Source organism: Lampetra planeri, chromosome 61 (assembly GCF_965212315.1).
Source record: "Lampetra planeri chromosome 61, kcLamPlan1.2.h2, whole genome shotgun sequence".
Classification (NCBI taxonomy): Eukaryota; Metazoa; Chordata; class Hyperoartia; order Petromyzontiformes; family Petromyzontidae; genus Lampetra; species Lampetra planeri.
Window position 1 is genome coordinate 1611382 of NC_136167.1, and position 144179 is coordinate 1755560.

Consider the following 144179-nt stretch of genomic DNA (forward strand, 5'->3'; position numbering starts at 1 on the left):
TCCTCACGACACAAAGGGAGGCCATATGGAGGCGAGAACGGTTTCAGCCGGGAGGGGTGAACGTACCAACGGCGCTTTCCCGATTTTATCTGAACACACTGGGGGCGTGCAACCCGCACGACCTCCACGGGTCCCCGCCATGGCCTCAACAATTTAGGCGACGTAGCCAAAGGTGCCCGAGGGCAGTGCAGCCAGGCCCTATCGCCCGGTTTCCAATCGTGCACGGACACCTTTCGTGCACGCAAGCGCTCGTTGGCGATTTGCCGAGACCTCGAATTAAGCCGTGCGGCCTCCCGTGCCTCGGTCAGTTTAGCAATATTAAATTTAATATGTTCGGACAATTTTGAATTCGTTCGTGGCGCGGAAAGTCCCAGCTGAGTTTCCATGGGCGGGTCGGCCTCCCGACCATACATCAAATAAAATGGGAAAATCCCGTTGCTGCATGGGGGGCCATTCTATACGCGGCGAGGACCCCCGGGACCTGCAGGTCCCAGTCAACATGTGCCTCGCACACCCGCTGGCACAGCATAGAAGTCAAAGTCCTGTGGAGTCGCTCCACCATCCCGTCCGTCTGTGGGTGGTACGGGGAGGTACGCACCTTCTTAGTACCCAAAAGGTCGCACACCTCCTGCAGCAATTTACTCAAAAAATTATTTCCCTGGTCGGTCAGCAAGCGTTCGGGAGCCCCCTTGTCCAGGACGTAGCCCTGGACAAAGGCGTCCGTCACAGCCGCCGCCGACTGGTTGGCGAGTGGCCACGCCATAGGCCACCGGGTAAAGTACTCCACACCAACCAACAGGTACTTGTTACCCCTAGGCGTGACTGGAAAAGGCCCCAAAATATCGAGCGCAACGAGCTCGTTAGTGCGCGAGACCTGAATAGACTGCAGCGGTGGATTTGACGCCACGGGCGGTGGTTTCCGTCTGGCGCAGTCTACACACCCCTTTAGTATATTTACCACATCGCTCCCCATCCCCGGCCAATAATAGTCACGCTGAAGCAGAGCAAGCGTTTTGTTTATCCCCAAATGCAAGAGGCGTTCGTGTGCGGCCAGGACAACTTTTCCCCGCATAGCGGAAGGCACCACGAGTGCGTGCCGCGGGACAAATTGTCCCATCTCATTAGCAGGCCCTGCTTGAGCAGCCAGGAGCCAGTTCGCTTCCGGCCCTCCTCGGGACCCCCCGCCCTGCGACGCAACGCTAGCAGGGAGCTGTCAGCCATTTGGAGACGGCCCCACTCAATCAGAGACAGTGAGAGCAGCGAGTCCCCTCCCTCAGGGGTAGCGGGAGCGTCACCCATCGGCGCATTCGCGGTCGCGGCCAACGCACCCATGCTTACAGCACCTGGCGGTTTACAGCGCGCCGACCCCATTAAGCACGCACATTTGGGACAAGGCGACAATCGCGACAGGGCATCCGCGTTAGTGTGGCGCAACCCCTTACGGTAAGTGGTCGTAAATTGATAGTCCTGGAGGACTTCCAACCACCGTGACAATTGGCCCGAGGGTTGGGCGACCCTCAATGAATACTGAAGCGCCGCGTGGTCCGTCCGGACCGTAAAATGACGGCCATAAAGATACGGTCTAAATTGCTGTACAAAAAAAACAATAGCCAGCAACTCGCGACGGGTGACGCAGTAGCGCTGTTCCGCCGGCGACAAAACCCTGCTACCATAGGCGACCACCCGTTCGACTCCCCCAACGACCTGTGAGAGCACACCCCCAATGCCCATGTTGCTAGCATCCATATCTAGCAAGAAGGGACTTGTAAAGTCAGGGTAACGTAAGGGCGGGGCACCCACCAAGGCGTCCCGGAGGGAGCAGAACGCGGCCTCCTCCTCCGGCCCCCATCGGAACTTGACTCCTTTTGCCGTTAGAGCGTGCAAGGGTTTTGCAATGGTGGCGAAATGCTCAACGAATCGGCGGTAGTAGGAAGCAAAACCAATGAAACTGCGTACGTCAGAAACCGACGTGGGCGTTGGCCATGAACTGACACAGTTCGTCTTCGCGGGATCGGTAGAGATCCCCGAAGAATCGACAATGTGGCCCAAGTATCTCACGGACTTTCGAAGAAGGTGGCATTTGGCCGGTTTAAACTTCAATTTAGCCGATCGCATCTGCAAGAACACCCCTCTCAACCGCTGGAGGTGTTCCTCAAACGTTTTACTGAAAACAATGACATCGTCTAGGTAAATCAAGCAAGTATCCCATTGCAGACCCGACAAAACCAACTCCATAAGGCACTTGCTCTATTACTATAGTACTATACCACCTTCAACTTTTTAAGAACGACTGGGTGTTTAAGGTTAGCTATTTGGCGTATGATCTGGCTGTATAGCAAATGAAAAAATGCAATTACTTTGGTTTAACACGGAGGCTTTCGCGACCAATATTATTTATAATAAATGTTTTTGGGTTAGATCGCGTTATTTATAAATGTGTCTTAAACCTCCACCACCCGACACGGCCAAACAGTAAAAAAATGTGTCACGTTTACAAAGGACAAATAGTTCACTACTTTAGCCCACCGGTGTGTTGAAGAGTGAATCAACAACATTTAAAATTTGAGTACGACGTTTCGTGGTAATTACATCCAGCATCATCGGGCGATTTGCCAGAATGGTGGGGCTTTCCTCTTGCTCCCGGTCTTAAATAGAGCAGCAGCAGGGTGACGTCATAATTTAATTCAATAAGGTGCAGTGATTTGAGGCAGAGAGGGGGAGGGTATTGTAATTGTCTCGGCCTCGCTGTGTGCTGCGTTGCACTGCTAGCTGAGTAGTTAACCTCGCGTCCAATAAACCCTCGGAGCCAGGATGAACGTCCGACTCCAAACGTCATTTATTGAATTTAACGAGGTAAAACTGGTAAGAAAACAGCACAGATACAGCATCTGTTAATACCCGGAAACACCAACACAATGAATGAACACCACAGCATCATAACATTGTCTTAGATAACATGTCTCTAAACAATAGATCCTGGATGGACCAGGCCCCTACATTACCACTGAATAACTATACAAGAGCATAAGCTGCTGTTACATAAAGGCACATCGTGTATTCATCACACTGCACCCCAAATGTACAGTAATACACATAACACTAAATTGTGGATGAGATATTTCGTCATCCTTGCTCTCAGGATCGCAATATAGTTACTTGGGTACAAGTTTGACTCGACTTATTAAATTACAAGTAACATTCACAATAAGGAAAGTTGCAGGCTTCGTTGTTAACTAGGTCTCGTATTTATTATAACAATTTAACAGCATTATAAAGGCATTCACATCATTATAACGGCCATTCTAACATTATAACAGCATTGCCAATATTATAAGAACATAAACGAACTTACAGACAATGCTTCTTAAAGTCCCACAATGGACAATTGCGGCTGGCTTCACTGGGAAGCGATGTGTGCCGCCATCTTGAATTATGTGTGTAATGGTCGACGCCCACGTGGTTGAGCGGGAATCTTAAATCGCAACTTCCTGGTCACGTGACCAAACTTAGCATCAAAAACAGGAAATTCCTGTGTACATATGCCCCCCCCCCCATCTGCCCTGAGGCAAAACCCCTGCCGTGAGGCAGAACAGTAATTATATAACAGATTGGTAATCATTGTATTGTTATTCATTGGTATTTGTTTCCCTTATAAGGAATTGTAATTGTATTCAATATTTTATTTAATAATATGCTTCCAGGCCGCACTAAGCCTATAGCTTCAGAGCGATTAAAGTTATTCGTATTTCTCATCAGCGTAAGACTAAAAGAACACCAGATACATATTAAATTGTCTCAAACACAACTGTCGGCAGTGGCAGAGCATGCTTGTCAACAAGGACACTCAATTGATTTTGATAACGTTGAAGTGTTGTAGAAAACTAATTATTACTGGCAAAGACTTATGAGATAATCCATTGAAATTGAGATGAATAGAAATAACTTTAATCGCTCTGACAGCTACAGGCTTAGTGCGGTCTGGAAGCGTATGATTAAATAATATATATTACAATTCCTTATAGGGGAAACAAATACTAATTAATTAATTACTAACGTGGCATGTAATTACAATAACACATTACAACTAATTAGTAATCTACAACTCATTACTAATCGTAACAATTGACTGATTACCAATCTATTATATAATTACAATATCCCCCCCCTCTGCCTCAAATCGTTGCACCTGATGAGTTAAATGATGACGTCACCCTGCTGCTCTATTTAAGACCGGGAGCAAGAGCAGAGCCTCACCACACTGTATTGCCCGATGATGCTGGATGCAATTACCAGCGAAACGTCGTACTCAAAAATTTAAAATGTGAACTATTTGTCTTTTGTCAACGTGACACTTTTTTATTGATTGGCCGTGTCGGGTGGTGGAGGGTTACGACACATTTATAAATAACGCGATCTAACCCAAAAACGTTTATGATGAACGGTGAAACCTCTCTTGAGATGGAATGTGTGGGGGCTTCTGCCCCCTGACTCCTCTCCCCCTTCCTCCTCCTCTTTCTCCCTCGTTCCACACACATGTTGGTGATGTGCACGTCTTCTTCGAACGCTGGGGAGCCGGAAAAGCCCTCTGTACCGGCATGGACGGCACCCTCGTGTTTACCTTCTGAAGCGCTCGCTCGTCACCGTGGCGTGCGCGATGACACCAAAACCACCACACAGCGCGTCGATTTGTAGCGTTTATTTTCATTTGTTTGCTGGTGCCTGTATTTCATATTGAAATCGCCTCCAGTGCTTTTTGCTGCTGGCGGCAATAAAAGTTGTTTAAAAGTCAAAAGTCTCCCTCCTCCTTGCTTCCGCTCGGAGCTTTGGCCTCGCTACCTCCGCGACGCCCCTGTGAGACATGATTCTTGGCTGGCTCTCGGCCACCTCGGGTCATTCACACACTCGCTCCCCGCGGGCCTTCCCCCCACAAATGTTCGGAGAAGACTCCTGGCACGCGCACCCACCCGCGACTATTGGCCCATCAGGTGCACGCGCTAAAAATAGCGCGGAAGCTGCCCGCGCGTCGCTCACCTCGTCCGCTACGACTCGCGCTACAAATAGCCGTATAAAGATGCGCGGCCGTGGCGCGGCACGAGACCCACTAGCCGTACCACCAACCACAATAACCGCCACCACACCTGCCACAACTGCAACAACCGCTGTATGGATATGCACGTGTGTACCCGCGTACCTCGCGGCGCAGCTCTACACACGCGGCAACCACCGCCAGCAGCACACGACGCTGCCACTCAGTGCAATAGTGAATTAACGATCGAAGGGGTTTGCCGGTTAATTCCCAGGGCAACGACACGCTACGGATGATAAGGCATGCGCGCGTTAAGCCCCGAGTGAGCACGCATGGGCGAGCGCAAACACGTGGGTAAATACGCCCTCGCGCGCAAACAACGGCACCGACGCGTGGCCGTTTTATCACTGAATATTACGCGCGCGCTCTCCACGTACGCCCGTATCCACACCACGTTCCCACCACACCAAACTGTGGTTGATCACTAACGGTTTATTGCCGGCGTACCTGATGCTAGATATTACGTAGCACGGGGCAGCAATCAGTGAGAAAGCTGCTCTGTTTCCCGACGGGAAAGAAATACCAATGAATAACAATTGAATGATCACCAATCTATATAATTACAATACCCTCCCCCTCCTTGCCTCGAATCACTGCACCAGATTGAATTGAATTAAATGATGACGTCACCCTGATGCTGCTCTATTTAAGACCGGAAGCAACAGGAGAGCTTCACCATTCTTGCCCCATGAAGCTGATTGTAATTACCAGCGAAACGTCGGACTACTCAAAGTTAAAAATGCTGTTGATTATCTCTTCAACACACCGGTGGGCTAAAGAAGTCAATTAATTTGTCCTTTGAAAACGTGACACATTTTTTACTGTTTGGCCGTGTCGGGTGGTGGAGGGTTACGATACATTTATAAATAACGCGATCTGACCCAAAAACCTATATTATGAACTAATCCAACCTGTCGATTTCGAATGAATCTCTCGAGGAGTTCTCACGCTGTTCACTATCTCTCTCTCTCTCGTACTCTTGGTTTTATTAGTACGGCGCTCCTGCGGGCCAGTCCTCACTGGCACTGTGACTCGTCACATGGATGTTCGAGTGGCTGGAGAGTCGACCGATCCTGGCTTGAGAAGAACACGACTCACTCTTGCGCTCTCTCTATTCCCCTTTTATTACCCTCCACATCAAAGGGCCCGATCGGTTAATCCCGCGGCCTTCTCGGCCAATCAGGGGGCTTGCTGGTGAGGTCACATTATTCGAATCGGTGCTTTCACCGACGGCCGTGTCCTGGTTTACATATGAAAGGGAGTTCGCCACTAAGCTCCTGCGTTGTTAGTGGCCCATGGGTGCGTTCGCGCTCGCCCCGTAGTCTGTGGCCCGGCCCCCCTGCTTACCGTGCTGTGTGTGTCCTAACCGCGGTGGCTGAGTGGCCCCGCCGTGACCATGCAATTTGAAGTCAATTCACGGCGCCACGGTGCAATTTAACCTCGGGGAAGATCGCCCAATTCCCTGGCCACAGGAAACCGTAGAGATTAGTCCCATGAGAGGGCTCCTGGGTGAAAACCTGGAGTCAGGTGACTTCTCCCGAGGTCCTACATGGGGGTGTGTGTGTGCGTTCATGTGGGGGGCTGTGGGAGGAGAGCAGCGTCGGCCACGCTGCTTTGTTGTGTTGGCATCGCGGGCGCGGCGCCGGCAGAGCGGCCTCGCCGCTGTGACATCACAAGTGTCATGAATCGGTTCCAAACGCGTTTCTTTATCTTAAGAGTTTAAACACTTGAAGCATTAAATGCTATTGTTGCAAGATCGCCGGTCATTGAGTTTTTTTTTAGACAGATTCGCTGCCTCGAGCACTAAACCCTCCGGATGCCATCTGCGGTCAGCAGGCAGAGCACGTGGCGTCCGATAAATGAGGTTTCTATTTAGTTTGTTCCACGGATGCTGGTCCGGTCTAGCCAGTTGTCTTAACGAGGGAGGGATCCGTGTTGTGTGAGCACAGCAGCAGCAATAATAATAAGTAATATTTTAAAAAACTTTTTCAAAACACGCTTTAATGAAATGTACCGTACTAGTGTGGTGTGGTTCAAGGAGGCTTGGACGACGTAGTCGGAGGCACACTTATTTATTCAACACAATTGTATCTACAGGCCGAGATATACAACACTCGGAGGGGTATCGGCCCCTCCACCCGTCTAACTGGGAGATCGACAACCTATGTTACAGCTAGCCTATTCCTAGGTCCTCCACTATCGGGCTAGGGGAGGCTGAGAAGGACAGCGATCCAAGGGAGTCCCAGGGCTTATCTAGCAGGTCTTCTTGCTTATCTGGTTAAAGCTGAACACTCAACCCCGAGCCCTCTGGCTCACCGCCTTATATAGCAACTCCCCCCTGAGGGGTGGGGCCGTGGGGGATCGGACGTCGATGTAAGCACCTGCTCGCGTACAGACATAGCCACGCCCAGTGTGTTTGTTTTCCATCCGTATCAACTCTATAACACCCCCTCCGTAACACCTCTACACTAGTAATGGCAGAGCTCCACGACTCCAGGAAGTGGCCCCGAGGCTTGCCATAACGTAAGGGTCCGTTGTGATTTACAGCCAACGTCAGTTTACCGTGGACAATTAGACCCAAGCCGAAACATAACATATGAAAAATAAAGTTTACATTTTTTATTTTTAATGATAGAATATAGTATTGTCATCAATATGATATAAGTGTAGGACTCGTACAAGGGTTGTCTTTCTCTCTCTTTATTTTCCTCTTAGAGTCCACCTTCGCCGCGCCACCGCTCCGCGTCTCTCCGTGTGTGTGCCCACAGCATGCGCCAGACGAGGACTAGGTACACGTTGCCAAGTAAAAGCGCCGTGATTTTGGTTGTAGTCGCGGAGTAAAATGTTGTGGGGGTGGAGGGAGGAGGGAGCCGAGCTGTCGACGAGCCGCGGGGGGTATTCCAGGGAATCTTTGAGCAGCCACGGAAATATCTAAACTCAGGGGTGGGGAACGTCCGGTCCGCGGGCCGTATAAGGCCCGCGAAATTATTTAATCTGGTCCTGCCAAGGCAACCGCAGGCGGGACTCGAAATTCAATAAATCTAGGAGCAAACCTGGAAAAGCAGTTGCGAGTAGCAGCAACATCATCAACGCCAGCTAACATCACCACACGCCTCGCCAGAGAGAAGCGGTTCCAGGCATCGCATTAGGGGCGAGTTAATTAAACGTTTGGCCAAATATAACGGGCAAATGTTTAAGTTGATAATTTTGTATGGCCCGCTAATGATGTTATAAATATTCAAATGGCCCTTGGCAGAAAAAAGGTTTCCCGCCCTTGATCTAAACGAATGGTGTTTGTTATTATTTGTGACGAACGGAAATTATCTCGTCGCCTGCCCAACGCCGTGACGTCTAAGCCTCTTCCCCCCCCCCAACCCGCTCTCCCGTCAATGGCACAGCGCCATCAAAGTTTACAGTCGGGGCTGTAACCGAACCCGTCTTGGCTCCTTAGAGGAAGTGGCTACGATAATAATTACATTCGTGAACACAATTTCCATAATGCTGCACTTGTATACCGCCGTCATCATCGCCCTCCAACAATCATCATCGCTGTCATATTCCTGCCCATCACCACCACCATCGTGCCATCGTCACCACCATCATCACCACCATCGTGCCACCATCACCACCATCGTGCCATCGTCACCACCATCGTGCCATCGTCACCACCATCGTGCCATCATCACCACCATCATGCCATCATCACCACCATCATCTCCACTATCATCACCACCATCGTGCCATCATCACCACCATCGTGCCATCATCACCACCATCGTGCCATCGTCACCACCATCGTGCCATCATCACCACCATCATGCCATCATCACCACCATCACCACCATCGTGCCATCGTCACCACCATCGTGCCATCGTCACCACCATCGTGCCATGATCACCACCATCATGCCATCATCACCACCATCATCTCCACTATCATCACCACCATCGTGCCATCATCACCACCATCGTGCCATCGTCACCACCATCGTGCCATCATCACCACCATCATGCCATCATCACCACCATCATCTCCATCATCACCACCATCATGCCATCATCACCACGATCATCTCCACTATCATCACCATCATCGTGCCATCATCACCACCATCATGCCATCATCACCACCATCATCACCACTATCGTGCCATCATCACCACCATCGTGTCATCATCACCATCATCGTGCCATCGCCACCACCATCATGCCATCACCACCACCATCATCTCCACCATCATCACCACCATCATCTCCATCATCATCACCACCATCGTGCCACCATCATCACCACCATCGTGCCATCACCACCACCATCATCACGTGCCCGCGAGACGTGCGAAGCATCTCGTGCACCCCATGCCACCTGTAAAAAGTTTTAACGCCTCCACTCACCAATGTCATAGGTTGTTGAGGACACTTTGTGATCCCTCGTGGGTGAAATTGGGGCGTAAAAGTCACCACCTCGTACAAACGTCTCGGGGACTTTCGTCCCTTCCCCTCCCTCCTCTCCCCTCGCTTCTGTCACCAGCCCCCCGGTGTTGGTTCGGGACGAGGAAATGTGCGAGACGGGATCACGATATAAGAGCGAAGCTCCACGCGAGGTCTGTGCCTTGCGGGACAGCCTCCACCACTCATAGCGATTCCACCATCTATACTACAACTACCACCACCAACACCCATACAGACCACATCCACCATCTCTACTACAACTACCTACACCAACACCCATACAGACCACATCCACCAGTTCTACTACAACTACCACCACCTACACCCATACAGACCACATCCACCAGTTCTACTACAACTACCACCACCTACACCCATACAGACCACATCCACCATCTCTACTACAACTACCACCACCAACACTCATACAGACCACATCCACCAGCTCTATTACCACCACCACCACCTACACCCATACATACCACATCCACCAGCTCTCCTATTACCACCACGACCACCACCCTTGCATTTCTAATCCTTCCTTCATATCGTCATTTATTGATTGCAGAACGAAACCGCGATCATTCTCAGCACCAACATCACCAGCAGCAGGCAGAAACAGTTCATCACCACCAGCATCACCACCACCAACAGCAACGATATTATCCGGCGATAGCAGCACCATTTGAACCATCACTGCCAGCGTCATCATCACCTTCATCAAAACCTTCACCTAATCCGACCTCCTTTATCATCAACTGAACTACCACCACCATCAACCGGTCTCATCACCACCACCACAACATCATCCACAATCACCTCCACCACCGTCCAAGCACCATGGACACCTCCTCCTCCTTCACGCGCAAGATGAACAGCTGGGCCACCCTGCCCGCAGTGATGGCCGGCACAGTCGTAGGGGTCATGGCCCTGCAGTTTATCTTCACGTTCACGACCGCGTGTCCCTGCGACTTATCGGCCGTCTTCAGCGGCGTCTCCTTCACGGGGCCTCCGCTGCTCTTCTTCCTGTGGAGCGGAAAGTTCCTCCGAAGGCTTTGCTGCAGCTCGAACGTGGAGGAAAAGGAGTTCAATCTGAGAGGCGCATCTGTGCTCATGGTGGCTGCCTTCACGTGGGTCGTGGTGGCGCTGCTCAACGGGGAACTGCTGTGCTGCATGCTGGAGGGTAACAGAGCATGCCGGGATTCGGCTTACGATACCTACTTCTACTGTGAATCCTTGTCGCAGGCAAGTGGATTCAACACACACACACACGTGCTTAGGGGTCGTTCATAAATGACGTCACGCACCTAGGGGGGGGTGGTCCGACATTTGTGACGATGTGTGACACGGGGGGGGGGGGTTGATAAATGTGATGTCACATCAAAATGCGCAACTAAATATAGACAACACGTTCTACTTAATTAAATATACGTTTTAATAAATGTTTTCTCCTACAACATCAGAGTGCAGCGCCACATTAAATACGCACTACAATGACAATAGTTTAACGCGATTTGAAGCATGTTAAAAAAAAAAATTGGGGAGGGGGGGGGGGCAGAGCTGAACTGTGGATGAGATATTTATTCATCCTTGCTCTCAAGATCGCAATATAGTTACTTGGGCACAAGTCTGACTCGACTTATTCAATTACAAGTAACATTCACAATAAGACAAGGGGCAGGCTTTGTTGTTAACTAGGCCTCATATTTATCATAACAATTTAACAGCATTATAAAGGCATTTACAGCATTATAACGGTCATTCTAACATTATAACAGCATTCCCAGTATTATAAGAACATAAACGAACTTACAGACAATGCTTCTTAAACTCCCACAATGAACAGATGCAGCTGCCTTCACTGAGCCGTTATTTGTGCCTCCATTTTGTACTCTGTGTAACTCGGACACCCGCGTGGTTGAGGGGGAATCTTAAATCGCAATTTCCTGGTAATGTGACCAAACTCGGCATCAAAACAGGAAATTCCTGTGTACACACACCCCCACTCCTGCCGTGAGGCAGAACACATCAAAATGCGCCACTTTAAATAAATATAGGCAACACGTTCCACTTAATTAAATCGACTTTTTGATAAATGTTTTCTCCTACAACATCAGAGTGCAGCGGCACATTAAATACACACTACAATGACAATAGTTTAAAGCGATTTGAAGCATGTTTTATATTTTTGGGGGGAGTGGGGAGGGGGGCAGAGCTTTGTGACGTCATATTTGAGGGGGGGTCTGACTTTTTGTGACGACGTATAACGAAGGGGGGGGGGGGTCAAAATCGTCCAAAATCGCGTGACGTCATTTATGGACGGCTCCTATGAAAAATAATAAAAGGTGTTTTACCCTTTCTATTAATGAAACAGGTGTTACGATGCTCAAACAACAAATAGATACCTATTTACAAGGAATCAAATTCGCATTAACCACACGTGGCTCTCATCATAATTTGAAACTGATTGGCCCACACCATAGGCAGCCTTCTTCATGGCCTAGTCTCACCACCAGTGTCAGAACAGAGAACGCCAAAAGGCGAACAGGACAAGGGAAATGCAGGTGTCATCGTAGCATTTATCGCTGTATCAGCTCGGGGTGTGAAGCGATATCATGTTTACCTTGTTTCCAGTATCTTCACCAGGTTGACGTCAGAGCGCTCCTGTCGTAGGGCTGAACGATTGATCGATTTCAAATCGAAATTTGAAATGATGCGATTGGCAAATCGCAAAGGCTGCGACTTTTTGCGATTTGTAAAGTCCTCTTACTTTCTTATTGGAATAGTTTTCGTTTTCATCATGAAAACTTTATTTAACTTAACACTTGTCCTATGTTTGCTTGTTCTATTTCAATGAAAACATTTTAATAAATACATGTTGGACGCAAATTGTTCTTATCTTTGCGTAATGTGAGGATATATCCGGCTCACTGACGTATCACAACTCGGCATGATGATTGGCTCTGCCGGTCCTGGTTTACAGCCAATGGGGGGAAGCCTAGGGGCGTGGCCCTGACGTAATGGAAAGGTGACAGCTGTAAGTAGAGGATTGGTTCTGCTGGCTTTGGCCACAGCCAATGGGGAGATGAGTCAGGGGCGTGGTCCCAGGAGCTTACGAGGGAGCCTGGAATATTCCATGGAGGCTAACCAGGATTGGTGGAAACGTACCACGTGACCCGGGTATTAAATAGGGGTGGAAACGAACGACACGTGGTCAGAACGTGAAGGAAAGCTGTAATACAAGTTGAATAAAAGACGGATTCCAGAAATCGCCTCAACGACCTTTATTACACTTGCATTATAATTTATAGAGCAGTTCATTTGTGATGGTATCATGTGGCGATGCTCCGTCACATGTTTTAAATCTATTACACAGTGAATATTGAACTGAAGCTCGACTTTAAAATTTGTAATCGCAATGTCAGATAAATCGCAATTAGACATGTCCCCGAAATCGTTCAGCCCTACCCCGTAGACTCAATTGTTCCTCACCTGCTAAATTAACCCTCTCCCACTCTGCCTCTTTGGCCTCTCTCACCATCTCTCTCTCACCGTCACACAGACCTCTGGAGTGATACTGATGGTGATTGTCACCGTCCTCATCTTCCTGATCTTCAACGTCTGCTGCGCGTGCGCCACCGGGCAGAGCCCCGACCAGGTCGACGAGGGGATGCCGCAGGCAGAGATGGCCGCTGCGGGGCCTTCGCACATTGGTCTGCAGATGCCCAGATTTCCCAACACCAACTGGGCCTTGGACGTCAACATTGCGGACCAATTCGATGAAGCGGAGGCTGAATACTAGGGGCGTTATCGCCTCCTTCACAGTGGCTAGGAGATGTTCACGAGCTCGCCTGGTCTACAGGAGGTCGTGGGTTCGATCCCGACCCTGACGCCTGCTGCTGTATATTTTGAGTTTGCGTGTCTCTCTCTCTCTCTCATCATCATCCTCACGGTGGCTAGGAGATGTTAACTACCTCGCCTGGTATACAGGAGGTCGTGGGTTCGATCCCGACCCTGATGCCTGCTGCTGTATATTTGAAGTCTGCATGTCTCTCTCTCTCTCATCCTTATCCTCACGGTGGCTAGGAGATGTTAACTACCTCGCCCCGTATACAGGAGGTCGTGGGTGCGATCCCGACCTCTGACGCTGTATATTTGGAGTTTGCGTGTCTCTCTCATCATCATCATCATGGCTAGGAGATGTTAAGTACCTCACCCAGTATACAGGAGGTCGTGGGTTTGATCCCGACTCTGACGCCTGCTGCTGTATACGTGTTGTTTGCGTGTTTCTCTCCCCTCCACATTTCGAATCAACATCGCGCGTTTAGAATATTTGGCAGCCGCTGATAAATTTGCACGTGATGATGATGATGATGATAAGCCACTTCGTTGAGCTATCATTTGTGGCCACATCGCTTCTGATAAAGAGCCACATCGTAGCTCGGTGGGGCCTTACCTGGTAAAATAAAAAAAAACGTTACAACAATAGCCTCAAAGCAGCCGAGGATGAATTACAAACATAGATCTAACCTAAGGCCCTCTACAGCAGTGGTTCTCAACGTTTAATGGCTACTACTGTTACCCCCCCCCCCTCCTCCTTGTTGAAATGTGTCTAACAGAGGACAGTTCACCCCCCTTTGCCTCACCCCAAAACAATGGCTCTGAGTCCAATAAATGCGCGAATTCAAGAACGTCAATATTTTCACCAATTTGTCTATTTCGTGAGGTTATACCCTAACGAGCTGAGTAACTACAAGCGAGTTCTAAACAAACGTTAAGCGGACGCTCTGCAGCACGTGACGTTATTTCTTCCTCGTTCGCCGGTTACTCACGGCAATCAACATTGTATCACAACGTCTTTTATGTCGTTATAGGTTCACCACGTGGATTTTAAAATATATCGCGGTGATTTTATATCGGCAGATTCATCCAACGTGATTCCATACCTATCAACCCCTTATCAGTGCCCCTTACCTTATTTACAGACCAATTCAGACCTTATAGGTCACCCCGTGTCTCGTATTAATCTCAACGTTCATCCTACAAAGTCCCATCACAAGGGAAAAACACAAACAAATAAAACAAAAATGTGATTTTGCCCGCATTGAAACGGCTGTACGCCGTATGGACCTGAAAACTCAATTTCCCTGCACAAGAACACGTGGGTAAATCGTGATGGGTTAACACGGTATGCGATTCCTCACCATCCATGATATCATTTCACACCCAGCTCACGTTACCCCCCAAAGAGGGGTCCTCCGGTCGAGTACCACCGCTCTAAGGAACAGTCCTCGGCTCCAGAATATTTATCACTCCGATCTCATCCGTAAGCCTTTAGCTACCGGAGCCAGTGTGCGTGGTGGTGGTGGAGGGAGGAAACTCGTGAAGGACGCTGCTAGTGGGCAGTTGGGAGGCAGTCACCCTCCAGCAACAACGGAAGGCAAGAGGAACGACGCTCACAACAACGAGCGGAGCGCCGGGTTGCTAAAATGCAGCAAGTTGACACAGTAGGGGGTGCAGCCAGTGTCGGATTATCCTCGTAGCACAAGTAGCTACAGCTACACGTGTAGCAGCTACACGTGTAGTAGCTACGCGTGTAGTGCCATATGGGCCACACTTACCGGCAGTGGTGGACAGGGCACATCTGCAGGTACCTCGGACCCCCCGGGGAGGGGCCACTGTGCCAGCCCAAGAGGGGAGGGGCTGCTGGGGGCTCTAGGATCCTAGGCAGCTAAGCCCTTGGCGCCGGGCTCTAGGATCCCAGACAACCCAGACAGCTGAGCCCCTTGGCGCCACCAACGGGGGGCTGTGGGGTATCTGGGAGCCCACACAACCCCACCCCTCGATGGGCAAGAGGGATAAAAGGGCCGCTCCCTGGCCGATCGTGGCGAGTCGCAGCTCAAGACCCAAGACCAGCCAGCTTAGGACCCTGGACCCCTTCGTCCCGCTTGTCCTTGTAAGGACCGGGACGCTGTGCGGGCCAGTGGTGGGACTCTGGGACTCCCAGCTCTACGTCCTTGTAAGGGCGAGTTCCGAGGAAGCCAGAGTCTAGACCCGCACCTTGGCTGGGTCGGGTCAGGTAGCCTCCCCTAGGGTAGTTGTAGCCGGAGGACCCGAGAGTGTAGCCAGTGTCAGGCACGCTAGGAGTAGGCTGTGTCCCTAGGCTGTAACAGAGTATCAGGACTGTTGGAGTGTTGTATTGTAATAAAGAAGTTACCTCTACAAGTGTCTCCGAAACCCATTACACACGTGTAGTAGCTACATATGCTACGGGCCCGCACTTTCAAGGGCCCGCGCTAAATGCTTTCAAGCTATCAATGCCGGTTCTGTGATTCTGGACTTGCTCTATTACTATAGTACTATACCGCCTTCACCTTTTATGAACGACTGGGTGTTTAAGGTGAGCGATTTGGCGTATTATCTGGCTTGATAGCAAATGAAAAAATGCAATTACTTTACTATGCAAGTAAAAAAAATAGTGTTTTCATATTTTTAAAAATGTAGGGCCCCCTTTATAATATAATGCTACAGGACCCGCACTAGCTTCATCCGGCACTAGGTACAGCTGGTGGTGCATCTGCCGGTCATCTCAGTCAGCCAAACCCATGGCACCTGCTGGGTCTGTCCCGAGACCTCCTCCTGTCAGCAGCGAGCCTTCGACACTTGAGAGACAGCCTCAAAGTGCACCTAGCCTGGCACAGGCGCCGTGGTGAATGGGGGGGTGGGGGGGTATTGGTGGTGTCGTTGGCTGCATGCAGGGAACGCCGTCTCCCTCCCATGTTAAGGCTCGAGGCCGTAGCACGAGAAGTCGGTGTGAAACCCACACCCATTGTGTGCATAGCTAAAGCCTCCCCTCCACCCGCGTGAGTTACGTTCCAACCTACGAGTGGACATAGGGGTGGGAATGGGGGGGGGCGAAATGGGAAATGTTCAATAACGATATCTACAATAAATAATACATTATAAAGCACTCTGTGCTTTTTGCTATCACAACAAACCCATTGTGATGTCACCGCGGGGTTCGATGTCGAGTGTGATCACGTGGTGCCACGTGGGCAGCCTCGCTTGTCGGGTCTCACGACGCAAGACCGATCAATGTTCACGACGTGACGATCGATGATTTTCGCAATGTGATGTATTTCGTACGTCGAATTGTGGCATCGTCGTTTGCGACTCGGAGGCTATTCGACCGCTGTTCATGCAACGTAATCCACTCATTTGTACTTGTCAAGCAACGATGCTTATGAAAGCTTATATCGTAGAATGTTAAGATATTAAGGTGACAATGAGTGGTGCGGGGGGGGGAGCTGACATTTAAAATAGAGCCTTCTGAAAGAGAAATGTTCTTACGTGGCTTATCCGGCTTTTCCAATTAATATTTAGAAATTTCGATTTAAAGCTTTCGTGACTGCAGGGATTCATCTTCTTGGTTCTTTCGGTAAAGTCACGTAGAAGGGAAGTAATAAAATAATAAAAATAAAACATAATAAAATATTTCCCATAAATATGCTAAATTCCTCTTGATATGCAAATTATTTTGTCAAGGCGCCCTTTCCCCCCCTTCCAACCCAGCTTATATATATATGCTCCAAGCACGTGTGCTGTTTCATTAAGACGCTGTCGCCTCGACAGACCTGGTTTTCACCTGAGGACGGCTGCTTGCGTTGTGACTGAAACGTCGTGAGAATTATTTTATTATGTTTTATTTTTATTATTTTATTACTTCCCTTCTACGTGACTTTACCGAAAGAACCAAGAAGAACATTTAGAAATGTTGTCGTTCAGGAAATGACCAGCTTGAACATGAACTCAAACGTGTACCGTTTTGTTGATCGTTTAAATCTCTGTCCACTTTGACCGGACTCAATAAACCCAACAGCGCCACTTTGCGTCGGTGTCCATGGGCATCTCCAACTCATTCCGCCACACACACACCACTCAAAATAACTCTCACGGCGCAAGCTACGAGTGATAAGTCTCTCAAACTCCCTCCTCCCCAGGCATCTGTGCTGCCAGGTCTGTGGCCCAGTTCAAGTCTACGCCTTGCTTTATGCCTCTGCCCAACTGCGTTTGCCCAACAAGCAGTGGACAATGGTAGAGCCTTTGACAGGGACTTTTTTGTTTGACTTACGCGGGGACTTAAAATTATCTCAACAGAACCGGACTCCCCGACAAGCCTTCGGCAGGGAGATCCAGTCCAGGGCCCTCGCAAACGAAGGCCCGGAGACTTTCACAGTCCAGGTGCCATGCAAGTGAAGGCCTGGGGAGTTCCACAGTCCAGGTGCCATGCAAGTGAAGGCCTGGGGAGTTCCACAGTCCAGGTGCCATGCAAGTGAAGGCCTGGGGAGTTCCACAGTCCAGGTGACATTGAAGCAAAGGGGCCCATAGATCACTGCTTCGTCCTGGAGTTTGCGTCTCTCTCCCCGTGGTCACGTAGATTTTTCCACCCGGTGCCTCTGGGTTTTCCCCTCCACATTTAGAATCAACGTGCAGTTCAGAGTAGTTGGCTACCGCTGGACAGTTTCACGATAAGCCACTTCGTCGAGCTATTATCATTCGTGATAGCCAGGTGGTCGCATCTGAAAAAGAGCTGTGCGGCTTGGTGGGCCTTACCTGGATAAAACACATTCCTGCGGAGGGAGCCGGTAGGAACGTTGGGTTGCTCGGTCAATGGCCAGGGTCAACGGCGGCGTGGTGTATTCCGCAAATATGGCCGACTGTGAGGGCGGGCACAAGCCGGCGTGAGTAGGTTAAACGTTGAGTTTTATAAGGGCACCACGGGGTGACCAGCCCCTCCCCACCCAGCCCCACCCTCCCGACCCAGCCCCTCCCCACCCACCCAACCCCTCCCTCCCCACCCAGCCCCTCCCTGCACGATGGACGGACACAATAATCCCCTGTGGGCTGGTGGAACCAGTGCGTTCCTACCAGTAATAGTAGTTTAGTGGCAGCAGAGCAATATAGCAACGCAAGACCCACTTCCCTTACCAGAAACGTGGTTGTAAAGAAGAATGACCGCTCTAAAAAGTTTACCGTTTTATTGAAAAACGAAATCTCTGTACACGGGACAGGACTCGAACAAAAACACAACACGGGCACTTCATGTGGGTATCCATGGGTATCGCCAACTCATTCCGCCACGCACACACACAAACGCAATTCATACAAACCCTCACGGCGTACGCTACGAGGGACAACAACACACTGCCTCCCAGTCTCCAGACCCAGTTCAAGTCCAGGTCAAGGCTTTGCTGTATTTAATGCCTCCACCCACCAAGATGCAGGGTCTGCACGCTCCACGCAGGTTCGCTCTGTCCTTATGTGTGCTGTACATGCGGTGAACCGATTTCTACACAAAAATTTGCTCTGTGGGGATTGAATTCACTCTACACGCGGCGATGCGGTCAGACGTGGGACAACATTGTGTGTGTACTGTTCGTTTACTGTGTGTGCACTGTGTGTGCACTGTGTGTGTACTGTATGTACTGTGTATCTACTGTGTGTACTGTGTCCTGTTTGTACTGTTTGTATACTGTGTGTATAGTCTGTGTGCTGTGTGTACCGTGCGTGTACTGTGCATGTAAAGTGCATGTGTACTGTGTGTACTGTGTGCTGTATGCGTGGTCACGTGCGCGCTGTGGTACCGAGTGGTTCGCAATGGAATGATATGGGGGGGGGGGGGCTGTCTAATTAACCCTCCCACCCGGGCCCCCCCCAGCACCGGCACGCTTGGACACCTCCAGCCAGTGGGGCTGGAGGGGTTGCAGTTCCATCGCGTTCACACTCGGCAGCTGCGCACACACTGAGCTATGGCGAGATGTTAACTACCTCGCCTGGTGTACAGGAGGTCGTGGGTTCCATCCCGACCCTGACGCCTGATGTACATTTGTTGTTTGCGTGTCCCTCTTTCTCTCTCCCCGTGGTCGCGTGGATTATTTTTCCCTCCGGGTTCTCTGTTTTTTTCCCTTCGCATTTAGAATCAACGTGCGTTTAAAAGTAATTGCCTGCTGTAAATTCCCACTTCGTTCAGCTATCATTTGTGTGGCCAGGTCGCTTCTGAAGAAGAGCTATACAGCTCAGTGGGCCTTACCTGGTAAAATAATGGTTTCGTTTAGTACTATGGGTCTCTTTAGCGAATCTGTGGGTCTCTCTGCAAGTCTCTGGGGTCTCTATGCGAGCCATCGGTGCCTTGCCTGGGACCATCCAACCGCTGGAACTCCTTAGAACAAAATATAACTCTGTCCACGTAAGAAGCCTCCCTCTGGGTCCCTACGCGAGCGTACGGATTCCTGCGTGTCTATGGCAGCGGCGCGGGCATGGATGACATGGGTCCTGGTGCCAGGAATTAAAAGGACTTGCCCCCCCCCCGCCAGCCAACACCCAAACGTCTCCCTCTCCGTGTAACCCGGCGCCTGGACGCCCCCCCCACCCCCCCCCCGCGCGCTCGACAGCTCTCCTTCACCGCAGCACCCTCTTGAGGAAGAGGTCGACGAGGTCGTGGAAGGCGTGCTCCCACGCGTCCGCCACGCCGCCCGCCGCGCCGGCGGAGCGCGACGTCGCTCGCCCACCACCGCTGCTGCTGCCGCCGCCGCCGCCCTTGGCCTGTAGGGAGACCCCCGCCGAGGTGCCGCTTGCACCGCCCGTCGCCGCTCCTCCTCCGCCGCCGCCGGCGCCGCCGCTTCCACCGCCGCCGCCGCCGCCCGGCGACACGGGGCTGCCTCTGCGCACCCAGCGCAGCATGCCGTTCTGCAGCGCCTCCTGGCACGCCACCGCGGCGGAGTGATACGGGAGAGATTAGGGGAGGGGGGTCAACGCAGGTCAGAATCGATCAGAATCTTGATTTATCCTGGAGGAATCCGATGAGCTACGAAGCAAATTGAAAACTAATTTCTTTAGAACCGCTTTTTGTGTTTAGTTTGTATTCATGTACGTTGAACTTCTTTCGCACCGTACGTAGCCAACCATGCGAATCGGAGGTGCGAGGGAAGGACAACAAATTAAAAACAAAAAGCAGTTCTAAAGAAATTCGTTTTCAATCTGATTTAAAAGTGCATAGCGCCCCGTGGTTTCCCAATGTTGGAAGGAAGAGCGTTCCAGACGGTCGCAGAAGCGCATCTGAAAGCGCCGTGCGATGCAGCGGTGACCACCGCCTTTGTTCGATGGCCGAGCTAAAAGCCGCCGCTGCTGCCGCTGCTGCTGCGAGGATGAGCGGAGTGTCGCGTGATGGTGGTTTATGCTCCTTAACGAGATCAGCGAGGTGTTGTGGTTCATTTGTGGCACGCACTTGATGGTGAATGAGCGCGACCTGAAATACATTTGTTTGGCAACCGGAGGCCAATGCAGCTCAGCGAGCCATGGACGTTGTCCTTCCCCCCCGTGTCTCCACTTAGCTCGGTTCGCTACATCAGGTGAGAAATAACGTCAACAAAGACAAAGACCCCACCACCCCCCGTATAGCCTTAAGACTGTTGGGGCAAGTGCTGTTAGCGAGCAACTAAGAAGGCCGGCACGGCACACGAGGGAGGTGGGTGACCAACACCACGCCCGGCCGCCTTTGTCTCCCCAGTGGCGATGTTTACACACGGCACCAGGTACTCATTGGAGGCTGAGTCGACCTAGGGGGGAGGCCCAGGACCGGTTCAGATAATCGTCACTGATGTTGGTGGCCGTTGAGTGGGAATCAAACTCAGGTCGCCGGGTTCGTAGCGCAGCGCGCTAACCGCAACACTACCCCACACTACGCACATACACACGCACATGCATACGTACGCACATGCATGCGCACGCACATGCACATACGCACATGCACACATGCACACGCATGCACATGCACGCACATGCACGCACACGCACGCACGCACACACATGCATGCACACGCGCGCACATGCATACACACGCGCGCACATGCATACACACGCACGCACATGCATACACACGCACGCACATGCATACACACGCACGCACATAAAACACACGCACATGCATACACACGCACGCACACAATACACACACATGCACACGCGCACATACAAACAGAACCGGCGATAACAAAACAAATCCCCTCTTCACCAGCTCGGAGCTGAGCTCGCGCTTGATGCGCTGCTTGTCGCGGCAGGAGACGGTGCAGTGCTTGAGGTAGAGCATGGCCTGCGACATGAGCAGCGCCAGCGCATTCTCCATCACGAACACCAGCGTGGGCCTGGGGGTAACGCAAAGACAAAACGTCCCACAATGTGTAGCCTCTAGCAGAGGTCGCAAACGGGTTTTGATTCCTTACCCGTACCCGTACCCGGCCGCACCAGGGTCGCAAATGGGTATCCGTACCCGGCCGGGTACGGGTACCCGTTCCCTACCCGTACCCTACCCGAAATGAGTGACAAACGGTTACTCACCAGTGACTCACGGCCTACCCGTACCCCTACCCGGCCGCACCAGGGTCGCAAACGGCTACCCGTACCCGGCCGGGTATGGGTAGCCGGATATCGGGTAGGGTACGGGTATCGGGTACCCGGTTGCGACCTCTGGCCTCTAGCAAGACTGTTGGGGGCAAGCGCTGGCGGCGAACAGCAGCGGCGCCTGCGAAGGCTGGCACGGCTACGCGTGGGGGTGGGTGGCCAGCGCCACGCCTGGCCGCCTTTGTCTCCCCCCAGTAGCGACGTTCACACACAACACTCGGCACTCGTTTGAGGCCGAGTCGAATTAGCGGAGTCCCAGGACCGGTTCAGATAATCGTCACCGGCGTTAGCCGTGTACGAGAACCGGTGGGCGGCCAACACCACGCCCGACTGCTCTCGTGTCCCAAGTGGCGATGTTTACACACCGCGCTAGGTACCCATTTGAGACGCACACAACATAAAGATCCCCCCCCAATGTAGCCTGCTACAGACTTTTGGGGCATGTGCTGTCAGCGGGTAGCAGCGCCGACAAAGGCCGGCACAGCTGCACAAGAGGGTTGGTGGCCGGCACCACGCCCGATCGCCTTCGTCTCACTGCACCAGCTACTCATTTGAGGCTGCATCGACCCAATCGAGGCGCAGGACGGGTTCCGATACATATACGCCGCTGGTGTTGGCAGTGGCTGGGAATCAAACTCCCGTCAACAGATTGGCGGCGAAATGAGCTAACCACTACGCCACCGCTCCCCGCGGATGCACACAAAGACCTCCCCCTTTGGCCTTATGCGCTCTGAAGAAGGGCCGTCGCCCGAAACGTCATCGGTCATATATTTTTCCTTTCAAGGCCACAGTGTTATTGATGAATGTGTTGAGTTTTTTTGTTATTTGTGCCATGGCCTTGCCAGACTGTCGGCGCAAATGCTGTTAAAGCCAGATTGAAAAGACATTTCTTTGGAAATTATTTTTGTATTTTAGTTTGTTGTGCTTCCCCCCCACCGACGCCGCACCTCCGATGAGCACGGTTGGCTATGTACGGTGCGAAATAAGTTCAACGTACATACATACGTTGGCGAGCACCTATTGTAGGCCGACACGGTGTGAGGTTTGGCCAGAACTACTGACGCACACCGCACCCCTCCCCCCCCCTCCCATTAGAGCCATCGTCACCAGCCGTGTGACACTAGCAACGCAATTCAACACGAGCAATTATGGCCACTTATTTACGATTATGATAACAGCAAAGAGTCACGGGGGTTTTGTCTCGCCAATGAAAACAGGGTACTGGCATGTGAAGCTGTAATGTTGTAAATCTACTGCAAACAAGAAGAAAATGTATGCTAAAACCATTATTTTGCCAGAAAAGGCCCACTCAGCTATAACAGCTCTCTTTCAGAAGCAACCTATCACAAATTAAAACTCAACGAAGTGGCTTAATCATTACGTGGAAATGTATTGCAACCAAATACTCTAAAATGCGTTGATTCTAAATGTGGAAGGAAAAAACAGAGAACACGGAGGAAAAAAATCCACATGACCACAAAGAGAGAGACACCGCAAACTCCAAATATACAGCAGTAGGCGTCCGGGTCGGGATCGAACCTATGACATCCTGTATACCAGGCGAGGTAGTTAACATCTCCTAGCCACCGTGATGATGATGAGAGAGAGATACGCAAACTCCAAATATACAGCAGCAGGCGTCCGGGTCGGGATCGAACCTATGCCCTCCTGTATACCAGGCGAGGTAGTTAACATCTCCTAGCCACCGTGGCGTCCAGCGATACTTACTTTAGAGCCTTCAAGTCACCGGCGCTCGTGTGCTTTGCGAGTTCCCTTTTCCCGTCGGCCTGCAGATCCAACATCGCTGGTTAGTTGCAGTGCCACGGGCGGCAGAGGTCAAGGGTTACAGGTCACCGCAGCGGGTTTATCGTTTGAAGGTAAGGGGAGGAGGTGGAAAAGAGGAATAAAAGATCAAGTAAAATTACTTAATGGCACCGAAGCTCCCACAAGGTCATATGGGAGGGCGTGTGGCACAGTTTGGCGCCGGCTATCGTAGACTCCGGCAGTCGTGCCACTAAGGTTCCCCGCGGCGAGTAACGATGTCTTTAAAAACAACGGCGCTAACCACTCAATAAAATTAACGCCTAGTAGCTTGCCGCGTTCCGAGATTTAGCGGTGAACGGGACCCCACCCTGCAACTTGCAGATGTAATAATAGGGTTTTCCCCCTTTTTTCTGGCAACAAAACTGAAACCTTTTTACAAGGATTCATGTCTGCATTAACCACAATACTTGCAGTCAAATGCAAACAAAAACACACTATGATAATATGTGCAGTGTCCTTGAAACTGATTGGTCCACACCAGGGACGGCTTTATTTTGAGCCTCGACGCAATTGGTGCTCGACCAGAGGACGCCAAAAGGCGTACAGCTCAAAGACGATGCCGCTATCAAAGTAACGAGGGCTCGGGGTGAGCATCTACATCATTAGACCTCCTTTGCCAGTACCACAATGTAATATTATTTTGAGCTGTACACCTTTTGGCGTCCTCTGGTCGAGCACCAATTGTGTCGAGGCTCAAAAGAAAGCCGTCCCTTGGTGTGGACCAATCAGCTTCAAGGACACTGCATATATTATCAGTGTGTTTTTTGTTTGCATTTGACTGCAAATATTATGGTTAATGCAGACATGAATCCTCGTAAAAAGGTTTCAGGTTTGTTGCCAGAAAAAAAGGGAAAAAAACCCCTATTATTATAAACTTGCAGTTGCTTCGGGACGGGGAAAAGGGTTAAGTGTGCATGGTTACACGGCAGCGGTGGTGCTGATACTTTGATGGCGATCCACGGGTGGGTGATCGCAAGAGATATTCTTGTGGATCTCAGAACGAAGCAGAATCAACGCTGGTTTAATTTAGCGAACGCTTTTACAAAGAGCACCACATACACGTGAAAAGCAATAAATTAAGTGCGCATGTAGCATGTCGATGTTACGTGGGAGTGGACGCCAGCCCACGTAACATAAGCCGACTGCGATCCTAGTTTCGGCTGATGGCAATATAAACATCCCCCACTACTAGGGAGAATTCATGCATTTCAAAACATGATCAATTTCACTAACAGATTGCGATAGTAAATTTAGGTCTTTGGCATTGTAGGGTCAATTGTAGTAATTGTTGGTCACAGCTTTGTATGTATGTAAGTGTTGAACTTCTTTCACACCACCTTATGTAGCCAACCGTGCTAATCGGAGGTGCGGAGGAAAGGATAACTCAACACAAAAAGTAGTTATAAAGTAACGAGTTTCCAATCTAGATGATTTTAAACTGCATAGCTCCCAGTGATTTCCTGTTGGAAGGAAGAGCGTTCCAGACGGCCGCAGAAGTGCATCTGAAAGCGCCGTGCGATGCGGTGACAGTCTTTGTTCGATGGTTAGCCAAAAGCCGCCGCTGCTGCGAGGGTGACCGGAATTTGCGTGATGGGTCATGCTCCCTGACAAGATCAGTGAGGTATTGCGGTTCAACTGTGGCGAGCAATTTGTGTGCAATGAGGGCGATCTTAGACAGTATTCGTTCGGCTTTCTGGTGGATCATCGCAGAGCCGCGCTGAGATTCACCACAATGGATCGTCGCGTTGCTTGGTGGACTGGCCACGCTGGATTTAATGGGATAGGGGGGGGGGGGTCAAGGGTGAGAGGACGGGCCGTTGGGTGATGGTTTTAGTGCTGAGATTGTTTGATTTGTTACGCGGATGATGATAGTGGTTCCGCTTAGCCAATTGCCCCGGTTATATTTTACGCCGGAGGTCCCTGGGGTGATGCGTGAGCAGAAAGCGAGTGCAGGGGGTGGCGCTTCAGGAATATTGCACAACTAACAAACGAGGCGTTTGACCCTCGTAAACGAAACGCACGGCGATAATAAATACGTGACAGCGAAAGTATCCGAAGAAAGCTCGACACTTTAGTCTAACGACGACGTAAACAAACAATCTCTGTGTCCCAATACTCACCCTTCCCCCCCTCTCCTGCATAATAAATAGATGTTATCAATCGGCTTAACTTCGCGTTCCTATAGCCTATCCCCCCCCCCCCACCTTGGCTCCTCCCCCCCTCTTACCCTATATAATCGCGTATCTCTATTAGCTCTCTTCACTTACTACAGTGATTTTGGCTGTAACAGTTCCGCCTGAAGACGGAAGCTTGTGTTGCCTCCGAAACGTCGTGATTTAATTTAGTTGTTTTTTCATTTCTATTTTTATTTTCACCTACGTGACTTTACCGAAAAAACCAAAGAGTATAAACAGACACATGAATACAAATCAAGTGGGAACCCAGAGGCGGCAGAAAAAAAGGTTAGGTACAGGTGCAAGTAAGCGCTATGTTTGAGTCTAACAGCGACATAAACACACACACACACGCACGAGTAAGTAAAAGGCCCAGGACGGCACAAACGTGTGGGAAGCAGTGACGGTGCTGGTGGTCGCCGACCTGCGCGGCGAGGCCCTGAGCGACGCTGATCGCGGAGAGGAGCGAGCCGAGCGAGGGGCTGGCGTCGGCGTCGCACGACGGAGCCACCAGGCTCAGCGAGAAGAGCGGCTCGTACTCCGACAGGTCCATCGTCTGCGCCACACGCACGAGCCGCGTCAGCCAGGGTCACGACACCGCGCGTGCCACATCAATCAGACTCGCGACAATAAACCGCGCAAGCGACGCCGGTCACACGGCGTCGACAAACCAACAGGACGACCGGCACGACGGGCCGCAATCGGCGAGTGTCACGACAAACCAACAAGCGGTGGGGGATGGTGCGGGGTCGTGACCTGGTCCAGCAGGATCTGGCAGACGTCGGGGCTGAATCGGCGCAGTGCGGCCAGCGTGGTGCCCAGGATGCGCAGCAGGCTCGCCTGGGCCAGGGCCACGCCGCCGGGGCCTCGCTCTGCCTCCTGGCCGACTTCGCCGGTGCCGCCGGCGCCGCCGACGCCGGCGCCCGTGCCGCAGCCGCCGCGACCACCGCCGTCCCGGCCGGGCGCCGCCGCCAGCCCCGCGCTTTTCGACTGCAGCGCACGAGACACCGTCGCGTCAGGGGCGACGATGGTCGCGGTCACGCGCAACGACCATCCATTCATTCACCTCCTTGCTCCCTCCCCGCCTTCGCTGGAACAAGCTCCGTTGCAGCACACAGAGCAATCACCTTCACTCGAACCGGCAGCCTCTCTTACAACAACCCCCATCCCTCTTCTTCACTAGCCCAGCGTCATCCTGCCACTGCCGCTACTCTCGAACCCCCTGCCGCCCCCCAGCTACGACCAGGCCTCCCAACTCCTACCACTACCCCAACCACTCTCACTACCCCTATCACTACCCCAACCCCTATCACTACCTCACCCCTATCACTACCGCAAAGTCTACCACTACCCCACCCCCTATCACTACACCAACCCCTACCACTACCCCTACCAATACCCCCACCCCTATCACTACCCCAAACCCCTATCACTACCCCAACCCCTATCACTACCCCTACCACTACCCCAACCCCTATCACTACCGCAACCCCTATCACTACCCCAACCCCTATCACTACCCCAACCCCTATCACTACCGCAACCCCTATCACTACCGCAACTCCTCCTTAACTGCTTCCACCTGTTCTCCTGTCACCATGACTACACCACCACGGGGGGGCGGCGGCGACATTCCTTTGAGGGTTGCGGCTCTCACTTCCAACGCTGACCGCCAACCAAAGTTGCGCAATTTGCAGCTGCAGTTTGTGCATCAAGAGGGGGCGACGCGTCCCGCCGAGTGACGGCCGTCTCCCCCGACAACCGAGCGCTCTCTCTCAATCGCTCCAGTCGCAGGCGGCGACAGTGAACCCCGCTGCAGCTTAACCAAGATCTGCCGAGATGTGACGACACTCTGGGCGCAGCGCTCACCCTAACAGGCTGTGTTGTGGGTGGGCGGGGGCGGGGGGGGGGGGGTGGTGCGGCAGGCGCTCGTGACCGCATGGTACGTCGCGGCGGCACCAAGCACACCCGCCGCGAGCCGAGCTAACGAGCGGAACGACAAAGCTGGGATGGAGGATGATACTTAATTTGGAGCTTTCGTGACTGCAGGAATTACTCTTTGGTTCTTTCGGTAAAGTCACGTATAAAGAGAAAATAATAAATTAAATACTAGCATACGACGTTTCGATTGCAACACAAGCAATCATCATCAGGTATAAATTACATAGAAACACAAATCTAGTATACTTAGAATTGTAATGTAATACAACAGAGAGTCGGATAACATAACAGTCAACACACCCTACCTGGTTGATTACGTTCTTCCTGAGAATGCTAAATTTGAGAGAGAGATAAAACACAGAACCAGAGACATATAGACAGACATATAAGTAGAGACAGATATCACAGAGATACATAGAGAGAGAGATGATGAAGAGGGAAGTCGTCGCTGGCGCGGAGAGAAAGAGTCGGGGGCAAAGGGAGCGCCGGTGGCTCTGTCCGGCGCTAGCCCGGCGTTAGCCCGGCGGCACCACTCACCGCGAGGTACTGCTGCAGGAGCTTCTGGCTGTGCAGCAAGGCGGTGCACGTCTGGCATAGGGAGCAGAGCGCCACCTGCAGCAAGACGGAAGGACGCGGACGCCGGCGTCAACAACCAAAGCACCGGCATTGGAACATTCCCTCTCGCCCGGCCGATGACGAATATTGTTTTGTAATCTTCCCCCACCCCCCAACCCAAAGGTCCCCCCACCACCCCCCCCGTGTGCTGTTGGCAGAGTGGCAGCGCCTATGAAGGCCGGACACACAGCATGGGTGGCCAGCACCACGCCCGGCCGCATTTGTCTCCCTAGTGTTGGCCGTGAGCGGGCATTGAACTCGGGTCACCGGGTTGGAAGCGCGGCGCGCGCTAACCACTGCACTACCGCTCCCCCCTCACCTCCCACCCACTCTGTCCATGGGTCTCTATGCGAGTCTATGGGCCTCTGTGTAAGTCACTGGTTACCATCGACTCACTACGCTTGAAAACCCGGTTTAAACCACAGGCAGCGGCCGAAACCTGGATCTGAACCGAGGCTATTTTTCAGCGGTGCCAGCTCTTTGATGTGCGAGCCACTCGACCCCCGTCGTCAACACCTTGACGGCGGAGCTCGCCTGCACGGCAGGTCACCTGAACAGAGCTCACCTGCACGGAGTTCAGCAACAGCGGCAGGTGGAAGTGCCACTCCCTGGTGAAGTAGGCCAAGTGCAGGAGGAAGGCGACCGTTTTCTCCGCCTCCTCCAGGCTGGCCTGGCCCAGCACCCCCCGCACCGCCTGCAGGCTCTGGGAAACGCGCAGCGGTGCGACACGCAGCCCAAGTCACAAACTCCGCTCTCCCCTTCTCTTCCCTACCCCCCTCTGCCCTTCGCCCGAGTGAGACGCTGCCACCCGGCACGAGATTGTCACGGCATCGCACGGCGCTTGCGGACGCGATTCCGCGGCCGTCTGGAACGCTCTTCCATTCCGATATTAGGAAGCCACTGGGAGCTACGCACTTTTAAATCATCCAGATCGAGGACTGACTTTTTACGTTCCGTTTGTTGTCCTTCCACCCGCACGTCCGATTAGCACGGTTGGCTACGTACGGCAGTGCGAAAGAAGTTCAACACATGTACGTACAGGCATCGTCGACACACCGATAAAAATGTGGGCACATTTAAATGCTAAGCCAGGTGCTAATGATATCAATGTATTTCACTTCGATTTAAAGCTTTCGTGACTGCAGGGATTCATCTTCTTGGTTCTTTCGGTAAAATCACGTAGAATGGAAATAATAAAATAATAAAAATAAAACATTAAATAATTCTCACGACGTTTCGGCCGACTCTGTCTTCTCGACAGACCTGTTCTCCACCTGAGGACGGCTGCTTGCGTTGTGGCCGAAACGTCGTGAGAATTATTTTATTATGTTTTATTTTTATTATTTTATCATTTCCATTCTACATGACTTTACCGAAAGAATCAAGAAAATGTATTTCACTGTTGGCTATTGGAGAGAACAAAGCTGGGGGGGGGGGGGGGCGGGGGGCATCCTACCCATGAATCAGGGGACACCCCAAACCTGAACGTCCAGGTAACACCCTACTGGCGTGACGAACGCAGCTACGCGAGGCACTGGCACGCCGCCGCCAACGAGCGCCCGCACGCGTAGCAAGGGGACGGCCGGTCAGCCGGCAGGGGTCGCGACCTGCAGGATGCGCTCCTGGTGGACGCCCAGGAAGTCGAGGGCCTGAGGCAGGGCGCTGTGACGCAGCTGCCTGAGGACGGCCTGCAGGACGGCCAGGCACAGGCAGTAGGCGCCTTGCCAGCTGGGCGCCTCGTGGCTCCTCCGCGGGGGTCCTCCAGCCTTCTGTACACCGTGCGTGCCACGCACGCGGGAGACACGCAGGGGTCACACATGGGACACGCACGGGGGACACACACGGGGGATACACGCGGGACATACAAGGGCACACACGGAGGTAACACACAGGACACACACGGAGGTGACACACAGGACACACACGGAGGTGACACACAGGACACACACGGGAGACATACACGGGACATACACGGGAGACACACACGGGAGACACACACGGGACATACAAGGGCACACACGGAGGTCACACATGGGACACACACGGGAGACACACACGGATAGGCACACACACGGGGCACACAAGGGGCACACATTGTTACACAAGGGACACACATGGGACACACATGGGACACACACGGGACACAGTCACACACAAGAGACACACACGACACAGTCGCATGCGCAGGCACACGAAGCATGTGGGACAATCCGGCTCTACTGTCAGCTCATGTTTTTGTTTGCTGCGGTTGAACCCGATTCAAGAGCCGAATGGCTCACAGGGCTATACCACATAAATTAAACTGAAAAATGAAACTGAAGTGACCCATGTAGGATCAGTAACCGCTCAACAACAGCAGAGGTGGAAGTCGTGAAGGTGGGCCGGGTTGGTGGTTAAGCAGGTAGGCGAAGTGGTCGAGTGAGTGCGTAGGCGAGTGTGTGGGCACAGCTGGGCTAGTTGGGCGGCGGGTGTACGGGCGACACTCGGCGGGCGTGGGCGAGCACGCGTCCGGACGGTGCTCACCTCGAGCGCGGCGAGGCCGTTGGCGTCCACCTGGTAGGTGCTCAGCAGGGGCAGGCACAGGCACTGCAGAACCCCGACCGCGGCTAGCGCCTGGGCGCCCTGCACACCGCGGCGCACACGCACCGCTCGGCACCGGTGCCACCGGGACAAAGACAAAGCTACGCCGTGTAGCCTCTTAACGGACTCGTGGTTTCTTTTTGTTAACTGAACCCATTTCAACAGTCGCAAGAGAGGACACGCGGACGTGCAAGGAGGGTCACAGCACGTATGGATCATCGCGTCCTCTGGGTTGGCTTCTCTCCCTAAACAGAGGTGGCTTGTTAACGTGTAGAGGGTTCATTAAGTAACCAAAGCGGGGGAGCGGCATGACAAAGATGACGAACAAAATAAACGAAAAAAAGGAACGTGGGACCCACATCTGCGCGTCCTCCTTCTCGAATCAGCCGTCTTAGCGGATATACCGAGGGTAAAGTGAGTCCATCTGATGGGACGGGTGCTGTCAGTAGCGAGTAGCACTTACAAAGGCCGGCACGGCACGCGATGGCGGTGGGAGACCAACACCACGGCTGGCCGCCTTTGTCTTCCCGTCATACCTCCGCGGTGGTGGAGAGCGCCAGCAGCCAGTGCAGCGCTGCCTCTGTGAAGTGGAGCTGGCACCGCCGCTGCAGGCTCCACTCGAGGGCAACGCCCACGGCGGGCAGCAGCGCGCCCTCACGCACGCAGCTCAGGTACCCGCTGCCGCCGCCGCCACCGCCCGTGCCCTCCTCCAGCAGGTAGAGCTCCTTGGCCAAGTGCAGCGCCACCACGCACACCTGCGGCAGGACGCGGCACGGGGCCCGGCACACACGCCGAGAGTTTCGCCGCCGCCACCGCCGACATCAGAAAGACTGTCTTACAAAGGAGATTCCTGCTACACCGCTGAGACCCGAGCAGAGCGAGCGGTGGCAGCAGCAGCCGTGGCAGATGATGGGCGTGCATCCATCGCCTGTCTTGACGTGACCCGGTGGCTCAGAGGTCAGGGCACAGAGTCGGCACCGCTGAAATCTTGGGGTTCCAATCCGTTCGATGTTAGGACGCCACTGGAGCTGTGCACTTTTAAATCATATTGAAAACTAATTTCTTGAGAACGGCTTTTTGTGTTTAGTTTGTTGTCCTTCCCACACACCTCCTATTAGCACGGCTGGGTACTTACGGTGCGAAAGAAGTTCAACATACATACAATCTGGCTCTCAGCCACTGCCTGTGATTAATCCGGGTTGTCCAGCATTGATGCCTCTCACCAGAGAGACCTGGGCCTGTGCCTCTCACCAGACAGACCTGGGCCTGTGTCTCTCACCAGACAGACCTGGGCCTGCGTCTCTCACCACACAGACCTGGACCTGCGTCTCTCACCAGACAGACCTGGGCCTGCGTCTCTCACCACACAGACCTGGGCCTGTGCCTCTCACCAGACAGACCTGGGCCTGTGTCTCTCACCAGACAGACCTGGGCCTGTGCCTCTCACCACACAGACCTGGGCCTGTGTCTCTCACCAGACAGACCTGGGCCTGTGTCTCTCACCAGACAGACCTGGGCCTGTGCCTCTCACCACACAGACCTGGGCCTGTGTCTCTCACCAGACAGACCTGGGCCTGTGTCTCCCACCAGACAGACCTGGGCCTGTGCCTCTCACCACACAGACCTGGGCCTGTGTCTCTCACCAGACAGACCTGAGCCTGCATCTCTCACCACACAGACCTGGGCCTGTGTCTCTCACCAGACAGACCTGGGCCTGTGTCTCTAACCAGGGCCTGTGCCTCTCACCAGACAGACCTGGGCCTGTGTCTCTCACCAGAGAGACCTGGGCCTGTGCCTCTCACCAGACAGACCTGGGCCTGTGTCTCTCACCAGAGGGACCTGGTCCTGTGTCTCTCACCAGACAGACCTGGGCCAGTGTCTCTCACCACACAGACCTGGGCCTGTGTCTCTCACCACACAGACCTGGGCCTGTGCCTCTCACCAGATAGACCTGGGCCTGTGTCTCTAACCAGGGAACTGTGTCTGTCACCAGACAGACTTGGGCCTGTATCTCTCACCACACAGACCTGGGCCTGTGTCTCTCACCACACAGACCTGGGCTTGTGTCTCTCACCAGACAGACCTGGGCCTGTGTCTCTCACCAGACAGACCTGGGCCTGTGCCTCTCACCAGACAGACCTGGGCCTGTGTCTCTCACCAGACAGACCTGGGCCTGCGTCTCTCACCAGACAGACCTGGGCCTGTGCCACTTGCTGTGTGGAGCGGCGAGTGTGGAATGACTGCCGTGTTGTCCTCACCCCGTCCCTGTCATCCCTGGCAGGGGCTGGAGCTGAATCCGTGTCCATGCTGTCGACTCCCAGGGCACCGGCTTGTGGCGCTGCTGCCGCCGCCGCTCGCCACGAGCTCTGGCTCTGCTCCATGAGCGCCGTCACCTCCTGCCGCAGCGTCTCGCACACCAGCTGCACCAGCTGCTTGTATCCGGGCAGAGTACCGGCTTCAGAGGGGGGGGGGGAACGTGGATAGGCGACGGGGTTACCACTGTCACCATTACCGCCACCAGCACCGTTACCATCATCGCTTCAGCGGCCGTCTGGAACGTTACTGTCACCCCACGATTATCAACACGCGCGCGTGGACAAAACAACGGCACGGCGGCTTCCAACCTCGGAGGCGCCTCTGCTGCAGAACGAGCATCACGGCCGCCAGGAGACGCGCTTTGATCTTCTCGGCGAGGCGCCGCTCCGTCGCCTGCTGCAGCCGTCGCAGCACGTCCAGCAGCTCCGGCAGCACGTCCTGGCCGCCCGGCAGAGCGCTGGCGCCACGGGGGAACACGCAACGGTGCAAGCGGGAGGGCGTGAGAACAGAGGGCGGAGAAAAAAAACGCCGGCGGGACACAGGGCTGGTTCCGTGTCACCCCGGCCAGTTCTGTCTCATCCCCGCGCACGCGAATTTGCTGCGAGGTCGACGGGGAGCGGCTCACAAGTCACAGACGCCGAGTCGGCACCGCTCACATGCTGGGTCTCCCATCTCGGCAGCCGCCCGTGAAAGTGAGTTGATGTACATGTGTGTGTGTGTCGAACTTTTCTTTCGCGCCACCGTGCGTAGCTAAATCGAGGTGCGGGGGAAGGACAACAAACTGAACACTGCATGCAGTTGTAAAGAAATTAGTTGGTCAATCTAGACGATGATGTAGAAGTGCACAGCTCCCAGTGGCTTCTTAATACCGGAAAGAAGAGCGTTCCAGACGGCCGCAGAAGCGCATCTGAAAGCACTCGAAGTGGTGACCGCCACCTTTGTTCGATGGCTCAGCCAAAATAGCCGCTGCTACGAGGATGAGCGCGATGATTGTGGGATGATTTGAAAGTGTTGTAGCTGTGCATGTCCGTGCGTGTTCGCGTGCGTGTTCGCGTGCGTTCGCGTGCGTACCTGCCCCAGTGCCGCAGCAGAACACACAGAGTGGTAGACAACATGGCCATGAGGTGCATGCACAGCCGACTGCACTCCACCTTCACCTGTGGGGGACAGCACACGCAGGGGGATGCACAGAGGACAGACGAGGAGACGTTAGAATACATCGATACGCATGGGAGACACGTGGTGCCACGCGGGGACACAGGAGGACATACATGGACACACGGGCACACACATGGACCCATGAGTACATACACAAGGACCCACTGACACACACGAGGATACATGGGGACACATGGGGGACATGGGAATAAATGAAGAAGCATGGAAACGCATACAGACCCACAGAGATATACAGCGTCTCAGAGAGATAAGACTTATGAAGGCTGGCACTGCACACGAGGGGGTGGATGGCCAACACCACGCCTGACCGCCTTCGCCTCCCTAGTGGCGATGTTAACTACACACCGCACCAGGTACTTATTTGAGGCTGGGTCCAGCTAGGGGAGGCCCAGGACCGGTTCAGATAATCGTCACTGGTGTTGACTGTGGGCGGGAATCGAACTCAGTTCGCTGGGTTCGTAGCACAGCGTGCTAATCGCCGCACTACCGCTACAGGACACACACGCACACATGACCTCACACAGTCAGGACATGAAGAAAAAGAATAAAACTATTTTTTTTATTTTACCAGGTAAGGTCCAATGAAGCGAACTGGCCACAAGAAATGACAGCTCAATGAAGTGGCCTATCGTGTGGACATTTTCAGCAGCCAAATCATCTAAAGGCACGATTCTAACCGTGGAGGGGAAAACCGAAGCACCCGGAAAAAAAATCCACGCGACCACGGGGAGAGAGACACGCAAACCTCCAAATAAACAACAGGCGTTAAAGGATTCATCTTCTTGGTTCTTTCGGTAAAGTCACGTAGAAGGGAAATAATAAAACAGGTCTGTCGGAAAGACAGCGTCTGAAATCATTTCAGACGCTGTCTTTCCGACAGACCAGTTCTTCACCTGAGGACGGCTGCTTGCATTGTGGCCGAAACGTGTTTTATTTTTATTATTTTATTATTTCCCTTCTACGTGACTTTACCGAAAGAACCAAGAAGATGAATCCCTGCAGTCACGAAAGCTTTAAATCGAAATTTAGGCGTTAAAGGGTCGGGATCGAACCCAGGACCTCCCGTAAACCAGGTGGGGTAGTTAACATCTTGGCACCGCGACCGGGGGGATGGGGGGTGCAGGGGGCAGAGGGGGTGGGGAGGGGGGGGGAAGAGGGGGGAGGGGGGGGGACTACTCTCACCAGGACGCTGAGCCCCGCCAGGACGTCCTGCATGACGGTGGCCCTGGTCTCGTCGTCGTCCAGGAAGAGAATGTTCCCCTGCAGTGACACGCACGGCGCGTGAGCGCGGCACGGCTCGGGCTCGCACACACGCTCGCTCACCCTGCTCGCTCGCTCACTTACTCAGTGACTCATTTGCTCATTCACTCGCTTCAGTCGACCACTCACTTGCGTGTTCACTTGGTCACGAAATACATGCACTCGCCCTCTCGCTCATTTTCTGTCCGTACATTCACTGGCTAACTGACCCTTCAACCGGCGCACTCACTCACCCATCTACCCATCCATTTATTCACCAACCCGCCTTATTTACTAACTTGCCCGCCCACCCACCCATTCACTTACTCACCCACCCTTTCACTTTCCCACCAGCCCAGCTAACCGCTCGCTCACTCACTGCCCCACTGAACCCATATAAATGCTCACCAAGATACTATTCAACTGCAAAAACAATAATAATCCGAACAATATCACTCGCGCGCAACACAGGACCAGCACGGGGGAGGCGACGGCCTATGTGATTGCAGCGTCCCTATGTGACCGCTCGCGCACCCGCGTGACCGCTGGCACGGACGTACGTGATTGGTCGCGAGGATGAGCAGGGTCCTCCACGCCTCCACCAGGTTGGTTCCGCCTTCTGCGGCCTCCGGCGCCGCCGCGTAGCCGGCGCCGCCGCCAACATCCTGGTCCCCGTCGCCGAGCTGAGCGCGCGACGCCAGGCGGCACGCCAGCCCGCGCACGTAGCCCGACCAGTAGCGGTAACGGCCGCCCTCATTCAGCCTCCGCAGCACCAGCACCAACGACGGGTCCAGAGAGCCACTGGAACGGGGGGCCGGGGGGGAGGGGGGGAGGGTGGCGGCAGTAGCGGCAGGGGCATCAGCGTGGCCGCATGCAGCCAAACGTCGCTGCGGTCGCATCTTTGCCAAAATGTGTAACTGTGGAATATTTGGAAACGCCGCTTCTCCCTGTTTCAAATCCGGATGATGCGACCGGCGTCGTGCCGCGAAACGAAGAATCAATTCCGATGTCTCGTGCAGCAGCGCGACCCCCTTTGTGACAGACGAACGGCCCACGTAAGCGGATATTGTAGAACTACCTCCCTAACGTCGTCAGGTGCCTTCTGGTCCACACACAGGGGCCAGCTGGTGAGAGTAACGTTGGGCCCATGACACACCAAACCAAACATTGAAATTCTCACAGCTGGAATTTGGCCAAATGGAAGTGCGGAACCAAATTTAATTCATAGCTCGGGGCGAGCAGCGACATCACCACAAGTACGTGTGGTTAATGCAGACTTGATTCCTTGCTAAAGGTATTTGAACATCCCGTACGAGTAATCTCGTCTGGAGGCGCACGACAGAAGAGGCCCCCGGACAGCCGTTGGTGGGGTTTGCATGGGGGATGCGGAGCGGACGTAGCGCGGGGACTCTCACCTGACGACGTAGAAAACCTCCAGGGAGATGATCTTGAGGATGAAGGCGCACGCTTCGAGCGTGCTGACCTGACGAGGAGAGGGGTGGCACAGGGCGACACCGCCGGACGTCACTCGCGGTTCACAGCAAGGCAAGGACTCTTCAACTTTCATCTTGATTTGAAGCTTTCGTGACTGCAGGAATCCATAACTCTTTGGTTCTTTCGGTAAAGTCACGTGGGTAAAAAATAAAATAGACCACGACGTTTCGGGCGCAACACAAGCGTCCGTCATCAGGTGGGAAAGCGTGGCCTGCTGCTGAGGCAGACTGGGCGCCCGAAACGTCGTGAGCTTCAACTAAACTTAACCTTTTTATTTTACCAGGTAAGGCTCCCACTGCTATTGATGACGACGGTGGTGGTGATGATGCTGTTGATGTCGTTCCAAGTGTATTTTGTTTAACCTAAACTCAACTATATTCTTGGTTCTTTCGGTAAAGTCACGTAGAAGGGAAACTAAATAATAAAAATATAAAACAATAAAATGCTCATGACATTTCAATCATCAGGTGTGAAATCCACACCTGGTGATGGATTTCACACCTGATGATGATTGCTTGTGTTGCAGTCGAAATGTCGTGAGAATTTTATTGTTTTATATTTTTATTATTTTATTGTTTCCCTTTTACGTGACTTTACCGAAAGAACCAATAATATGAATCCCTGCTGTCACGAAAGATTTAAATCAAAATCTAAGCTCAACTTTCAAAACTAAACTTTTTATTTTACCAGGTAAGGCTCCCAATTGAGCTATTTCCTTTTCAGTGGCCACAATTGATGGCTCAACAAAGTGGCTTGTGATCATCACGTGAAAATGTACACCAGCCAAATAATCTGAAATGCGTCATGTTGATATGAACTGTGGAGGGGAAAAAAAACCAGGAGGACCCGGAGAAAATCCACGCAGAGAAAATATCCACAGGTGTTGCTAGTTTGTTCAAACGATGAGGCCTTGGTTATGTATGTGTGTATGTATGTGTGTATGTATGTGTGTATGTATGTGTATGTATGTGTGTATGTATGTGTGTATATATACGTGTATGTGTGTATTTATGTGTGTATGTATGTGTGTATGTATCTATGGGTGTATTTATGTGTGTATGTATGTATGTGTGTATGTGTGTATGTATGTGCATGTATGTGTATGTATGTGTGTATGTATGTGTGTATGTGTGTATGTATGAGTGTATGTGTGTATTTATGTGTGTATGTATGTGTGTATCTATGTGTGTATCTATGTGTGTATGTATGTGTGTATGTATGTACGTGTGTATTTATTTGTGTATGTATGTGTGCATCTATGTGTGTATGTATGTGTGTGTGTATGTATGTGTGTATGTATGAGTGTATGTGTGTATCTACGTGTGTTTGTATTTTCTTCTTTTGCCCCGTGCGTAGCCAACCGCGCTAATCAGAGGTGCGGGCGAAAGACAACAAACTAAACACAAAAAGCAGTTCTAAATAAATTAGTTTGTCAACCTCGATCAGGGGTGGGGAACGTCTGGCCCGCGGGCCGTACAAGGCCCGCGAAATCATTTGGTCTGGCCCTGCCAAGGCAACCGCACCACTCGAAATTCAATAAATCTAGGAGCTTTTTTCATAGCAACGAAAATTGAATTTTGTATGGCCCGCGAATGATGTTATAAATATCCAAATGGCCCTTGGCAGAAAAAAGGTTCCCCACAACTGATCTAGACGATGATGATTTAAAAGTGCACAGCTTCAGTGGCTTCCTAATATCGGAAGGAAGAGAGCGTTCCAGACGGCCGCAGAAGCGCATCTGAAAGCGCCGCGCGATGCGGTGAACGTGTACCTCGATGTCGGTGGATATTGGCAGGAAGTCGCTGAACAGGGGATAGGTGAGGTTCTCCCAAAAGTCCTTCCTGAAAGAAATAAAAACCAGCGGACAACGCTATGACACACAAACTGCGTTGCCGGTGCTATTGGGTCGGCAAGCTTCACAGGTATGATGGGCGAGCGGGTGGTTGCATACCGTGTCAACCCATCATGGTTTACCCCGTATTCTTGTGCAGGGAAATTGAGTTTTCAGGTCCATACGGCCGTACAACCATTTCAATACGGGCAAAATCATACTTTTTTGTCTATTTGTTTGCGTTTCTCCCTTGCGATGGGACTTTGTAAGATGAACGCTGAGATTTATAAGGGGGCACGTGGTGACCGATAAGCACTGAATTGGTCTGAGATAAGGTCGAGGCACTGAGAAGGGTTTGACAGGTTTGTGGTTGTGGAGTAGATGGATGGGTGGCGCCCCACCTGCTTCTCAGGATGGTCATGGCACTCTGCCGACGGTCCTGCCACAGCGCGTACACGAAGGCCACGGCCGTGCGGTGGAGCAGCGGGGGACAGGAGGGTGCCCCGGGGCCTTCCACACACACCAACTCCAGCACCACGGGCAGGCAGCTGCCACTGCCCAGCGCCAGCTCCTGCTGGGTAGCCGACGCACACAAAGACAAAGATCCGCCGTACACACATACACTCTCATACATACACACATACACTCATACATACACACATACACTCATACATACACTCATACATACACACATACACACACACACACTCATACACACACACATACACACACACACTCATACATAACACATACACTCATACATACACACATACACTCATACATAACACATACACTCATACACACACACATACACTCATACATACACACATACACTCATACATACACACATACACTCATACGTACATAGATACACACATACTTACACACAGATACACACATACATACACACGTAGATACACACATACATACATAAATACACACATACACTCATACATACACACATACACTCATACATACACACATACACTCATACATACACACACATAAATACACACGTAGATACACATATACATACACACATATACATAGATACACTACATACATACACAAAGATAAAGATCCCCCATATAGCCTTAACAGACTGTAAGGGCAAGTGCTGTTAGCGAGCACCTATGAAGGCCGGAACGATACACGAGGGGGTGGGTGGCCAGCACCACGCCCGACCGCCTTTGTCTCCCCAGTGGCGATGTTTACACACCGCACCAGGTACTCATTTCAGGCTGAGTCGACCTAGGGGAGGTCCACGACCGGTTTAGATAATCGTCACTGGTGTTGGTCGTGAGCGGGAATCGAACCCGGGTCGTCAGGTTCATAGCGCAGTGCGCTAACCGCTACACTAAAGCTCCCCACAACCGGCGCACACACACACACAAACGCACACGCACATACATGCACGCGTACACACAAAGACAAAGATCCCGTGTAAATCCTTTAACAGACTGTAGGGGCAAGTGCTGTTAGCGAGCACCTAAAAAAGCAGAAACGGCACACGAGGGGGTGGGTGGCCAGCACCACGCCCGACCGCCTTTGTCTCCCCAGTCGCGATGTTTACACACCGCACCAGGTACTCATTTTAGACTGAGTCGACCTAGGCGAGGCCCAGGACCGTGAGCAGGAACCGAACTTGGGTCGCCGGGTTCGTCGCGCAGCACGCTAACTGCTCCCCATTATACACACGCACATATGAGACACACGCATGTGTGTGTGTATGTATTTATGTATGCGTGTGCGTGTGTGCGTGCGTCCGTTTCTCACCTTGGAGCCGCTATCCGCGCCGCTCTCCGGCTGCAGGTCCAGGAAGAGCTCGATGAGGCCGGGCTGGGTCTCCACGGCAACCGTCAGGAACTCCAGGATCATCACCTTGATTCTCATGTCCTGGGCACACGGCGGCGGGCAACGCATGCTGAGTGGACACACTGAACAATGCGTGGTGAGTGGGTACACAGTGTGACGTGTGGTGAGTGGGTACACAGTGTGACACGTGGTGAGTGGGCACACAGTGTGACGTGTGGTGAGTGGGTACACAGTGTGACACGTGGTGAGTGGGCGACGTGTGGTGAGTGGGCACACAGTGTGACGTGTGGTGAGTGGGCACACAGTGTGACACGTGGTGAGTGGGCACACAGTGTGACGTGTGGTGAGTGGGCACACAGTGTGACGTGTGGTGAGTGGGCACACAGTGTGACACGTGGTGAGTGGGCACACAGTGTGACGTGTGGTGAGTGGGTACACAGTGTGACACGTGGTGAGTGGGTACACAGTGTAACACGTGGTGAGTGGGCACACAGTGTGACGTGTGGTGAGTGGGTACACAGTGTGACACGTGGTGAGTGGGCACACAGTGTGACGTGTGGTGAGTGGGCACACAGTGTGACACGTGGTGAGTGGGCACACAGTGTGACGTGTGGTGAGTGGGCACACAGTGTGACGTGTGGTGAGTGGGTACACAGTGTGACACGTGGTGAGTGGGAACACAGTGTGACGTGTGGTGAGTGGGTACACAGTGTGACGCGTGGTGAGTGGGTACACAGTGTGACGTGTGGTGAGTGGGTACACAGTGTGACGTGTGGTGAGTGGGTACACAGTGTGACACGTGGTGAGTGGGCACACAGTGTGACGCGTGGTGAGTGGGCACACAGTGTGACGCGTGGTGAGTGGGTACACAGTGTGACACGTGGTGAGTGGGCACACAGTGTGACGCGTGGTGAGTGGGTACACAGTGTGACGCGTGGTGAGTGGGTACACAGTGTGACGTGTGGTGAGTGGGCACACAGTGTGACGTGTGGTGAGTGGGCACACAGTGTGACGTGTGGTGAGTGGGCACAGTGTGACACGTGGTGAGTGGGCACACAGTGTGACACGTGGTGAGTGGGCACACAGTGTGACGCGTGGTGAGTGGGCACACAGTGTGACGCGTGGTGAGTGGGCACACAGTGTGACGCGTGGTGAGTGGGCACACAGTGTGACGCGTGGTGAGTGGGCACACAGTGTGACGCGTGGTGAGTGGGCACACAGTGTGACGCGTGGTGAGTGGGCACACAGTGTGACGCGTGGTGAGTGGGCACACAGTGTGACGCGTGGTGAGTGGGCACACAGTGTGACGCGTGGTGAGTGGGCACACAGTGTGACGCGTGGTGAGTGGGCACACAGTGTGACGCGTGGTGAGTGGGTACACAGTGTGACACGTGGTGAGTGGGTACACAGTGTGACACGTGGTGAGTGGGCACACAGTGTGACGCGTGGTGAGTGGGTACACAGTGTGACGCGTGGTGAGTGGGCACACAGTGTGACGCGTGGTGAGTGGGCACACAGTGTGACGCGTGGTGAGTGGGTACACAGTGTGACGCGTGGTGAGTGGGCACACAGTGTGACGCGTGGTGAGTGGGCACACAGTGTGACGCGTGGTGAGTGGGTACACAGTGTGACGCGTGGTGAGTGGGTACACAGTGTGACGCGTGGTGAGTGGGCACACAGTGTGACGCGTGGTGAGTGGGCACACAGTGTGACGCGTGGTGAGTGGGTACACAGTGTGACGCGTGGTGAGTGGGCACACAGTGTGACGCGTGGTGAGTGGGTACACAGTGTGACGCGTGGTGAGTGGGTACACAGTGTGACGCGTGGTGAGTGGGCACACAGTGTGACGCGTGGTGAGTGGGCACACAGTGTGACGCGTGGTGAGTGGGTACACAGTGTGACGCGTGGTGAGTGGGCACACAGTGTGACACGCGGTGAGTGGGCACACAGTGTGACGCGTGGTGAGTGGGCACACAGTGTGACGCGTGGTGAGTGGGTACACAGTGTGACGCGTGGTGAGTCGGTACACAGTGTGACGCGTGGTGAGTGGGCACACAGTGTGACGCGTGGTGAGTGGGTACACAGTGTGACGAGTGGTGAGTGGGCACACAGTGTGACGCGTGGTGAGTGGGTACACAGTGTGACGCGTGGTGAGTGGGTACACAGTGTGACGCGTGGTGAGTGGGCACACAGTGTGACGCGTGGTGAGTGGGCACACAGTGTGACGCGTGGTGAGTGGGTACACAGTATGACGCGTGGTGAGTGGGCACACAGTGTGACGTGTGGTGAGTGGGCACACAGTGTGACGCGTGGTGAGTGGGCACACAGTGTGACACGTGGTGAGTGGGCACACAGTGTGACACGTGGTGAGTGGGTACAGTGTGACGCGTGGTGAGTGGGCACACAGTGTGACACTTGGTGAGTGGGCACACAGTGTGACGCGTGGTGAGTGGGCACCACGTGGTGAGTGGGCACGCGGGGACTCTGAGGGCTGTTTGTGAGGAGCCTGCACCTCGGTGGGTGATCGCAGGCGGCCGATAAAGGCGTCCCGTATGGCCGGCGCATCTCCGCCGAGACAGCCGTACACCGACATGGGCGCCACCTGCCGGCACAAGCCGCCCGTCACTCACACGGTATGCGCCACAAGGACAAAAATCCCCCATATGGCCTCTAGAAGACTGCTGGGGCAAGTGCTGTTAGCGAGTAGCAATGACGAAGGCCGGCAGTGGTGATGTTAACACACCGCAACGAATTATCATTTGAGGCTGAGTCGACCTAGGGGAGGCCCAGGACCGGTTCAGATAAATGTCACCGGTGTTGGCCATGAGCGAAATGGAACTCGATTAGCCAGGTTCGTAGTGCCGCGCGCTAACCGCTGTGGCACCGCTCCCCGCAGCGCCAGCACGTGCCGCACAAACATGTGCCAAAGAACCAGCGCCATCATCGGTTGTTAAAACAACAGTTAACGGATTTAATTTCACTGAATTCACACAACATAACAAAACACGTTAATAATTGCCAACATCTGTAACAATTTCATTTAGATTCTGGGAATGCAATTGCCAATAAAACCCACAAGGTCGAAACCGATCCAGAGTTCCGCAAATGTAAACAAATGCTGCTAGAGAATAATGATGCGGGCAGCTGATGGACATATTTTTGTTCACGTGTGCTTATGATTCATTTGACCTCTAGTTGTGCCCGGGCACGTAATGAAACGCAAGTTTAACTGTAAAATACATTTTAAAAAAATTCAAAAAATTCAACGCATCCATCACTTGAAAAGAGGATGTTACTACAGCGGTAAAGTGTCCGGGAAAGTGTAAAGTGTGATTCCCATGCCAGCGTCATTGGAATACTTTAACCGTCAACTTTTGACAGTTTGGATTGTATCATCTCCGTTCAGATGGGGCTCACAATGAACTTAATAATTAATCGTTAACCTCATCCACTTTTTCTTACCGATTTGTTTACCTCCCCGATACTTTGCACTCGAATCGTGTTTGTTGAATTGTTTGTTGTTGTAACTCTCTGACCCCCATGCCCCTATTGGAAATCTTTGATCAAGAGCTTTATAGCTCATCAGATTCTTCCTGCAGTCAAAAATAAAGGTTACAGGTAGTCCTCTAATTACGATGGAGATGCATTACGACGACCCCATCGTAAGTCGAAAATATCGTAAGTCGAAGATGGCCTAGCCTACCCAGGAGTCTTAAAAAATGGTGATAATTTAGCAAAACAGAGCAATTTACAGTACCGTACTGTATAAACTATATACTGTATTTATTAATTACAATACTGCATTGCACAGTAAAATGTAAAGTAAAAAAACAAGGTAAATTCTTAACCTACCTATATGAACTGCAATTTAATAGAAAGTTTTTTCAGGAAACAATCCTATCTGCTGTAAAAACTTTTAGCATGCATTGAACGTATCGTGGTAACCCTAAAATGAAATCGCTAAAGCTACGTATCATGCATGCATTGAACGTATCGTAATGTATCATATTGTACTGTAGTCACCAAGATTCTGTCCTTCGTCTGCATACTTGAACGATGTTAAGGGTTGCTGATGATGGCAATTTTGTCGTATCGCTATCGCCATCGTAAGATCGAAATATCGTAAGTCGGACCCCATCGTAACTCGGGGACTACCTGTACTGAAGGGGGGTGGTGGGGGGGGGGGGGGGCACGGCTGGCGCTCACCATGGCGAGGCGCTTGAGCAGCTGCACGGCGAGCCTGGGCAGTGCGGCGTCGTGCCGGTGGTAAATGTAACGCGCCAGGATCGCCATCACGTTGCCGTGGACGCCTGCGGTGGGTGGACGGCGCGCAAACCCACGCACGAGTCACGGGTGGACGCGGGGAGGGGGGCGCGGGAGGGGGACGGGGGTGGACGCAGGGGTAGCGGGGATGAGATGCGGGGGGGGGGGGGGACGGGGGTGGACGCGGGAAGGGGGGCGGGAGGGGGACGAGGGGTGGGACGAGGGGTGGGACGAGGGGTGGGACGCGGGGGAAGCTGGTAGAGGTCGTAGGAGACAAGACAGCAGGACTGTGACGAGAGGGAGTTAATCCCTCTCGACGGAGACGCGGATAACTTAGCGACGCTGCTCGAGACAGCAAGTGCGCCGACGGACGCCGAGGGCGGTGACTGGCTGCATACCGTACAAACAGAAGAAACTCGCCGAGCTCACCGAACTCGCCGAGCCGATGACAGTGGGGGGGAAAAAATGTGACGCGTGTCCCGCTCGCACCCAACAACCGACTCAACGTTTCACCGCTTCAGTCGGCCACACTATGAGAATGGCATCGCTGACAGAAGGTCGCGAGTTTGATCCTGGCCCTGACATCTGCTGCTGTATATTTGGAGTTTGCGTGTTTCTCTCTCATCATCATCACGGTGGCTAGGAGATGTTAACTCCCTCGCCTGGTATACAGGAGATCATGGGTTCGATCCCGACCCTGACGCCTGCTGTATATTTGGAGTCTGCGTGTCTCTCTCTCATCATCATCACGGTGGCAAGGAGATGTTAACTACCTCGCCTGGTATACAGGAGATTATGGGTTCGATCCCGACCCTGACGCCTGTTGTATATTTGGAGTCTGCGTGTCTCTCTCTCATCATCATCACGGTGGCTAGGAGATGTTAAATACCTCGCCTGGTATACAGGAGATCATGGGTTCGATCCCGACCCTGACCCTCAGGCCTGCATATATTTGGAGTCTGCGTGTCTCTCTCTCCTCGTGGTCAAGTGGATTTTTCTCCGGATCCTCCGGTTTTTTACCCTCCACGTTTAGAATCAACGTCGCTCGTTTCGGGTACTTTGCTGCTGCTATAAAGTTTCACGTGACGACGACGATGATGATAAGCCATCGCCATTGAGCTATCGTTTTCGATAGGCAGGGTTGTTTCTGAAAAAAAGCTACATAGCAGCTCAGTGGGAGCCATACCTGGTAAAAAACATTTATAAATATACTAGCTTTACTACCCGGCTTAGCCCGAGACTTGGATTCTTGTCTTGGATTAATACACGGCCTACGCGGAGGGTTGGGATGCGTGACGTCAGCAGGCACACAGCGTGATGCTGCCGCATGCGGGTGACATCACAGATGTGACGTCACCGCTCACTTGTCGTGCAAAATATATCCATTATTGCGCTTCCTCCCCCCCCAAAATACAAAAGTATATTTTTATACGTTTTGCATTGTGTACAGTCTGGAAGCTACCCACATGCCAAATTTCAAGTTTGTTGCATATTGAGAAGTATGCTAAACATTTTGAACAGACACACATTCACAAATTTCCCTTTAATATATATATACACGAGGACTACGACTGAGATAAACGACGCCGGCTGGGTGGCCGCGCGACGTTGCGACGACGCGACCGCTCACCCTGCTGAGTGAGCGCGTGCTCCAGCGGCGTGAGCTCGTCCGACGCCGGCTTGAGCCTCAGCGTGTTGTTGATGACGGAGAAGGCCAGCTTCATGGTCTGGATAAGCGTGAGCGCCGGTCCCTCCAGAACTCTGCGACGTACACCACGGTTCCAAAATTCGAGTCTCATCCCCCCCCCGATCACATCCCCTTACTCTTTTGGGCAACAGGTTCGACTCCTGGGCCTGGTGGTCTTCCTCAACAAAGCTGGAGAGGGGACTGCGAGCGGTTATGGGGAAGTGGAGTTGTGTTGGGAGGGGAGGGAGGGAGGGCGATGATGGGGAGGCAGGGATGGAGGGAGGGAGGGAGAGGAGGGAGGGAGGGCGTTGATGGGGGAGTGGGAGGGAGCGAGAGTGACTCGGTGATGTGGTCAGACTGTCTGGGAAGAGAGGGAAATTGGAAAAGCTTTTAAAAATAATTTATTAATCTCTTCCCCCGAGAGAAGACCCCACGCACTCCTCGGTCCCCACAGGACCCCTTAATAGTCCGTGAGCCACGGACTGCTAGTGAGAGGCAGTGGGATGTCCGACTGTCCCCGGTACAATGTAGGTGAATGGACTGCATCCCACAAATTACTGGGGATGTTTAAAGAATCTGCAATGTTGTAAGCGTGGGCGCACAATCCAGGGGTGGCCAGTTTTTAAACGCAACAAAGCAACGGTTCAAGTTTCTCGAATCCCTCTCTGCCCACGTCCACCCAGCAGCACAAATGTGGCACACCGCTCGTGGTCAGTTGGTGGGCAGGTCGCGGTGTGGCGGTAGCAGAGAGTTTGGATGCTTTCCGCCTCTCCCAAGATGTAACCGGCCGGCGTTTGTGACTTTTGCCACGTCGCCACGGTGTGCGCGCTGGCGTGGTGCCGGGCGTGGCCGAGTGCGGTTTGCGTACCGGCCGGGCTGGGCGGCCAGGACGGTGTCGATGGCGCCCACGCCGATGGAGAGCATGTGGATGAGGGCCAGGCCGGACTCGCCGTGCAGGAGGCTGTGCAGACACACGGCCTGCAGGCTGGGACCCCTGCGCACAACGTCAACATCATCATCGTCGTCAAAGATAAAGATCCCCTCTCTGTGTAGTCTTCATGGCCTGCTGGGGCAAGTGCTGCTAGCGAGTATTGGCGCCTATGAAGGCCGACACTATGGCATATGATGCTACACCACGCCCGGCGACCTTCTTCTACCGAGAGGCATTGTTCACACAGCACACTGGGTACTTATTTGAGGCTGAGTTCACCTAGGGGAGGTCCAGGACCGGTTCAGATAATCGTCACCAGTGTTGGCCGTGTGCGGAAACTAATTCGATTCGCCAGGTTCATGGCTTAGAGTACTAACCGCCGCGCCACCGGTCCCCACACTATCATCATCATCATCTCTACCAACAGCACCACCCTTACTTTCACAAAATTAGGAACATCACCAAAAATATCCCCCACTACAACTACCGCCACCATCCTCATCACGAATACTTTCACCAATACCAACACCACCACTACCACCACCATTACCAACACCACTATCATTACCAACAGAGTTACCACCATGCCCAATGTAATGACCGTCTTACCATTAATATAGGACTGAAGCTTTCGTGACTGCAGGATTTACGATACTCATTGGTTCTTTCGGTAAAGTCACGTGTGTAGAAATGTCTTACCATTGTTTGCCACCACCAGCACCAACGACAAATACCCCCCCCCCTGTGTATCCCACGTAGACTGTTGGGGCAAGTGCTGTTAGCGAGCAACACCTCAGAAGGCCGGTACACAGCACACAAGGGGGTGGGTGGCCAGCACCACGCTGTGCCGCCCTTTGTCTCCCAAGTGGCGATGCTCACAGATCACACCGGGTACTCATTTGAGGTTGAGTCAACCTAAGGGAGGCCCAGGAATGGTTCAGATAATCACCGCTGGTGTTGGCCGTGAGCGGGAAATCGAACTCGGGTCGTCTGGTCCTTAGCGCGCTAACCGCTGCGCCACCGCTCCCCATCACCAATACCGTTACCACCGTGGCCACCATCACAACCGTCTTTACCGCTGCTTACCACCGCCGGCGACAAAGATCCAACCTATACTAATAGGGTTTTTCCCCTTTTTTCTGGCAACAAAACTGACACCTTTAACAAGGAATCATGTTTACATTAACCACAATACTTGCAGTCAAATGCAAACAAAAACAATACTCTGATAATTTATGCATTGTCTTTGAAATGTATTGGTCCACACCAGAGACAGATTTCTTTGGAGCCTAGTCTCATATGGTGTTCGACCAGATGACGCCAAAAGGCGCACTCGTCGAACACCATATGAGACTAGGCTCCAAAGAAAGCTGTCTCTGGTGTGGACCAATCAGTTTCAAAGCCAATGCATACATTATCAGAGTATTGTGTTTTTGTTTGCATTTGACTGCAAGTATTGTGGTTAATGTGAGCATGATTCCTTGCAAAAGGTGTCAGTTTTGTTGCCAGAAAAAAGGGGAAAAACCCTATTAGTATATTTTGGTACTGGCAAAGGAGGTCCCATAAAGATCCAACCGTGCATCACTCAAAGACGGATGGTACAAGTGCCGTTCGTGAGCAGCTGTTAAGGGCCGGCACATGACGCCGTTAGTGCGGCCAAGCTAAGTTGGAAAGTGTTAAACAGAAGAGACGACAGCAGGCCACGGGGTGGCCCTGCTAGTTCCGGCTGTGTGGCCGTACCTGCCACTGTCGACGCTGATGTTGAGCACAAAGTGGATCTGCTCCAGCATCAACTTTCCTACAGACACAGCACAGACGATTCCGCGGAACAAATCAAATAAACGTGAACTCATTATGACGACGAAGACAACAACAACAACAACCGCCGCCGTTCACCACCAAACGGCGGTGACGTCACCAGCGGCGTCTGTGCCACGCTCGCTGCAATTTTGAGGCCACGCGAAGTGTCGAAGGCCCGCTTGACAGGAAGTCACGGGATAGACCCAGGTGCCATGGGTTGACCGTACGTATGTTTATGTACGTATGTTGAACTTCTTTCGCACAATATGTAGCCAACCGTCGTAGTCGGAGGTGTGGGGGGGGGGGGTTTGCGTTTCCTAATACCGGAAGAGCATTAAGCGCTTGCCACAAATGATGAGTGCGACCTTCTAACGTGCCAGAGATCAATTTTATTTTACCAGATAAGGCCCACTGAGCGATATAGCTCTTTTGCAGAAGCGACCTAACCGGACACGAGAGCTGAACGAAGCGGCTTATCATCGCGTGGAAATTTCTAGGAGCAGCTAAATATAAACGCATGTCGATTCTAAATGCGGAGGGGAAAAAAAACGGAGGCGGAGAAAAAATCCACGCGAATTTTTTTTTTTACGTCGGGGGTCGGGATCGAACATACGACCTCCTGTATCCCGGGCGAGGTAGTTAACATCTCGGCACCGTGCCAGAGCCGCGATGGGTGCGAGTGCGGTGCGCGGGGGAAACCGACCGATGCACTCGCGGTGCCCGTCGGCGCCGCCCAGCGCCCACGTGCGGTACCGCGCCAGGATCTCCTTGAGCGTGAAGACGAGGCAGGGCAGCAGGCTCGGGTACTGGCTGCTCCCCACCAGGCCCTGCGCACGTCACGGCGGGGGGGGACACACGGAGAGGGGAGCGGGGGGGGGAGGAGGTCACACGTTGGGGGGGGAGGGGCGAGGAGACAAGAGGGGTGCGGTGATAGGGGAGTGGTGGGAGGGGAGCGGTGAGAGGGGAGCGGTGGGAGGGGAGCGGTAGGAGAGGAGCGGTGGGAGAGGAGCGGTGGGAGGAGAGCGGTGGGAGGGGAGCGGTGGGAGGGGAGCGGTGGGAGGGGAGCGGTGGGAGGGGAGCGGTGGGAGGGGAGCGGTGGGAGGGGAGCGGTGAGAGGGGAGCGGTGGGAGGGGAGCGGTGGGAGGGGAGCGGTGGGAGGGGAGCGGTGGGAGGGGAGCGGTGGGAGGGGAGCGGTGGGAGGGGAGCGGTGAGAGGGGCGCGGTGAGAGGGGAGCGGTGGGAGGGGAGCGGTGGGAGGGCAGCGGTGGGAGGGGAGCGGTGGGAGGGGAGCGGTGAGGGGGGAGCAGGGCGAGTGAGGGGAGCAGGCTGTCAGTAGCGAGCGGGAGGGATGGTGGCGGCATGACCTTCAGGAGGGCGGTGACGAGCCGGAGGTACGACGCCGTCACACGGAAATCGCCCCGGTGCCTCTCGAAGCCAACGAGCAGATTCCCGTAGTTTCCCGCGTGCATGCCCTCCCCGCTGAGTCGCACAGACGAAGGCAACGCAGATCCGCCCAAAAATACGTCAGGGTCGGGATCGAACATACGACCTCCTGTATACCAGGCGAGGTAGTTAACATCTCGCCACCATGCCAGAGCCGCGATGGGCGCGAGTGCGGTGCACCCAGCGCCCACGTGCGGTAGACTGTTGCAGCAAGTGCCGTTACCCAGGTGTGACCTATTACACCTGGGTAGCACGCCTGGCCGCCTTTGTCTCCCCAGCGCTGATGTTTACCGCCCAGCATCGGGCGCTCGGACGTACGTCGTCGCCGTGAATTTAACCCGGGGGGACTGGGATTGTACCGCGGTGTGCTAACCACTGCGCTACCTCTCCCCAACAATAACAACAACAGCCGCCATTCGCCACGTAAGCAGCGGTGACGTCACCACCGCGCCCAGATGCACTCCGAGGTGCTATGGGAGGAGTGTAGAGGGCTCGCTGACAAGTCACGGGACTGACCCAGGTGTTATGGGTAAACTGACTGAGATGACCGACTGCTCCCTCCAAAGACAAAGATCCCCGGGATAGCCTTAACAGATTGTTGGGGCAAGTGCTGTTAGCGAGTCGCACCTATAAAGGCTGGCACAGCACACGAGGGGGTGGGTGGCCAGCACCAAGCCCGGCCGCTTTTGTCTCCCCAAGTGGCGATGTTTATGCACCACATCAGGTACTCATTTGAGGCTGAGTCGACCTCGGAAAGGCCCAAGACCGGTTTAAATAATCGTCAATGGATTTTGGCCCCGAGTGGGAATCGAACTCAGGTGGCCGGGTTCGTAGCACAGCACGCTAACCGCTAACCACATACACAAGTACACACGTGCACACTCTGAGCTAGCCAGGCAGCCATCCGTCCGTCATTCACACATCCACCGCTCTCTGCGGGACCCTGCCGACACCACTGCACTACGGTGGCCTGTTCTACACCCGAGAAGGTTAAAAGATTTTGATTTAAAGCTTTCGTGATTGCAGGGATTCATATTCTTGGTTCTTTCAGTAAAGTCGCGTAGAAAGATGGACTCGTCCATCTGAACTGCCAAAATCGCTGTCCGTGGTGCTAACGTTAAGAAAGAAACGCCACGTTTTTTCAAATTTTCTTGCTGTGTTTTTTTCACACCTGATGATGATGATTGCTTGTGTTGCAGTCGAAACGTAGTGAGAATTTTATTGTTTTAAATTTTTATTATTTTACGGTTTCCCTTCTACGTGACTTTAGAACCAAGAATAAGGTTAAAAGAGATAGGCGAATAGAGATTTAATTGAGAATAAAAAAACCCACACGTGGCAATATCGTCCCTCCTAGAAGACTAATGCCGGTAAGCAGACCGGTGGCTGCGTACACCTTGAGCCACGCAGCGACAGCTGCTGCTAGGGGTTCCCTTGACTAGACGCAAGCGGGACACTGTAATTGGGTTGCGCCGAGACGTGACGAAACGTGCTTTGTGTATTGCCGAAGAGAAACGGAGTGCGAGAGGCGCGACGGAGAGGGTACCTGGCTGCCCGTGCGGCGTTGCTCACGGGGGACACGGTGAAGGGAAGGAGCCCCGTGTGCTGCACGTCGCTCCACACCTGCGCCGAGGCCACCGCACCACGGGACACAGGTTGACGACGTTACGGTAAGTGTCCCACGTTTTACGACCTCCGTTCGGGCTGGATGGGTCATTCATAATGTTTTTTGGGTTAGATCGCGTTATTTATAAATGTGTCGTAACCCTCCACCGCCCGACACGGCCAAACAGTAAAAACTGTGTCACGTTTGGCCGTGTCGGGTGGTGGAGGGTTACGACACATTTATAAATAATGCGATCTAACCCAAACACCTTTATAATGAATAATATTGGTCGCGAAAGCCTACGTGTTAAACAGAGGGCCCATGTTTCACAATAGTTTTACGATCCCCGTAAGGGCGAGAGGGGCCCACGTTTCATGACCTCCGTTGCGGTACGAGGGCCCACATTTCACGATCTCCGTTAGGGCCAGAAGGGCCACGTTTCACGGTCTCAAGTAGAGCAATAGGGCCCACGTTTCACGGTCTCAAGTAGGGCAATAGGGCCCACGTTTCACATTCTCCGTGAGGACAAGAGGGCCCATACTCTTTGGTTCTTTAGGTGAAGTCACGTTGGTATTTTTGCTACCTACGTGACTTTACCGAAAGAACCAAAGAGTATGGATTCCTGCAGTCACGAAAGCTTCAAATCAAGAGGGCCCATGTTTCACTTTGTCCGTGAGGGCCAGAAGGCCCACGTTTCACGAACTCCGTTAGCGCCAAAAGGCCCACGTTTCACCAACTCCATTAGGGCCACAGGGCCCACGTTTCACAATCTCTGTGAGGGCAATAGGGCCCACGTTTCACGAACTCCGTGAGGGCCAGAGGGCCCACGTTTCATGAGCGGCGCACACACCTTGGCGGCACCATAAGGCACGAGCGCCGCCAGGCAGTTCACGCACGCCGCGATGACGTCGAGCGGCGGACTGGGTACACACGTGAGCCTGCGCGCATGGAGGAGACACGGGGACACGGGGACACGGGGGTACAGGAACACGCACTCAAAAATAACAATTTTCTCGATACGATACATAAAATTTTCACAATGTGATGACGATTATCGCGATGCCGATTGTACCGAGTGTGTTTGTCGTCCTGTGTTTGGTGCTTTGCTGCACACGTTCAGTACGAAGACAGATGAAGAGCCTTTAACTACAGCTCACCCAGGATAAGTCAGTCGTCTAATCACCATGCCGTTAAAATCTATAGACAGCTCTAATCACACGCATGCTGTCAGTTGCACAATACGTGATTACAGAATAACAATTCCATTTTACATAGCGTCATAATTACATCCCACAATGCTGTACATTAATTATATGAGAGCCAAATCCTATTGCTTACAGCGACTACCGAGCAAAATGAAGACCCTCTGATAATAAAAATTAATAAACAAACGGAGAAATCGCACGAAAACAAAAGGAGCATGAACACACGACAATAAAATAAAAGGTTATAACAGAGAGACGAGTCAATTAGGTCTCCACAACCTAGACCAGAGTCCCGGCTTCTCACTCGAGCCGGGCAAACATTCGCAGCTGGGGTAGTGGTGGGAAATTGTCAAAAAAAAAATAGACAAATCGGTGAAATGTCTGAAATGTGAATCTTGACTTAAAGCTTTCGTGACTGCAGGAATTCAAATTCTTTGTTTCGTTCGGTAGTCACGTAAATAGGTAAAAAATAATAAAATAAACAAGAAACTACGACGTTATGACCGCGATCGTCATGATGACGATAATGACGATTGCTTGCGTTGCAATCGAAACGTCGTAGTTTCTTGTTGATTTTTATTTTTTTAACCTATCTACGTGACTTTACCGAAAGTACCAAAGAATACGTCTAAAATGTGATTTGCTATTTATCAGCATTATTGAAAACTCATTTCTTCAGAATAGCTTTTTGTGTCCAGTTTGCTGTCCTCCACGGCACCTCGGACAAACACGGCTGGCAACGTACATCACAAAAATATTTCAACCTAAAAACATAGCCTGGCACAAAGCGCTGCTGTGGTGACGTCCACCGCCACTTAAGCGGTGAATGGCGGCTGCAGTTGTTTTCGTCGTCGTCGTCGTCTGCCGGAGGCGTCCTCACCTCTGCAGCACCATGTAGAGGCGGGAGGTGACGGGTAGCAGCGGCGCGGCGAGCGAGCCGTCGGCGTCCAGCAGCTGCCGCACCAGCTGCACGATGGGACGCACGCGCTCGCAGTGCCGCGCCACGTCTGCACAAGTCGCGAGCCCACCAAAGACAAAGACCCCCCGTGTAACAGAGGTCGCAAACGGGTTTTGATTCCTTACCCGTACCCTACCCGAAATGAGTGACAAACGGTTACTCACCAGTGACTCACGGCCTACCCGTACCCGTACCCGGCCGCACCAGGGTCGCAAATGGGTACCCGTACCCGGCCAGCCGGGTACGGGTACCCATTCCCTACCCGTACCCGTACCCTACCCGAAATGAGTGACAAACGGTTACTCACCAGTGACTCACGGCCTACCCGGGTACGGGTAGCCGGGTATCGGGTAGGGTATGGGTACCGGGTACCCGGTTGCGACCTCTGCCGTGTAAGCCTTGACAGACCGTCAGGGCGAGTGCTGTTAGCGAGCAGCGCCCGTCAAGGCCGACGACGGCACGCCCGGTTCGCTTTTGTCTCCCCAGTGGCAATGTTTATATACCGCATCAGGTACTCATTTGAGGCTGAGTTGACCTCGGGGAGGCCCAGGACCGGTTCGAATAATCGTCACTAACCGCTACGTAACCGGCTCCCCACCACCACATCTGTCATCGGTATAACACCCCCATTCTCCCAATTATAATTTGCATATATTTCCGAATTATTATACAGTAAATGATGTTGGGGGTCTGTGGGCTTATGATCTGGAGTGTGGCCTGAAAGCCGGCACAAGGAAATGTGAATTACAATCCAATCTATGGCTCTCAGTCTGTACACACACAGTGTATATTAGGGCTGAACGATTTGACAGATATTGCGATTTGATTTGCGATTACATTTTTTAAAGTCAAGCCTCAGTTCAATATTCACCGTGTAATAGATTTAAAACATGTGATGGAGCATTACCACATGATACCATCGAAATATGAACTGCTTCCAACATGTATTTATAAAAATGTTTTAATTGAAATCGAACAATCAAACATTGGGGGTTTTGCAGGAATGTATTCACGCAAATGTCCAGTAACATTCCCATGCGCGTAGAACTTCTTTCGCACCGTACGTATCCAACCGTGCTAATCGGAGGTGCGGGGGGGGGAAGGACAACAAACTAAACTCAAAAAGCTTTCCTCCGGCGAACTCGAGGTTTCATTGCAAATAAATGAAATGGGATCGGCACCAGCTGCAGCCAAACCCTTCCAATCCGCCACGCCGACGGAGGAGGAGGATGATCACTCACCGGCGGTGGACACCACGTGCAGCAGCATCTCCACCTCGCAGGTGAACAGCGCCCACGCGCTGTAGCCAAACTCCCAGTGCACCAGGGCGGAGGGGCCGCCCGGCACGGTTGGGCCCAGGGGCAACACGCGTCCCACCACGCCCTGCGGCAGCCGCATGGTGGTCCTCCCCGCGCCTACGCAACGGTACACCGCGTCGTCAGCGCTTCAACACGTTGGCCTTACAGAATATTTATTCATTGATGCTGGAGGAATCCGATGAGCTATTAAGCCAACTATGGCCCTACCGTGCCACCTCCACCATCATCAATAAATGGATGGTCTGATCGCAGCACCACCACCACCATTACCACCAAACATGGTCTAGCCGCTCCACCACCACCACCTTCACCACAAAACATGGTCTAACAGCTCCACAACATGACCCAGCCAACGCAGCCGTCCCTGCCGGAGGAGCTCACCGATAGGACTTTGTCCAGATCTTTCACCACTACACCACCACACCACCACCACACGTCCAGGTGCCTCAGTAAGGGGGGGGGGGTCCAGAGTGCTCACCGAACGGGTAGAGGTGCCTGGGTGCCGTCGTTCTCCACATGGTTCCGTCTTCGGACGCCTCAATGTCGCGCGGCCTCTGCGGCACGGCCTCGGCGTAGCACGTCATCTTGTCCAGGAAGTTGTAGACCTGCGTGCAGGGCAACGTCGCGCCGTGGGCGGCGAGATGTCAACTACCTCGCCTCGTATGCAGGTGGTCGCTTTCAGATGCTCTTCTGTAGCCGTCTGGAACGTGCTCTTCCTTCCGATATTAGGAAGCCACTGGAGCTACGCATATTTAAATCATCTAGATTGAAAACTCATTTCGTTATAACTGCTTTTTGTGTCCTTCCCCACGCATCTACGATTAGCACGGTTGCCAACGTACGATGCAAAATGAAGTTGAACATAGATACATACAAAGCCATGAAAAACAATTACCCGGATTCACCCCTCCAATGCCAAAGACATGAACAAACTATCGCTATCTGTCAGTAAAAGTAATCATGTTTTCAATGCGTGAGTTCACACATACAACGCAGATCGTTACAGGCCTCGCTCACACCCACCCACCCGCTTGGCCGTGGCCTGGCTGACCACGGTGGCCGTGAGCAGCTGCAGCAGCGGCGCGCACGCGTACGGGAACTGCGCCGCAGCCGAGTCCAACAGCATGGCCAGACCTCCCGCCAGGCCCTGAGAAGCGACGCGGCAAAGGATGTGAACAACGGCAGGACAGACAATAACAACGGTAAGACAACACCGTGGCAGGGCAACACCATGGCAAGACAACACCACGGTGAAGACAGCAAGGCAAGACAACCCCAGGGCAACATAAGACCACGGCAAAGGCAATACAATCGCAATGCAATAGTACGGAAGGACAATTTAGCACGGCTATCATGTTGCTATACTGCGGTGTGGCAACCTTTCGCACTGCATGCTGGTGTGGGTGTATATAGTGGTACAGGGTGGTGCGGTGTGCTTATGTAGGCTCGAGTGAGTGCGTAACGTGAGTATGGAGAGTGAGGCTGCCGTAGGGGGCAGTGGGGCACTCACAGCGTCCCAGAAGGCCTCGGCGAGAGCAGGCATGCTCAGCACCTCGCACGCCACGTCCATCAAGTCCTGCGAGCAACAAGGAACATCATTCTGGTAGGTGGCCGGGTGGCTCAGAGGTCAGAGACACTGAGCTGTGACTCAGGGGTCAGAGACACTGAGCTGTGGGTCAGAGACGCTGAGCTGTGGGTCAGGGGTCAGAGACACTGAGCTGTGGGTCAGGGGTCAGAGACACTGAGCTGTGGGTCAGAAGTCAGAGACACGGAGCTGTGGGTCAGAGGTCAGAGACACTGAGCTGTGGGTCAGAGGTCAGAGACACTGAGGTGTGGGTCAGAGACACTGAGCTGTGGCTCAGGGGTCAGAGACACTGAGCTAGAGGTCAGGGGTCAGAGACACTGAGCTAGAGGTCAGAGGTCAGAGACACTGGGCTGTGGACCCGTGCATGTGTGCGCGCGTTTGCAGAGTGGCGCTCGCTCACCTGGGGCTCTCCCAGCGTGCCCTCGTCGAAGAGGCCGAGCACGAAGGACAGCAGGCCGTAGACGACCGCGCGCGCTGTGCTGGACGTGCACTGCGCGCGGGACAGAGACGGACAGCCGGCGGTGATTCTCGCCGCTCGCACCATCGCAGCCGTTAACCCTTTGCACCGTTCCGAGACGTCCGCGAGTCGCGGGTCGCGGGCAGTCACCGTTCACCGCCGAATCTCGCGAACGCGCAAGCGGCGGCTCGGCCGTTGGTTTTATTTAGAGAGGCGCGGTCGTTGGCGTCGTTGTTTTCGAAGACGTCGCTGATCGCAGTAGAGAACCGCAGCGGCACGACCGCCGCACTCTACGATAGCCGGCACCAACACTGCGCCACGGCCTTGTGGGGGAGCCTCGGTAGCGATGAAGTTGTTCTAATTAAAATTTTCTTTCCAAATCGGAATAAAAAAACTGATGATGTACATCATCGGAATGGGAAAAGGTTAACAGCGCACCGTCCCGAATTCCGTGTTAACTCGGGGGAGAGGAGTGCACCGGTTTTTCCATTTTATTAACTAAACCGCACGCCCCCCAAATGTATCTTCCTTGAAGAGTGAATGTGTCCCCGTTTACACCTGATCTCACTTCTCTCATCTCTCACTACTTGCCCCATTGCGTCCTCCACGCCCCAAGTCTCCACCGTCGCTCTCCGTGTGCCTCCCTCGCCACCCTGTGCCCAGCCTCGCTCTCTCTCGCTCCTTCTCCCTTCTCGCTCCCCTCCACTGAACAAACTCCCACTGCTGCACACAGAGCAACCATCTTCGCTAACTTGCTTCTGTTCCTCCGTTACATGAATCCTCATATCATCTCCCCTTGCCAAACCTACTTCTGCTACTCCCTAACCCCCCCTAGTTACAAGCACCCTTCCCCCAACCGCTACCACTACCCCCACTGCTAACTCCCTGGGGTAGGCACTACCCCCACTGCTAACTCCCTGGGGTAGGCCTTGTCGTAGCCAGCTACGACAAGGCCTACCCCAACTCCTACCCCTATCACTATCCTCACCCCTATCACATCCATATCACTACCCCAACCCCTTTCACTACCCCAACACCCCTCCGTAACCACTCCCACCTGTCCTCCTGTCACCATAACTACTTTTACTAACAACCCCACTCTGTATCTCAACCACTACGATCTCACGCACTACTACGGCGCCGCTACGTAAATCGACACAAGACAGGAAGACGACAGAGAGTGCGCGTTGCTCACGCTGCTGCCGCTGAAGCCGGGCGCCCGCAGCAGGCGGCACACGAGGCGGAACGCCTGCAGCTGCACGGCGGAGCGGCCCAGGCGGCGGGTCGCCGACTTGGGGTCGTCCGGCAGCGCCTTGTAGCGCAGCATGGCCCACGCGAGCAGCACGGGGCCGTGAATCTCCAGGTCGCCGAGGCTCTGCAGCAGCTGGTCCAGCTCCTGGCGGGCCACGGAGCCCATGGCAGCAATGGCGTCATTGGCGTCGTCATCATCGTCAGCAGCAGCAGCACTAGCACTGCTACCATTATTCACAGCAATGCGGCAAGTCCTCGTTTAACTCGGCACCACCACTTTCAAGTGCTGTTTGCGAGCACCTATGAAGGCCGGAATGGCAAACGACGGGATAGGTGGCCATAACCATGCACGGCCGCCTTTGTCTCCCCAATAGCGATGCTTACACCCTGCACCAGGTACGCATTTGAGGCCGAGTCGATCTAGGGAAGGCCCAGGACCGGTTTAAACAATCGTCACTGGTGTTAACCATGAGTGGGAATCGAACTCGTGTCTCTGGGTTCGTACTGGTGCACTACCGCATGCACAAAGACACTGTTGGAGCAAGTGCTGCTAGCGAGTAGCGCCTGCGGCCGAGAAGACCCAGAGCTTTGTGTGGAGCGACAGGCCAGGCAGCTTCCACAGAGCGTTAAGCAGCTGATGAAAAGATAAATGCCGCTCTAACCGATTTGGAGCGAGACCTCTGCTGCCAAACCGGAAATAGTCATTCACACGCTGCTCAGATAGAGGAACTCCTCCACTCTCTTAAAGAGCAGGACCACACAATAGAACAAGACGAAGAGCCCCCGTGTAGCCTCAACAAACTGTAGGGGCAAGTTTCCGCTACCATTATTAATCAAATTACGGAAGGTCATCATTTTAAGCTGCACCACCAACTATCAAGCGGTGTGAGCGAGTAGCGCCGATAAAGGCCGGCAACGGCAAACGAGGGGGTGGGTCGCCAGCACCACACCCGGCCGACTTTGTCTCCCAAACGGCGACGTTTACACACCGCACCATGGTACTCATTTAAGGCCGAGTCGACCTAGGGGAGGCCCAGGACCACCACTATCAATAACTTCACCACCATCGACATCGGCACCGCCGCCGCGCCTCACCTTGAACGCGGCCTCGTCCTTGACCAGCTGGTGTTGCTCCACGCAGTCGCCCTGCGCGCACTTGGCCAGGAACTCGATGTCCATGCCCTCGATGAGGAGAAGCGCGCAGAAGTACCTGTCAACACACGGGGGAAGACACAAGGCCATCAAGCACCGAGTGTGGGCACAGGGTGTGCATGCGTGTGTGGAAAGCAGGAGTGTAGTCGCTAGCGCGCTGCGCTACGTGTATATATATACTAGCTCTACTACCCGGCTTCGCCCGGGACTTGGATTCACCACGCCCGGCCTCCTTTGTCCCCCCAGTGGCGATGTTCACACACCACAGCAGTTACTCGTTTGAGGCTAAGTCGACCTAGTGGAGGCCCAGGAGCAGTTAAAATAATCATCACCGGTGGTGGCCGTGAGCGGGAATCGAACTCGGGTCGCCGGGTTCATAGCGCGGCGCGCTAACCACTACACTACAATGCGTTATGCTTCCACATGCGCGGGTCACATGACAGCATTTGACGTCACAGCTCACTTGCTGTGCAAAAACTATATGCATTATTTAGCACACCTCTCCAAAAAAAAAAAGTGTATTTTAATAATTTTTGCATGGTGTACAGTCTGGAAAGTACCCACATGGCAAATTTCCAGTTTCTTGCATGTCGGGAAGTACGCTAAACATTTTGAACACACATATTCACAACTTTGGCTTTTATATATATATGGAGAGGAGATGTAGAACTTCTTTTGCACCGTACCTCGCCAACCGTGCTCAACGGAGGGGCTTCTAACCCGTGCGACCACAAGCGATACCCACTCACGGCCAACATCGGTGACGAATATCTGAACCCGTTCTGAGCCTCCCCCCTTGGTCGACTCGGCCTCAAATAAGCCCCTGGTTACGATGTGTAAACATTGCCACTGGGGAGACAAAGGCAGCCTGCCGGCCGTGGTGGTGCCAGCCACCCATACCCCTCATTCGCCGTGTGAGCCTTCGTAGGTGCTGCTCACTAACACACACACAGACGCGCACGGAGTTGACCACTGACCCGACGCGGCTGACAAGCATGGCGCTGCCCTCGTGCGGCGCCTCCAGCCCCTGCAGCTGGCGCAGGCCGAAGCTCTGCGCATGGAAGAGGCGCGCGAGGCGCAGCAGCGCGTGCGGCTTCATCTCGAAGTAGACGTAGTAGAGGAAGAGCAGCTCCAGCAGCAGGCACTGCTCGCGCAGGCACTGCTGCGCCCAGCACGCCGCCTGCCGCTCCGCCTGCACGAGCAACGACAACGGGGTGAGGCCACCCACCCTTCCCTTCGATGCCCACCGGAAGAAAATCTCGCAACCACTGCCGATCCACCAACCCTCGGTGCCTCCGGTTCCGGATTGCGGGCAGCCACGTGCAGCGTCGCCAACCACCGCCCGGCACGGCTTCCGCCGTGGAAGTTCAATAACCCTGGCAGCTCCCGAGGGGCGCTGGGCGGGCTCGGCAAACGGTGCCGGGCTGGCTCGGTGGCGAGATGTTAACTCCCTCGCCTGGCATGCAGCGGATTGTGCGTTCGATCTACGTGGAGTTTGCATGTCAATACCCCGGGTCCTCCGGTTTTTTGCCCCGACGTTCAGAATCAACAACACGCGTTTATAGAGCGTATTTAGCCGCTATAATTCCACATGTCGATAAGCCACTTCGCTGAGCTACCATTTGTGACAGCCAGGGGTCGCTCCCTGAAAAAGAGCTACGTTGGCTCAGTGGGGCCTTTACCTGGAAAAATTAAAAAAATATTCAAATTTATAGTAAGGTGGTGGAAATCGAGTCGCGGTCATACGTCCCCCAAACCCACCATGTTCCCGTGGAAGTGGCAGAGCGACGAGCGGGAGCCGAGTCGCTCCTCCAGCTGCTCCACGTGGCGCGAGGTGAGGCTCTGCTGCAGGCGCTCCAGGCAGTCGGCGTACACGGCCTGCGGCGCCCGCGGCACAAAACAACATCAACAACAACGCGGGTCTACGTTGCCGTCCATTCATTCGTCGTCGTCGTCATCGGCCACGGTCTACCCGCTGCTGGGTTATCACACCAAACAACCGGGCAGCTCTCACGATTTCGCAGATCCAACGATCCGCCGAGCAAACTGCACACCGGTTGATTTAATCGCTCCATCTCCGAGGTGGAACACTGTACGCTCCTTAGTTGCCGCACCATTATTATAATTAACAAGTGAATTCCTTTCAGCCATGACGTGTCCTGCCCAAGCCCACTTTTGCACAGGGGACCGGCTGGTGGCATCCATCCCTGTGCAGCACAATGTAATAACAGCAGCGTAATCAACATTAAGGGACGTATTGGCAGCATAACACACTGGTCCTCATAAAACAGTCTTAATTCAACAATTTGAATCAGCAAATTGTCAGTATTTAAATTAAATACGTTTGTCAGTACGTTTAAATACGTTTGTCAGTATTTAATTGAGTCTGTTGCCAAGTTTGACGTGATTCGAAGGTTTATGCAGTCTACTGAGACTTGCTAAAACAGGTCAATATTGACCGTTGATTTGGGTCCGTCTAAATCGTCCGACCAAGTCCAGGCCACGAGTCAAATCAGCCTTAGGAACACGCAGCCAGTCATCATCAGGCTGGCTGCTGCTACGGGGCAACAGACTGCGAAGCTTCGCATTCGCTGCTCGTAACGTCCGTATCCCGACTGCTTCGACCTCGTAAGAACTGATTTTGACGCACCACCCCGCAAGATTTTCTGACCGGGGTTGCGAATCGCGGGAATGTAAATAATTGTCGCGGAAATGTTTTTGAAATGTATTTAATACCACGCACCACCGCTGTACCGCCAATGGCAATACCTTAAAACGTGCCCTCCGCTGCACAGTGGGCGTTCAAAATACTTCAAGCGATAAGAAGGTAGGAGGCTATGTGTGTGCCGGGCGACACCGTCCAAATTTGCCAAGTTAAAAAAATAACTCTCACCATTGGAACCTCCTTTGCCAGTAGCAAAATATGACAATTGTTTTTTAACCCTTTTATCTGGCAACAAAACTGACACCTTTTTTACAAGGAGTCATGTTTGCATTGACCACAATACCTGCGGTCAGAATGCAAACAAAAAACACAACTCTGATAATGTATCTCGCAAGCCAATTGGAAGAAAGAAAAAATAAACTACATGGCAGGCTGATGCCCACTTGTTGGCCGGTGTCACTCACCCCTTGCACCACACGGGGACACTGCCACTGGGGGTCCCCCCCTTTGGCTATGCAGCAACAGGGGCACCGAAACGTCCGAGATGAGACGTAATGCAACGGCGCTCGCTCTGGAGTTACGAAAAGAAGTGTAAGCACCCAACGCACGCAAATCCTTATCCATCGGGGTAAATAACCACCGCTCAGCAGCAGCAGCAGCGCTGGTGTAGCCCCAACGACAATCCGGAGACGCTTACCCGGTAGGGGTGCCTCTCATCCTGGAAGAAGGTGAGCAGGTGCAGCACACAGCGCAACAGCGACAGCCGCTCCTCAAAGTAGTACTCGCGCACCTGCAAGGCAGCAACAGGGCGATCGCAAGTGTCCAGCAGACGTGATGCCGAACCGTGGCTCCGCAAGCGGCCAGCACACACCCCGATTCGCCACAAAATCGTGTCGGTGGCTAGGAGATGCTAACCACCTCGCCTGGTGTACAGGAGGTCCTGGTTTCGATCCCAACCCTGACACCTGTAGATTTGAGTTTGCGGTGTCTCTCTCATCATAATCACGGTGGCTAGGAGATGTTGATTACCTCGCCTGGTATACGTGGCCATGTGGATTTTTCTCCGGGTTCCTCCACATTTAGAAACATGAGTATTTGGCTGCTGTAAAATACCACGCGATAAGCCACTTATTTGAGCTATCATCTGTGGCCAAGTCGCTTCTGATAAAGAGCTATGCAGCCCAGTGGGCCTTACTCGGTAAAAATATAAAAAGTTTTGCATTTTAATAGAGTGAATCGGAAACTTGCCTTCACCATCAGCGCTTGCGAGTGCCGTTCATCTTCCAGCACAGCCTGTGGCGGAAGCACAGAAGAGAGTGACTTCAGTACAAGCACCGACTCTCCCGCAGCAAAGGATCAAGAGAAAACACTGGGAATAGCTGCGAGCGGTGAGACACTCGGTAATAGTTACGAATGGAAAGATGAGAGGAAGGATTTGTGAGAGAGAAGATGAGAGTGGAGATTTGTGAGAGAGAAGATAAGAGGTGAAGAATTGTGATAGAGAAGATGAGAGGGGAGATTTGTGATAGAGAGGATGGGTGAAGAGCTGAGATGGGGAGCATGCGAGGAAACAGCTGCGAGTGACAAGACGCGAGGACGAACTGCGAGCGGGAAGACTGGAAAAAAACGAGGCGTGAAATTTCGATTTAAAGCTTTCGTGACTGCAGGGATTCACATCCTTGGATCTTTCGGTAAAGTCACGTAGAAGGGAAATAATAAAATAATAAAAATAAAACACAATGAAATTCTCACGACGCCACGGCCACAACACGAGCAGCCGTCCTCGGGTGAAGAACAGAGCTGTCGGAGAAGACAGCGCCCTAAAACGATACGTGGTTTGGCAGCCGCTCGAGAAGGCACGCGGCAGAGGGGAACCTTGGACAGAGCCGCGTTGGGGAGTCCCGAGAGAGAAGCAGCGTAATACGGGAAGCGCTGCTAGGGTAGAGGTGCGCCACTCCTCCCTATCCCACCTACCGTTGTCTCTCTTCCCCTTGTTTTCCCCTCCCTATATAAAAATAAGCAGCGATACTCCCCTGCTCGTAGGCCGGCAGGGTCCCAATTCCTCCCCCCCCCCCCGCCTGGTGGTTCCCAGCCGCGCGGAATTTCAAGTTGCCGCTCGCGGGGGTTTCTGTTCCCTTTCAAGGCGTTGGGCGTTAGCGTGCCGGGCTCACGTTGTGTTTGGGGTGGGGGGGGTGGCGAGTAATAATAATCTATATATATGTAGAGGGGAAATTTGTGAATTTGTGTGTCTGTTCGAAATGTTTAGCGTACTTCCCAACATGCAAAAAAACTTGACATTTGGCATGTGGGTAGCTTCCAGACTGTATACAATGCACAACGCATAAAAATAGACATTTGTATTTTGGGGGGGGGGGCGCAATAATGGATATCTGTGACGTCATGCGGGTGACGTCACATCTGTGACGTCACCCGCATGCGGCAGCGTCACGCAGTGTGCCTGCTGACGTCACGCACCCCCCACCCCCCAACCCTCCGCGTAGGCCGTGTATGAATCCAAGACAAGAATCCAAGTCTAGGGCAAAGCCGGGCAGTAAAGCGAGTATGAAATAGAATAAAAATGTCTAGATAATAATGAAAAACCTAATAAATAAATGTATACGAAACAATGGAAGAGGTGCAACCGAGTGGTGCGTGGCCCCACCTTGAGCTGCTCCTGGGCCGCGCGGTAGTCCTCCTGCAGGAAGTTGTGCAGCAGCTCAAAGCTCTGGAGTTCATCCAGTCCCTGTGAACGGCAAAGAGTCTTCACTCTCACTGACTCCTCGCTCGCTCACTTCGGCCTGGCCACGTGTGCAACCGTTGCGTTTAGGCAAACAAAACTGTTTCAAATGAGACGGGGAAAAATGAGAAACATCTAAAATTAAGCGGTAATAACGCGACCCCAAAATCACGGCAAGTCATTCATATTAATAGTTATAAGCTTTCTATTTTGCTTACATTTGATCGATGTTTGTGAGTGTTGTTCTATTTTTATGTACAACGCTTTGAGATACTTTAAAATGAAAGGCGCTTTATAAAATAAAGATTATTATTAAATCGTTACGTGATTAGAGTGTACACGGTGGCTTTTGCCTTTTAATTGAAAGCCTTGCTGAGGCTTAAGGCGATTTCAGGAGGGTCCTGCATTGGGAATTTTGGACAAATCCATGTCGTCAGCATTGTCGCTACACGTGCCAGGAAACTGGGGTAGCCGGGAACAACCCCACGCATGTGGGGGGGGTTAACAATGAGAGCTTCGCACAGCCAGATTCGAAAATCCATTACAATAACAATGAATGTGTGTTCATCTCCATATATATAAAAGGCAAAGTTGTAATTATGTGTCTGTTAAAAATGTTTAGCATACTTCCCGACATGCAACAAACTTGAAATTTGCCATGTGGGTACTTTCCAGACTGTACACAATGCACAAATTATTAAAATACACTTTTGTGTGTTTTTTTTGGGAGGGGGAGCTCAATAATGCATATCTTTTTTGCACGGCAAGTGAGCTGTGACGTCACATCTGTCACGTGACCCGCGTATGTGGAAGCGTAACGCATTGTACTGTAGTGGTTAGCGCGCCGCGCAACGAACCCGGCGACCCGAGTTCGATTCCTGCTCACGGCCACCACCGGTGACGATTATTTTAACCGGTCCTGGGCCTCCCCTAGGTCGACTCAGCCTCAAACGAGTAACTGGTGTGGTGTGTGAACATCGCCACTGGGGAGACAAAGGCGACCGGGCATGGTGAATCCAAGTCCCGGGCGAAGCCGGGTAGGAAAGCTAATTGTTTATATAGAACATCCAAATACGACTCCATCACAAGACACTCGAGAGAGAAAGAGTGGGCACGTGTTGGCCATCGGCAGATGAGAAGAGGAAGTGTCTTGAAGTTGAACAGGAGCAGGGAGCCAACAGCACAGGCGGCTGGGGGAAGATAGTTACAGACCCTGGCGGCAGCAGAGGAGAATGAACGACTTCCGGTTGTTTAAAGGTTGATAAAGAGATGGTTGCTAGAGTGGAGGGGAGTACAATGAGATGAGGGGAGAGGTTGGAGAGTGCGTGGAGGAGAGTAGTGTGAGATGAGAGGTAAGAGGCAGGAGAGGGTGTGCAGGTGAGTAGAGTGAGATGAGAGGTAAGAGGCAGGAGAGTGTGTGCAGGTGAGTAGAGTGAGATGAGAGGGGAGAGGTTGGAGAGCACGGAGGTGAGTAGAGCGAGATTAGAAATAGCTGGATGCATGGAGCTGAGTCGAGTGAGCAGAAGGGCAGAGTGCGAGGAGGTGAGTAGCCTGAGATGCGAGGGGAGGGCCAGGCTGCCCTACCATCTAACGGCCATCTTGCAACCCAAGCCTAACACACACCTGGCAATCCCAGGCGGCATCCCATCCAAATAGCAACCAGGCTCAAACCCCGCTTTAGCTTCCGAAATCGGACGAGACCGAGGGCTACATTTCGATTTAAAGCTTTCGTGACTGCAGGGATTCATCTTCTTGGTTCTTTCGGTAAAGTCATGTAGAAGGGAAGTAATAAAATAATAAAAATAAAACATAATAAAATAATTCTCACGACGTTTCGGCCACAACGCAAGCAGCCGTCCTCAGGTGAAGACCAGGTCTGTCGGAAAGACAGCGTCTGAAATGCTGTCTTTTCTGTTTAATTTTTATCATTTCATTATTTCCCTTCTACGTGACTTTACCGAAAGACCCAAGAAGATGAGACCGAGGGCGTTGGCTGGCGTCTCCGTCACGGCCGGTGACCGACGGACCTACTTTGCCGCGATGTTTTCAAACACAAAACACCGCCGCGAGCGGCACCTCACCAGGAATTCGCTGAGCTTGACGCTGAAGCCCTTGAGGGATTCATCCGCCTCCTTGTCAGCCTGCAGCTTCTGCGCAGAGGCGTTGCTGCGGGATAGTGGCATGCATTCGCTACAAGTTAGAAGTACAATCGACATTGGTATCACATCGGCCGCGTGGGAGAGACCTGTCTGCCGCGTGTCCTCAAAAGATTATTTAGGTCGTTTTGGTGCGATAAACGTTCAAATGATGGGCAACTTTTTTGAGCTATCATTTGTGGCCTGGTCGCTTCTGAAAAATAAGTTAATACCCTCAGTGGGCTTTGCCTGGTAGGATGGGGATGGTTGAGTTTCATTTGTATGTGTTTGGGTGATTTGTTTACACTTTCTTATACTGTGCACTCCTATCATGTTTTTGTATTGTTTGTTGTTATTGTTGTAACGTTTTTACCCACCTCCACTGGACATCTGTGAATTCCTCGAGTATAAATAAATATTCTGATTCTGTAATGCCGGGGCAAGTTCCGGGTTGGGCTGTCCCAGCATCTAGTCAAGTAAAATTTTTGATGTATATACTGGGTGCCTTTCTGGCACAAACCTGCCACTCAATGACACGAGTGTACGTTCAATGTTGGCGCTCCCCGAAATACATCTCGCCACAGTGGCGAGATGTTAACTACCTCGCCTGGGATACAGGTCGTGGGTTCGATCCCGACCCTGACGCGTGTATATTTGGAGTTTGCGTGTCTCTCTCCTCTCCCCACAGTGGTCACGTGGATGTTTCTCTGGGTCCTTCGGTTTTTCCCTCCACATTTAGAATCATGTGTTCTAGAGTATTTGGCTGCTATCAATTTCCACATGATCATAAACCACTTCTTGGAGCGATAATTCGTGGGCAGGTCGCTTCTGAAAAAGAGCTACATAGCTCAGTGGGCCTTACCTGGTACAATAAAAATAGTTGAGTTTTAGTTTAGAAGCAGCAACACAAAAAAACAACCGCCATTTGCCACTAAGTGGCGGTGACGTCACCATGGCGCTTGGGCCAGGCTATGTGGACTTTACGGCCACGTGAAGTGTCGAAGGCCCGCTGGCAAGAGGTCATGGGACAAACCCAGGTGCCATGGGTTGACGGACTGAGATGAATGGCAGATGCACCACCTATGCCCCCCACTGTACCAACACAAACACACACACACGCCTCCTACCTGGGCACTTTGAAGAAAGCCAATCCCTGCTCCAGGCGTTCAAAGTGCTTGTCGAGTTCATCCTTAATTTGCTCCTGACAACACACAGAGGGAAAGCAAACACACACACACGTGTTAATGCCTTGGCAGCCAAGATCTCCGTTGTCCAAATCAGCCACAACTCAACGCTCCAACGTCGTAAGCAAAACATCACCGAGATTTGCGGATGGTTAATTGCGTCAGCAATGCAGTATGCATCTCTTCTCAAGCTGTTAACTTTATGGCCCAGGACTTGAAAACACCTCGTTGGAAGTCTCACCGGGGTCTCACCTGATTAAAATAAGTCACCTGCAAATAGATGTACAGCCCCCTTTTGGTCAATCCACTGCTGGATGAGGGCCTCCCCCAGCCCCATGCCGTACAGAATAAGGGGCTGGTTGGATCATGTCACTGCGTTGGTCAGTGCGGTATTATTTAGTCATTTCAATATTTCACCTGGAATATTCGTTGAGAGGCAACATCTAATATGCATGGCTGTCCCGAGCGACACTTTCCTTTACATCGCAAGCATATAATGAAGTATACACAAACATTTGAAATGTTTGTATAGGTTAGTGAAGGTAGGGAACAATTATTGGGAGCATAGTACAGTACAACGATCGATATTGTTGCACTGTGTTCAGCCGACAACCTAGGTCCGAAGCAACCTATAACACCTGTTTAATGCATGGTGGGGTCACCTGTCAAAGCAATATCCGGGTTAACCCAGCTAAGTTACCAAAATCTGATGAATTCGAGAGCATTTAGGTTGATTTGGTCAGAGGCATTGACAGACTGCCTGACAGTGATGAGTGGGACATAGGCTAAACAACAAGTAGTACTATGATGATGATGGAGGATGGATACCAGGCCAAGCGTCTGTCCTTCCCCCGCACCTCCGATTAGCACGGTTGGCTACGTACGATGCGAAAGAAGTTCAACGTACATACACAGAGGGATTTCAGAATCACCCACCTCTTCCCTCAGTGCACTCCTGCCAAGGACAATATTCCACAGCTCACGGCAGCTCCTGCAGCAAGGGAATGGGGAAGACAGTAGCTCTCATTATGAAAGGATAAACACGTGTGTGTACAGCATTCCCTCGTTATTCACGAACTTGCTGTCCGCGATGTTGGCTATCCGCAAAATGCATCTGGAACTCCAAACGACGGCATCGAGAGAGAAAGAAAGTGATGAGATAGAGTGATGAGAGAGAAAGCTTGTTTACGCATTTATTTAGGCCAACATCATTATCCACGAAACTTTGCATCTCCGGAACGTATCCCTTGCGAATAACGAGGTAATACTCTCTTTGGTTCTTTCGGAAAAGTCACGTAGAAAGAAAAAATGTATTAAATAATAGCATACGACTTTTGATTGCAACACAAGCAATCGTCATCAGGTACGAATGAAAGAGAAAACAAAGCTAGTAAACTTAGAAATATAATGCAATACAACACAGAGAGTCGGCTAACACAACATTCAACACCCTACCTGGTTGATTACGTTCTTCCAAAGAGTGCTAAATTTGAGAGAGAGACAAAACACAGACACGGAGACACAAAGACAGACACATAAGCAGAGAGAGATAACACAGAGAGAGACGCACACATAGGTAATACTGTACACGATGCTTAAATGTCTACAGCAACTCAACACGCTTAACGCATCTCATAAATCATCTACTCTTCCAATACCCTGCTGCAGTTTAGCCAAGGGAGAGCCCCCCGTGGCGAACTAAAACTATATGAAACTATTTTACAGGTAGGAACAACAGGCTCCACACTGCCCACCAGGGATTATTTGTCTGTTGTGCATATTTGTTTGTCGTGCACGAATGCGCAGTCCAACCAAGTTCCTACCTGCCCACTCCGAAGGAACGTGTTTTTATCTTACCAGGTAAAGCCCACTGAGCGATATAGCTCTTTATTTCAGAAGCGATCTAGCCACAAATGACATATCAACTAAGCGGGCTTATCATCACGCGGACATTTATAGCGGTAGCCAAATCATTTCAATACTTGATGTTGATTCTCAATGTGGAGGGGAAAAAACCGGAGGACCCGGAGAAAAATCCACACGACCACGGGGACCAAGAGAGAGACACCGCAAACTCCAAATATACATATCATGTGGAAATTTATATTAGTAGTGTCATTCAGACTCTGTCTACTCGACAGACCTGATCTCCACTTGAGGACGGCTGCTTGCGTTGTGGCCGAAACGTCGTGAGAATTATTTTATTAGGTTTTATTTTTATTATTTTATTATTTCCATTCTACGTGACTTTACCGAAAGAAGCAAGAAGATAGCCAAATACTCTCAACGCGTGATGTTGATTCTGAATGGGGAGGGAAAAAACCGGAGGACCCGGAGAAAAATCCACGCGACGACGGGGAGAGACACGCAAATTCCAAAAATACAACGGGAGTCATTGCCAGGGTCTGGATGGAAACCACGACCTCCTGCATACCAGGCGAGGGAGTTAACATCCCTCGCAAGGTGTCCACAAACACAGCACTGCCCTGCCAATGGGCAGCAGTCTGCCAGTACGGGGAGGCGATGTTGAATTAATCGCAGGTCAAGTATTGAACATGGCCAATTTGGAGCACGATGCTGGCACCCACACAACCCACTCTAGGAACACACGGTTCTAACTCGTGTAAGGTGTGTATTAATTATCTTTGGTTCTTTTGGTGAAGTCACGTAGGTGAAAATAATAATAAAAATACAATTAAAATAACTAAATTAAATCACTGATTTTATTGAGTTATTTTCATTTTATTTTATAACTAAATTAAATCACTGATTTAATTTAGTTATAAAATAATATAAAATAAAATGAAAATAACTAAATTAAATCACTGATTTAATTTAGTTATTTTCATTTTTATTTTCATTTTATAATTTTTTTGATTTTCACCTACGCGACTTTACCGAAAGAACCAAAGAGTATGGATCCTTGCAGTCACGAAAACTTCAAAGCTAGAATGTGTATTGATTAAAAACAAATGAGATAATTATCTGATAAAGTCACGAATGACATCTGAACGACTTGCAGAGCCTCGGCCGCGCACTTTAATCAACCCGCGATGACCAAGGGTAGTCAAATAATGGTCAAACAACCCCGGCCTTCAGAATATCTGACATCGGAGGAATCCGATGAGCTATAAAGATCTTTTTCACACACCTTGAGATGAACATAAACGTGCTGTATCGTACAGGGCGGCTTAGCTGTCTTGTGACCCCTAACATTTGCATTCCCTTTGACTATAAATGTATGTTTTAAAATAAACGTTAATACAAAAAAAAAGTTTTTTTAACAGAATCAAATGGGGGTCACAAGACATGTGGACCACCCTGTATTGAGGGGAGCGGTGGCGCAGTGGTTGGCACACTGAGCTTCTTGGACCTTGCACCAACCTCAGTTCAGTTCATTTATTGGCTCTTGAATCGGGTGCAACCGCAACAAACAAAAATACGAACAAGAACACGTCTTAAAGTGACTACACGCAAATCAGAAACATCCAGGAAAAAAACAGCAAAGTCTTCAAGAAAAAGCACCGCATTTCAACGCTGTGCAAAAATCCCAGTGGGATTCAAGTCAAACAATAACAACCATAATAAGACAATTTAGATTAAAGTTATAAGTCTAACTCTGTACGACAACAAACAAATATGGCTAAACCAAAACGTTTTCGAAATCACCAAAATAAAGCAATAATGAAACAGTGATCAAAGGAACTGTGATTGAGATTTAACAATAAACGATCTACATACCATGTACGAGACCAAACTTTACAAGCCAGTGGTTATCGACAGTAGCCCAGTGATATTCGAAATGTTCCTGCAACAGGCGGTCAATCCGAACCGTTCGACAACCGGCACCGATCAGCGTGGCGAATGAAGTTTATCACGGGAGGGGGAGTGGTGGCGCAATGGTTAGCGCACTGAACTCTTTGTCAACCCCCCCACCCACCCGAGTTGAGATTCCGGGCCACGGCTAACATCAGTAGCCCGGTGCTACTGATGGTGGGCATTATCTGGTAAAGTTAAACATAGTTTAATAGTTTACAAACCTGAATGGCCGCTCACCCACCCTCCCTTCATCATCGCGGTGAATTTACGGTCAATCTCCCGTGATAAGACACGGCTATGATTCGGTATTAACACGGCAGTGGAGTGAACACGGCTGTCGTGGTGGGTAAACTGTTCCGCGGCTGTGTCAACGTGTTCAGCGCTGCTGCTGCTGCTACCTGAGGGCGAGGCCTGTGCCGGGCATGGTACCACCGGCGTCTCCCGCCAAGGGCCGCTTCTTTGCGTCGGCTCGGCGAAACGAAGACGGAGACGCGGCGCGCGAGCAGCCGCAAGCGACGGGGGCTTCGGGGACACAACAACAACAGCAGTAACAACAAGAATAACAGCGGCGGCGGTGGTGGTTGCTGCTGTTGCTGCTACTGCTGCAACAGTCGCGCACATGGGGAGCGGGCAGCGCCGATCTTGCCGCGCGCCTTCAACGAGGAAGGAGAGGCTAGCGGGCGGCCATCTTACGTAGGGACACTCACCCCCCACACTCCTACCCCCCCATTCAACGAGGGGGGGGGGGACGCTTGCACCCATCCCCCCATCCAACAAGGGGGGGGGACGCTTACATCCCCCATCCAATGAGGGTGGGGGGGGATTGGAGCGGGCGGCCATCTTACGTTGGGACGCTTGACCCCCCCCCCTATCGAACAGGGAGGTTAAAGCGGGCGGCCATCTTACGTGGGGACGCTTGCATCCAATGGAGGTTAGAGCGGGCGGCCATCTTACGTGGGGACGCTCACGGGGGGGGGGGCGGGGTTATCGGGCGGCCATCTTACGTGGGGAAGTTCTCAACGTGCGGACGTCTTCAAGTGGAAGTTGATCTCCCCACTGACCATCGACTTGCCCATCTGTAAGATGCGTCTGCCATTCTTCTACTCCAGTGGTGGGTGTCCATCTAGGACCCCATTCAAACCCACAGTGGCCTGGTGTCAGCTAGCTGAGGATAGTTGCAAGGAGGAATTTGCCGCGAAGCCGCTCGGCGGGCGCCCCATCTACGACCTCGCCACCACCAAGCGACGGGGCTGACCCCGCTTCCCCCTGACCGCCCCCCACATAAACACACCCTCACACATTTCCCCCCATATAGCTCCGAGGGGAGGTCTCCTGGCCGGCAGGTTTTCACCTGAAAAGCCCTCATAGGGATAATCTTCACGGTTTCCTGCGGCCGGGGAATTGGGCGACCTCCCCCGATGCTTATTCACACCACGGCGCTGTGACCTTGGTTGAGATTGCATGATCACAGGGGGGGCGGTCCAGCAACCACGGTTGAAACGCACCCCCCACACACATGTATCGGCAAGGCAGGCAGGGGTCCGCCCCCACGAACGAAGGGGAAGCCAAGGGGAGCGGCTGATTGGCATGGCGGGTGAGCGCGGGGACCGCCGCCGCTCAGCAGCCCACAACGAGCCTTTGTTACGGAAACCGCGGCTGATTGGCAATAACAAAGGCGCCCGTGGGCCACCGTCGGCGCCGCGGCCAGCGGGTGCCCATTGTTAGGGAAACCGGGAATGCGGCTGAACCGGTACGGCGACCTGATTGGCCGAGAGGGCCCTCGGGTCGGAGGTCATTGATGTAGGTTAAGGATAAAAGGGGAGCGCAGACAGGTAGAGGGACTCTTGCTCCAAAAGTCAGCCCTCGGGACGGTCTCCAGTGCGGCCACTCGAACGTCCATGTGACGCGTCGAGGTGAGCAGCGAGGACGAGACCAACGGAGCGCCGTAAGCATCTACCTGTGAGTAAGAGGAGTCTAGTGAAACTAACACTGCTTAGAGTCCATCACATTAGATAAATCGGGTACATACCCTCGGGCGATAGTGTAGGCCTGCCTTGTCGATCCTTACTGACGTAACAGTGAATCGCAGTCGGCCGGTAATAAATCATTAATAACTAATTGTAGCCTCGTGTGGTTTCGACGAGAGTGTGTGGTGCTGTGTGTTCGTACGCTCACTGCATGTGTAGTCCGCGCTCCACGGGTGTACGCCCCCTCTGGCTGCTGTGGACCCCGCACCACGTACGGACTAAACCCCCCCTTACGCATGCCGTCTCGCAGCCCTTTAAACCTCCCGTAACGAGAACACCAATCGGAACCGCAGACGCGAGCGAAGCCATTCGCCCTCTGATCCCTGACCTCCCGTTCAGAGCGTGTGATTGCTGCGTGGGGCTGTGTGAGGGGAGGCGTCGCATTTGATTGGCGGAGAGGCAACGCAGTATTTACAGGCGTACAGGAGCCGGCGACGAGCCATGCCTCTCTCGCGAACTCGGGGTGGGGTGAACCAGGGAGGGGAGCCGTCGGGCGACAGCCCTTACCTCGCGAGCGATGAGCCCAGCGGCGGCAGCGGCTGTTCGCATACCAGCGAGGGGTCGGGAAACGGCGGGCCCCTGCAGTCGGCGCCCAGCGGGGAGAGACCTCGGGGGCTAGCAGCCCCAACAGAGTGGTGTCAGAAGCGGTACGATCCTCCGCACCTCCAAGGGAAAAAGGCACCCCACCCCAGGCTAAAATAAAATGCACGTTCATGGGCAAGGGGATTCCGTCATGGAAATCGTTTGCCCGCAACATCAGAGGTGCTAAAAATGTTAATGTCTGGACAGACGCGGAGGTGTTGCAGCAGCTAGAGATGCATTTGGATGGGCGGGCAGCCGACTTTGTGAAAGCTTTGCCCGCAAGCACACAAACTCAGTGGGGGGAATTAATGCGCCGGCTTGAACTGCGCTTCAGCACGTATGACGAGGAGGAGGCGCAGGCGGCCTTAGAGGCGCTCCACCGCCAACCCGGCGAGGATTTGCGGGATTACGCCGAGGACGTACGCGCGCTGACCCAGATCGCACACCCGGAGTACGAGGCAAAAATAATTGAGGACCTCGCTGCTGGGAAGGTCCAGCGATATTTGGCACACCCAGTGGTGGCAGCCAAATGTAGATGGTGCACGCCTCCCCTTCAACACCCTTGTCGAGTGCGCGGCGTAAATGCGAGAAGTTCTCCGGTGAGCGCACGCAGATTCGAGGGCGGGGATGGGAGTGCACCGTGGCGAGCCTACTCTCAGACGAGGAAGAGGAGGAGGAGCTCGCCATCCCAACAAAGGGACGAGCAAGGGAAACCCCGAGACCCCCGGGAGACAGCACCGGTATGGGTAGCTGGGATACAGGCCAGCATCAGGGGGATGGAGGACAAAATGAGCCAAAATATGACCAAACTACAGTCTACTGTGGAGACTGAGATGGGGGAACTACGCTCCACAGTAGGAAAGCTGGCTGGGTGGGTGTCCCAATTGGAGTCCGATTTGGGACAACTGTGTACTGGGAGAGGGAGCGGGCAGGGGGCCCACTACGGAGCCGCCACCCTTCCCCGGACGTGTTATGTGTGCGATCGCCGAGGGCATCTCATGAGAGACTGCCCTCAGCTCACCCGTGCTAGGCAGACGCATGGGTTAAATGTCAACGCCCCCTAGAGAATGGACCACCTAGGGGTCCAATCGACGCTGTCCCGACACATATCGACGACAATGGGAATAATGGCGAGCGAGTGATCTCCACACAGGTTCCAGCAACAATGCCCGCGGACGCGGTGACTCCTGGCGACTGGCTACGGGAGCTGGTGGCAGGGATCACGGGGGCCACGTCGCTGGTGGAAGGGAAACAGAATGCGTACCCAGATCCTGCTGGACACGGGGGCGGTGGCCTCGCTCGTGAGCGCAGTGCACTGCAGTGCGATTGGGATCGACGTGAGCCACCTGCAGGCCCCAGACCGCGCACTGCACACGGCGAGCGGAGCTGGAATGGGGCTACTGGGGAGGGCCATGCTGGAGGTCCGCATAGGCCACCAGGTGTGCACCCAGGAGTTCTACATCTCAAGTGTGTTGTGCCACAAGTGTATTGCAGGTACCGACCTCCTGGAAAAGCTGGGGCTCAACGTGCAGCCCCGCCAGCGATGCGCCACCATGGAAGGTAGCGGCGAGCGGATTCCGTTCCTGGGACGAGAGCCGATGCGCCCCCGCTTCGCGCCTGTGGCCGCTACCCTGGCGACGGCCGTCACCATCGGGCCACTCGCCGAGATGCTGGTGCCGTTGGCAATACGCTCCACCGACCCTGCGCACCGACCATTGGGTGAGGTAATGCTAACTCCTCACCCGGAGTTGGAAAAATGATACCGGGTCGTGGGATCAGCCACGTTGGTAAACGCAGATGGGGGCCGATTGTTTATGCGTGTGCTTAACCCCCATGGTACCCCAGCAATACTGTGACGGCACACCACAATAGGCACCATGCACCCCCTACACGCGCGCCACTCCAACGACTCGGTATTCGCACTCTGGGCTGAGGACCCCGGTCGCCCCGAGGACCACCAGGACCTGGCCTGGCGAGTCGGCCCGACTCCCCGCGCCGAGGTCGTCTCCCTGCTTGACGCGTTACACATACCTTGGGCAGATTTACCTAAGAGGGAGGCCGATCAGCTACGCGGGTTACTGCGGGAGTACGCCAACGTGTTCAGTGAACACGACTCGGATGTGGGTCGGACAGATCTCGTTAAGCACCAAATCGACACCGGTGCCGCCCGACCCATAAAACTCCCCGCGTGCCGAGTGGGCGCACCCGAACGCACCCAGATCAAAGAGGCGGTCGGGGACATGCTCCGCGATAACATAATTCAGCCCTCGGCGAGCCCCTGGTCTGCCCTGGTGGTACTAGTAACGAAAAAGGATGGGTCAACCCGGTTCTGCATCGATTACCGCAAATTGAACGCAGACACCCTCGGTGACGCTTTCCCCATACCCCGCATCGACGACACCTTTGACAGCCTCGCCGGAGCGCGATATTTTTCCACCCTCGATCTCGCGTCCAGGTACTGGCAGGTGGAGATGGCGGAGGAGGATCGGCCGAAAACTGCATTCACCACCCCAATGGGAATATTCGAGTTTCGAGTACTCCCGTTCGGACTCACCAACGCGCCCACGACGTTCCAGCGGCTGATGGAGTTGGTGATGCGGGGCTTGCAATGGGAACTGTGCCTGATTTACCTGGATGATGTGATAGTGTTCAGTAGATTTCTGTCTGAGCACTGGTCCAGGTTACGGGCGGTATTCCAGCGACTGCGAGCGGCTCATCTCAAGCTCAAGCCGCGCAAGTGTTATATCGCACAGCGTGAGGTGGGGTACTTCGGACATCGCGTTAGCGAGGCAGGGGTGTGCACCGATCCGGACAAGGTACGCACCGTAGTGGATTGGCCACGGCCAAGGAACCTGATGGAGATCAGATCATTTTTGGGGCTCACCATCTATTATCGTCGGTTTATAAAGGGATTCAGCGAGATTGCATGCCCCCTCACCCGACTCACTTCCCCTAAGAACCCCTATCAGTGGACGGAGACCTGTCAGACGGCCTTCACCACCCTCAAAGACTACCTCACCCACGCCCCCACCCTGGCTTTCCCCGATTTTACCACCGATTATATTTTGGACACCGACGCCTGCAGCAGCGGGCTAGGCGCGGTGTTGTCGCAGGTGCAGGAAGGGACGGAACGGGTTATTGCGTACGCCAGCCCGACCCTCAGCGGGGCAGAGCTGAACTACTGCGTGACCCGTCAAGAATTGTACGCGGTGATTTTCGCGTGTAAGCAGTTCCAGACGTATTTGTACGGCAGGAAATGTCGCGTACGCGCGGATCATTATGCTCTGCAGTTCCTTCTTACATTCAAGGAGCTGTGGGGGCAGATGGCCCGGTGGCTGGCGCAGTTGAAGGAGTACAACTTGCAAATCGAGTATCGGGCTGGGCGGACACATGCAAACGCGGACGCCTTATCAAGGCGGCCCGTGGTGTGCACTGAGACCAGGGCGGAGGTGGCCTGCCCGTGTTTCATGGGGGGACGCTGCCGGCGGGCAACGGACCCCCGGCAGGCCGCGGCAACTGACCCCCCTCTGGTGAGAGAGAGTGTGGTATGCGCCACAAAGACCCACACGGAGGAAGCCGGGAGCCCAGCAGACTGCCTGGCGATCGCGCAGCTCACGACTCATGACCCGACGAACCACCCCGCCCCGATCGGACAGATCCAAGAGGACGTCGGTTGCGCCTTCCCGGGCCTGGACGACGAGCAGCTGAGACGAACCCAGCAGCGGGACCCGGATCTTGCGGCAGTAGAAGTGGCCCTATGAGACAAGAAGGACGCCCTGCCAGGACCCTGGAGTGGTTTGTATGGCCGGTTGTGTGTGCAGAACGGGGTGGTATGAGAGCTAACAGAAGCCGGCCAGCCGGGGTGCATCTGTGTTCCCACCCAGGTGCGACCCCAGCTGCTACGGCTGGTGCACGACTACCCGCTCAGGGGCCATGACGGGGAACGGCGCACTCGGGAGACCCTGCGTCACCAGTATCTCTGGCCCAAATTGACGCAAGATGTGGCCGCCTGGGTACAGGGCTTCCGCGCTTGTCAGCAGTGCGGACCGAATCCGACATGATATCAGGTACCCCTAAGGCCGTTCCGCGTCAGCCGCACAAACCAGCTGGTCGGGATCGACCTACAGGGGCCATTCCCGCGGTCCCATCGAGGCAACCAGTATATCCTCGTAGCGGTGGAGTATTTCACTCGCTACCCCGTGGCAGTGGCCATCCCTGACAAAACGGCCCTTGTGGTGGCCCGGGCATTCGTGGAGCATTACGTACTTAAGCATGGGATCCCAGAACGAGTCCTCACCGACCAGGGTAGCGAGTTCGAGGCCGAGTTGTTCCAGGCGCTGTGCCGAGAGTTCGGAATCCAGAAGGACCGAACCACAGCATACCACCCCCAAGCGAACGGTATGGTGGAGCGCATGAATCAGACCTTAGCGGGGAAGCTCAAAGGTATGGCGGCCGCAAATCAACGGGATTAGGACGAACACCTCCTCTACGCCCTATTCGCCTACGCCACCACCGTACACACGTTGACGGGACAAACCCCGTTCTTAATTATGTTCGGCCGTGAGTCTCGTTTTCCCGCAGACCTGCTTTTCGGCGTTCCTTCCCCCCAAACAGAGGAGGGGAGCCGCCCCGTGGAACACCTGATGGAGACCCTGTGGGAAGCCCGAGGCCGAGCATACCCGCAAGGGGAAGCCGCGCATCGGCGGCAAGAACAGGGCACCCGACCCCGCGTGGAGCCCCCCTTATTCCCGACAGGCGCAAAGGTGTGGCTACACACCCCTCACGTCGGGGCTGGGCAGGTGGAGAAACTGACGACCTACTGGCGAGGACCCTGGACCGTGGTGCGACAGATCTCCCCCTGGACGGTACTAATCCAGGGCGGGGAGAGGGGCCGAGAGACGGTGGTCAACGTCCGCCGCTTAAAACCATGGAAAGCGGCCCCGGCGAGAGAGAGCCCTGCCGCCCGAATGTCCCGAAATCCCGGGGGCCTCGCACGCTACATGGGCCCCGCCGGGCCCACGACCCCGAGGCGTCCCTATCCAGTCAGGAGACGGCGCGGGCGAAGGCCCCTAAACCCTTTTGCTTCTGAGTTTGTGCCCCAGCCCGCAGGTGCCGAGGGACGGAGAGAGCCGTTGGAATGGTGAAGGCCGCCGCAGGAACCCCAGAGGACGGAGCCACCCGCCCCGAGACCAGCCACAAGGTCCGGACGGATCCCCCGGACCCCTTAGCACTTCCTCGTGGGTGCGACCCAGGTGAGGTGCTCCAGTCAACCCGGGACGGGGACTGGCACCTCGGGGGGCTATGTGATGCCGCTGCCACGAAGCTGCTTGGCGGGCGCCCCATCTACGACCTCGCCACCACCAAGCGATTGGGCCGACCCCACTTCCCCCTGACCGCCCCCCACATAAACACACCCCCACACGTTTCCCCCCATAGAGCTCCAAGGGGAGGTCACCTGGCCGGCAGGTTTTCACCCGAAAAGCCCTCATAGGGAAAATCTTCACGGTTTCCTGCGGCCGTGGAATTGGGCGACCTCCCCCGATGCTCATTTGCACCGCGGCGCTGTGACCTGGGTTGAGATTGCATGGTCACAGGGGGGGCTGTCCAGCCACGACGGTTGAAACGCACTCCCCACACACACGTATCGGCAAGGCAGGCAGGGGTTCGCACGAACGAAGGGGAAGCCAAGGGGAGTGGCTGATTGGCGTGGCGGGTGAGCGCGGGGACCGCCGCCGCGCAGCAGCCTGCGACGAGCCTTTGTTACGGAAACCGCGGCTGATTAGCAATAACAAAGGCGCCCGTGGGCCGCCGCCAGTGCCGCGGCCAGCGAGTGCCGATTGTTAGGGAAACCGGGAATGCGGCTGAACCGGTACGGCGACCTGATTGGCCGAGAGGGCCCTCGGGTCGGAGGTCTTTGATGTAGGTTAAGGATAAATGGGGAGCGCAGACAGGTAGAGGGTCTCTTGCTCCAAAAGTCAGCCCTTGGGACGGTCTCCAGTGAGGCCACTCTAACGTCCATGTGACGCGTCGAGGTGAGCAGCGAGGACGAGACCAACGGAGCGTTGTAAGCATCTACCTGTGAGTAAAAGGAGAGAGAGTGTTGGGATTGAGTCTAGTGAAACTAACACCGCTTAGAGTCCATCACATTTGATAAATCGGGTACAGACCCTCGGGCGATAGTGTAGGCCTGCCTTGTCGATCCTTACTGACGTAACAGTGAATCGCAGTCGGCCGGTAATAAATCATTAATAACTAATTGTAGCCTCGTGTGGTTTCGACGAGAGTGTGAGAGCGTGTGGTGCTGTGTGTACGTACGCTCACCGCATGTGTAGTCCGCGCTCCAAGGGTGTACGCCCCCTCTGGCTGCTGCGGACCCCGCACCACGTACGGACTTAACCCCCCCTTACGCACACCGTCTCACAGCCCTTTAAACCTCCCGTAACGAGAACACCAATCGGCAACGCAGACGCGAGCGAAGCCATTCGCCCTCCGACCCCTGACCTCCCGTTCAGAGTGTGATTGCTGCGCGGGGCTGTGTGAGGGGAGGCGTCGTATTTGATTGGCGGAGAGGCAACGCAGTATTTACAGGCGTACAGGAGCCGGCGACGAGCCATGCCTCTCTCGCGAACTTGCAGTGGGGCGAACCAGGGAGGGGAGCCGTCGGGCGACAGCCCTTACCCCGCGAGCGATGAGCCCAGTGGCGGCAGCGGCTGTTCGCATACCAGCGAGGGGTCGGGAAATGGCGGGACCCCTGCAGTCGGCGCTCAGCGGGGAGAGAACTCGGGGGCCAGCGGCCCCAACAATTGTAGTGCGTATTTAATGTGGCGCTGCACTATGATGTTGTAGGAGTAAACATTTATTAAAAAGTATTTAACTAAGTAGAACGTGTTATCTATATTTAAAATTGCGCATTTTGATGTGACGTCACATTTCTCAACCTCCCCCTCGTCACACATTGTCACAAATGTCTAACCCCCCCCCCCCAGGTGCGTGACGTCATTTATGGATGGCCACTAATGCTATCACCATGGTTTACCCTTTCAGAAAGCTTTACTCATTGATTCCTTCAGCCGTGTTTTTCCAAAGTTTTTATAAACCTTGCTCAATAAAAAATAAGTAATATTTAAAGAATAATTTGTTTACACGCTTTCATTAAATGTACCCTACTCGTAATGGCAGAATTCCACGACTCCAGGAAGTGGCCCAGAAGCTTGCCATAACGTAAGGGGCCGTGGTGATTTACAGCCAACGTCAGTTGAGCATGGACAATTAGACCCAGGCCGAAACATAACATGCAAAAAAGATTGTTTAAAAATACTTTTTTTTTTATAGAATATAGTATTGTCATCAGTATGACATAAGTATACCAAGTTTGCAGTCGATATCACATGGAGAAGTGGGATAAAATTTCGTTACAAGATTTGAGGATACGACAACAACAACAACAGACAGAGCAAGTTAAATAAAAGCGTGTCATGATAATAAAACAAGCTATAACTTATTACATCCTTAATAGTATTGATTGTAGCTGGCTGCAAGGCGTTTTGGGGCCTGCGTTCGGCAACAAATTAAATTATAAATACAAACAGGAATCTCTCACGACTACGGTTTTGAGTACCCACACACAATATTACGCATAACCACGGTTTGTTTTTCCCGCCGCTATCCGAGACTTCAAATCTCCCGCCTTGTTCAAGCAATCCGCCACCAGGGGCGCATCAAGCGCGTGGAACCCACCACTACACAGTACAGGAATACATTTTGACTTAAAACTTTCGTGACTGCAGGAATTAATATTATTTTTTCTCCTGAAGACGATCGCTTGTGTTGTGATCGAAACGTCGTAGTTTTTCTTTTATTTACTTTTTTTATCTACATGACTTTACCGAAAGAACCAAAGAAATAGTACAGGAATACCTCGCACTTTCGTCTGGTTAGGGACCAGAGCATGGACGAATGTTAAAAATGGACAAATGTCAAAGCAGCGCCTTCATTTCGCTTGCAAATTTATTTTGGCCGGCGAAAAACGTACTCGCAAATAACTACAGTAAATATAAAAACGTACATGCAAATAACTGCAGTAACTAAATAACACATGCGCGCGAAACCTAAATAAACTGAAATAAAAGAAAAATAAACCTAAGAGATGCTCACTGAACGACTTCTATTTAAAGACTGAACGAAAAAGATTGCGCGTGGCGCTAACGTCGTGGAAGGTTTGGGGATGAAATTGGACGAAAGATGAAATATGCGTGGACGAAATTTGAAACGTGGTTATGATTGAAAACGGCCGAAAGAGCGAAGCGACGAAAGTCAAGGTATCGCTGTACTTATCCCCGTCGCTCAGTGTGCATCAGTCGTGAAAATGCAGTGGTGCTGTCATTTATACCTCGTGAAAGTTTGCGTTATTTACAATACCACTCAATTTCCTCTTTAATCATGGCCCCTAAAGCATCGAGCTGGCGGTGAAGGTGAAGCGTCGCGTGAGGAAGAAGGCGAGGTGATTGTTGTGGTTGTCTTTAGAGAAAATAAACGACGTTGATTCCTTGCAAAAAGGTTTGTATTTGAACATCTTGACACCTGTTTTATTGCCAGAAAGGGTAAAACATATTCTTATTTTTTCATAAATGAAGTTGAGTTGCACGTTCGTCTCGCTCACGGAGAGAATGAGGCGTCGGTAGAACAGCATCTGGGCTGTGTGAGCAGAGTCCCCCCTCCCCATTCCCTAACATCACCATCATCGTTGTCATCGTCACTGTCAACGTTATCTGGACTTCACTATCAACATTAAAGGTAATTTAAAGTTGTTTTGTTCATATAGGGTTATCGTGTGTTCTTCGGTACTGGACATATTTCTCAAGTTTCTTGAATGCATAGGGTGCATATTTAGGTGTTGATGGAAGTGTTAACCGCCGCTGCAGAACATAATCCCCTACTTTCCATAAGCCTTTTAGTTTTGCCAACCACGGTTTTCCTAACCACGGGGGTTTTTAGGAACCTAACCCCATACTTTTAACAAGCCTTTTAGTCTTGCCAATCACGGTTTTGCCAACCACGTGGGTTTTCAGTAACCTAACCCCCTACTTTCAACAAGCCTTTTAGCCTTGCCAATCATGGTTTTGCCAACCACGTGGGTTGTCAGGAACCTAACCCCCTATTTTCCACGAGCCTTTGAGTCTTGCCAACCACGGTGGTTTTTATAATACACACACGTGTATTTTCTCAAGTTTACATACGCGTGTAATGACAGGGTGACACCTGCCGGCCTGTAAGGGTGATTACAGTTCTAGCTGCATTACATAATGCCTTATTATGAAGGGGCGTATCTGGGGTAAAGGTCAAGGGCGGATTCAGTCGAGAAGCTCCAGGCACCATCCCGAAGGCTCTAGAACGTTCGGTCCGCGGGTCGTATAAGGCCCGCAAAATCATTAGGTCCGGCCCTGCCAAGGCAACTGCAGGCGGGACTCGAAATTCAATAAATCTAGAAGCAAACCTGGAAAAGCAGTTGCGAGTAGCAACATCATCAATACCAGCTAACATCACACGCCTCGCCAAAGAGAAGCAGTTCCAGCCATCACATTAGGGGTGAGTTAATTAAATGTTTGACCAAATATAGCAGGCTAATTTTTAAGTTGATAATTTTGTATGGCCCGCGAATTATGTTATAAATATCCAAATGGCCCTTGGCAGAAAAAAGGTTCCCCACCCCTGGTCTAGAAGGTTCTAGAAAGAGGGCGTGGCCAGAGGTGGAGCTTGGCCACACCAGGCATATATGAGCACCGAACCAGAACTCCGGGGCTGTTAGTGTTGGGGTCTGGGTCCTGTTTGCGTCGCTGCCATCGTCATCTCTTCGTCTTCGACCACGTGGCTGTTCTTCTGCAAGACCAGCTCCGCCTAGGTGTAGCCGCGTTACGAAGTGTATCGCCTTGTCTGCTCTTAATAAATAAGAAGCCTTCTGCTCGACGTGTGTCGGAAGTCGCTCACTACGCATGTATTAGAAAAGCTCCTTCGCTCTGACTCTACACATCAGACATCGAAGCACGACTGAGTCTTCCACTGCAATCACCGATACAGATGTATATAGAGCAGCAGCTTATTTCAATACGCTTAACAGCAATTGTGAAATTGAACATAACATACTTGTGGACGCGATGAAGAGTGGGGTTGTTATTAAAAGTGGTGGTGTAATTATGGTGACAGAAGAACAGGCAGGCGTGGTTAAGGAGGGTTTGGGGTCGTGAAAGAGGTTGGGGTAGTGATAGGGATTTGGTGGTGATAGAGATTCTGGTGATGATAGGGGTTGGGGTAGTGATTGGAGTTGCGGTGGTGATAGGGGTTGGGGTCGTGATAGGGGTTGGGGTAGTGATAGGGGTTGGGGTAGTGATAGGGGTTGGGGTAATGATAAGGGTTTGGGTAATGATAGGGGTTGGGGTAGTGATAGTTGTTGGGGTCGTGATAGGGGTTGGGGTAGTGATAGGGGTTGGGGTGGTGATAGGAGTTGGGGTAGCGATAGGGGTAGTGATAAGGGTTGGGGTAGTGATAGGGGTTGGGGTAGTCATAGGTGTTGGGGTAGTGATAGGGGTTGGGGTAGTGATAGGGGTTGGGGTAGTGATAGGGGTAGTGATATGGGTAGGGGTAGTGATAGGAGTTGGGGTAGCGATAGGGGTAGTGATAAGGGTTGGGGTAGTGATAGGGGTTGGGGTAGTGATAGGGGTAGTGATAGGGGTTGGGGTAGTGATAGGGGTTGGGGTAGTGATATGGGTTGGGGTCGAGATAGGGGTTGGGGTAGTGATAGGGGTAGTGATAGGGGTTGGGGTAGTGATAGGGGTTGGGGTAGTGATAGGGGTTGGGGTAGTGATAGGGGTTTGGGTAGTGATAGAGGTTGGGGTAGTGATATGGGTTGGGGTAGTGATAGGGGTTGGGGTAGTGATAGGGGTTGGGGTAGTGATATGGGTTTGGGGTGGTGATAGGGGTTTGGGGTGGTGATAGGGGTTGGGGTAGTGATATGGGTTTGGGGTAGTTATAGGGGTTGGGGTAGTGATAGGTGTTGGGGTAGTGATAAGGGTTGGGGTAGTGATATGGGTTTGGGGTAGTGATAGGGGTTGGGGTAGTGATAGGGGTTGGGGTAGTGATATGGGTTGGGGTCGAGATAGGGGTTGGGGTAGTGATAGGGGTTGGGGTAGTGATAAGGGTTTGGGTAATGATAAGGGTTGGGGTAGTGATAGTTGTTGGGGTCGTGATAGGGGTTGGGGTAGTGATAGGGGTTGGGGTGGTGATAGGAGTTGGGGTAGCGATAGGGGTAGTGATAAGGGTTGGGGTAGTGATAGGGGTTGGGGTAGTGATATGGGTTGGGGTCGAGATAGGGGTTGGGGTAGTGATAGGGGTTGGGGTAGTGATAAGAGTTTGGGTAATGATAAGGGTTGGGGTAGTGATAGTTGTTGGGGTTGTGATAGGGGTTAGGGTAGTGATAGGGGTTGGGGTGGTGATAGGAGTTGGGGTAGCGATAGGGGTAGTGATAAGGGTTGGGGTAGTGATAGGGGTTGGGGTAGTCATAGGTGTTGGGGTAGTGATAGGGGTTGGGGTAGTGATAGGGGTTGGGGTAGTGATAGGGGTAGTGATATGGGTAGGGGTAGTGATAGGAGTTGGGGTAGCGATAGGGGTAGTGATAAGGGTTGGGGTAGTGATAGGGGTTGGGGTAGTGATAGGGGTTGGGGTAGTGATAGGGGTTGGGGTAGTGATAGGGGTTGGAGTAGTGATATGGGTTGGGGTCGAGATAGGGGTTGGGGTAGTGATAGGGGTAGTGATAGGGGTTGGGGTAGTGATAGGGGTTGGGGTAGTGATAGGGGTTGGGGTAGTGATAGGGGTTTGGGTAGTGATAGAGGTTGTGGTAGTGATATGGGTTGGGGTAGTGATAGGGGTTGGGGTAGTGATAGGGGTTGGGGTAGTGATATGGGTTTGGGGTGGTGATAGGGGTTTGGGGTGGTGATAGGGGTTGGGGTAGTGATATGGGTTTGGGGTAGTGATAGGGGTTGGGGTAGTGATAGGTGTTGGGGTAGTGATAAGGGTTGGGGTAGTGATATGGGTTTGGGGTAGTGATAGGGGTTGGGGTAGTGATAGGGGTTGGGGTAGTGATATGGGTTTGGGGTAGTGATAGGGGTTAGGGTAGTGATATGGGTTTGGGGTGGTGATAGGGGTTGGGGTAGTGATAGGTGTTGGGGTAGTGATAGGTGTTGGGATAGTGATAAGGGTGGGGGTAGTGATATGGGTTGGGGTCGTGATAGGGGTTGGGGTAGTGATATGGGTTTGGGATAGTGATAGGGGTTGGGGTAGTGATAGGGGTTGGGGTAGTGATAGGGGTTTTATGGTAGTGATAGGGGTTTGGGGCAGGGGCGGTTTCTTCATTAGGGCGATTGGGCGACGCACCACCAATGTCATTCAACCACAGAGTCACGCTAGCCGTCACTGTGCCTCTGGATATAGTCCAATCAGCGTCATGTCACGTTCTGTGGAGTACCGCCTCTTTTTGGGCGATTTCACTCCGGCTGAGAATCGCCCAGAGTGTTCCCATAGACTTACATTCAAAGATGTTTTTTTTCGAACGGGGGGCGCTGCAATGCATTCTCTATGGCTTCCGGGAGGGCTCGCACTAGCGTGCTTACGTCATCATACGTAAGCACGTTTCATCCAACAATATTATTTATCGCCACCTAGTGGAATCTTTAATAAAATAAACTTGAGTGGATTGTATTAATAGTGAGTATAGAAACAAACAAGATGTATTGTAAGAGTCACTTTATTTTTCATTAATATTAAAGAAGTGAAGTCGCCTTTACATGCTTAAGCTGTTAATTTATCCTTTGCATGGGTGGACCTTCTCCTTATAAATCATCCAGACATTTGCCCCCCTGAGAGATTTTGCAGGAGCCGCCACTGGTTTGGGGTAGCGATAGGATAGTGATAGGGGGTAGGGTGGTGATAGGGGTTGGGGTAGTGATAGGTGTTGGGGTAGTGAAAGAGGTTGGTGTAGTGATAGGGGTTTGGGGTTGGGGTAGGCCAGGTCCGTAGCTGAGGGGCAGGGAGTAGGAGCAGTAGCAGGAAGATGATGGGCTCGGGTTGGAGAGATGGCAGTTGTTTTAAGGGAGTAACAGATGCAGCTGCCTCAGTGTCCCTGTGGCGTTGGAGGACACGTGTGAGAACCCTGGACACCGCACTCTTGGCCACTGACGGGGCCGCTTGATGTGGATATCGTGCGGTTGCATCCTGTCAAGGGACCTGGATCCAAACCACTTGACCGCAATAAGTCGACGCAGCCAGGATGATTACGTGCGGGAGTCTGGGGTCGAGTCACGCATGTCCGTAGAAGCCGCTCAGCGGGCGCCCCATCTACGACCTCGCCATCACCAAGCGACGGGGCCGACCCCGCTTCCCCCTCACCGCCCCCCATGTAAAAACACCGTCACACATTTTCCCACCTAGAACTCCGAGGGGAGGTCTCCTGGCCTGCAGGTTTTTATCCGAAAGCCCTCATAGGGATAATCTTCACAGTTTCCTGCGGCCAGGGAATTGGGCGACCTCTCCCGATGCTGGTTCGCACCACGGCGCTGTGACCCGGGTTGAGATTGTATGGTCACGGCGAGGGCTGTCCAGCCAACACGGTTAAAACGCACCCCCCCCACACACACACGTATCGGCAAGGCAGGCAGGGGTCCGCAATCCACAAACGGACGGCGGGAAAATGGGACCCCGCCCACAGTTCGACTAGACGACGCAATACACAAGCGAACGGCGGGAAAACGGGGCCCCGCCCACCGATTGATGAGACGATGTAATCCGTCGCGCTAACCAGATTCGAACCGCCCAAAGCCAGCCAGGGGACAGGTGAAGCACTTTGATTGGCCATCGGAGCGGGACCCCCTGTGAGGTGAGGGGGATAAAGAGAGGGGTGAGGGAAGCATAGGGGACTTCTTCTCCAGTCAGCTCCCGTGCCATCAACTCCGGAATCCAGCGACTCGAACGTCCCTGAGACGTGTCGACGCGCTGCGAGGACAAGCTGACAGGAGCGTCTAACTGTGAGTGAGAGAGTGGTGAGACTTAGTGTAGGGGTGTTAGAGAGAGAGCCGTTATGCATGGCAGCTTATGGGAAACAAACACAGTGGGCGGGGCTACGTGAGTGCACGGGGGGGGGGTGCTCTCAACGACGTCCGCACCAGGCAGCCCGGGGCCCCACCCCTCAGCGGGGGTGGAGTATAAAGGGGGATGTGTCAGAGGGCTCGGGGCAGAATGTTAAAGCTAAACCAGTGAAGACCGAAGATCGTCTAGCTAGAGCCCTGGACTCCCCTGGGACGCCGCCCTTGTCAGGGCCGCGCAGGACCGAGCCAGCGGCGTGGTCCCGAGTCCCAGAGCTAGTGCTCTGGGACTCCGGGTACCGTAGCCCGACTTACCAGTGTCGGGCCAGACAGCCTCCCCTAGCCCGTTAGTGGAGGACTAGGAGGTAGGTCAGAGATAGCTAGCAGTGTATTCCCAGCTAGCCGGGTGAGGGGGCCGATACCCCCTCTAGTATTGTATGTCCACAGTTGTGACTACTTGTACGGAATAAATACGTGTGCCTCACCAACGGTGTCCAAGAGTCATCAACGGTACTTCATTAGTATAAAAACCAATCCGCTTACAGCCTATCGAATTAGATAAATCGGGTACAGACCCTTGGGCAATAGTGTAGGCCTGCCTTGTCGATCCTTACTGACTTAACAGCGAATCGCAGTCAGCCGGCAATAAATCATTAGTAACTAATCGTAGCCTCGTGTGGTTTCGACGAGAGTGAACGCGCGCGGTGCTGGGTGTGCGTACGCTCACAGAGTGTGAGTGCTACGCTGGGCTGTGTGAGGGGAAGAGTGTGAATGCGCGCGGTGCTGTGTGTACGTACGCTCACAGCGTGTGAGTGCTGCACGGGGCTGTGTGAGGGGAAGAGTGTGAACGCACGCGGTGCTGTGTGTACGTACGCTCACAGCGTGTGACTGCTGCGCGGGGCTGTGTGAGGGGAGGTGTCGCGTTTGATGGAAGGAGAGGCAACGCAGTGTTAACAGGCGTACGGGAGCCGGCGACGAGCCATGCCTCTCTCACAAACCCGAGGTGGGGCGACCCAGGGAGGGGAACCGTCAGGCGACAGTCCCTGCCCCGTGAGTGATGAGCCCAGCGGCGGCAGCGGCGATTCGCACAACAGCGAGGGGTCGGGAAGTGGCGGGACCCCTGCAGTCAGAACACAGCAGGGAGAGATCTCGGGGGCCAGCGACCATCACACATGCATTTAGATTACTTTTATTATTTTGCTGCTATACATTTCCACATAAGCTACATTGTTCAGCTATCATCTGTGGCCAGGTCGCTTCTGAAAAACATTGCTATAGATAGCTCAGTGGGCCTTACCTGGTAAAATAAAAAAAAGTTTAGTTTGTTGCATTTCTTGTACTTTTGTGGGGGCTACTGCCCCCCGATTCCTCTCTGTGAGATATAACTCTCGGCTGGCCCCTTAGCCACCTTGTTCATTCAAACCTTGGCAATAACTTCCCGCCCGCTACTGCTCAACTCCGTGCACGCTCTAGGATTCGCATGGCAGCTGGGGGTCGGAGGTCGGAGGGCGGTGGCGTTTCTCGCATACGTGCGGCCGACGTGAGCGGGTGATAACGCTCGTTTAATGGGGCCGTGGAACAGGTGTTTACGGTGGGTGTGAGCCCTCACGCAGCACGAGTCTCCACGGCGACAGAACGGAACGTGCACCCGGGGAAACACCGACCACCCACGTTACGAGCGCAGACCCGTGGAGCACTGACTACACACGCTGTGGGCGTACGTACACACAGCACCACGCGCTTTCACACGCTCGTCGAAACCACACGAGGCTGCGGTTAGTTATTAATGATTTATTACCGGCCAACTATGATCCACTGTTGGGTCAGTAAGGATCGGCAAGGCAGGCCTACACTATCGCCCGTGGGTCTGTACCCGATTTATCTAATTTGATGGGCTCTAAGCGGTGTTGGTTTCCCTAGACTCAATCTCAATACTCTCTTTCCTCTTACTCACAGTTAGATGCGTACGGCGCTCCGGTGGTCTCGTCCTCGCTACTCACATCGACGCATCACACGGACGTTCGAGTGGCCGAGCTGGAGACCGTCCCGAGGGCTGACTTTTGGAGCAAGAGAGCCCTCTACCTTTCTGCGCCCCCCTTTTATGGTGAACCTACATCAAAGAAAGCCGACCCGAGGGCCTTCTCGGCCAATCAGGTCGCTGCGCCCGTTCAGCCGCACTCCCGGTTTCCCTAACAATGGGCCCCCGCTGGCTGCGGCGCCGGTCCACGTGCGCCTTTGCTATGCTAATCAGCCGCGGTTTCCATAACAAAGGGCTCGCCGCGGGCTGCTGCACGGCGGCGGACCCCGAGCACACCCGCTATGCCAATCAGCCGCCCACCCTAGTTTCTCCCCTCGTTCGTGGCTGCAACCCCCTGCCTGCCTTGCCGACCCCTGTGTGTGGGGGGGGGGGGGGGGTGGTGTGTTTCAACCGTGGTGGCTGGACAGCCCCCGCCGTGACCGGGCAATCTCAACACAGGTCACAGCGCCGCAGTGCGAATTAGCATCGGGGGAGGTCGCCCAATTCCCTGGCCGCAGGAAACCGTGAAGATTATCCTTATGAGGGCGTCTGGGTGAAAACCTGTTGGCCAGGTGACCTCCCCTCGGAGCTCTATGGGGGGGAAATGTGTGAGGGTGTGTTAATGTGGGCGGCGGTGAGGGGGAAGCGGGGTCGGCCCCGTCGCTTGGTGGTGGCGAGGTCGTAGATGGGGCGCCCGCCGAGCGGCTTCGCGGTGGCGGCATCACACTTAACACTGCAGCAAACACCGACGACAATCGCCTCCAGGTCATGCTAATGCGCGACAACTTTAATGATTGTTCCAACTCGAGTATCTTCATCAGGGGCTCTGAGAATGCTTGATCTGGTCATCGAGCCTGAAACCGACCATCCCATATCCATGTCTCGGTCAGTCCAAGTTCGTTTTTCAGATCGCTATCTTAGTCTCACATCATAAAAAAAATATCTCAGACCACGCACTATCATAAATGACTTGTTCTTCACGTGACTTCCAAGGCATACATTTCTCCACTTTCCGGCAGATACTCTCAACCTCCACTTCTATTCTCTCCCCGTTACTCTGATCTTGCTACCTGTGCCTGCCAGCTGGAAGTAAATCTCGCTCCGTTAAAATCTCACACCAAACGCGCGTCTTTTCATGATAACCGCTGGCTAACCATAGAAGACATTCTCACGCTAAGCGGTACATGAGGCACGGATCCTCGACTCACGGTCTGCCTATATAAAATCACGCATAACAGCTGCTTCTGACAATTCCAAGAACCTCTAAAAAACACTTAATGACCTCCTCCACTCAAGCAGAAACTTGGTTCCTGCTCTGAGTGATCCACTTGCCGCATCAACACTCGCCACTTCGTTCAGCACTTATTTTGACTAACAAACTGATATATTTCGATTTAAAGCTTTCGTGACTGCAGGGATTCATATTCTTGGTTCTTTCGGTAAAGTCATGTAGAAGGGAAACAATAAAATAATACAAATAAAAACAATAAAATGCTAACGACGTTTCGATTGCAACACAAGCAATCATCATCGGGTGTGAAAACCACAGCATGAAATTTTGAAGAAAAGTGGCGTTTTTTTCTTAACGTCAGCCCCACGGACAGCAACTGGCGGTTGTTCAGACGGACGATTCCATCTATGCTCGGAACGGAGGAGGGGGGAGAGAATGAGAATAGAATACGGTCTGAAAGTCACCGTAAACGTGAACACAATCAATTAAAACGAATAAATACTCATTACAAGCTCAATCACTGCTTGTTTGAATTCCTACTCTAATTCCCTGGGTTTCCCAGCTCCAATTTCTAACACTCTCCCTGCTGTCTTATCTGTATTCTCACCTGTATCATGGAATGATGTTCTTGGATTAATTCTATCACTTTACATCAAGCCTTCTCCTTTTGACATCCTTCTTGGGCCCCTCTTTAAAAACACATTCCTGCGGAGGGAGCTGGTAGGAACGTTGGGTTGCTCGGTCAATGGCCAGGGTCAACGGTGGCGTGGTGTATTCCACCCTCCCCACCCAGCCCCTCCCCACCCAGCCCCTCCCCACCCTCCCCACCCAGCCCCTCTCTACCCTCCCCTCCCCACCCAGCCCCATCCTTCCCACCCAGCCCCTCCTCACCCTTCTCTTCCCTCCCCACCCAGCTCCTCCTTGCATGACGGACAGACGGACACAATAATCCCCTGTGGGCTGGTGGAACCAGTGGGTTTTACCAGTAAAACCATCCATTGAACTCGCAGCTGCGATTGCGCGTGCATCGCAAATGCTTAATTTTCGGCTGGGTAACTGGCAGGGGTTTTCAGTTACTGACAACCCCTGCCAGTTACCGGCTGATTAATAACTTCTCCACTACTTCTAAACCCCTTGAGCGTCTTGCTGTTGCTCAACTTAAGACTCACGTTACCTCTTCCCCAAACCTTTGTCCCTATCAATATGCCTACAGTCAGACTTACTCCACGGAGACTGCAATTCCCAGTCTTCGACGACATTTCAATCGTCGACTCTGGTGCAGTCACATTTCATCAGCTTTTGATACTGTTAATCACCCACAGCTTACTCGTCTCATTGAGTCCGACTTTGGAATTAGAGGATTAGTCCTAAAATGGATCTCATCCTATATTTAGCCCAGAGGACCTCCTCTGTTAAAATAGGCGAATCCACATCCACTATCACTAAGCGCTCGTGCGGTGTCCCCCAGGGCTCCATACTTGGGCCACTATTGTTTACTGTCCACACATCCACCAATGGGCGACTTATGATAACATTCTATTATTCTGTTATACACATCAATAAACCCCACAAATGCTCAAGGAATTGAAAAACTCTCGGAGTGCACAACAGCCTTGCAGCACTGGTTTTCTGGTTGCACGATCTTTCATTAAATGCAGCCAAATGTGAATCCGTGCTCATTGGCACCAGATAACGGCTCACGTCACCCTTTTTCCCTGCAACATCACGATTGCCGGCACCACCATTGCCTTTACGGAACACATCACATTGAGTTTAACAAGTAGACTTTTAATGATGACGTCACCCTGCTGCTGCTCTATATAAGAACGGGAGACACAGCAGAGCCTCACCATTCTGACGAATTGCCCGATGATGCTGGATGCAATTACCAGCGAAACGTCGTACTCAAATTGTAAATGTTGTGGTTTCACGCTTCAACACACCGGTGGGCTAAAGCAGTGAACTAATTTGTCTTTTGTCAACGTGACACTTTTTTACTGATTGGCCGTGTCGGGTGGTGGAGGGTTACGACACATTTATAAATAACGCGATCTAAACCCAAAAACGTTGATTATGAAAAATATTGGTCGCGAAAGCCTACGTGTTAAACTGACGTAGACTTTCGCGACCAATATCCATAGTGGAGGTGTCTTTTGGGGTTTTGTTGGGTTAGATCGCGTAAAAATATTAGATCGCATACAAATATTGATGCGATCTAACCCAAAAACACTTCTACGATGCACATCAAATTCTTTGGTGTCGCTCTGGATTATTCCACCTTGTCTCTGGACATTCACGTCAACTACGGGGCCGTCCATAAATGACGTCACGCGGTTTTGGACGATTCCCCCCCCCCCTCGTCACGCGGCGTCACAAAAAGTCACTCCCCCTCAAATATGACGTCACAAAACTCTGCCCCCCCCCCCAAAAAAAAACATGGTTCAAATCGCTTTAAGCTATTGTCATTGTAGTGCGTAGTTAATGTGGCGCTGCACTCTGATGTTGTAAGAGAAAACATTTATTAAAAAGAATATTAAATAAGTAGAACGTGTTGTCTATACTAATTTAAAGTTGCGCATTTTTACGTGACGTCACATTTCTCAACCACCCCCCCCCCTCGTTACACATCGTCACAAATGTCTGACCCCCCCCAGGTGCGTGACGTTATTTGTGGATGGCCCCTACATCATCAAAACTTGCTACTATCATCTCAATGCTTTTCGTCACCTACGTCCACTCATTGTCGTCGACTTTGCCTCCCCCAATCACCTGCAGTATAATTGGAATGATTGAACGTATATTACCAAAGTACAAAGTTTTCTCTACAGTTTATCTACCAACCAAATATGCATCCCATGAAGTTAAAGATGTACACACTTTCATTGAACTCTTAAGCAAACTTTCATAAGTAGGCAAGCTGAATTAAGACTAATGGGGGACTTAAATGATAACATTGTGGACAAGTGTTTGTTCGTTTCTAATTTATATTTCGCGAGCTAAAAATAACAAAAAATTAGACTGGAAAACGCCCTGTAATTATAAACATAAATACGGTGTGCGACACATCGATAGACATGTAAATAAATAGAAAACCAACATAGAGCAACCAGCATGGAACAAGACGTAGGCCACGTGGACCGTACACCCTCCCTCTAGTATTAACAGCGAATGCTCATGGATCACAATACAAGATAAGTAAAGAGTCACAAGTTAAAACTAGCGTCGTTATGACGCCTGTGTGTGCACGGCACCACAAACACCAAACTGAGCAAAACACGAGAGGAAATTCGTTCTAGCGAACTGCCAAAAGTGGGGTTAGGGGTGGAGTTAGCATTTGGTTGACTAGTATGGTTATGGTTATGGATGGCGATTGTACTTGTGCTTGATTTGTAAGTGTGTTCAGAGGTAGGGATAGTACAAACTTTGTTTGGTTAGTTAGTTTGGGGGTAGAGTTAGTACAATTGGCTCGTTGGCTAGTTAGTGCAAGTATTTATTGCCTAGTGTAGTTAGGATTCGTACAAGTGGCTGGTAGATAGCTGATTGGATTATGGGTAGTGCTTGTATTTGATTGGCAGATCTGCTTCTCCAAAACTACATTCCAGTCCGCCCCACAGTGACGTAAGTTTTTGACCGCTTTTCACTGTTTTTCTGGTCACAGCATCACCTGCTGGTCATCCAGGAACGCTGCGAATGTCACTCATATAGGAATTCCCCACCGAGTCTCAAGACTCATTATCGGGAATGTCTCCACACTTAGAATCCTTCAGAATTACATTTGATGGTCGGTTTTTTATGTTGTGTAGGACCGCGGTCCCAAACCTTTTTGGCACCAGGGACCGCTTTCGTGGAAGACAATTTTTTCATCATTGGGTCTTTCCCCCTTTACAAAGAAACTCACCGCTCTCACCTCCTGATGTGCGGCCCGGTTCCTAACAGGCCACGGACCGGTACCAGTCCGCGGCCTGGGGGTTGGGGACCCCTGATGTAGGAGGAAACCAAAGTTCTCAGAGAATACCTACCATGCACACGAGGGACAGAAAACAACCTACACTTTGTAACGCGCGCATAACGCAACAAACATCACAAAAAAACTCTTATGTTTCGAATAAAACGGATTCACAACCCACTCATTGTACGGCCATTTTCATGGTCACCTTGCGACACACCTGCGATTGGCATGGTCGGCTACGTACGGTGTGAAAGAAGTTCAACGTGCATATATGCGTACCTGATCGAAAATCCAAAGTACGGGATCACAAGCATATACCTCCAAGGCCAAATCAGCATGCATCTGACCTTGACCATGTAGACAAAGCCCAGCCTAACACACAACTCACCACTCATCTTCCATTGGCCACTAGGCGGTGAGGGCCTCGTTTGCACGGTGATACTCGTAAAGGTACTAGGGGGAATCCATAAATGACGTCACGCGATTTTGGACGATTTTTGACCCCCCCCCTCGTCACACGGAGTCACGAAAAGTCAGACCCCCCCTCAAATATGACGCCACAAAGCTCTGCCCCCCCCCCAAACCATATTTCCATTTTTAAAATAAAACATGCTTCAAATCGCTTTCAACTATTGTCATTGTAGCGCGTATTCAATGTGGCACTGCACTCTGATGCTGTAGGAGAAAACATTTATTAAAAAAGTATATTTAGCTAAGTAGAACGTGTTGTCTATATTCATTTAAAGTTGCGCATTCTGATGTGACGTCACATTTCTCAAACCCCCCCCCCTCGTCACACATCGTCACAAATGTCTTACCCTCCCCCCCTAGGTGCGTGACGTCATTTATGGACGGCCCCTAACACGCAACTCACCACTCATCTTCCATTGGCCGCTAGGGGGTGACGGGCAGGGCCTCGTTTGCACGGTGATACTCGCACAGCGACTACCGCCTACTCATTGTGTACAATGCAAGTGGGTGTGCAGGCAAGTGGTGGTTGTGGTGGGGGGTGGGAGTTTGTGGAGAACTTGCACCTGGGCAAGCGCGTGGGTGAGCTCAGTTGACGCCGCTCAGAGCTTGCACACCTGAAGAATAAGACGCAGCGGTTTAGTGCGGTGGGGAGGAGGTGGGGGGATGAGTTAACTTGTACCCAAGGCCAGTGATTTTATTTGATATTGTTAGACAATGCTTATAGGACGTTTGGGGAATAATTATCGTAAGCCGCATCCTTCTCGTGCTAATTTGTATTCATGCTATTGCTGTGGTATGTATGCTGGTGTTCATAGATGTTCATTATCAACGTTTTTGGGTTTAGATCGCGTTATTTATAAATGTGTCGTAACCCTCCACCACCCGACACGGCCAATCAGCAAAAAGTGTCACGTTGACAAAAGACAAATAGTTCACTGCTTTAGCCCACCGGTGTGTTGAAGCGTGAAACCACAACATTTACAGTTTTTGAGTACGACGTTTCGCTGGTAATTGCATCCAGCATCATCGGGCAATTCGCCAGAATGTGTTCATATTTACCTCGGGTTACCAGGTATCTTTTAGGACGGTGCTTAATATGTACTTCCCTGTCCTTAAGATACACTTTTTGATGGCGATGCCTACATGTCTGTAATGTCAAATCACAATGGCATATATGACATCAGCATTCCGGAAAATATTGAGCAATAAATAAAGCCCTGCCTCATCCCTAGTGACCCCTCTGACACATTGCGGCAGAATGTGTCACGAACCATCACTTCTTTCACTGAGGCTAGTGTGACTTGCCAGAGGAGGCTTTCTGCCTCACGGCTGACTGGCCTTGCATATCCACATATTACCTAATTCACAAAAAGAATGAACCTAACAACTCAAACCACCCTAATTTGTCTGACTGCTTGCGTCCAACTGCTCATATCCCAGCTGTGACTTGCCCCTATCCTTGAACACATTTCATGTCCGCAGGAACCAACACCAATGTTTACCAACATTCATTAAATGGCTCTGCATAGTGAACCCTCAACATGGTATGTAAGCCTGGAGCAAGGGTCGACAAAGCAAAATGACAAGACGTTCCATTTTTTCAAATTCAGTAAAAAAAACTCAGTATTTCAGAGCCGCAATGCACTGTGTGGTGAATACGAGACGGGGGGCCTTAATAAATGACGTTACGAAGTAATCCTTCAAGAGCCGCAGGCTGCCAAGCACTGCCAGAGAGCACATTGCTTCGCAGGGCGATTGAGTCAACTTTTCGCCAACCCACATTGCCGATTCATTTGGCGCTTTGAGTGGCAGATTTGTGGCAGAAAGCCATCAGGTGTTTAAGCAAATACATAAAATTGACCTGACCTGACTTAGCCAGCCTTGTTCTGGAGGTGACTTCTCGAGTTAAGGAACGGTGTTCCCAACAGGTTAGCATGGGAAAAAATATGGTTCTATATGTTAGCAACTTTTTTTGCTGTATGGGTGAAAAAAGCTTTGCTGTCCAGGTTCGCAGGCACCAAACATCAACTATACAATAGCGACATTGACGACTTTCGAGCCATATCGTTCACCTGGGACGGACTCCAAATATCCGTTGATGGACTTACATCTGCTCCGCCACCCCTTTTGCCCGTAGAACTCTCTGAACAGTACCAGATAACCAGATAAGTTCACTGTAAAAACATACAATTTGTCAGTTTAACATGTAGGCTTTCGCGATCAGTATTATCTATATACTGTATATAAAAGGGAAATGTGTGAATATGTGTGTGTTCCAAATGTTTAGCATACTTCCCGATATGCAACAAACTTGAAATTTGGCATGTGGGTAGCTTCCAGACTGTACACAATGCAAAAAGTAGAAAAATGAACCTTTTGCATTTTGGGGGGGGGGGGGGGGGGCGCAATAATGGATATATTTTGCACGCCAAGTGAGCGGTGACGTCACATCTGTGATGTCACCCGTATGTGGCAGCGTCAGGCTGTGTGCCTGCTGACGTCACGCATCCCCCCACCCAACCCTCCGCGTAGGCCGTGTATTAATCCAAGACAAGAATCCAAGTCTCGGGCGAAGCTGGGTAGTAAAGCTAGTAAAGCCAGTTCATAATCAAGGTTTTTGGGTTAGATCGCGTAAGTATAAATGTGTCACGTTAACAAAACGCCAATTAGTTACTTCTTCAACCCACCGGTGTGTTTGAAGAGTGAATCCACAACATTTGCAATTTGAGTACGACGTTTCGCTGGAAATTACATCTAGCATATTCGGGCAATTTATCGGAATAGTGAAGCCATCCACCTGCTTGCGGTCTTAAATAGTGCAGGACGACATCATCATAGAACCCCATCAGATTTCTAGATCAGAGGCGGAAGCAGAGGCGTAGCTAGGATATTTTGCGCCCGGGGACGAACTATAAAATTAGCGCCCCCCCCCCCCCCCGTTTAATCGCATTTTCTTATTACATCGAATAAGGAATAACAATTTAAATTTTAATGAAACATTGTATTTAAAGAAGCAAATTTATAGAAATTATATTAAATGGCTCACTCAGTCACTGTCGTAGACTGGTTGACATAGTCTAAAAAAGATACATTTTTCTTGATTTCACTGTCGCAAACTGGTCAGTTACGTAATCAAAATCAGTTTTTTTCAATGTTTCTCTTTCAACGCTAATGGAATAAAGGTCGTGGAAGCGACTTCTGGAATCCGGTCTTTATTTGTCTTTCTTTTCGACACTCCTTCACGCTGCTGACAGACAGCGTGAGAGGGATAGAGAGAGAGAGACGCGCGCAGCCACGTGGCAGCCTCGACCCCCGCTCTCGCGTGGCCTCTCCCTCCGTTCGTTCCAGTTCTGACCACATGTTGTTCGTCTCCACCCCTATTTAATACCCGGGTCACGTGGTACCTTTCCACCAATACTGCTTAGCCTCTATGGAATCTTCCAGACTCCATCGTAGGCTCCCGGGACCATGCCCCTGACTCGTCTCCCCATTGGCTGTGGCTAAAGACAGCAGAACCAATCCTCTACTTACAGCTGTCACCTTTCCATTACATCAGGACCACGCCCCTAGGCTTCCCCCCATTGGCTATGGACCAGGACCGGCAGAGCCAATCATCGTGACGAGTTGTGATCCGTCAGCAACCCAGATATATCCTCACATTACATCACTCCCCCCCCCCCCGGTGTAAAAAGTCAGCCGTCTCGGCTGGTAAAGGAGTGACAGCCCGAATCCCTTTGAATAAATCCTAGGGCGTCTAAGACACATTAACAAGGTAAGGGGTAGTAGGCGTCAACGCGCCGAGGATTTTAAAACATTAAAACAACAGACATACATTAGGGCGCCCCTGTAGCGCAGTAACACCAGGGTGACAGACCGCAAGGAAAGAAGTATTAGCGAAATGGGAGAGACTTCGACCGCGTACGCGACGCCGGACCCTCTCCTCCCTTCGCGCATGGTTGTCTCGCCGACTGTTCAGCAGGAGGTGGTTGCCATGGAGAAGAAGAAGAATTTTCGGTTTCCGTTGTGTCTGGGACAGGCCCCGTTGGAGGTGGAACGTCCGGGGTTTCGTCGTCCTTCAAAACCTGTGCGTCTGCGGGGGGTAGAACACAGCCCCGCTGGGGATCAATCAGCTCAATCGGCGAGGCAAGTGGCACATTCGGCACGCCAGACCCCGGCAGGTCAACAAGTGGAGATGAAGGGCCAGCACGCGGGTCAACATAGGGCTTGAGCCACGACGAATGGACATACCAACGACGTTGGCCGTACTGGATGCGAACACTCTGGGGATTCCGAATTTCCACCAGCCTCACGGGCCCCCGCCAAGGTTTGTGCAGTTTAGGGGACGTACCCACTGGCACCTGAGGGCAATGGAGCCATGCCATATCGCCCACCGACCAAGGCATGTCAGTTCGCGATCGACGCGCATACCTCTCGTTCCTTGCCTGCGTACGGGCCGTCGCACATCTGGCGGCCTCTCGCGCCTCTTTAACCCATTTAAGCGAGTCCCGCACGTGGTCAGGCAAGGAAGGGGATGGTTGTTTCCCCGCTGCACCAAGTTGCACATCAATCGGGGGTACATTCTCACTGCCATACATCAGGAAAAATGGTGAATATCCTGTGGATGCATGCAGAACCATGCGGTATGGCGCCAGGACGCCTGGTATGTGCAAGTCCCAATCGGTTTGTTTTTCACTCACCGTGTGACAAAGCATGGCCGAAAGGGTGCGGTTAAATCGTTCCACCATGCCATCCATTTGCGGATGATAAGGGGAAGTGCGGATATTCTTTGTACCCAAAGCAGAGCACACGTCTTTGAGCAATTTGGAGGAGAAGTTACGTCCTTGATCTGTGAGCAGCCCTTCGGGTGCTCCTTTATCCATGACGTATCCATTCAAGAAAGCCTCGGTGATGGATGAGGCCGTTTGGTCAGGCAAAGGCCAGGTCATAGGTCAGCGAGAAAAATATTCGACCCCGACCAAAAGGTATTTATTTCCCCTAGCCGATGGAGGGAACGGGCCCAGGATATCCAGAGCAACTAGCTCATTAATACGGGATACCTCGATCGAACGTAGGGGCGGGATATAATTTTGACGAGGCGGTTTCCGCTTTGCACAATCATGGCATGACCGGATAAAGTTAGTGACATCTGCTGTCATGCCGGGCCAAAAGAAATCCTGCTGCATCGCGGCCAATGTTTTCTGCACCCCGAGGTGCATCAGCTTGTCGGCGTGCAGAACGCGGACCTGATCGTGGCAAAGGGATGTCGGCACAACCAGGCGTGAATAGTCAGACAATCCATCCATACACATCAATAATCCCACCTGGCCCCGAAACAACTGCCATTTCCATCCCGCCAAATGAGATCTCGGTTTTCCGATCAGCTCCCACAGCGGAGCCAGAGAGGCATCAGCCTCCTGCTCGCGTAGCCACACCGAGTGCGGCAAATGCAGCGTATCGTCGGCGCCAACGGGTACATCCTGGCCTTCATCGTTCGACATCGCCCCCATGACCGGACAGGGCGAGGTAGGCAGCACCGCACAGCGGTGCGTACCTGTCAGACAGGCGCAGGGAGGAGTCGGGGGCAACCTAGAGAGAGTGTCCGCGTTGCCATGGCGAGTATCCTTGCGGTACGTGATATTGAAGGAAAACTCCTGTAATGATTCCAACCACCGAGCCAATTGACCGGACGGTTGTTCCAATTTCAAAGAATATTGCAAGGCAGCGTGGTCAGTGCGCACAAGGAATTTCCTTCCATACAGGTACGGCCGGTACTGGCGAACAAAATGTAAGATTGCTAGCAGTTCCCATCGCATCACGCAATATCGCGTCTCGGCAGGGGACAAAACCCTGCTGCCGTATGCCACCACTTGCTCGATCCCGTCTTTCCGTTGCGACAAAACGGCTCCTATGCCAATATCGCCAGCATCCGTGTCAAGGATGAACGGCTGGGAAAAGTCTGGGTAGTCGAGAGTTGGAGCGGTGGCCAGGTGATCCCGGAGAGATCGAAAAGAGCGCTCCTCTTCCGGGCCCCATTTAAGTCTCTAATTTTTCCCCGTCAGAACATACAGCGGCTTAGCCAGCGTCGCAAAATTCTTAACATATCGGCGATAGTAGGATGCAAACCCTATAAACAGCCATATGTCGCCCACCGAAGTGGGCGTGGGCCACTCTCGGACACACTCCGTTTTCTGAGGGTCCGTGGACACATCGTCAGAGCTGACGATGTGTCCCAAGTAGTGGACGGATCGTTGCAAAAGGTGGCACTTTTTAGGTTTAAATTTTAGGTCAGCCGAGCGCATCCTCTGAAAGACAGTCTCCAGTCGTTGGAGGTGTTCTTCGAAGGTGCGGCTGAATACGATAATATCGTCCAAATATATGAGGCACGTTTCCCACTGCAGCCCCACTAGCACCAGTTCCATCAGGCGTTGGAACATTGCCGGTGCTGCATTCAAGCCCATAGGTAGGCGGTTAAACTCAAAGAGGCCTTGTGGCGTGTGGAACGCCGTTTTCGGTCTGGACGCGTCATCGAGGGGAAGCTGCCAAAACCCAGACGACAGGTCGAGGCTAGAGAAAAAATTTGCCCCCGATAAAGCGTCCAACGAGTCGTCCATCCGTGGCAAGGGGTATGCATCCGCCACAGATATCTTATTCAATCGGCGGAAGTCTACACAAAACCTCGTCCCGCCATCCTTCTTTTTAACCAACACCACCGGCGCACCCCAAGGACTGTTGTACAGCGAAATTATATCGGCCGCCAACATGTCGTCCACCGCGCCACGCACGTGTTCCCTTTCTGCAGGGCTCATGCGATGCGGGTGCATACAAATCGGTCCCGCCACACCGGTGTCGATATAGTGCAACAAGAGCGAGGTATGGCCCAAATCCAAATCGTTTTTACTGAAAACATCAGCGTACTCCGACAATAGTGAATGCAAGGTGCTCCGCTGCGTGGCCGACAAGGACGTATTTTCCCCGCACAAATCTGCGATCCATCGATCGTCCGAACGATCGGATCGTGGCCCGCCAGCAGCCATTTTTGTGGGTTGGTCGCTCTCAAAGCTGGTGAAATTGGTAGTGGGGTGAGCCAACACCGAGCCAGCCGGGACGACGACCCGGTCCGGGCCCCCATTCAACACTTGTGTAGAGGTGTTACGGGAGGGCGAACAAACACACCAGGGTTGGTTATGCCCGCACGCGGAAGGATGCTTACATCCACGTCCGCATCGTTTAGCCTGGGGGGCTGAAACGGTGCTGTGATCTCCCACGGCCCCACCCCTCGAGGGGGGAGTTGCTATATAAGGCAGTGAGCCGGTGGGCTCGGGGTTCAGTGTTTAGCTTAAACCAGTGAAGAAGGAAGACCGGCTAGATAGGCCCTGGGACTCCCCTGGATCGCCGTCCTTCTAAGGACCGACCAGGGCAAGCCAGTGGCGTGGCCCCGAGAGCCCAGAGCCGATGTTCTTGTAAGAGCCGGTCTGGGGACTCAGGGTGCCGTAATCCCAGCTTGGCCAGAGCTGGATCAGCTAGCCTCCCTAGCTCAGTAGTGGAGGACCTGGGAGTAGGGATAGAGATCGTGGGATCTCCCTGTTAGACGGGTGAAGGGGCCAATACCCCTTCGACTGTTGTATACTTTGGCCTGTATAGAGTGGAACGGTTAATAAATAAGTGTGCCTCTGACTACGTCGTCCAAGTCTCGTTGAACCTACTACAACTGGAGTCAGAAGTGGTCTTCTAAAGATAGACACAAGACGGACGGCTCGTACCAAGGAACCTGGGGAGGAGGACAACTCGGCCGACTCAGAGCCTGAACTCGCCGAGGGCGAGTCTGCCGATACCGCAGCAGCCGGACGGGTGGGGACCGTCGTCTGGCGGAGCTACTCTACGGGGCAGCCGCCACGCTGGAGGAAATCACTCGCCTGGGGGTTGGAGGAGCAGCACGGGGCGACGTCGGACGACACGCGACGCCAGTTCCCGCCATTTCAACGGGGCTGGAGGTTGGATTTGCCGCCATCAGTACAGTGGGTGTTGAGGGCGGGGCCGGGCCACGTGATGTGACCGACAGTCGCTGACTAGAAACCGCCACCTCATCAACAGCGGCCGATGGCGGCGAATGCCAATCAGCGGTCAGCTCATCACCAGCGGTGCGACCGCTGATGGCGTCCGCCGTTCCCACCGATACTGAACAGATTGGCGGGAACGATGGTTGGCGATCTACGGCTGCGGAGGCCTCGTTCCAGCAGCGATTGCCGGTCCTCAAATAGTTTGTGGCGGAAGACGGCGACTGGGGAGCCTTCCAAAGACGTTTTCTCGCCCACCAAGAAATGTCGTGATGGACGGACGACGAGGCGCTACGCTCGCTGCCGGCGACGCTGGACGGTGATGCCCTCGTCACCCTCACTACGGCGCCAAGATCGGCGCGCGCCACGCTGCAGGCGGAGCTTCGACTCCTGTCTGCAGTCTACGGTCCACCTTCTGACTGCAAACAGCTGTTTTACGATCGTCAGCGGGGCGCCAAGGAATTGCCCCTGGCATACCGCATGGCTCTTCTAGCCCTGGCGAAGACGGCTTTCCCGCGGATGGATGAGGAAGGGGTGGACGCTATGGTGGCTGAGAAGATATTGCTGTTGGCGGACGATTTGGACATCGTCGTCTTGGCGCAAGATGACAAGGAGATGTGTTCCCTGCGGGCCGCACGGCACATCCACGCAAACTTGCTGTCCCAGCGTCGCAAGGCCAGCAAGGCAGCGGCCAGACATACCGTGGCTGCCGCCACCCTCCCATCGGAAGAAGTCTGCGCTGTGGGTCGCCCGACGGAGTGGAGATCCGGGGGACGGCCAGCTCGGGACGGGCCGAGCCACCAGGATCGACCCAAGCCGTCTGGGGCGCTCACGCGGTGCTACAACTGTGGCCTCCGGGGCCATGTGGCTTCGGGATGCCGGGCTCCTCGACAGCGCGGTGCGATGCCTCGCCGGATGATGCGCCTCTACCCAAGGCTCCGCAGCAAACTTCGGCAAGTTGTAGCACCCCACATGTTTGGCCTACGCACACACCTGTGACACACTCACGCACTGCAACGAACGGGGGTCAGAAATCGGCTGTCGTTGCGTCGAAATGTGCCGCGATGGGGAGGGCCCATCGTGTTGTTGCCGCGTCGGCGGGGTCGTCAGTTGTTGTGGGGCATATTGATGGGGTTGAGGTGCGGGTCTTAGTTGATACGGGAGCATCGGCGACAATTGTGTCTGATTTAATTTATAGCATTCTCCCCGTTCAAAGCTGTCCTTTGCTCTCCGTTGATGTTCCGTGCTATGCTGCCAACGGGGGCTTGCTGGGCATTATCGGACAGATCCGCGCGCAAATTTGTATTGGGGACATCAAATTATCTGGGCCGGTATTGGTCTCCTCCTCGCTGGCAGTTCCGTGCCTGTTGGGGACGGACTTCTTGGCCAAAATGCCAATTCAAATCTTGATCGACCAAGGTTGCATCGAACTCCCGTCGGGCCGACGTATGATGTTCTTGTCTTCCCCCGCTACTGTCCGTACGGTATTTGCGACGGTACAAGCGCTTGTTACGAGGACGGTACACGTACCGCTGGGGACTCAGATGCTCGTGCTTCTTAGGCTGCGTCGACCATTCGCTAAGGGGATTGGGGATCGGGGTGTTCTGTTGGGACCGTCTAGGGCCGGGGTCAACGGACCTGATTTGGTAGCGGCCCAGACCATTGTGAAAGGGGACGGGGACCCCTTCATCGCGGTCCTCAATGTTGGGTTGCGAATGGCTGTGGTTCCTCAAGGGACCGTGCTTGCACACGCAACGCCGGTACCCTGTGAGGAACCGGTCATTGGACAAGTGAGCACCGTTCCTCTGTCGCAACCGCATTCGGACCGTGATGAGGGGTGGCTGGATGCGCTTTGCGCGGGATCATCAGACCTGTCCGACTCGCAGCGTGATAAGCTACGAACCCTTCTGCGCAATTTTTCCGACGTTTTTAGTCGACACAAATTTGGTATTGGCTGTACTAAACTGCTGCGACACCATATTGATATGGGTGACAGCGTGCCAATCCGCCAAAATCCTTTTCGGTTGAGTCCCGCCGAAAAGGATCATGTCAAATCGGCCATAGACGACATGCTAGCTGCGGATATTATATCCCCTTCTAGCAGCCCTTGGGGTGCACCCATCGTGTTAGTTAAAAAACACGACGGCTCCTTGCGGTTTTGTGTTGATTTTCGTCGGCTAAAAAAGATCTCCGTAGCCGACGCATATCCGCTCCCTCGGATGGATGAATCGCTTGACGCCCTGGCGGGGGCGCGGTTCTTCTCCACATTGGATTTACTGTCAGGGTTCTGGCAGCTCCCTCTGGATGAGGAATCTAAACCTAAAACAGCTTTTGATACGCCGCACGGCCTATTCCAATTTAACCGCTTGCCAATGGGGCTCCACTCAGCGCCAGTGACTTTCCAGCGATTAATGGAATTGGTCCTGGCTGGGTTGCAATGGGATTCTTGTTTGATTTACTTAGACAATATCATCGTCTTTAGTAAAACATTCGACGAACACCTCCAGAGGTTGTGGGCTGTTTTCCTCAAAATGCGGGCTGATAATTTGAAATTTAAGCCGCAGAAATGTCATTTGCTCCGCAAATCGGTGCGGTATTTGGGCCACATTGTCGGACGGTCAGGTATTGCCACAGACCCCGCCAAAACGCAATGTGTCAGCTCCTAGCCGACTCCCACCTCGGTGGGGGAGGTCAGGAGTTTCATTGGATTCGCGTCGTATTACCGACGGTTTGTCGCCGATTTCGCGACAATTGCTAAACCCTTACATGCCTTGACATCAAAGGCGGTCAAGTTTCACTGGGGACAGGAGGAGGAGGCTGCTTTTCGCCCCCTCCGGGACGCCTTAGTGGGGGCTCCGCCATTAAGTTATCCCGACTTTTCGAAACCCTTATTGCTCGATACGGACGCAAGCAACACGGGCATTGGGGGCGTGCTTTCCCAGGTTGTTGGGGGCGTAGAGCATGTGGTAGCATACGGCAGTCGGGTTTTGTCTCCAGCAGAGCAGAGGTACTGTGTCACCCATCGGGAACTATTGGCAATCGTTTACTTCATTCAGCAATATCGCCCATATCTGTACGGTCGCCATTTCACCGTCCGCACAGATCATGCGGCGCTGCAGTACGCCTTGCGGGTTCAACAGCCATTGGGACAATTGTCCCGATGGTTGGAGATTCTCCAAGATTTCGATTTTGAGACTACATATCATCGCCACACGAACGCAGACGCTCTGTCACGTTTGCCGCCCACCTCTGAGTGCGCTTGCCTCCTGGGTTCGGGGCGTTGCAGACCTCTGAATGTAATCTCTGAGTCGGTCCTTGCGGCCGCCGCTGATGCGCCTTCAATTGCGGGTCCTATTGAGCAAGAAGGGAGGGATTCTTTGCTGGGATTGTCTGTTGCAGAGTGGGGGCGCCTCCAAATGGAGGACACCTCCCTCCTCGCGTTGCACCGTCGCATCAGTGGATCTGGTCGGGGGGTGGAAAATGTTGACTCGTGGGGGTTGTTCCAGGGTCTCTTGATGCACCGGCTGGTGGTGCCTTCCATACTGCGGGGTAGAATGGTGTGGGCTGCTCATGAGCGACTCCTGCACCTGGGGACTCACAAAACCCTTGCCATGCTCCAGCTGGATTTTTCTTGGCCGGGCATGGCAAGGGACGTGGATGATCTTGTAGGGTCTTGTACTCAGTGCGCGCAACGGAAGCCACCAGCAAGGGGGTCCAACCCACCATTGCAGTCTATCAAGGTTTCCCGGGTTAACGAACTCGTCGCGCTTGATATTTTGGGGCCATTCCCCGCTACACCTAGGGGAAATAAATACCTATTGACCGGGGTGGAATATTTTACGCGATGGCCTATGGCCTGGCCCCTCGCCAACCAGTCGGCAGCAGCCATCGCGGAGGCCTTTGTCCAGGACTACGTCCTCGACAAAGGTACTCCGGAGCGGCTGCTGACCGACCAAGGAAAACATTTCTCGAGTAAACTTCTCCACGAAGTGTGTGAGCTCCTGGGGATGAAAAGAATCCGTACCTCCCCATATCATCCGCAAACTGACGGGATGGTGGAGCGTCTGCATCGGACTATCACGACCATGCTGTCCCAACAGGTGTCTAAATCCCAAACCGACTGGGACCTTCATATTCCGGAGGTTTTGGCTGCCTACAGAATGGCTCCTCATGCGGCGACCGGATTTTCGCCCTTCTTCCTAATGTACGGTCGTGAGGCTAACCCGCCTGTCGCGACTCATCTGCGGATCTCCATGCCGCATGCTAAATCCAAATTGACCGACCATGTCAAATTCAACATCGCTAAATTGACAGAGGCGTGGGAGGCGGCCATCCAAAATTCAGACCTCCGCCAGAGGGCGAATGAAAGGCTCAAGCTGGGCCGGGTGCATGTGCTCCAGTGGAAACCGGGTGACAAGGCGTGATTGCACTGTCCCCAAGTTCCGCTGGCGACCTCGTCCAAGCTGTTGCGGCCGTGGCGGGGGCCCGTGGAAGTAGTGCAGGTCTTGCGGCCACAATGTGTATGTATCCGGTGGGGGAAGCGTCGGTGGTTCGTGCACCCCTCGCGGTTGAAACCGTTCGTTGCGCCCCATGTTCCTACTCCACACACACATGGCCAAGCATGTGGGGGGTCCACCGACTTCCAGAGTCCGACTTCACTGCATTCGCCTGACTATTCCACTTCCAGGTGCACCAGGATTGACGTGCTCGCGACTGCCAACCCCTCCCGGGGGGGTCGGGGGTCGCTCGTCGGCGACGCCAGACACTCTCGCACCCAAACTATTGACACCCACCGCTGGGCCGGCTGGGGCTGCCCCTTGTGACGGTCCCGCTGCAAGAACGCGCGCCAAAACGCGCAGACTTTTGTGAGGTCGGCCGCTCATGCTGGCCTGGCTGGGGTCGTGGGGGTGGGGCGGGGGACTTTGAAATTATACATATGTTGTGTTTTTACGGGATGGGGTATTTATTGAGGTGGTGTGTCGGGTTATTTTTCTCTCTCTCGGTTGTTGTTGTTGTTGTTGTTGGTTACGCGAGGCACACACGGGTTTGGGGGGGGGATGCATTTTTATTGTGAATTTTGTTGCAGCCAGGACGGCTGCGGGCTGTACAGGGGGGGGGGGGGGGTGATGTAGAGGTGTTATGGGAGGGCGAACAAACACAACAGGGGTGGTTATGCCCGCACGCGGAAGGATGCTTACATCCACGTCCGCATCGTTTAGCCTGGGGGGCTGAAACGGCGCTGTGATCCCCCACGGCCCCACCCCTCGAGGGGGGAGTTGCTATATAAGGCGGTGAGCCGGTGGGCTCGGGGTTCAGTGTTTAGCTTAAACCAGTTGAAGAAGGAAGACCGGCTAGATAGGCCCTGGGACTCCCCTGGATCGCCGTCCTTCTAAGGACCGACCAGGGCAAGCCAGTGGCGTGGCCCCGAGAGCCCAGAGCCGATGTTCTTGTAAGAGCCGGTCTGGGAACTCAGGGTGCCGTAATCCCAACTTGGCCAGAGCTGGATCAGCTAGCTTCCTAGCTCTGTAGTGGATGACCTCGGAGTAGGCTAGCCGGGATAGAGATCGTGGGATCTCCCTGTTAGACGGGTGACGGGGCCAATACCCCTTCGAGTGTTGTATACCTTGGCCTGTATAGATTGGAACAGTTAATAAATAAGTGTGCCTCCGACTACGTCGTCCAAGTCTCGTTGAACCTACTACACATGCAAGAGAGTCAAACCTCTCTGAATGACAAACTCTAGGGCTGGGAAATGTCAAGTAATAGAAAATGTTTAACTGTGTTCTATGCTGCTGCAGGAGATGGTGCTCATCACAACTGGTGCCTCTTCCAATGCTGCCTACAAATACCGCTCTCAGCTTCATGCCCATAGCATCCATACATTCTGCATTAGCATTGGCAATTACCAGTTGATGGAACTGCAACGCCTGTCCAGTGCCCTGGGCGGTTTTGGGCAACTGCTGGGCATCGCTGGGCAAGTCTCTTCAGCTATCCTGAAGCCTTGTGAGTGATTGGGATCCACGTCACTTCCCGTGACGTCACTGTCATTGTGTTAAAATCTGAAACATTGCTAAGCGTCCGTGGTGTCAACGTGATCAATGCAGTGCTGATGTGTGTCTCTTCTACCCTGTGACCCTGCAGCACTGAACATGGACGTGGTGTTCATGGTGGTGTTCATGGGTGCAGTGTGGCCCATGTTCCAGGCAATGGTGGTGAACCTATTGTTATACGTGCAGGCGAACCAGGACAGCCTGCGCAAAGGGCTAATGGAGTTGGCAGGCAACAGTCACGGCGAGTTTTGTATATTTACCAGATGCAGTACGAACAAAAACGTCATATAATTTTTTAGCTTATTATTTTGAGCGGGGGCATTCATCCAAATGCTGTCATGGTGCAAATGATAAGCACACCGGACAATCCAGAGGTCGCCGGCGGTGGCAGCTGTAACAATGGTGCAAGTTTCTATAGGGGCCGTCCATAAATGACGTAACGCGATTTTGGACGATTTTTGCCCCCCCCCCCTCGTCACACGGCGTCACAAAAAGTAAAACCCCCCCTCAAGTATGACATCACAAAGCTCTGCCCCCCCACCCCAAATGAAACATGCTTCAAATCGCTTTAAACTATGGTCATTGAAGTGCGTATTTAATGTGGCGCTGCACTCTGATGTTGTAGGAAAAAAACATGTATTAAAAAGTGTATTTAATTAAGTAGAACGTGTTGTCTATATTTATTTAAAGTTGCGCATTTTGATGTGACGTCACATTTCTCAAACCCCCCCCCCCCCTCGTCACACATCGTCACAAATGTGCTCGGGATATTTAAACAGCACGTTTGCAATATATCTTTAATTCAAGGTTGAAAAGTAATTTCTTTAAAACTGCTTTTTGTGTTCAGTTTGTTGTCCTTCCCCTGCACCATCCGATTAGCGCGACCGGCTACGTATGGTGGTGCGAAATAAGTAAAAAAACACACATTACCATGTGATTGAGTCTTCAATCACCTTAACCACCCGCCACCAAAATCCAGACTGGAGCCGTCTCGTGTGGTATCTCTGCTGCTGCTGTTGTTTAAACAAAGAGAACACTCAGCGCCCACTTGCCTGGACGCAACCTGGAGCAGGTCGGAGAGATTCATAAACTTCCCCCGGGTGCACAGAAGTGGTGGCATCCTTGGTTGCTGCTCGAGTTGGACTCCAAAACGTTGGTGTCGAGCAGAGGTCTGGTGTGGAACATCAGCGTCTGGCGTGTCTAGAGGATTTGGACAGATGCAAGAGGGACACCATTCTAGACCACCACGACCATACTCAACCCTCAATCTGCAGTGCTTGCCAACCCGCCCTGACCAGAGTGGGGAGGTATGGTCAAACAACCCATCTCCATACTGTACACCAATTGCTATTTCTCATACATTAACTCGCCCTGACCAGAGTGGTGAAATATGGTCACACAACCCCCCCCCCCCCATGACCGACACAATGTGGGTAGGGGCATAACTTTTTATGACGTTTAAATAAATTCAATTAAAACCCACACACCTTAAACGAAATGTCAAAGCAAAAATAATCAATAAAGCGTGTAACCCCAAATACATTCAAATTCACGTAAAATAAAACCTTAAGAGCACCCAACAGGACAGGAATCTCGCAATATTAATCCTTAACAGCGAAGAAGAATGAAGCCCTAACAATGGAACCCCACGTTGTTTTACGCATAAAATCATCGTCAGTCATGATCAATCCACTGCTGCATGAAGACCGTCCCCATACCTGTGTAATAAAAGACTTGACCACGATCTCTGGCTCAGTGTCCTTTATTTGGTCCGTACTGCATTCCCACACGGCTGTCTCTCTTATTCTCTCAGTGCTGGTTCCGATGTCACTCCAGTCACCATCAGCAGCCCCGCTGCTGTTCTTTGTCGCTCTTGCAGCCCCACAGCAGCTCCGCTGCTGTTACTCACTCTCAGCCCCCTTGGCTGTAATCGCTGCTGCTCTTCTCGCTCTTGCTTACTCCGCAGCGCTCTGACAGACTCGTGCTGTCTCTCTCTCTTCGTCGCTCCTGCGACTCTCTGCAGCCACACCGCTGCCTCTAACACACAGCCTTCCTGGCTGTACTCTGGGGTCGGCTCCCGCTCGCCGGCGGTGCCCCCCTCCTCTCATTCGCCCTCGTGGCCTCACCCTTTTCCATTCACAACCCGACTGCCTTCTCTTTCCGGTTTACCCACTTAAGGACCCCAACCTTTCACCCACGTCACCTGGCTCCGCCTCCTTGTGACGTCACATCCGGAAGGTCGCTTTCGCCCGCATTACACCACCCTCCCCCGTAGAAAAAACCCAGCCGACCTCGGCTGAACAATACCAAAGCGTAATGCGGTGAACCGACCTTCCCCCTTAAAGGACACTAAGCATGTAATATAACAACAAGAACAACAACAGCACAAAGCACAACAACGCACATCCGCATGTCGTACACGACAGCCACCCGGCCCCAGGGTAGTGGAGATGATGTAATTCCGGGCCGCTTAAGAAAACCCCAATAATTACCCAAATAACCGCGATGGACGCCCCAGTATTTACATTTTAACAACAATATTATTTACACGTGAAAACAACAACAACAAAAAAATTTCTGCTCTTACCCACCAGCAGTCCTCCCTTGAGGACCAGCACAGACCCAGACGTACACAGCATGTACCCACAGTCACTCTCAACAAACCAACAACCCCTAATCGCACACCCTCGCGTGGAGAGAGCCACGCTCCCCAGCGGCAACGTTTAATTCGCCGTAACCCTCACCGTGGTCGTCAACCCACGGCAACATCCATTTACTATACTCTCAGATAGTGCCATTTCGGGGATGAGCAGCACTCGGCCATGCTCCTCCCTTACTATCCCATCAGCGATGGACACACACCAGCCTTGCCAAAAATAATGACGTTGCAACGTCAACAAAGTCTTCTGCACCCCTAAATGCAATAGTGTGTCACAATGGAGAGTTCTCATCAACTCGAATCGCAAGGACGTTGGTAGCACCACACGCCAGCTTTCCTGGAACCCTTCTCGCCACATAAGCAGACCATCTCGGAGAGCGGTTCGCGGCCCCACAGCCGTACTCGGACTCCCATTGTCCCTCATAGACCGCTTCCGCATGGACAACAACAACTCATCCATCATTTGTTCCCGAATCCAGACAGACCGCGGCAGATTCAAAACCCCGTCAATCGGTCCCGGTTCCATCGGAGTATCCGACTTCTCGACGGCCAACGTAAGCGGCTGAGGGGGGTTTAGAATCGGCGAACACCTATGCGTCCCCGACGCACATTTACAATGGGCGCGCCCTGGTAATCTGGAAAGTGCGTCAGCGTTCGCATGGCGCACTCCCTTCCGATGTTGAATTTGGAAGGAAAATGCCTGTAGCGTGTCCAACCAACGTGCCCACTGTCCCGATGGCTGGTCCATTTTAAGTGCATATTGCAAGGCCGCATGATCCGTACGCACAATAAAAGAACGACCGTAAAGGTACGGTCGAAATTGCCGTAGGAAAAACCAACCGCCAAAAGTTCTCTACGAGTGACACAGTAGCGTGTTTCCGCAGGCGACAAGACTCGGCTACCATACGCCACGACGCGCTCTACGCCCCCTTTAGACTGTGATAATACCGCCCCATTACCTGTGTCACTCGCGTCCGTATCAAGAATGAAAGGGCGATCAAAATCGGGATAATCCAATGTCGGAGCCGTAGCCAATAGATCACGCAGACTCCGAAAGGCCGCCTCTTCCGGCTGTCCCCAAACAAATTTCCGTCTTTTACCCGTAAGGAGATGCAAGGGCCTCGCAATCGTCGCAAAACCCGGCACAAATCTTCGGTAATACGAGGCAAATCCCAAAACCCGCCGAACATCCCCCACGGTGGCCGGAGTCGGCCAATCCCGGACGCACGCCGTCTTTTCCGGATCCGTGGACACCCCCTCAGCACTCACAATGTGCCCCAGATAACGGACGGACCGTTGCAGTAGGTGGCATTTCTTTGGTTTAAATTTTAAATTCGCAGAGCGCATCCTCGTGAACACTGTCTCCAGCCGTGTTAAATGTTCCTCAAATGTGCGGCTGAAGACAATGATATCGTCCAAATATATAAGACACGTCTGCCACTGCAACCCCGTCAAACGAGCTCCATCAATCTTTGAAATGCGCTTCATAGCCAAGGGAAGATCAATCCCTCGGCAAGGCCAGATATCAACGACCCCCCCCACGGGGTAATGTTCTCTTATAGAGACAATAACGCCCTAACCCAAAACCCGTGAGCCCCCGGCACACCAGGTTCAGTCTGCCACCGCACAACTGAACCATGACTCCCCGAGCCATATGAGCACACGGCCCATTAGTTTAAGACATACCACGGAGGTTTCGCCTCCGGGCTGTCAGGTCAGCCATCAGCCATAGGCCGACGTGACCACCACTCGTGCATCACCCAATCAACAATGGCAGGCATAACAGATGGAATATTTGCCCCACCGAGGTTTTTCCCGCGCGCTCAAAATGGCGGCCCCCTTCGCCCAGCGCGTTCGCGCAATATCTCGCGCGCACTCAAAATGGCGGCCCTTTCCGCAAAGCGCATCGACGCCATACCCCGCGTGTGCGCAAAATGGCGGCCCAACGTGCGAACACGTGGCCAGTTTTCTCCATTCGTGCACCCCAGCTTCCCTTTGCTGGGGGTCACAAATTGCTTCCCCCGTCTTATTGTAACAATCCCAACAACGATAGACGCACAGCCCCAGCTTGCTGCGCGCAGCAGTCATATCGGGGAATTTTTAACCAATATTTTACCAACCACATTGGTTACACAACCCAACTCGCAAAGCAACTCGTGGCTGCATGCGACCAACCGAATACGCGACGCAACTTGGCGCCAATTTACGGTCCCATTAGCATTAACCTTTGAGACACCCACAACGGCGTCATCACGCACCCTCAAAGCGCGCTCTCTCTCTCACAAAGCGCCGTTACCCATAATATACACAAAATCGCGTGTACATAACATCCATACGACCAAATAATAGGGTCCCCCTCGAATTTGTTACCAATTTCCAAACAGGTACGCACTATTAATAACATCCCAACCCCAATAGTCAATCAATGCATCGCACCCCATAACCGTACAGAACGGTGTAACTGCACATACAGTCAGCATATCGCGATCACACGCGCACATTTAAGCACAATAGCAAGCCGATCTGCAGGTAACCAACACACCATTAATCCAGTCGTAACATTGCAGCAACAACACAAATATTCTCTCTCTTGCAACAACCACATCGCACATAGCACCTCGCAGCACAATACACCAAAAAAAATATATATATTTTCCAATTAAGCCCATCGCACAAGGTAACCCACGAGATGATACAGCGCAAGATACCCGACGCTCCCGAGTTAATAATTAACTTCGCCATCAATATAACAACTCCACACCGCAGCGCACACACACAATTTAACACTCAGCAAGCACAGCATACTCTCCGTCCATTCTCAACACACGTACACACTTTAATTGACACCGAGCAACAAGCAGATAGCGCGTTCATCGTTATTACACACACATACCCACAGTCCGAACCGCGCTCCGCACAATCGAGTCATGAGAGAAACACTAAATCGCCCCCACCCAGCCCTCGAAAGATGGGTGAGGTGTGTGTAAAGGCCGGGTGCGTATCGTTACGACCCGCCCGGGGCTGCAGCAAGAAGAGGACGGCAGGGCGGCAACTTGAGTCGTCTCGCAGAACTCGTTCGGCGACTTGACTGCTCCGTCGTCACGCACCTGAGCCAGGACGGGAGAGCTCCCGCCCCAGCAGCTGTAGCGTCGTCGTCCTCTCCTCGCAGCTCCCCCTCGCAAAACAGCAGCTCACAGCAGGCTGCTCTCCCCGCGGCACCTCCAGATGGCAGCGCAAGGCTGCCTCTCCGCCGCGATGTTGAAGATGGCGGCGTCTCCCCGCCGCGGTGAAGACAAGATGGCGGCTTCCCGCCGTTTCTCCCCTGCCACGCCCAAGATGGCGTCTTCGTGCCGCGTGGCAGATGGCGCTGGCAGCGCAGGCAAGGCGTCGGCCTGCAGACCACCATCGGCTCTCCCACTGCCGTCGTCGGCGTGGTGAGCTCACACGGTTTCGCCAGCACGATTTTCCAGGTCTCCAGCTGCGCCATCTGTCTCAATCGTAAGTCGGATGATGTAGCAGATGATGGCACAGGAATATTCTTTCTTCCGAGCCGTCTTGACAAGCCGTTTCACTTCTGACACCAGTGTAATAAAAGACTTGACCACGATCTCTGGCTCAGTGTCCTTTATTTGGTCCGTACTGCATTCCCACACGGCTGTCTCTCTTATTCTCTCAGTGCTGGTTCCGATGTCACTCCAGTCACCATCAGCAGCCCCGCTGCTGTTCTTTGTCGCTCTTGCAGCCCCACAGCAGCTCCGCTGCTGTTACTCACTCTCAGCCCCCTTGGCTGTAATCGCTGCTGCTCTTCTCGCTCTTGCTTACTCCGCAGCGCTCTGACAGACTCGTGCTGTCTCTCTCTCTTCGTCGCTCCTGCGACTCTCTGCAGCCACACCGCTGCCTCTAACACACAGCCTTCCTGGCTGTACTCTTCTCTCTCTTCGTCGCTCCTGCGACTCTCTGCGACTCTCTGCAGCCACACCGCTGCCTCTAACACACAGCCTTCCTGGCTGTACTCTGGGGTCGGCTCCCGCTCGCCGGCGGTGCCCCCCTCCTCTCATTCGCCCTCGTGGCCTCACCCTTTTCCATTCACAACCCGACTGCCTTCTCTTTCCGGTTTACCCACTTAAGGACCCCAACCTTTCACCCACGTCACCTGGCTCCGCCTCCTTGTGACGTCACATCCGGAAGGTCGCTTTCGCCCGCATTACACCTGTAAACCCATATGGTTCACTCTGTATTCCTGTAGAGGGAGATTGAGTTTTCAGGTCCATACGGCGTACAGCCGTTTCAATACGGGCCAAAAAATGTGTCCATTTGCTTGCGTTTCTCTCCTTGTAGGATGAACGTTGAGATTTATAAGGGGCACGGGGTGACCAATAAGCTTTGTATTTGTATCTAATAAGGGGTTGACAGGTATGTGAGTGTGTCCATCCACATATCAAGCAAGCAGCAGCATCAGCATGGAAGGTAACAGAGAGTAGCATGATAAGTAACATCATTGACACCAATTATCAAAATTAATACATACAACTGTTTTTATTTAGTAACATAACTTTTTGTCTATTTGTGTTTCTCCCTTGTGATGGGACATTGTAGGATGAACGTTGATATGTATAAAGGGCACGGGGTGACCAATAAGGTATGAATTGGTCTGTGATAAGATAAGCACAGTGGGGGGTACAGCTGGTGGTGCATCTGCCGGTCATCTCACTCAGCCAACCAATGGCACCTGCTGGGTCTGTCCAGAGACCTCCTCCTGTCAGCAGCGAACCTTCGACACTTCACGTGATAGCCTCAAAGTGCACCTAGCCTGGCACAGGCGCCGTGGTGACGTCACCATCACATAGTGGCGAATAGGGGGGGGGGTATTGGATGTGGCTGAAAGCGAGGCCGTAATTGACTTTAACCCCCCCACTCCCACCCACACCCCATCCACTGCCACTCTACTCCCTCCCCGACCCCTTCCACCCTCCCCACCACCCCCTTAACTCCCCCCCACCTCCACTCCCCACCCCTCCAGTCTGCCCCCCCCTCCCACTTCCACCCCCCCCCAACCGCCAACTCCCCCACCACCACCACCTCCTCCCCCCTTCCACCCCCGTCCCCAGAATCGTGATCGTTGTAACGGATTCGAATCTTCTCACCGTTCTCTCATTAGAATCCGCTTGGCCAATCAACGGGGCCAGCCCGCCGATTCAGGGCTCAGCCAATCAGGGATCCTCCGCTCATATATATATGAGAGACAACGGCCCTTTCTTCCTAACACTTCTACAGAGGCCGGAAAGGCAGTGGATAATAAGAGTTTGAGACTGAACTTATTGATTTCATGCGGCTTGTTGCGATTTTGTTATGTTTATTGATGACCCGATTTTAAATAGGTATTTATATAGTTACACTTAGTGACTCGTGAGTAACACACACACCCTTCAATCAAAACGGTGTAACTTAAACTAATTTATATTCAAAGTAAAATTCTAAAATGCTGCTGCCACTTTGCATTATTTTGGAACCCATTTGAGCGCCACGGTGGTGAGATGTCAATTACCTCGCCTGATACACAGGAGGTCGTCGGTTCGATTCCAACCCTGACACCTGCTGTATATTTGGAGTTTGCATGTTATCGCGTGTATTTTTCTCCGGGTCCTCTGGTTTTCCCCTCCACATTTAGAATCAACATCGCACGTTTAGAGTATTCGGCTGCTGCTATACATTTCCACACGATGATGATGATCAGCCCATTTCGTTGAGCTATCATTCGTGATTGCCAGGTCACTTCGGAAAAAGAGCTATTTAGCTCAGTGGACTTTACCTGGCAAATGTTTAAATTATTTTAAAATTCAGAAGTGACTCAAAATCATCATTCACGTCGTTGCGAAGAATACCATTAACAATGAGGGGATAATGTAAGTATTTCTTACACAAGCCAGCAGCTACCACGTCCTACTTGAAGGTCATAAGTTCAACATCGTTGATGAAAGACTAATAAGCCCTGGGAGTGGCTTCCACACGCGGTGTCTCGCACTAGGTTCTCGTCGAACTAGGAACCGTGATTTAAAGCTTTCGTGACTGCAGGGATTCATGTTATTGGTTCTTTCGGTAAAGTCACGTAGAAGGGAAATAATAAAATAATTAAAATATTAAACAATAAAATTCTCACGACGTTTCGACTGCAACACAAGCAATCATAATCAGGTGTGACATCCACAGCAAGAAAATTAAAAAAAAAGTGTTTTTTTTCTTCAAATCAATATATTTTGTGAATTGCTTACCTTTTCTCTGTTTTGCACGCCTGTTGTGGTTTGTTTTGTGTCGTTTGTTGTTGTAACGTTCTGACCCGGTGCCTCTTAACTGGACGTCTGCGAAAAAGAGCTTCACAGCTCATCGGATTTTCCAGCCGCAGTCTAAATGAAGATGCTGATTCTGAATGTGCGTGCCAGCAACATCTTGTGGTTTTTACTTTGAATATAAATGAGTTAATACTGGTAGGAACCTCCTGGTTACACCAGCCCATAGGGGATTATTGTGTCCGTCCGTCTTGCATCACAAAATGGAGGGGTGGGGCTGGGTGGAGAGGGGAGGGTGGAGAGGGGCTGGGTGGGGAGGGTGGGGCTGGGTGGTGAGGGGCTGGTCACTCCGTGGTGCCCTTATAAAACTCAACGTTTAACCTACTCACGCTGGCTTGTGCCAGCCCTCACAGTCGGTCATATATGCGAAATACACCACGCCGCCGTTGACCATGGCCATTGACCGAGCAACCCAACGTTCCTACCAGCACCCTCCGCAGGAATGTGTTGTCGCAAATCTCTTTGATTATTGAAGAGTGCGTCTGGTACTCAAGAACTACACGTCGGTAATTATTGACATGCCAGTTAAAAGTAAAACGGGTCATTAGAAAACATTTAAAATGCGATTCTCATCCGGCCCCCAAGTGCAGTCTCCACTCCTCTATATATATGTAGGACCTGAGATAACACGCGCCACGCGTTTGGTTGCGGTGCAAGCGTGCAGCGTACAGTGGGGGCAACTGAGGATATACAGTTGTTGTTGTGCCAATTAAGGGGGAGGTCATTAAGAGGCGCCACAGGTGTTAAGGGTAACTGAAGACGCAGGCCGGTGATTGGTCAAGAGGGTGAGTGGCTGATGACTGGCGCCGGGTTGGCGACGATAACAGGATCACGTGAGGCTGGGGGCCTGGGGGCGAGTAGCGAAGCGGGGGATGACATAACTAATTGGGGCTGATTGGTTCTGGGATAAAGGAGTGAGCATATGGAGATACGGGGAGTCTTGGTGAGGGTTGGAGTCGGAGCTGGAGACGGTGCCTGGGACAGAGACGGAGCAACAGAGAGTATAGTATAAGGTAGCAGTGGATAAGAGAGTATAGTATAAGGTAGCAGTGGATAAGAGTGTGTAGTATAAGGTAGCAGTGGACAAGAGTGTATAGTATAAGGTAGCAGTGGATAAGAGTGTATAGTATAAGGTAGCAGTGGATAAGAGTGTATAGTATAAGGTAGCAGTGGACAAAGAGAATACAGTATACGGTAGCAGTGGATATTGAGAGTACGGACAGAGTAGCAAGGAGCGTAGCGAGCAGCAGAGTATCGGACCTGAGTGGAGAGAGAGAGCGAGCGAAGCGAACGGAGGAACATTGAACGATGTTGTCGGAGATGTGAACTATATACGGAATAAAAGGAACGAGAAAGACAAAGAAGTTGTCGCGTCAGTAACAGTCCTACATATATATGCATGTGCTATGAAGAAGGATAATTGTCTGAAACGTCGACCATTAACATGTTCTCTTTTTAATTGAAAACTAATTTGTTTAGAACTGCTCTATTGCGTCTCGTTTTTTGTCCTTCCCCCGCGACTTCGATTATCACGTACGGTGCGAAAAAAAGCTCAACCCACACACACACACATATATACATACACACGGTGTCATTGACGAATACATTGAGATATTTTGCGAGCGAGAGGTTCAGGTTGGCCTACTTGCTCGATATTAAAACCACGTTTGGTGCCATGGTTGGGAGCATTAATTCATCCAGTCCTGCTGGCGTGAACAAAATCTGCCGATGCAATCTTCGCCGCTGATTCAGCTCTTCTGCTGCGTGATGCTGACGACGACGGTGCCGATGAAGAGGTTGCAGCTGCTGATGACATCGGTGCCCACGCTCGGTGGCTGCCACCGCTCCTGGTTGATTGCCAAAGTGAAATGGGGCGGCACAAACCACGTCCAGGAGACGCTGATACCTGATGCACAAATTTAAAATAAAATAAACTCTCCAGTCGTAGTGTGTCCACACAGCGCGCGCACACACACACACAAAGTGTACACACAGCACACCAAGGCCGTAATTATAATATATATTGGGGGGGGGGACACATCCTCCCCCCCCCCTCAATATTCAAATATGCTCAAAATGCCCCCCCCCCCCCCAATATATTGCTGTAAAATATATTTCTGCTTATATGATTGTGGTTATGGTTGTACTTTATTAATCCCTAATCTCTGCCATTACATACAATGAAACAAGAAAAGGTAAAAAGAAAAAAACAGAGCAATGTAATACAATACACTATTACACATTATTGTAAAAATATAACTAAAAAGTCCATCCCATGTGTTAGTGAATTTTGTAATATTTCAGGCAGGAAATTCGTTTTCAAATGTAGATTTTCTTTTTCTGGCGGGGGGGGGGGGACCCCCCAGACCCCCTGGAAGATTTGGTCCCCCCCAATGTTGACTCCATGGTTACAGCCTTGCAGCACACACGACGCTTGTGTTGCGCCCGAAACGTCGTGATTTAATTTATTTTAATGTTTTACCTACGTGACTTTACCGAAAAAACCAAAGAGTACGCAGCACAGCATACGACGGAGCACTCCCCACTCGCTCGCTGCTCGTCGCTCCGCGTCGGAATCGGCAGCCGTCCGGCAGGACGACCGCCAAACGATGGCAGCAGCAAAGCGCGAGAAGGCCCCGGCTTGCCGATGAAATCAAAATTAAGTTTAAAAAACCCGCACACCGTGAGACGCCAGCCCGAGGCGTGATGCTTCGCAGGAGCAGAAATAAATCGCTCGCTCGCACCTGGCGCCGGGCGTGCCATGAGCTCAGAACAAACGCCAAGCGACACACCTGGACATCCTGAGAGTTGGCCACATCCATATTCACAAGGACACAGATTCCACAGCCCCCCACCACCACAACCGCCACCGTATAGCCTCAACAGCGCTGTATTTTTTTCACCTGAAGACGATTGCTTGTGTTGCGATCGAAACGTCGTGATTTCTTTTTCTTTGTGTCTACGTGGCTTTACCGAAAGACCCACAGAATATGAATTCCTGCAGTCACGAAATCTTTAAGTCGAGATTCAAAAGTGCTGTTAGCGAGTAGGGGTACCTACGAAGGCCGGCACGGCACACAAAGGTGAGTGGGGGTGACCACAGGATCGCGCCCAACCGCCTTTGTCTCCTGAGTGGCCGATGTTTATACACCGCGCCAGGTACACACATCGCACACACACACCGCAAACACACTCCACACACACACACACACCACACACACACCACACACACCACACACATACACCACACACACAACGCACACACACACACACCACACACCGTACACACATACACCACACACATACACCACACACACACACCACACACATACTGTACACCGCACACACACACCACACACACACCACACACATACACCACACACATACACACCACACACACTCCGGGCCAAGACACCTCCATTCAACCAGACGAAGGGGGTAACAATAAATACAAAGATCCCCCGTATAGCATTTAGAGACTCAAGGAGCAAGTACTGTGAGCGAACACCTACGAAGGCCAACACAGCACACGAGGAGGTGGTGATGGTGTCAACCACGCTCTGCCGCCTTTGTCTCTCCAATGCCGATGTTTAAAACCCGTACTAATTTGCGGCTGAGTCGACCTAGGAGAAGCCCTGGACCGGTTCAGATATCCGTCACTGGTGTTGGCTGTGAGCGGGTAATCGAACTCGGGTGGCCGAGTTCGTAGCGCGGTGCGCTAACCACTGCGCCACCGTTCCCACGCACACACACGCACGCACATGCAGGTCCAATCTCACAGACGACAAACAGCCAATGAAACTCAACTCACTTCCATGCATATCAACGCGGTAACCACAGATCACCATCACACCAATTTATATGCACACCCACAGCAACAACCGTGGCGGTGAAGTCACCACGGCGCTTGTGCCAGACTAAATTACGTCACGCGATTTTGGACGATTTTTGACCCCCCCCCCTTCGTCACACGACGTCACAAAAAGTCAGACCCCCCCCTCAAATATGAAGTCACAACGCTCTGCCCCCCCCTCCCCACAAAAAAATAAAACATGCTTCAAATCGCTTTAAACTATTGTCATTGTAGTGCGTATTTAATGTGGCGCTGCACTCTGATGTTGTAGGAGAAAACATTTATTAAAAAGTATATTTAATTAAGTAGAATGTGTTGTCTATATTTTATTTAAAGTTGCGCATTTTGATGTGACGTCACATTTATCACCCCCCCCCTCGTCACACATCGTCACAAATGTCTGACCCCCCCCCCAGGTGCGTGACGTAATTTATGGACGGCCCCTTATGTGCATGTTGAGGCCACGTGAAGTGTCCAACGCCCGCTGGCAGGAGGTCACGGGGCAGACCCAGCAGGTGCCACGGGTCGACTGGCACAAGTCCTCCACTCACAACCACGATGGCGACGGCTTGGGCAGGATTTTATCCAGCAGTGGATCATGGCTGATGATGTAACAGCTTTATGGATACCCTGTACTACAATGGATTACTTTACGACGTACATATGTAATGTGAGGTTATATCCGGGTCGTTGACGGATTACAACTCGTCACGATGATTGGCTCTGCCGGTCCTGGTCCATAGCCAATGGGGGGGAAGCCTAGGGGCGTGGCCCTGACGTAATGGCAAGGTGACAGCTGTTTGTAGAGGATTGGTTCTGCTGGCTTTAGCCACAGCCAATGGGGAGACGAGTCAGGGGCGTGGTCCCGGGAGCCTATGCGGGAGTCTGGAATATTCCATAGAGGCTAACCAGAATTGGTGGAAACGTACAACTTGACCCGGGTATTAAATAGGGGTGGAGACGAGCAACACGTGGTCAGAGCTGGAACGAACGGAGGAGGAGGCCACGCGAGAGCGGGCCTCCAAATTGCCACGTGGCTGCGCGTCTCTCTCTCTCTCTATCCCTCTCACACTGCCGGTCAGCAGCGTGAAGGAGAGCTGTAATGAAAAGTAAATAAAAGACCAGATTCCAGAAGTCGCCTCAACGACCCTTATTACACACTAGCGGTTAGTACCCGGCGTTGCCCGGGCGAAAAAGGCAGACACACATGTAGTTACACACACAAATCGACTGACACACACACACGTAGAGTTACACACACATATGGACTCACACATACATACATAGACTGAACAACAACAACCGCCATTCGCCAGTAAGTGGCGGTGACATCACCAGGCCACGTAAAGTGTCGAACGCCCGCTGGCAGGAAGTCACGGGGCAGACCCAGATGGCACAGGTCGACTGACTGAGACGACTGGCTGATGCACCACCTGTGCCCCCTACTGTGGCAACTTGCTGTGCTTTAGTCACCCGGCGCTCCGCTCGTTGTTGTGAACGTCGCTCCTCCGCTCTCCGTTGTTATTGGAGGGTGAATGCCTCCAACTGCCCAGTAGCGTCCTTCAGGAGGCTCCTCCACAGAGGCCGATCTTGACATGGCTGGTTCCAGTCATCGGCAAGTCGACTCAGCTCCACGTCCTCCTGTACCACATCACTCCATGTCTTGTCTAGCCCGTGCCGGGCCGTTTAGCCCCCTCGATCCGGCCGAACAAAAGATGTTTAGGCATGCGGTGTCTGGCCATGCGGGCTACATAGTTCAGGCAACGCAGCCTTACATGGCGGAGGAGCTCACCGATGGGACTTTGTCCACATCTTTCAAGGATTTGTGAGCTCCTCACCACACAATGCAGCCTCGTAAAATCCAGGATGGATCGTAGGCAGGCCATCCTAAATGTTTTTAACCGGCGAAGATGTTCCATTAGGGGGGCGCAAGCGTAGAGAAGGGAGGGAATGACCGTGGCCGAGAAGACCTGAAGCTTCATGCGGAGTGATAGACCAGGTAGCTTCCACACAGTGTTACGCAACCAATGAGAAGATAATGTGGCTCGACTGTTTCGGATTGAGACCTCTGCTGCTAAACCGGAGCCGGTCATTAGCACACTGGCAAGGTATGGGAAACTCTCCACTGTCTCCACAACTGCCCCATCACCAACTGGAAGTTGTGGGGGTGGAGTGTCCGATGGTAGAAAATACCCAGGCAGGTGCTTAGTTTTGGTGGGGCTGATGGTAAGGCCCCACCACTTGGTGGCAAGCTCCAGGGTTCAGCAGCAGCACCTGGAACTCCTCCTCCGAGTGAGCAGCAATTAGTAGATCATCGGCATACGTAACGTGGTTGAGCAATAGGGAGCCATCCCTTGACCGCACCCGGGCATCGATCAGCCTCCCATTGTATCTGTACCAGATGGAAATTCTAGCGGTACAGCCATTGGAGGCTTCACGAACTACGTGGTCCAAATATATGTAAAATAATGTGGGAGCCAGAGGACATCCCTGTCACAGCCCAAGGTGTACAGGGAATGGCTCTGGCTCACGGGCACATAGTTTGACGCGGGGCCGCTCACCATCATGAAGGTCCTTAAGGATGGTGAGCAGTGGGTGAGGGACTCGGAAAGCACGAAGAACAACCCAGAGGCCAAACCTACTGATGGTATCATAGGCGTTGAGCAGGTCAATAAAGCACACACATGGACTAAGACGTACACATGGGCCTACAGACACGCAAAAAATGGACTTACACTGACTAACATGGAGGCATGCACACACAGCAACTAACACACACGCACATGGTCTCAGACACACACACACATATGGACTCACACACACAAACACATCGACTTACACACACACATATGGACTGACACACACATGGACTCACACACACAGACATCCACTTGAGATACACACACATGGAGTTACACAGACATATCGACGTACACACATACAACGACTCACACACACACATCGACTAAGACACACACACATGGACTTACACACACATACATAGACTGACACACACATTGCCCTTCACAACAATTAGACATATGTACTGTGACACACAGACATCTACTTTAGATACACACACATGGATTAACACACATCGACTGACACACATAGACACACAAACGCACATTGACTTACACACTCAGATGGAGCCATGCAAACACATCGACTCACACACACACGCATTCACTTAGACACACACACATCGAGTGGAACACACACGTGTAATAAAAGACTTGACCACGATCTCTGGCTCAGTGTCCTTTATTCGGTCCGTACTGCGTTCCCACACGGCTGTCTCTCTTATTCTCTCTGTGCTGGTTCCGATGTCACTCCAGTCCACATCAGCAGCCCCGCTGCTGTTCTTGTCGCTCTTGCAGCCCCACAGCAGCTCCGCTGCTGTACTCTCACACAGCTCCCTTGGCTGTTCCTGCTGCAGCTCTGACAGCCTCGTGCTGTCTCGCCTTCTCGTCGCTCCTGCGACTCTTGGCAGCCACCCCGCTGCTCCTCACACACAGCCTTACTGCCTATCTCTATCTGCAGCTTTACACCTCCCAGTAGCTCCCTACTGTTCCCAGGGTTGGCTCCCGCTTCTCACGGTGCCCCCTCGGCTCGTACGCCCGCTTGGCCCCACACCTTTCCATTCACACCCCGACTGACTTCTCCTTCCGGTTTACCCGCTTAAGGACCCCCTACCTTTCACCCACGTCACCTGGCTCCGCCTCCTCGTGACGTCACATCCGGAAGGTCGCTTTCGCCCGCATTACACCCGTATGGACTTACACACACATGTGGACTAACACACACACAGCGACAGATATGCACACAAATGGACTGACACACACACACAAACACTTGTACGTACACACACATGGGGCGTTGTCAGTTTGAAAAAGACAGACACACACACACATGGAGCCACACACATAGAAACCCATCGACTTACACGCACACAAAGACATATGGACTCACACACACAGACATCGACTTTAGGGACACACATGTAGTTTCTGCACACAAACATTATAATTGTAATATTTGTAAACTTATTTGTTTAATAATAATAAACAATAAACCTCAGTTCTTAGCGAAAGATGCAAGAAAATTGTATTTTACATTGGCGTGGTGACGCGTCGTCCCGTGCAGAGCCCGCGGCCTCGCCTAGATTGGCAAGCCGGAGGTGAGACGTTGCCAGGCTGCGAGCTGTGCCGACAAAGGATGGGGTATAGGGAAATGCACAGATTATATCCAAATGCAATGCATACCCAGTACCGGATTAAGCTAGTGCGGGGCCTGTAGCATATGTTATAAAGGGCCCTAAATGAAATAAAATAAACACGTAAATATTAAAAACATACATTTTTAACCTGCATATAACATTTTTTTTTATTTGCTATACAGCCAGATAATACGACAAATCGCTAACCTTAAACACCCAGTCGTCCATAAAACTTGAAGGCAGTGTAGTACTATAGTAACAGAGCAAGTGCAGAATCACCGAACCGGCATTGATAGCTTGAAAGCGTTTAGCGCGGGGCCCTTGAAAGTGCGGGGCCCGTAGTTACTACATATGTATAGTAGTAGCTACATGTGCTACGAGGATAATCCGGTACTGTGCATAACAAAGCATGCGTGTCGTGGACAACACACCTGGAAATATGGAACTTTTCGCGCGTGCAACTTATCCTTTCGCAGTAGCAGCAGCAACAACAACAACAAAAAGTTTCAAGTACACATTTTTTCAAGTACCACATTCAAGTACATTTCTCCAACGTGATCAATTCTCGCCCCCTCTGCCTGTGACAATTGTAACGTGTCACCCATGATCCCACCCCCCCTCTGTTCAGCATCACTCTTCGCATGTATCTTGAACTTCTTTCGCACTGCAGGTAGCCAACCAACCGTGCTAATCGGGGGGGGGGGGTCCGTGACCCCCTGTGAAAGGGTTCCCTACCAAGATCCGCATCTCCCCCCCCCCACCACCACCCCCCACTGAACAGAGCTCACCCTCCGTCTGGATCATCTTCTAACCCCGCCTGCAATTAATGCGACGACGCATGGCCGTCGTCTGGGTTGAATTCGATGACGATGGCAGTAATTGCCACGCAGCAAAGCCGCGTCGATGCGTCCATGCCCCTGGGGGGGGGGAGCGCAACACCGCAACGCTGACCGCAGTGACCGAGGCGGCTATATAAGCGACGGCGTAGGCACAGGGCAGTCAGGCAGGGGCAGGGCAAGCGGAGGAGTCAGGATACAAAGTTGGAAAGGAACGCTTCGAGGTGCGAGCCAGAGCCAGAGCCATGTCTCCTCGTGGCGAGGTGCCCGTGGTACCGTCTCTGCTGTCCATGGTGGCGGTGTTCATGGCGGTTGTGGCGATGGTAGCGACGGCTGATATGTTCCGACCGGGCATCGTGCAGGTGAGCGAGCGGACGCACTTTTCTCACCACCGAAGTTGTGTGTCAATATCTATCTATCGATCTATCGATGATGATGATGATGAAAAATAAGTAGAGATTTTACCCTTTCTCGCATTAAAGGAGGAGGTGCTAAGATGGTAGAACAAACGAATAGATGCATGTTCAAGAGCGTCGAGGCTGAAGTTAGCACACGTATTTTGTGCCAAAATATGCACGCAAACATGCTCGATTATATGCATTGTATTTGAAAGTGATTGGCCTACAACAGAGATATAAATCGGGCTATCCCTCTATTGTGAATTATGTATCGTAAAAGTATCGCTTGTCCATTAAATACGTGCTTTAGAAAGGGTTTCTGCATTCTCTCGTGTGATTTTGCATGACATCTTGGAGCCAAGGCGTTTTCCGTAAGAACGCTCCTCCAGTTATGCGTTGGGCGTCGATGTGGAAATTGCCTTCAACGCACCGAACGAATGGCAAATGCAGTAACTTGATGACTTGCAATGGGTGTCTATTTGGCGTTTGAACACCTTAACACCTCTCGTCTTACGTGCCAGACATGGTAAAACCTCTACTAATGTTTTCGTCGTTGTGATACTGGTCAAAACGTTCCACCACCACCATCATCATCACGATCCATAGGCAAGATAGCCCCGTAGGTGTCCACTGCACCTTTCGTAATTTTCTTCCACTTTCCTCTCTCTGCCTTGCGCCACGATGCTCAAGTAGTGGGCCACATTTTTCTGGAACCGATCTCTGATTGCCGTCGTCGTCATCAAGCCATTCTATGTGAGGTATTCATCTCTTTCCGGTTCCTTCCATTCTTCATTTGTATCCCACCAGCAGGTGGGATACAAATGAGCGGGCGTGACGATGTCGGCGATGACTCTAATGCCCTTGTGGGATTATTTGGTGATCCCTTTTGGTTGTAATTATTGGAGGGTCTGCCTTGTGCTCACTCGCAACTTGGGGCTATGAGTGTGATGGGCCGAACATGATCTAGTCCGTATGAAGGCGCCGACTCACTGACGATACTAGAACCAGTCATAACAGCAACCATACATGATAATTGTCAATATATGTAATATATGTACGGACTGAATATTGGAATGACCAAATTAAATCCACAGGCTGAGAATTGACAAATCTCACCGGCTGTCGTCAAACTCGATTTAAGACGACTAAAATAAAATAAAACATGAAACGCTTATTAATTGTTAATAAATTCTCCACAATGACGATGGTGATTTGGAGTCACTTCTGAACTAACACTATAAAACCATTCCTAATTTTACCAGGTAAGGCCCACTGAGCTATGTAGCTCTTTTTCAGAAGCGACCTGACCTTCATAAATGATAGCCTCAACGAAGTGGCTTATCAAGAGTATGTTTTTTTAAATTTAATTTATTTTCTTTTTTTCGTTACTTTACCGAAAGAACCAAAGTGTAATTCCTGCAGTCACGAAAGCTTCAAATCAAATCTTAACACCTGTTTTGTTGCCAGATAAAAGGGGAACCATAATCTCATATGGAAATGTATAGCAGCAGCCAACTGCTCTAAACGCATGTCGATTATAAATGTGGAGGGGAAACCCCGGAAGACCCGGAGAAAAATCCACGCGACCAAAAGGAAAGAGAGAGAGACATGCAAACTCCAAATATAAAGGCGTACGATTCTGGATTGAACCCATAACCTCCTGTATACCAGGAGAGGTAGTTAACATCTCTGTAGCGCTGCACTGATGCTTTCTCCCCAGGCTGTCCGGTTGCATCTCGCATGATGATACAAATGAACGTTCGGCTTCAAGTTCGACCGATCTTTGTTTAATAACTGCGCCTCTCCAAATAAATTGGCCTCGAAGCGCCGCAGAGGAAACATCATAATATCGGCAATAAAAGTGTACGAAAGAAATAGATTTAAACACAACTATGATGAACATATGGCGATTAAATTTTGTAGGTGTAATAAAAGACTCCGTCAGACACTGCTGGTCTCCGCTTGTCTTTTATTCAGGTTCTTCTCCGCACCCCGCTGGTCTCCTCCACGGACCAGCGTCGTCTCGCGCGCGCCCCGCGCACGCTCCCTCTCGCGTGCCACACACGCTCCTCCGTTAGCTCCTCTACTCCCGCACTCTGCTGGCCGACGGCGTGCTGAGGTCCTTCGGCCACGTGGCCGATGGCGCGGATCTCTCTCTCACCACCCAACGTGGCTCAGACTCTTAACTTCCCCGACTGCCCCGATCTCTTCCGGGCTCCCACTTATATCCATTCCCCCCATGTGACCCTGACTCCTCCCCTTCTGGGTCGTCAGATCCGGCCTTCCCATACTACCCCGCTGGCTCTGCCCCCATTCACCTCGCCTCCCATTGGAGCCGAGGTGAACGGTGGCCCCTCCCACACGCCCCCAGACCAGGCTCCTCTCCCCAATACCCCGGGCCGTGTGATTGGACCAGAGCCCAGCAACAACCACATTTACGCTCGCATTACATAGGAACATTTCAAAAAGATAGGTTTAAAAAAACAAGTGTATAATCTTACTATACATAGATAAACTTGAAATACAAAATATGAAATAAGAGTCATCGGGGGAATACCCGCGGAACCAACGAGGGTGGGTGTCACCCCACGTGGGCTGGGACTTCTCTGGGTTCTGCGATTTCATCTCAAGGATTTTATCTCATCTCGATTCATATCGCAGACTCACCTCGCCCCATCGCCTTCCCTCCACGACCATGTTAGATTCCAATAATAATGATAATAGACTCCGGAATAAATTAATCAATCAAAATGTTGTTGTTGTTGTTGTTGGAAGCGTACCATGCTTCGGAAAAATAAAGAAAATGTATTTCTTTTAAATAAAATAAAGATAATTCCTTTCGAATCAGGGGAAGGACACCAAACTGAACACAAGAAGCAGTGCTAAAGAAAAGAGTTTTCAATTTAGCATAGTAGTTCAGTGTATATGTATAGTAGTGTATAGTGTAGTGTATCGCATAGTCTGTGTAGTGTAGTGTATAGTGCAGTATGTATGTTGAACTTCTTTCGCACCGCACGGAGCCAACCATGCTAATCGAAGGTGCGGGGGGAAGGACTAAAAAACCAAACACAAAAAGCAGTTCTAAAGAAATGAAAATGATGATGGCTCTTGTGATTTGTACGTTTTGTTTAACCTCAAGCTATTTATTTTCTTGATTCCAGCAAAACGACGACGAACACATCATCTCTCGACGCAGCCAGGGTAAGAATCCCTGCACGATTCATGATGGCCCTTAGCACACAAGTCAGGGTCAACATTGGGGGGGGGGGGGTGGGGGTCACTATTTGCCCACGCACTGACCGATCGAAAGCAAACACGATATGGATCACCGGGGGAGATGCAGGGCTAGATTTGGGTGTCATCGCTTCTGGGACACCACAGCGGAAAACCTGGAAATTGAACAAAACCAAACCTGGAGGTCCAGGACCGGTTCTGAAATTCACCACCGTTATTGGCCATGAAAGGGAATCAAACGCGGCTCGCCTGGTTCTTAGCACCGCGCGTATTACGGTAAATGTTCGACCTATAACGAACTGCATCATATTCGCTCACTCTCGAAGCGAGGGTGTGAGTCGGGGACGCGAGGAGGAACCACAGACGAGAAGCCGCCAGGCGGTAACCCAGTGCCAAGCATTGCCGAAGCCCTCTGTGGTCCCATAATATATGAAGATGTTTTCAGTCAATTAATGGGTATTTATACACCATGCCCAGCCGCCTTTGTCTCCCCAGTGGCAATGTTTTTAAGCACCGCATCAGATACTCATTTGAGGCTGAGTTGACCTAGGGGAGTCCCAGGATCGGTTCAGATAATCGCCGCTGGTGTTGGCCGTGAGCGGGAATCGAACTCGGGTGGCCAGGTTCGTAGCACAGCGCGCTGACCTCCACACTGCCGCTATGCTACCTGCGCGTCTCAGTCTTTGTTCGGCCTGCATCACGCATCTCACGTGTTGTCGTGGACTGTGCTTTACCCCAATGTTATATATCATTATTATAACGCGATTTTTCCACAATGTGGTGTTCTTCAGGAACACAACGACCAGATTATAGGAGAGCAGACAGTAGAACCTATCGTACAACTTTCAACCATTAATCTTTGCTACTTTTGACAGCACGTTCTACGCTACCCCCCCCCCCCTTCGATAGAGCCAAGTGCGATTGTTTATGAAAGGGCCTTACACGTGTCTCGGGAAGAGATGCCGGGTTGGCCACCGCCCTGACCCTTGCTGCCCCCACTGTGGCACTCACAGACTGCAGCAACAAGCAGACGGCCGACGTCTACCTCCTGGTGGACGGCTCTAGCAGCGTGGGGGCTGGCAACTTTCAGCTGGTGCTCAAGTTCCTCTCCAAGCTGGTGGACAAGCTGGACATCGGCAAGGACAAGGTCCGCGTGGGCATGGTGCAGTACAGCGGCAACATGAGGAGCCCCAAGATCAAGACGGAGTTCGACCTGGGGCAGTACGCAGACAAGGGGAAGCTCAAGGCCGCCATCGAGGGCACCAAATACATGCGCGGATTCACGTTCACCGGAGCGGCGCTGCAGCACACTCTGCAGCTCTTCAAGAGCCAGGGACGCCCCGGCGTCGGCAAGGTGAGAACGCAGAGGACAGGGTGTGAAGGGATCCAAGACAAAAGCTCGCAAATCCACATTCACAAATGAATACAAGCGTAGACCCGTGACGTCACAAAGCGACAATGCCACACGTGCCATTCGTTGCTCTCTGGTGTGCTTTTAGTGTAGTAAAGAACGTCGCTTAGAAACAGGTCCGACGTTTTTTCTGCACGTGCTGGGAGCTTTCTCAGGATGATGATCAGACGATATGATGACGATGACAATAATTACGATCGGTATGAGATAATGATAACGATTGATTATGCCGATGCTGCCGTATCTCCCCCCCCCCCCGGCTCAGATCTTGGTGCTGGTGACAGACGGCGAGGCCAACGACAAGGTGAAGAACCCCTCAGACGACGTGAAGTCGAGCGGCATCGTCCTCTTCTCCGTGGGCGTGGGCAAGGCGGACCGCAAAGAGCTGGCCATCATGGCGTCTCCGCCCATCGACAAGCACATGTTCCACGCCACCGACTTCACAGGCCTCGACTCCATCATCACGGCGCTCACCTCCACCGTCTGCACCGTCGCGCAGGAGGCCAAGGTGGCGGTGCCGGTGACTGCGGCGACCCAGGCCGTCGCCTTGCCGAGTAAAGGTGCGGGTGGTCTGTGCGGCGCCGTCTCGCATTGAAAAAGGCATTTTCTTAAGTCAGTTTATTCTAACTAGATTCGAAGCTTTCGTGACTGCAGGAATTACTCTTTGGTTCTTTCGGTAAAGTGACGTAGAAAGAAATGTTATAATAATAGAATACGACGTTTCGATTGCAACACAAGCAACCATCATCAGGTACAAATGAAAGAGAAAACAAACATAGTAAACTTGGAAATATAATGCAATACAACACAGAGAGTCGGCCAATACAACAGTCAACACTCCACCTGGTTGATGACGTTCTTCCAAAAAATTGCTTAATTTGAGAGAGAGACAGAACATAGACATGGAGTCCCACAGACAGACACACAAGCAGAGAGAGAGACTCACACAGAGACACAGAGAGAGAGGCATACAGAAAATACCCAGGAAGGTCCTTTGTTTTTGTGGGAAGTATGGTAAGACCTCACATATTAGTGGCATGCTCCAGGTTCATCAGACGAGCCTCCAACTCATTTTAAGAGTGAGCAGCGATTATTTGATCAACATACATAACTAGATTGACCAATACAGAACCACCCCCTCACCGCACCTAGGCATACATCATTATCCCATTACATCTGTACTACGCGGAAATTCATCCAATACAGCCATGGGTAGCCTCTCGAACGACATGGCCAGAGAAGATGTTAAATCGTGTATGGATGGGTAAGAGGACATCGCAAGGTGAACAGGGAACGGCTGCAACTCCCAGCCAGGGGCCTGCCTAACATAATGAAGGTCCTTAACGATTGTGAGCAGAGGGGGTCAGCGACCCCAGAGAACACTGGACTATTGATGGTATCGTAGGCCTTGACCAGGTCAATGAAGCAAGATGTAGGTAGGTCCTGTTTACATTTCCCTACGCCTATGCTGTAGCAGATAAACAGCGAATATGGCATCTGCGCAGGACCTCCCTGGTCTGGAGCCACACCGGGGCTCCTCCACAATGTTGTGCCCTCGACGAAGGTTACGTTTGCCCCCCCCCGCCTCCCCAACTCCCACCCCCCTCTAATCAATGGAACTTTGATTAGAGGGGGTGGAACTATGTTGCGAAAGTAAGAATAAGTGGTCGTACGGCTGCCTCGGCATAGCGTCGCACACAAGGCATTGGGATGCTGCTGAATGCTTCTAGATGCTACCTGCGCGTCTCAGTCTTTGTTCGGCCTATGTCACGCATCTCACTTGTTGTCGTGGACTGTGCTTTATCCCTATGTTATATATCATTTATTATAACGCGATTTTTCCACAATGTGGTGTTCTTCAGCAACACAATGACCGCATTATAGGAGAGCAGACTGTAAAACCTATCGTAAAACTTTCAACCATTAATCTTTGCTACTTTTGACAGCACGTTCTACACTATTACGCCCCCCCCCTTCGATAGAGCCACGTGCGATTGTTTATAAAGGGCCTCACATGTGTCTCGGGAAGAGATGCCGGGTTGGCCACCGCCCTGACCCTTGCTGCCCCCACTGTGGCACTCACAGAGTGCAGCGACAAGCAGACGGCCGACGTCTACCTGCTGGTGGACGGCTCCGGCAGCGTGGGGGCCGGCAACTTTCAGCTGGTGCTCAAGTTCCTCGCCAAGCTGGTGGACAAGCTGGACATCGGCAAGGACAAGGTCCGCGTGGGCATGGTGCAGTACAGCGGCCCCAAGATCAAGACGGAGTTCGACCTGGGGCAGTACGCGGACAAGGGGAAGCTCAAGGACGCCATCCAGGGCACCAAATACATGCAAGGAGCCACGCTCACCGGAGCGGCGCTGCGGCACACTCTGCAGCTCTTCAAGAGCCAGGGACGCCCCGGCGTCGGCAAGGTGAGCCTCGCGATGGGAGTGTCACAGGAGGCAAGCAGAAAAAGATTTGATCATTATAATGGGACTCCCTCCCCCCCCCCATACACAATTGGGAAGAAGCACTGGAATACGATTTACCACCTTTTTTTGTCGCACCTCCGGTTAGCCCGGTTGGCTACGTACGGTGCGAAAAAAGCTCGACACACACGCACACGAACGCATTTCTCAGTCAGGAAGAGGTCTGTGAGCGAAACCGTGCTCGTGTCCTGTGTGACCGGGACCAAAATTCTAGGTACAAATAAATTCCTGCCACCCGAACGCCGATGCCAATTCCTGAATTACTTCGGGTCAAAGCCGGCAGAGACAGATGGCAACTCTAATTCTGAAGATGCTTGACTCGTGCATGGCGCTCTGGGATAAGCTGTATCCTTGTATTGCCTTTGGGCCGTCCATAAATGACGTCACGCACCTGGGGGGGTGGGGGGGTCAGACATTTGTGACGATGTGTGACGGGGGGGGGGGGGGTTGAGAAATGTGACGTCACATCAAAATGCGCAACTTTAAATAAATATAGACAACACGTTCTGCTTAATAAAATAGACTTTTAAATAAATGTTTTCTCCTACAACATCAGAGTGCAGCGCCACATTAAATGCTTACTACAATGACAATAGTGTAAAGCGATTTGAAGCATGTTTTATTTTTTTGGAGGGGGGAGGGGCAGAGCTTTCTGACGTCATATTTGAGGGGGGGTCTGACTTTTTGTGACGTCGTGTGACGAAGCGGGGGGGGGGTTAAAAATCGTCCAAAATCGCGTGACGTCATTTTTGGACGGCCCTCTTGGGACATGCGGGGAGGTGGTGGTGGTGATAATGCTGATGGTGACGATGATGAGAATGGGTTGTCACGGACTGCATTGCTGATATAACAGTGCATTGAGGCTGCTGGGGAGCAGTGTGGCGCTCATGGTTTAGCGAACTGCGTTATGAGCCTCGCTACCAAAGTTCGATTCCCACTCACGACCATGACCGGTGGTGATATTCTGAACCAGTCCAGGGCCGGCCATCCCTCTTGTTGAACTCAGCCTTAAACGAGTCTCTGGTGCGATTGATTATGCCGATACAAGTTTATCTCCCCCCCCCCTCCCATGATGATTGATGTAATGAAGATGCACAGTGTTCGACGATGATGTTGGTGATCATATGATATGATGACGATTATGACAATAATTATTATCAGTATGGGATAATGATGACGATTGGATATGTCTATACTGCCATATCTCCCTTGCCCCCCCCCCCCCCCAATGATTGATGTAATGATGATGATGTGTTAGATGAGGATAATGTTGTTGTCGATGATCATATATGATGATGTTGATGACAATAATTACGATTGGTATGGGATAATGATAACGATTGATTATGCCAATACTGCCGTATCTCCTTCCCAATGATTGATGTAATGATGATGCTGTGTTAGATGATGATGATGATGATAATGTTGTTGTCAATGGTCATATATGATGATGACGATGACAATAATTACGATCGGTATGAGATAATGATGACGATTGATTATGCCGATGCTGCCGTATCTCCCCCCCCCCCCCCGCCCGCTCAGATCTTGGTGCTGGTGACAGACGGCGAGGCCAACGACAAGGTGAAGGACCCCTCGGACGAGGTGAAGTCGAGTGGCATCGTCATCTTCTCCGTGGGCGTGGGCAAGGCGGACCGCAAAGAGCTGGCCATCATGGCGTCTCCGCCCATCGACAAGCACATGTTCCACGCCACCGACTTCACAGGCCTCGACTCCATCATCACGGCGCTCACCTCCACCGTCTGCACCGTCGCGCAGGAGGCCAAGGTGGCGGTGCCGGTGACTGCGGCGACCCAGGCCGTCGCCTTGCCGAGTAAAGGTGCGGGTGGTCTGTGCGGCGCCGTCTCGCATTGAAAAAGGCATTTTCTTAAGTCAGTTTATTCTAACTAGATTCGAAGCTTTCGTGACTGCAGGAATTACTCTTTGGTTCTTTCGGTAAAGTGACGTAGAAAGAAATGTTATAATAATAGAATACGACGTTTCGATTGCAACACAAGCAACCATCATCAGGTACAAATGAAAGAGAAAACAAACATAGTAAACTTGGAAATATAATGCAATACAACACAGAGAGTCGGCCAATACAACAGTCAACACTCCACCTGGTTGATGACGTTCTTCCAAAAAATTGCTAAATTTGAGAGAGAGACAGAACATAGACATGGAGTCCCACAGACAGACACACAAGCAGAGAGAGAGACTCACACGGAGACACACAGAGAGAGGCATACAGAAAATACCCAGGAAGGTCCTTTGTTTTTGTGGGAAGTATGGTAAGACCTCACATATTAGTGGCATGCTCCAGGTTCATCAGACGAGCCTCCAACTCATTTTAAGAGTGAGCAGCGATTATTTGATCAACATACATAACTAGATTGACCAATACAGAACCACCCCCTCACCGCACCTAGGCATACATCATTATCCCATTACATCTGTACTACGCGGAAATTCATCCAATACAGCCATGGGTAGCCTCTCGAACGACATGGCCAGAGAAGATGTTAAATCGTGTATGGATGGGTAAGAGGACATCGCAAGGTGAACAGGGAACGGCTGCAACTCCCAGCCAGGGGCCTGCCTAACATAATGAAGGTCCTTAACGATTGTGAGCAGAGGGGGTCAGCGACCCCAGAGAACACTGGACTATTGATGGTATCGTAGGCCTTGACCAGGTCAATGAAGCAAGATGTAGGTAGGTCCTGTTTACATTTCCCTACGCCTATGCTGTAGCAGATAAACAGCGAATATGGCATCTGCGCAGGACCTCCCTGGTCTGGAGCCACACCGGGGCTCCTCCACAATGTTGTGCCCTCGACGAAGGTTACGTTTGCCCCCCCCCCGCCTCCCCAACTCCCACCCCCCTCTAATCAATGGAACTTTGATTAGAGGGGGTGGAACTATGTTGCGAAAGTAAGAATAAGTGGTCGTACGGCTGCCTCGGCATAGCGTCGCACACAAGGCATTGGGATGCTGCTGAATGCTTCTAGATGCTACCTGCGCGTCTCAGTCTTTGTTCGGCCTATGTCACGCATCTCACTTGTTGTCGTGGACTGTGCTTTATCCCTATGTTATATATCATTTATTATAACGCGATTTTTCCACAATGTGGTGTTCTTCAGCAACACAATGACCGCATTATAGGAGAGCAGACTGTAAAACCTATCGTAAAACTTTCAACCATTAATCTTTGCTACTTTTGACAGCACGTTCTACACTATTACGCCCCCCCCCTTCGATAGAGCCACGTGCGATTGTTTATAAAGGGCCTCACATGTGTCTCGGGAAGAGATGCCGGGTTGGCCACCGCCCTGACCCTTGCTGCCCCCACTGTGGCACTCACAGAGTGCAGCGACAAGCAGACGGCCGACGTCTACCTGCTGGTGGACGGCTCCGGCAGCGTGGGGGCCGGCAACTTTCAGCTGGTGCTCAAGTTCCTCGCCAAGCTGGTGGACAAGCTGGACATCGGCAAGGACAAGGTCCGCGTGGGCATGGTGCAGTACAGCGGCCCCAAGATCAAGACGGAGTTCGACCTGGGGCAGTACGCGGACAAGGGGAAGCTCAAGGACGCCATCCAGGGCACCAAATACATGCAAGGAGCCACGCTCACCGGAGCGGCGCTGCGGCACACTCTGCAGCTCTTCAAGAGCCAGGGACGCCCCGGCGTCGGCAAGGTGAGCCTCGCGATGGGAGTGTCACAGGAGGCAAGCAGAAAAAGATTTGATCATTATAATGGGACTCCCTCCCCCCCCCCATACACAATTGGGAAGAAGCACTGGAATACGATTTACCACCTTTTTTTGTCGCACCTCCGGTTAGCCCGGTTGGCTACGTACGGTGCGAAAAAAGCTCGACACACACGCACACGAACGCATTTCTCAGTCAGGAAGAGGTCTGTGAGCGAAACCGTGCTCGTGTCCTGTGTGACCGGGACCAAAATTCTAGGTACAAATAAATTCCTGCCACCCGAACGCCGATGCCAATTCCTGAATTACTTCGGGTCAAAGCCGGCAGAGACAGATGGCAACTCTAATTCTGAAGATGCTTGACTCGTGCATGGCGCTCTGGGATAAGCTGTATCCTTGTATTGCCTTTGGGCCGTCCATAAATGACGTCACGCACCTGGGGGGGTGGGGGGGGTCAGACATTTGTGACGATGTGTGACGGGGGGGGGGGGGTTGAGAAATGTGACGTCACATCAAAATGCGCAACTTTAAATAAATATAGACAACACGTTCTGCTTAATAAAATAGACTTTTAAATAAATGTTTTCTCCTACAACATCAGAGTGCAGCGCCACATTAAATGCTTACTACAATGACAATAGTGTAAAGCGATTTGAAGCATGTTTTATTTTTTTGGAGGGGGGAGGGGCAGAGCTTTCTGACGTCATATTTGAGGGGGGGTCTGACTTTTTGTGACGTCGTGTGACGAAGCGGGGGGGGGGTTAAAAATCGTCCAAAATCGCGTGACGTCATTTTTGGACGGCCCTCTTGGGACATGCGGGGAGGTGGTGGTGGTGATAATGCTGATGGTGACGATGATGAGAATGGGTTGTCACGGACTGCATTGCTGATATAACAGTGCATTGAGGCTGCTGGGGAGCAGTGTGGCGCTCATGGTTTAGCGAACTGCGTTATGAGCCTCGCTACCAAAGTTCGATTCCCACTCACGACCATGACCGGTGGTGATATTCTGAACCAGTCCAGGGCCGGCCATCCCTCTTGTTGAACTCAGCCTTAAACGAGTCTCTGGTGCGATTGATTATGCCGATACAAGTTTATCTCCCCCCCCCCTCCCATGATGATTGATGTAATGAAGATGCACAGTGTTCGACGATGATGTTGGTGATCATATGATATGATGACGATTATGACAATAATTATTATCAGTATGGGATAATGATGACGATTGGATATGTCTATACTGCCATATCTCCCTTGCCCCCCCCCCCCCCAATGATTGATGTAATGATGATGATGTGTTAGATGAGGATAATGTTGTTGTCGATGATCATATATGATGATGTTGATGACAATAATTACGATTGGTATGGGATAATGATAACGATTGATTATGCCAATACTGCCGTATCTCCTTCCCAATGATTGATGTAATGATGATGCTGTGTTAGATGATGATGATGATGATAATGTTGTTGTCAATGGTCATATATGATGATGACGATGACAATAATTACGATCGGTATGAGATAATGATGACGATTGATTATGCCGATGCTGCCGTATCTCCCCCCCCCCCCCGCCCGCTCAGATCTTGGTGCTGGTGACAGACGGCGAGGCCAACGACAAGGTGAAGGACCCCTCGGACGAGGTGAAGTCGAGTGGCATCGTCATCTTCTCCGTGGGCGTGGGCAAGGCGGACCGCAAAGAGCTGGCCATCATGGCGTCTACGCCCGTCGACAAGCACATGTTCCACGCCACCGACTTCGCAGGCCTCGACTCCATCATCACGGCGCTCACCTCCACCGTCTGCACCGTCGTGCAGGAGGCCAAGACCCCGGCGCCGACGCCACCGCCCGGTGAGTGATCACACTGTGCCCGCCGGCTCTCGGCATCGTCGTCGTCATCAACCACCTTCCCTTTCCCCTAAGCCATAACGGGTTTTTAAAAAAATATTTGCTGGTTTATTCCAGGATGTTTCTGTTACGCGTTGTCGCTTTAAGATGTTCTGTGTTCATATTTTGTTTGTTGAGGTCGCACCCGACTTAAGAGCTGCATGGCTCATAGGGCTATACCTAACAAATGAACTTGAACATCTACAATCTGAGTACGACGTCTCGCCAGTAATTACAACTAGCGGAACGTCGTACTTGGCTTTGCTTTCCAACACACAACCGGTGCGTGCTGTACTAGTGACGAATTGGCCACGTTCTATTTACGTGACAACCAGAGCCGGCCCAGCCACTAAGCGACCCTTGCAATTGCAAAGGGCCCCGTGTCCAGCAGAGGGCCCCCTAGAGTCACTGCGAGCAAGTGGGTGAAAAAAATCATACATCAAAGGGGCCTCCAACCAAATTTTGCTTAGGGCCCCTAAAGGTCTAGGGCCGGTTCTGGTGACAACCCTTACTAGTTGGCTGTGTCGGGTGGTGGCGGGTTGAAACGACACATTTATATATTTACGCAATCTAACCCAAAAAAAACTCTATTATGGATGATATTGGTCGCGAAAGTCTACGGTGCTCATCTGTACCCCCTCCTTCTCCCCCGTCGCTTGCCGCTTTGTAAGAAAAAAAAACGTCTTCATCACTGCCGTCGCTATCTCCACCGCCAGGTCCGTTCGCCAAGCTGGACGTGATCTTCGCCATCGACGGCTCGGCCGGCGTCGCGGCCGCCGACTTCGCGCTCATCAAGGGCTTCGTTGCGCAGATCGTGCAGGGCCTCAGCGTCGGGGCGGCACAGGTCCGCGTGGGGCTGGTGCAGCTGAGCGGCAAGCAGAGCTCCGAGTTCAAGCTGGGGCAGTTCTCCAGCCAGCAGGAGGTGGTCGCCGCCGTGGGGAAGGTGTCCGCGCACGGTGGCAGCAGGGCCATCGGCGCCACCGTGCAGTTCGTGCTCACGACCGGGTTCTCGCAGGCAGAGGGCGGCAGGGCCGGAGATGGAGTCCCGCAGGTGAAGCAACGTGGGGGAGTGGTGGGGAGGGGTGGGGTGGGAGTCCGTTATTGACCGGGGGGGTCCGTGATTGACGGGGGGGGGGGGGGGTGGTCCGTGATTGACAGGGGAGGGGGGAATGTGATTGACAGGGGGGGGGGCGTGATTGACGGGGGGTTCTGTGGTTGGAGGTGACGATGGCGGTTTTCGTTCGCGCTGCAAGGATGATGACGGTAAGTGCCGGTGGACACGACGATTGTGGTGAATGGTCTGTGACTAAATCTTGACTTAAAGTTTTCATGACTGCAGGAATTTACATATTCTATGGGTCTTTCGAGAAAGCCACGTAGATAGAAAATGTCAAAGAATATCACGACGTTTCGATCGCAACACAAGCAATCGTCTTCAGGTGTTCTGTGA

At 52.3% G+C, this 144179-nt stretch overlaps 2 protein-coding genes across 3 annotated transcripts; one reads left to right on the top strand and one right to left on the bottom strand.

The window, feature by feature from the left end:
• Positions 1 to 9613: 9613 nt before the first annotated feature.
• Positions 9614 to 17425, top strand: LOC144736523 (uncharacterized). The gene is made up of 2 exons (XM_078619071.1): positions 9614 to 10783; positions 13101 to 17425. Exons 1-2 carry the CDS (start codon positions 10379 to 10381, stop codon positions 13338 to 13340), a joined length of 645 nt encoding a protein of 214 aa, XP_078475197.1. The 5' UTR covers positions 9614 to 10378; the 3' UTR covers positions 13341 to 17425.
• A 1136-nt stretch (positions 17426 to 18561) lies between these two features.
• Positions 18562 to 73860, bottom strand: NUP188 (nucleoporin 188). Of its 2 annotated transcripts, none has more exons than XM_078619178.1 (45): positions 73597 to 73860; positions 70316 to 70370; positions 69323 to 69396; positions 68142 to 68226; positions 65986 to 66066; positions 64572 to 64616; positions 64021 to 64113; positions 62420 to 62536; positions 61636 to 61850; positions 60602 to 60716; positions 59451 to 59651; positions 58199 to 58288; positions 57724 to 57789; positions 57241 to 57360; positions 56692 to 56818; positions 56136 to 56309; positions 54817 to 54943; positions 53582 to 53669; positions 52672 to 52748; positions 51047 to 51161; positions 50387 to 50510; positions 49624 to 49681; positions 47821 to 47946; positions 46896 to 47026; positions 45209 to 45312; positions 43515 to 43604; positions 40964 to 41083; positions 39589 to 39758; positions 39128 to 39197; positions 37278 to 37345; positions 36423 to 36663; positions 35806 to 35883; positions 34516 to 34601; positions 33753 to 33901; positions 33387 to 33583; positions 31665 to 31883; positions 31072 to 31170; positions 30156 to 30317; positions 29114 to 29251; positions 28471 to 28545; positions 26749 to 26982; positions 26417 to 26548; positions 23723 to 23781; positions 21609 to 21738; positions 18562 to 20296 (listed from the first exon to the last, which is right to left on the bottom strand). In XM_078619178.1, exons 1-45 carry the CDS (start codon positions 73620 to 73622, stop codon positions 19997 to 19999), a joined length of 5451 nt encoding a protein of 1816 aa, XP_078475304.1. In that variant the 5' UTR covers positions 73623 to 73860; the 3' UTR covers positions 18562 to 19996. The 2 variants fall into 2 exon arrangements, with proteins under 2 accessions (XP_078475304.1, XP_078475303.1); XM_078619177.1 differs by having other exon boundaries at positions 39589 to 39761; positions 73597 to 73859.
• Between the last annotated feature and the right edge of the window lie 70319 nt (positions 73861 to 144179).

Coding starts and splice junctions, on each gene's coding strand:
- LOC144736523 (XM_078619071.1), top strand. CDS start 10,379: ATGGACACCTCCTCCTCCTTCACGCGCAAGATGAACAGCTGGGCCACC. Junction 10,784..13,100: donor ACTGTGAATCCTTGTCGCAG/GCAAGTGGATTC, acceptor ACCGTCACACAG/ACCTCTGGAGTGATACTGAT.
- NUP188 (XM_078619177.1), bottom strand. CDS start 73,622: ATGCCCGGCACAGGCCTCGCCCTCAG. Junction 57,790..58,198: donor GCACGCTGGGAGAGCCCCAG/GTGAGCGAGCGC, acceptor TGTTGCTCGCAG/GACTTGATGGACGTGGCGTG. Junction 49,682..50,386: donor CGGGCACCGCGAGTGCATCG/GTCGGTTTCCCC, acceptor CTGTGTCTGTAG/GAAAGTTGATGCTGGAGCAG.